Raw genomic sequence first — 144,179 nt, forward strand, 5'->3', positions numbered from 1 at the left:
TAGAAGGAGCGAGGGTCCCTGGCCCAGAAGGCGCCACGCCAGCCCTGGATTGCCCACCCAGACATGCGTTGCTTCCCTGGTCTCCTGGCTTTTCTATCCCTGGCCAGCGAATCTAACCCTAACAATACGCGGTCAATTCCTCCTACACACAACCAACAGGGTGCCGGGAGGACAGTTTCCCCGGGGAGGAGGGAGAGAGAAATGTCTCTCAGATGCCATCAGTAAAGGTCTGCAGGCTCTGGCCGGGTGGCTCTGCTTGTTAGAGCATCATCCTGATACGTCAAGGAGGTGGGTTCGATCCCTGGCCAGGGCACATACAAGAATTAAACAATGAAGGCATAAATAAGTGGAACAACAAGCCGATGTTTCTCTCTCTTGCCCTTCCTCGCTCTCTCTCAAATCAATTTTAAAAATTTAAATAAATTAATAAACACCCAGGGACCCAGCCAGTCTCCCAGTGCTGGACTGCCTGTTAGATTCTGGACTTGACTCAAGGCACCTAACAACCTCTGTCCCCAAAAGCAGTGGAGACCAGGGGCCTTGTTTGAGGAAGGAGGTGTTTTCGGAGTCGGCAGCCCCGGCTCCTCGGGGCCCCTCTCTCGGGGTGCAGGCTCCACGGCCCCGACCTGCGTGGGGTTCTATGGAAGCCCCTGTCCCACACCGACTGGGGGGTGCTTGTGTCCACTGCGAGGCGTGGAGAACTGAGGACTGTGGGAAGTTTGCTGCTTTTAAGCAACGAATACGTTTGCTCTGACAGGTGTTGAGAACTGCTCTGCTCTCTCTCGCACACTCAGGCGGCTCTGAAACCACAGGTGAAGGGGTTATTTTGAGTGGACTTGACAGCCATTCCTCACTTCCTGTCCTCACCCCCCCAACCCTCTCCCCCTGCCCCCCGCCACCCTGCCCTCCTTCACTGTGTCCATTTCTCATGAATAGTTTCCCACGCCTTCTCAGTTGCCTCTAATATTTGCTAGAATGTCAGCAGGGGAGAGAAAGAATGAATACATCACTGGAATTTACACGTCCAAATCGGAAAACTCACCTCCCCAAAGTGGTCCCATTGAGAGACTGATGCTGCCCATCCCTTCAGCCCAAGATAGCTTTCTCCTCCTCCTCCTCCTCCTCCTCCTCCTCCTCTCCCCCCTCCTTCTCTCCCCCTCCCCCTCCTCCTCCTCCTCCTTCTCCTTCTCTCCCCCTCCCCCTCCTCCCCTTCCTCCTCCTCCTTCTCCTCCCCCTCCTCCCCCCCTCCTCCCTCCCTCCTCCTCCTCCTCCTCCTCCTCCTCTTCCTCCTCCTCCTTTCTGAGGAGGGTGGAGTATATTGCTTTGGTAAATGTGTCCAGAGCCCCAGTGATGCCCAGCTCCAGGAAGCAACACTCCCCGAGCCTTCCAGGTAAACTGGGATTCCTGGAATTGTGCTCTCGGAGTTCGCATCTGCTGGCTCCCAGCCTGGATGGTGGCCCTGGAAGGGGGCCATGCAGCAGCGTGACAGCCACTGGAGGACCTACTGGGATCAGCCCAGATGCTGGAGATACACAAATAGAACATAAGATCCTCAAGTCCGAGGAGGTCGCACTCTTTGGAGAGAGACATATAAACAATCATAACACAAAGAAGTGCCTGTCACACCAGCCTGTATTCCCGGCAGCTGGAAGGGGCAATGGATTCGGAATACAAAGAAAACCTTCCAGAAGATTCCAGGGAGAGGGAGAAGCCATCAGAGCGTGTGCTCTGATGAGGGAAGATGACTTGGGGCGTGGATTAGTTTCCCGTGGCTGCTGAAACACATTACTGACTACGAATTTGGTAGCTTAAAATGTCGATGAAAGGGGGCCACATACGAAACCTGACGAGCTCACAGGAGGCCTGCGTGGCGGCCTTACAAACTCAGAGACCAGAGTCACCACACAGCACGGTCTGCACATTAAAATTCCTCGCTAAAGGCAGGTCAGGACTGGTAGTCACATCCTGGGCTTGTAGCTTCCTTGACAAAGGTCAGTCTTTCCTTTAAGTATGTCTGTCTACTGTCTTTTGGCATCTAAGATAACATGCCTTTGAAATGTTAGCGCACCCCTCAGGGCACACCCACACATCAGAGCAGGAGGCCACACAATCCCTCCTTGGTATCCTATTCCCAAATACCATCTCCACGTGCCGTAAATGGTAATTATTAAGCATCCGCACTCACCAATATACTAGCAAAAGTACGTCTCTCCGTTTCACTTTTTAGCCAGGCCTAGAGATTTCCCCGCGTTGCCTTCTCCCACCCCCTTAACCTACCACCGATGAAGGTTATGTAACCCCTCTTACGTCTCCTCGTTTGACGCTAACATATAAAATAAGCTGCAAAACTGCCATTTCCAGGAGCATTTTCTCAATTCCTTGGGATTTTGTTTCCTGGCAGTTGTCAGCTTGGCTCAAATAAACTCATGAAAATTCTCTACAGGTTTGGACAGTTCTTACAGCAACAAAAATAACACAGTTTTATTCCCTTACCGCCTGGAAGCCAGAAATCCCAAATCAGTTTTACTGGGTCGAAACCAAGGGATCAGCAGGCCTGCACTCCCTCCAGAGGCTCTAAGAGAGAATCCGTTCCTCTCCCAACTTCCAGGGGCTGCCAGCTGTCCTCGGCTTTTGGTGGCATCACACGTACCTTAAGCGCCAACATCCTCATTCTCTTTCTGCGTTATCTTCACATCGCCGTCTCTTCTGTGATAAAAACTCCCTCTTATAAGGATACAGGTGATTGCATTTAGAACCCACGTGGATAATCCCATCTAAAGATGCTTACCTGAATCACATCTGCAAATCTGCAAAGACCCCTCTCCCCCCATTCTTATTTTCATTTTCATTTTTTGTTTTTTTGTTTTGCCATGGAAGGTAACATACACAAGTCCCAGAGATTGGGACATGGCTATTTTGGGGACCATTATTTAGCCAACCACCGGCAGATAGAGTAGAGCGAGGCCAGGCCAGGTGGGAAACCCAGCAAAGAACAGGCAAGGAAGCAAGAAAGAGGTTCAGAATGTGCAGGAACTGGAGGGGATCTGAATGGCCTGGACAGGCCAGAGCACAGGCCCTTTAGCCAGAGCTGGGTCACATGGAGACAGCCTGTGTCACTTTGCGTGCCCCCAGTGGGCGGGCCTTGGCCAGAGGAGTCACTGACCTTCCAGAGCAGAGGAGGGACTCGATGACAAGGTCCACATGTTAGAAAGTCCTCTGCCACGGCAGGGCGGAAGACTGCAGGTGGGCGTACAGGGAAGGCAGCAGAGGGAAAGGACCAAGCCTGCCTTGAGGGGTGGCAGTGAAGACGGGGAGATGGGGAAGGGGCAGGAATGAAAACTATGGAAGAGGCAGAATGCAATTAGGCTTGGGGATGGATGAGGGAGAGGATGGGTGAGATTTTGAAATTCAGTGGTAGTATCTTTCCATCTGGTTTATGTTAACAGAGAGGCCAAATCGAGGGTGCAGTGGCTGCGGGGACTGGGGCAGCGCTGGGCACTGAAGTCTTTCGTTAGCTCCCCCCCGTGGCTCTTGACTCAGTTCTGGGTCATCTCCAGAGCAACCTTTGTTGGAGGCTTGGACCGGAAGCTCTTCTGAAGGTAGGTGCGCCGATGCCAGCCACACCCTCCCAGGTGTAATCTGGCTGATTCACCCTGAGCCACTTCCTAGGGTGGGGTGGCTTGCCACAAACCCCCCTTTCCCTCTTTCCTGGTCCTCCTGCCCAGGACCTGGTGTTTGAGAAGCTTCGGGCTGGCTGTGACTCAGCCCCCTGCTGGGAGGAAGTGCTGATTCCTTGCGCTTAGGGCAGGTAAGCTGCAGGCCAGTTCTTTCTCACCCACTTACCCTCTCAGCTAGCAATTGTATGCACTTTTCTCTTGCAAGTTCTTAGCGGCTATTTTAGCTGTGTGTCCTTGAGCAAGTAACTTAACCTCTCTGTGCTTTAATTTGTTCCTCTATGAACTGGAGAAATGCTAGTGCTTACCTCAGAGAGTTGTTGTGAGGATTAAATAAGCACCGTGAAGGGCTAGTTCAGTACCTGCCTGAACCTTAGTGATGTTGAAGATGTGACCGTGGGACTGGGAGAGGCAGACACACTTGGGTTTGAACCTTAGTTTTACAGTCCTCTCCCCATACAACCTGGGGGAAATCCCTGAAACAGTCTGAACTCAGATTGTGGCGATTAAGTGAAATAATGCACTTTACCTGGCATCAGACCAGGGAAATAGAAATAATTCTTAGAGAAGTTAGGCAATCTCAAGGCCCAGGAGAGACTCTGGAGTGGGTTCCGAAGGGACTCCTGAGCTCACAGTAGCCAGGCTGTAAAAGGCGTGATGTTATGTAGGAGCAGGTACCTGTGTGGGGTGAGCTTCACCTCCAGCCTCAGGATACCTATGCAAATTCACTCCTCGGCTAGGTTCCCTCACTGAGACTGTATTAGGCAGAGGTTGCACACTGGTAGCCCACAGCTCTGCATTGGGCCTGTAGACATTTGCTCTCACTGTGCTTAAAAGGAGATTTTTGCTGGGCCGTGTGGCTCAGTGGTTGAATGTCAACCCATGTACCAAAAGGTCGCCGGTTCGATTCCCGGTCAGGGCACATTGCTCAGGTTTCTGGGCTTGATCCCCAGCAGAGAGCCTGCAGGAGGCAGCCAGCTGTGTTGATGCATCGATGCTTCTCTCTCTCCCTCTCCCTTCCTCTCTCTCTCAAACCAGTAACATTTCTTTCTTTTTTTAAAAGGAGATTTCCATAAGGGAATTGCACATAATCCAGCTTTCTAAATTTCCCCACTTGGCTATCACTATGGCTCAACTCTCAAGGCAGACACCTACCAATGATCCACGGTGGCTCTTTAACCAGCAAAACATTGATTTGTTGGCAGAACTCTCTTTCACTGAAGCATAACCGCACAATAGAGGGGGCGCTCACACTGCTCAGCAGAATGGACTCAAGGGCTGGCTGTGAGGAATGGCAGAAACCAAGCGATGTCCTGACCAGTCTGACTTCCACGACATTTCAGCAGCTTTTGGGTCTCACATGCTTTTCCAGTGGCGCAGGTGTGTGTGTGTGTGTGTGTGTGTGTGTGTGTGTGTATCTCCACCACGCTGCTTTTGATTTCCTTTCATCTCCATTCTGGCAGCCGGATACCTCTGAGCAGAGCTTCTATTACTTATATTAGAACCAAGAAAAAATATTAAAATGCTGTAAAGTTACTTAATCGTATCTTCAATAGTTTTCCTACTGAGTCAGTGATTTTTCTGCAACTTTAATCAAGAGCTTGTTTGCAGAAACATAAAGGAGCTCCAAACCAAATGTTTTGAGGTGGTTCTGTAGGCAAATTTAAAAAAAAAACCACCACAAAACTTTTTCGTTAACTCACTACAGCAGGAGTCAGAGTCCTCACTGGCCCTGTGTGTCACATATTCTCATTTAACCCTCACAATTTTAGGAGGTGGGTATCATTTCACTTTCCTACACCACCAGGAAACTAAGGCTTTAAAGATAAAACTGTTTGCCTAGAAATGTAAAAGCGAAAGGGTTTGGAACCTGGGCATTCTAATTCCAGAGTCCAAACTGATGCATTACACCCTGATGTCCAACAAAATTTGAACTAATGTTAGTTTAGCAAATTCCTCAATTACCAAGTAGAATACAGGGCAACTTCATTTGGCTTAAGATCCTGGTAAATAACTAGGAAAAAAATTTCTATCACTGGAATGTAAAAGTAAGAAATTGCCTACAGAATTTGGAGGTAGTAAAGTTCAACAAAAATTTTAAGCTTATACGATCTACTAGAGGCCCGGTGCACAAAATTTGTGCACTGGGGGGTGGGGGGTGGGGGGGCAGGGGAGAGTCCCCTCAGCCCAGCCTGTGCCCTCTTGCAGTCCGGGAGCCCTCCAGGGATGTCCGGGGAGTGGGCCTAAGCCATTAGTTGGACATCATTAGCGCTGCTGCGGTGGGAGAGGCTGCTGCCACGGCCACTGTGCTTGCCAGCCGTGAGCTTAGCTTCTGGCTGAGTGGCGCTCCCCCTGCGGGAGCGCAGTGACCACCAGGGGGCATCTCCTGCATTGTCTGTCAAAATGGTCAGTGCACATCATAGCGATGTCGGTCAATTTGCACGTTAGCCTTTTATTACATAGGACTCGAGACCTGATGCATAAATTCATGCAAGAGTAGGCCTTACATCCCCCAGGGGCTGGCACCAGCTGCCCTAGCAGCCCTGACTTTGTCCGGAAGGTCATCCAGTCTAATTAGCACATTACACTTTTATTATTACACTGTAGCTGTTAGGTTCTTGGCATCAAGTATCCCTCAGATCCAATGTTCTGAGGGCAGTCAGGATATTATACCTCCTTCACAGGTAACTTCAAGGCCTAGAACAGTGATGGCGAACCTATGACACGTGTGTCAGAGGTGACACGCCTACTCATTTTTTTGGTTGATTTTTGTTAAATGGCATTTAAATATATAAAATAAATATCAAAAATATAGTCTTTGTATATGTGACACAGCACGAGTTAAGTTAGGGTTTTTCAAAATGCTGACACGCCGAGCTCAAAAGGTTCACCATCACTGTTCTAGAAGATTGTTTGCCCACATTCCTCAGGGCCCAACCTAGGTCTGCCTGCCTCCCTCCTTGGGAGCACCGATGCCACAGAACTCCATTCCTTCTCACCTGTTTTCATAGATGAATTTACTGAAAGTCGGGGTGCCAGCTCCCCCTCAGATATGTTAGTCGGGTCCTCCTAAGTAGGTAGACAGTGAATAGTGCTCCTTAGGGGTTTCTCTGCCCTCTCCCTAAACCTGAGAAACCAATCATGAGGGCAAGTAGAATACCACACTTAGGTTACTAAGCAAAGAGCGGGAGGGTGTATTATTGACTTCCTTTTGAGAATCTTAATTTCATCACTACGAACTGGGGTAGGTCAACAATTTCATAAGGGTTGATTGCAGCTCAGAATAGAGCCAAATCAAGGTAACATGAAAACTGAGGATAAACAATGTGTACAATGAAAATTCCTTTTCCCCTTTATGTAATCTCCATTTTGGATGCTATCAAATTATGTATGGTTTTTACTTTAAATAGCTATAAAAGGGATAGGAAAAGGGAAATAGCATTAGCATTAGTTGTGAATTAGGTTCTAGGTATCTTTATTCTCAAGTCTTAAGATCAATGAGGATTTAGAACTAGTACTACCCTGGGGTAAAGCACTGAACTTCTGAGTTCACAAACCCCAAATGTATAATCACTCTATGTAATTGGACAGAAATCCTGAAATTGATCAAAAGAGAGGACTGATACCATGAGAGGGATCAGTTGCTCCAGAATGGTGGCCATGCAATAAACATATTTTTTGTTTTCCTTAAGTTAGAGTAAACTTGAACGGGCAATCTGAATTAAACTGAGGTACAAAGGGGTATTTATCTAGAGAAAAACACAAGACCAGATTTATTTCATACAATGTTATTCACACATTTTTCATTTTCTAATTTATACATAATATACAAAGAAGTGAAGATAACATTATTTCATATGAACCAATAAGAGCCAGGACTTAAGACAAACTGGTCCAGAAACAATCCATGTTGAAAGGAGACACTCAAGAGTGAAGCCTCAGTAGCTCTGCCCAGTTAAGTTCCTTTATTCTGAAAAGCCATTTTCAGATTTTGTCAAAGCTCCATGCCAACTTTTATTAAAAGTGAAATCCCAGGTGGGTACCAACAATGGCAGACCACACCAGGTCTACCATGACACATCCTTTTCTAGAACAGGCCCCAAGTACTGGGACGATTAGGTTGTCAGGACACAGGGGACCCTCAGGACCCCAGAAGAGGGTTGCTTCCCAGTGTGCTCTTCTCTAGGACTTTCCTCATTTGCAGAGGTAACTGCCTGTGCCAACAGAGGCTACGGATAAAGGGAAATCAGGAATTCAACTGTGCAAATCCAAGAAAGTCACTACCAATCTCCAACAAGGACAACTTGGATCCTAAAACCATGAGCTGATTGATACTGGGAACAAAAATTAGACGCGGCGCCAAGACACTAAGGCTGGCAAAACAAAGGCGAGAAGGTGGGAGAGCAGCTTCGCAGGGGAAGCACTGCCACTGTGACTGGGACATGATGAACCAGTGCGACTATGAGAAGTGACAGTGACAAGTGGTGGGATTTAATGGCCTCAACATGGAATGTTGGGTTAAAAAAACAAGAGCAACTCAAATAAAATATGAAAAAGTATGCCTGGCATCCCAAACTTCATGCCATTATTTTTAGGTTCATGATATGAGCAGCTCAGGGATAAAACCTTTATATTCAATATTGTGCTCAGAAGATTGTTTTTCTTCTGCAGACTTCCTAGTAAAAATCCCTTACATGTTCCATCTAAAGAGATAGCATGGTTCATTAGTTTTCAGCACTAAACATAAGTGGGTCAACATAAATGTTTTATACAAAATACTGACTTCAACAAAATACAAAGCACTTTCTTTATCTTTCAGAAACTGAATATACAAAGCAAGTTTTTTTTTCCAAAATATTTTCATAGGCAAAGGATTAAAAACGATTTTAATTATACACATATGGTCACAATTTTGCCTTAAAAAGATTGTTGGGAAATGTACATAAGGCCGCTTGTAAATGTACATCATGTTACTGTTATGTCTTATGTCCAGAGAAAAAAATGTTATCATACAGATTTGCTCTTACTTGGGAGTAGGCTATCCAAAAATACAGTACTCTTCTGTACAAAGAAAAAAGTCACATCACATTTAATAAGATGGAAAAAGCATTGGCCTCCATGTTAACCAAATATCTCAGTCCAATACTTTCTATTATGCACAATACCCTGACTTCTTGAAAGGGATCCAAATCCTAGCATGTCCATATTAACTATGTTATAAAACAAAATGTTTCTCATAATAATAAAAAGAAAGTTGGTTCATACTTCTGAAATCATATAAAGATAAAAAAATTTTAAAAAATCACTCTTGATTTGGAGAAATAAATTTACATTATACAACACTATATGCCAGGTCAAAGAGGGCGGGGACATAAATGTACACTAAAATGCAAATGTTTCCCAAAGAGATAAAACAAATTCCATTTACAGCATGATGGTTTACAAATGTACACCTGTACAACCAAGGAAAGCATTACTACTAAATTAGCAAGGCTTTTATAATAAACACTGAAACAAGATTTGCTTTTCCAAATTGTAAACTTACCATCTATTACTACACACACAATGCATATATTTATAGGAAGCAAAAAAGGCTATCTGAATATGTAATCATGCTTAAATGTTGAGCTATCAAATTCACTTTTCAGTGGCCCCCTTTTCACCTCTATCTGGTTCCTACTTTCTGAAATCTACTATGAAAAAGCAAAATAAAGCTCAACACTTCCTCAACATGTCCTTGTAATTCTATAAGCAAAACAATACACAAATTTCCATTCTTTCTCATCGCAAACCAAACCGAAAAGTTAAAATGGGACTTAACTTTCCGTTTAGTGCACTTAACTGGATGGAAGTGTCACCATGATTTTGTTTTTTGTTTTTTTCTATCTCTTACAACAATTACATATGTTAAGTATATACAATACTTCTGTACATTGCCAGAGACATTTTAGGGCAGTATTTGATTAAAACCACATCCACTGTAAATAATGTTAAGTTCTTTTCATCTCAAATCATTTAATTCTTATCTTACTTGCTGAATTTTATTTGCATGATAGATTGTGAATTACCAAAATACAACTTAACTTTTTAAAAATATTAATAATATTTATGTAGTTGATTGTTAATCTGTTATAAAAGGCTTCACACAAAGGACAAAAAAAAATGACTATATTTCTATATACATCTCTATAAACCTGTTGTGCTATGGGGTCCATAGACCTACCAGACTGCAAGCCAGTTTATTAAAAGAATACTGTACTTTTTCCTTTAAAAACTATTTTTGTGGCTTTACAAGGTAAAAATTTACAAAATATGTGACAGCTTTTTTTTGATACAGTTACATCATATACAGGCATTCTGTGCTTTGCCAGCAATCCAATCTGATAGGTCTCCACTCAGGGCGAAATATCATTTATAATTCACCACTCCCACCCCCCAAATATACACAAGAACCTTAAAAAATTTACAAATGGATGAATAAAGTCAATAAATAGTTTTGCTTTAAAAAAAATTTTGAAGATTCATAGTTGAGTTGTGTTTTGATAATTCACAAAAGAAACGTTCTTTTCACGTGGTTATGGTTACATTATCTTCTTTCTCTTTTTTCTTTATAGCATTCCATTTGGTGGTCCTCCAATAGGCCCTAGATCTGGGCTATTTTTCAAATAGTATTTTTCCAACTTGGCCAGTATATGCTTCCCGTATGTGTATTTGCGCAAAGTAGTAATGTGAGGTCGAATCTGAAAAACAAATAATCTGCTTAGGATATGTTCTTTTAGTTTCTGATTTCTCAAAAAAAGTGCCCCATAGCCAAGTAATTTAGAATAATAATTGGGATTTTCAAAGAATCGCAGAGGAGCTCTAAGTGCAGCAGGGGAGTATCTCTAGTGAGCTACCACAGTCTAGGAAGGCAGAATCTTACAACTTGAGACAGCTGGACAAAAATGCAATTCAAAATAAAGCAGAAAACATACGCAAATGGTCAGATGTGTGATGGCTACTACATTTAAGATGTTCAATATCTTACTAAATGTGTTAACACTCAAAATCTAATAGGTTTGAAAATATAAATGAAAGAAATCATAATATTACCTTCCCATTTAGATCGGCAAGAACTTTATAAGTAATTGGTAGTTATGAGATAAATGTAAAACAGGTACCCTTTTCATATACTGACTAAATAGATGTGCAAACTGAGAGCAACTTGGCAGTACCTATTAAAATATAAAATGTTTACATACCTTTACCAGCAATTCCACTCTAAATATTTTCCTTACAAAAACATTTATGCAAAGACATTCATATAAAGCACTGCTGATTACAGTTAAAATATTAGAAATTGCCCAGACAGCTTTGACCTCAATCAGGTCACCTCAATTCCCAGTAAAGGCACGTGCCCACGTTGTGGGCTTGTACCAGTAGGGGACATGCAATGATCAATGATTCTCTTTCATCATTGATATTTCTATCTCTCTTTCTGAAAGGTAGAAAATCAATACATCAGCTGAAAAATGTTAAAAATCAGAAGGCCAAAAATATTTATGATCATACAAGATCATTTTCTCTTTAATATAAAGAGGAAGCCAAAGAGGTTACATATGTTGTTCCATTTTTTAAATGACTAAATTTAGAAAAAGATCAAGATATGTAAATATTATTTCCTCCAGTGTTCTTTTTAACAGATTTTCCTATGGAACTTGATGTCTTTACAAAATTATTAGATTCTAGGAAGAAGATAGAGAGAAAAAACAACTTAACTGATTTAAAACAATCAAACAAACATAAACTCTGTCCCTGGAAAACTTATTACGTTATTGAGAAAATCAATGTTCGACCCATGTAAAATGGCACATTAAGTATATTGAAATAAGACGGGGAAGGGAAGAACAATGCTAAAGGTAGATAAACAGATAAGAAATGAATCTGATTTTACTGAGCACCGTACCTTAAGAATTTAATAAAGGGTACACTACACTAACCTAAAATCAGGGTATCATTACATTCCACCACCACCCCAGTTATAACATATATAAGGAAAATTAAAGCCTAGGGAAATTAGATGCATAGCCTAAAGCCACACAAATTGAATCAACTGTTTTCAGAGCTATTAAGTATATTACCTTGTGCATGATTATCTTTCTCTGAGCAGGTTCAGCCATGTCAATCATCTTCTGAATCACATAATTGGCATACTGGTCCTTCATCATGGTGTATAAGGCACTGTGAGGACCGTCATTCTGGCAGCACACTTCATCAATCAGTAAAGCTCTCTCAGCACGGGAGGCATGAGTAACACACTTTTCTACTACATTGCTGAAAATTAAAGCACACACACAAAAAAACTATATTGTTACTCTTTTCTTTTAAGCAAAATGTCCTTGACTTTTGAAAGAATTTACTCAATACACTGGAAGAGAGAAGGATCAAGATGGGAATCTCTTGTAATTCTCTTACAATTACTTTTAAAACAAACTGATATCACAAAAGGACACATATTGGACTTCCACAAGTTTAATTATGGGTCACTTAAAATCGTAATTAAATTGTAATTAATATTATAATTTTAAAACGGGGAAACTAGGTTATTAATAAGGTTTGAGACGTTCACAAACATGCACTAAATAAATTAAATTTGCATTTACTCAGAGGTCTTGGGGACATAATTTTCTAACTACAGATTTCAGAAATAGAAACTAATTTGTCATGTAGATTCTTTAAGAATAAAAGCAATGTTCTGCATGTACTTTTTGACTCTACTAAAGATTATATTTCAATGTTACGTTCTATATGCATTTCTGTGCTTACTAATAAAAACCAAAGAGTTGAAAGATCCTTAGAATTAGAAAATAATGCAATACCTGGCAAATTTGTGTTGACTCAGGGCTAAGACCTTTCCTCTGATTTCGGAAACAATTTTGCTCTTGTCTTCAGGTCGACCATGTTCCAGTACATGCTGAATAACATAATTGCCATACTGATCCTAAGTACAGATATTTAAAATTTATTTTAAGTCATTCCTTAAGAATGATTATTCTTTAAAAAGATATTAACCATTTTTTCTAAAAAATACAGTAGTATGTAGTCAGGAGAGTACACTAGCTTTTGTCTCACTGTGTTTCTACAGTGTATCAACTTAAGAAAATTATTATATCTTAAAAAAAATAAATCAGAACCATTTAAATATATATATATAAACATTTCATATTATGAGGGAGCGTATACCTGGACCAACTGCTCAGTGTGTTGGTGGAGTTCTTCTAAGATAGGCAAAGTCTGCTCTGCAGTGCAGTGCTCTAGGATGCGCTGGATCACTCTGCACCCATAAGGATGAGTTGAAAGTACAAACACCTTTAAAAAAATGGGAAGAATTAAAATTTCCTTTCTCTGACACGCTGAATTAATTTAAATAAAATGGTGGGGAATTCACTTTAAAAAAAAATATATATATTTTTATTGATTTTTTACAGAGAGAAAGGGAGAGAGAGAGAGAGAGTCAGAAACATCGATGAGAGAGAAACATCGATCAGCCGCCTCCCGCACATCCCCTACTGGGGATGTGCCCACGACCCAGGTACATGCCCCTGACCGGAATCGAACCCGGGACCCCTCAGTCCGCAGGCCGACGCTCTATCCACTGAGCCAAACCAGTTTCGGCGGGAATTCACATTTAATACATCATCAAATTTGTTTGGATTTTCCCATTGTAACACATATTCAATTTAAAAATGTGATTTTCAAATTGCATTAATCCATGGGGTGCTCAATTTAAGAGTTAACAAATATTTTGATTAAAAGGAACCTAAACAGAAGACGAAAGACATGTAATAATGAGGAGAAATGTACTGTGGGGTGAGGACAGTGCACACTGTATTAGAAACTATTAATTACAATGTATTAGTTACTAATTAGTATTTGTCTTTTATTATAAAGTTTTAAGTTTTCCTCACTCGTCTCCCAAGAAATTTGAAAAAAATTAGTGTACAATTCTAACAGAGGTTATCTTTACTTCTTAAAGTAATGTAATTAAACTCATATTTCTATTTCTCAGCTTCAAAAAAATGAAGGTATTGATTCACTCTGTAACAGAGGCAGAAATTAGTGTACATTCACTATTTTGTCCCCTATTTTTTTATGTGAAAGTACTGGGAATTATCTTGTGACTGATGAAAAATGTGTTAACACTCAAAATCTAAAATAATGCCCTGCTGCCGAAACCGGTTTGGCTCAGTGGATAGAGCGTCGGCCTGCGGACTGAAAGGTCCCGGGTTCGATTCCGGTCAAGGGCATGTACCTGGGTTGCGAGCACATCCCCAGTAGGAGATGTGAAGGAGGCAGCTGATCAATGTTTCTCTCTCATCAATGTTTCTAACTCTCTATCTCTCTCCCTTCCTCTCTGTAAAAAATCAATAAAATATATTTAAAAAAAAATAAAAAATAAAAAATAAAATAATGCCCTGCTAACTAGGTAGAAGCCAAAAAAAAAAAAACAAAAAAAAAAACTTACTTGTCCTTTGAAAGCATCAATGATGAATTGTAGTGACTGTGGCTGAACACATTCAATACATTTTTGTACAACATGGTTCCCATTCTGATCTTTCACACATTTGAGTACATGACCATCCAGCTCCTTTACCATTTCACTCTGCAGAAGAGAAGATGACATTTAAATAACTGCCTCATCAAACAACATAACAGGATTACAAATATTGAAATGAGAACAAAAGTATAATAAAAATTTTGTTTGCAGTTTTTCTTATATTAAAGTTTAACCCTCCCCCACAAAGTATAATTTGCAGAAGCCAATAAGGTGAAAATTACTAAAACATTTTGCAAGATTATAATTTGAATTATACTAGCTGAAATATAACCTAGTGATGAATTGGCCATATTTAAACTATCTTCACTGTGTACATCTTCTACTCATCTTTCTCAGCTGACAACTAATATAACTCATTCAGAACTTTTTCTCTACTTAGCACTACTCTTCCCTAAAATAATTATTTTAAATGATTGCATGAGTCCAGCAGCATGGCTCAGTGATTGAGCGTCTACTTATGAACCAGGAGGTCATGGCTCAATTCCTGGTTAGGGTACATGCCTAGGTTACGGGCTCGATTCCCAGTAGGAGGTGTGCAGATGATTCTCTCTCATCATTGATGTTTTGATCTCTCTCTCCCCCTCTCCCTTCCTCTCTGAAATCAATAAAAAATACATATATATTTTCCAAAAACAATACCATTATTCATTAACTGGTTTATGTAAAGCTTACTCCCAAGAGTTTTATATTTTCAAGTATTAAAGAAACTTAAAATAACTTTAAAGTATCTATACTAGTCTGAGACTGCAGAGAAGGTCTAAGGTACTACATCATCAAATTTGTTGATATTTCCCCATTGTAACATATATTCAATTTAAAAATTATTTTCATCAGTTATGAGAAAAATTCCAAGTATGTGATTTTCAAAATGCATTAATCCTTTAACTTAAAATGTTTAGATTTTCCATCCAAGAACACGGTATATTTCCCATTTAATTTATATATATCTTCTTTTAAAGAATTATAAACCTTGTTAATTCTTAGGTTACTTTTCCTGTTGAGTGAGATTTATAAAAACTTCATTCTTATGATAGAAGTATAAATATAATCCAAATAAACATTGGAAATAGTAAAATGTATTCCCGATATGACAGAAAATCAAATAAGCAAGTGATAGCAAAAACACCCACTGTCTATCACTCTGCTTATCACACAGTAGGTAATAAAATATCTTCATGAAAGAGATGAAATGATGAAGAAAATAGAGGGCAGAGCAAAGGTCTGTTGTATAACATTTTTTAAAAAATATAATTTTATTGATTTCAGAGAGAAAAGGAGAGGGAAAGAGAGATAGAAACATCAATGATGAGAGACAATCATTGATTGGCTGCCTCCTGCATATCCCCCACTGGGGATTGAGCCCCCAGCCCGGGCATGTGCCCTTGACTGGAATCGAACCTGGGACCTTCAGTCAGCAGGCCAACGCTTTATCCACTGAGCCAAACCAGCTGGGGCTGCTGTATAACTTTTAATTAACAACTTACTGTTAAGACAGTTTAAAAATCTTTTAGTCTAACTGGAAACATGTAATATTTCACTCCAAGATTACTGTATGATAAAAAAAGTAATTTAAAAACTGAAAAAATACAAAAATTTTGTCTTAACTTACAATTACCTGTTGGTCAGATGAAATAGACTCTAATGCTTTCTGAATAACACGGCAGCCATACATCTGCAAGGCCAAGGGTAGAACATGACCACGAATACGAGTAGCCAGGGCTAATTTTTGATCCAAACTCCCAAACTGACAGAGAGGAAAATATTATTATTAAAAAGTGACCATAATGCTACTTTGCTAAACTCAAATAACCCACTGTTTGTAGCCTATTGAATCGACTTTTAAAATATCACATTTAGGTACTGTGAAGGGAGGAGGCATTTAGTTAAAAGTTAAGACAGACCCAGAGATACTTAAAATGATAAGTGTATTACTTGCTCTGGGGTCAAAAATTTGTTATTAACATACACCTTCACTTTTCATTTCAAACCAATAGCCCTCATCTTTAATATAATAAATCTGAGCCATACATTCAGACTAGTTATTTCTCAACTATATTCTGACATAAACTACAACACAGATGCTTAATTATAAACTAATAATCATGTAAATTATAAATAAACTAGAGGCCTGGTGTACGAATTTGTGCACGGGTGGGGTCTGGCCGGCCTGCCCCAATAGATCAGATTGAGCAGGGCCAGCTGGGGGGAGGGGCCTTGGATGGTTGGCCAACTGGCACCGCACCTGATCGAACTCCTGGTTGAGGGGACAATTTGCATATTAGCCTTTTATTATATAGGAAAGATAATGTCTAACAAATCCAAGTAAAGACTATCCTATTATTTACTGCTTCATCTAAGAGTTACTCCCAATGCTTTATATTTTCAGGTATTAATCAGGATTAATATTAACATTCCATTTTAAGGTAGGCCCATACATTTATCTGTTGGACATCTGGGTTGTTTCCACCTTCTGGCTGTTCTGTATAAACTGAAATGAAAACTCAGTGTTTGAGACCTTGTTTTCAATTCTTTGGGTATATACAGTATAGGGCAAAAGTAGGTTTACAGTTGTTCATATGGAAAATAATACAGTAATTAATAATACAAGAAAAACTGATCAAAAAATGGGCAAAGGATCTAAATAGACACCTTTCAAAAGAGGACATTCAGAAAGCCAAGAGACATATGAAAACATGCTCAAAGTCACTAATCATCCGAGAGATGCAAATCAAAACAACAATGAGGTACCATCTCACACCTGTCAGAATGGCCATCATCAACAAATCAACAAACGACAAGTGCTGGAGAGGATGTGGAGAAAAAGGAACGCTTGTGCAATGCTGGTGGGAATGCAGACTGGTGCAGCCACTATGGAAGGCAGTATGGAGGTTCCTCAAAAAATTGGAAATGGAACTCCCATTTGACCCTGTGATCCCACTTCTAGGAATATATCCCAAGAAACCAGAAACACCAATCAGAAAGGATATATGCACCCAGATGTTCATAGCAGCACAATTCACCATAGCTAAGATCTGGAAACAGCCTAAGTGCCCATCAGTAGATGAATAGATTAGAAAACTGTGGTACATCTACACGATGGAATACTATGCTGCTGTTAAAAAGAAGGAACTCCTACCATTTGCAACATCATGGATGGAATTGGAGAGCATTATGCTAAGTGAAACAAGCCAGTCAATGAAGGAAAAATACCACATGATCTCACTCATTCATGGATAATAAAGACCATTACAAACTTTTGAACAATAATAGATACAGAGGCAGAGCTGCCGCAAACTGATTGTCAAACTGCAGTGGGAAGGCCAGAGAGAGTTGGGGGGCAGGAGGGAGGGGAGTAAGAGATCAACCGAAGGACTTGTATGCATGCATATAAGCATAACTAATGGACATAAGACACTGGGAGGTAAGGGAGGGTAGGGGTTTGTCAAGGGCGGGGGGGAAAAAAGGACACTTATGTAATACCCTTTGTAATACTTTAAGCGAAAAAAAAAAAAAAAAAAAGAAAAAAAAAAAGAAAAAAAGAAAAACTGTTTTGCCTACTCACAATTATAAACGTACTTTGCCCCATCCTGTATATATCTAGGAGCAAAATTGCTGGGCTGTATAGCAATTTTATATTTAGTTTTTGAGGAAATGCCAAACTGTTTTCCACAGCAGGGGAACCATTTTACATTTCCACCAACAATGTACAAGGATTATAACTTCTTCACAGCTCCACCAACATTTGTGATTTTCCATTTTTAAAATTACAATCATCCTAATAAATGTAAAGTGAAATCTCACTGTGGTTTTGAAATGTTTCCCTAATAACTAAGGATGTTGAGCTTCTTTTTCTATACCTATTGGCATTTGTATATTGTCTATGAAAACATGTCTATTCAAGTCCTTTGTTCACTTTTTAATTGAGTTGTCTTTTTGAACTTTAGTTGTTCTTTAAATAGTGTGGATATAAAATATTTTATATGATTTGCAAATATTTCCACCCAAGCTCATATATTTTTATGTAAAAACTATAGGCCCGGTGCATGAATTCTTGCATGGGTGGGGTTCCTTGGCCTTGCCGGTGATCATGGCCTATTGGAGGGCCCGCTGGCCCGGGATAGGGACCCTGGGAAGTTGGCCAGCTAGGGGGAGGGGCCGGGGGACATTGGCCACCTGGGCAGAGGGGCTGCGGGAAGTTGGTTGGCGGGGGCGGGGGGGCCTCACAGGAGGTTGGCTGGCTGGGCCCCACCCCACCCCCGATTGGGACTGATGGGGGGACTGGCCACCCAGGGGGAGGGGCTGAGGGAGGTTGGCTGGTCACAGGAGGTTGGCTGTGTGAGTGCACTGATGACCAGGGAGCAGCTCCTGTGTTGAGAGTCTGCCCCCTGGTGGTCAGTGCACATCATAGTGACTGGTCGACTGGTTGTTCTAGTTGTTCTGGTTGTTTTGTCGTAAGGGTCGCTTAGGCTTTTATATATACAGATGACTTTTACCCAATTTCCTGAGCTTTTCCAAGTATTGAGCATATACTTAAATAGATATACAAACATGTATGGGTGCTTACCTCAAAAAACTTTTGAATAACATAGTTGCCAAAAACATCTGTCATTAATTGATATGCTGCTTGTAAAATTTCATTAAAAACCATCTGTCGCTCAGCTGGAGTAGCTCTCTCTAGTTTTTGCTGTATGAACCTACATGGAAAAAAATTTTAAATGCATGACAGTACACTGAAAACAAGCTCCTACAAAATCCGTATGAATTGAGTACTTACAAGCCCAATCCACACAAACACAATTATTTTCAGAAATAGTACTAACACATTTTCTACGGTGGACAGCCAAGGTAAAACAAAAAGAAAAAAGTTATGAAGCATTTCTTTTACAACACCTTTCATTTAAAATTACTAGTCAAACAGGCAAAAATAAAAATGTAAAGATGTTTTAGTTCCGGTTGCTTTATAATCAAAAAGAAAATCACAAACATTTTACTGGTTATTCATGTATTTTCAGAATATACATACAATAGTACTAAGTATCTTTTTAGGCCAGAATAAAAGAAACCCTTAGAAATAAAGCTCATCAAACGCAACTGAATTCCTTATAAGCTAGTCCTTGTGAATGATACAAGGTTCATTTGCTACTCTTAAGGTACTTGCAACTAGAGAGGGAGATAAAATTTATATGCAGCTATCTAATCAATAACTGTATTTCTTTTTTTTTTAAAATATGTTTTATTGATTTTTTACAGAGAGGAAGGGAGAGAGATAGAGAGTTAGAAACATCGATGAGAGAGAAACATCCATCAGCTGCCTCCTGCACATCTCCCACTGGGAATGTGCCCGCAACCAAGGTACATGCCCTTGACCGGAATTGAACCTGGGACCTTTCAGTCCGCAGGCCGACGCTCTATCCACTGAGCCAAACGGTTTCGGCAATAACTGTATTTCTTTCTTTCTTTCTTTTTTTTTTTTTAATATATTTTACTAGGGGCCCGGTGCACAAAAATTTGTGCACTCGGGGGGGGGGGGGGGATCCCCAGTCAGGCTCAGAGCAGGGCCGATTGGGGAGTTGGGGCGCCACCCCATCATGCACAGAGCAGGGCGGATCGGGAGGTTGCAATGCCACCCTCAGTCACGCTCAGGATAGACTGATTGGGGGGTTGGGGCACCGCCCCGTTACACTCAAGGCAGGGTCAAGGGGAGGTTGCGGCGCCACCCCCTGTCACGCACAGAGCAGGGCCAATCAGGGGGTTGGGGCGCTGCTCCCTGTCACTCAGAGCAGGGCCGATAGGGGAGCTGGGGCACCGCCCCCTGTCACACACAGAGCAGGGCGGATCAAGGGGTTGGGGCGCTGCACCCTGTCACACTCAGGGCAGGGCCAATGGGGAGGTTATGGCTCTACCCCATTACACACAGAGCAAGGCCTGTGGAGGGGGGTTGGGGCACCACCCTCTATCACTCACAGAGCAGGGCCAATCCGGGGGTTGGGGCACCACCACTGTTACACTCGGGGCAGGGCCGATGGAGAGGTTATGGTTCTACCCTGTCACACAAAGAGCAGGGCCCGTGGGGGCGGGTGGTTGGGGCGCCGCACCCTGTCACACACAGAGCAGGGCTGATCAGGGGGTTGGTGCGCTGCACCCTGTCACACACAGAGCCGCAGGGCAATCGGGGGATTGGGGAGCTCCCCCCCATCATGCACAGAGCAGGGCTGATCAGGGGGTTTGGGCGCTGCCCCGTCACGCTGATCCCGGTGCCGGGAGCCTCGCTGCTCCGCTGATCCCGGTGCTGGGAGGCATATTACCCTTTTACTATATAGAATAGAGGCCTGATGCATGGGTAGGGGCCGGCTGGTTTGCCCTGAAGGGTGTCCTGGATCAGGGTGGGGGTCCCCACTGGGGTGCCTGGCCAGGCTGGCTGAGGGGCTGAGGGCTGTTTTCCCACTGGCAGTTGACTTAAAAGCTCCCAACCGCTCCTTGTTTTTTTTTTTTTTTATTCTGGGCCAGCTTTAGCTCTGAGGTCTCGCTGCTGAAAACATGGATACAATGTTGCGGTCCAGGGCTGACTGAAAGCTTCTTATTTGCAACATAGTACTAGTTGCTTAGAGTTGCAGTTGAGAGGCCAGCAAGTGAGGCGGGGAACGTTGGAGTCTGCAGTCCCTGGAGGAAGCAAGCCTCCCTGCTCGCTTCAGTGCATGGCTGCTGGCCGCCATCTTGGCTGACAGTTAATTTGCATAAGGATACGCTGATTAGCCAATGGGAAGGGTAGTGGTCGTACGCCAATTACCATGTTTCTCTTTTATTAGTGTAGATTGATTTTTTACATAGAGGAAGGGAGAGAGATAGAGAGTTAGAAGCATCGATGAGAGAGAAACATCGATCAGCTGCCTCCTGCACACCTCCTACTGGGGATGTGCCTGCAACCCAGGTACATGCCCTTGACCGGAATCGAACCTGGGACCTTTCAGTCCGCAAGCCGACGCTCTATCCACTGAGCCAAACCGGTATCGGCAATAACTGTATTTCTTAAATTTCAGTTTTAGTGCTCGCTTCAGCAGCACATATACTAAAAATTTCAGTTTTACCTTAAAACTATAAAAAAAGAAAACATCTCAAATTTGATAAATGTATTAGAATTCTATTACCATTCTCCTTTCTGTGCTGTATCTTGAGAACACGACCTCAAGCCTAGCTGGTTTGGCTCAGTGGATAGAGCGTCAGCCTGTGGACTGAAGGGTCCAGGTTCGGTTCCAGTCAAGGGCACATACCTCAGTTGCAGGCTCCTCCCTGGCCGGGCCCTAGTCACATCTACCTCAAGCATTATGGTATATGCATTTAATGTACAAAGGCACTGCCCTGGCAACTGTGGCTTAGTTGGTTGGAGCATCATCCTGTACACTAAAAGGTTAGTGTTTGATTCCGAGTCAGGACACATACCCATGTTGCAGGTTCGATCCTCAGATGGGGAGTGTGAGGGAGACAACTGATTGATGTTCCACTCTCACATTGATGTCCCCACCCCTCCGCCTTCCTCTATCTCTAAAATCAATTTTAAAAAAGCATGTCTTTGGGAGAGGATTAAAAAATAATATGTACAAAGGCACTAATATTTCTATATTTGAATGTTTCAATTTAAGCTAAGTAACACTGAGTATCTATAATAATAAAAGCATAATATGCTAATTAGACCAGACTGCCTTCCAGATGAAGCCGGGGCTACACGGGAAGCCCAGGTGCTGGGTGCTAGAGGGAAGCTGGTGCTGGCAGCTGGGGGAAGGAAGGCCTACTTTTACACGAATTTCATGCATTGGGCCTCCAGTAAATCTATAAAGGAACACAAAAGCATTTAACTGGTTTTTAACTTTTTTTTTTAAAAGATAATATATACATCAGGGATGCTTAAAGTCCACAAATGAAATTTAAAATTTTAAAATATATATATATATATATATTTTTTTTTTTTTAAATATATTTTATTAATTTTTTACAGAGTAAGGAAGAGGGATAGTTAGAAACATCGATGAGAGAGAAACATCGATCAGCTGCCTCGCCTCCTGCACGCCCCCTACTGGTGATGTGCCTGCAACCAAGGTACATGCCCTTGACTGGAATCGAACCTGGGACCCTTCAGTCCGCAGGCCAACGCTCTATCCACTGAGCCAAACCGGTTAGGGCTAAAATATATTTTTAATGATTTCAGAGAGAAAGGGAAAGGGAGAGAGAGATAGAAACATCAATGATGAGAGAGAATCAATGATCAGCTGCCTCCTGCACACCCCACACTGGGGATCAATCCTGCAATTTAGGCACATGCCCCGACCTGGAATCAAACTGTGACCTCCTGTTCATAAGTCAAAGCTTAAATATTGAGCCATGCCGGGCGGAATTCAAAATATTTTAAGAAAAATTTAAAGATGTTAAATGATTTAGAGTCAATGTAATAAAAACAATCCAATAAAAAGGACAAACTATATTTTAAGTATTAAAAATTCTCATAAAAGAAAATTGGAAAACTAAAAAAATCTAAGCCTGTATTTTTATTATTTATCCTAATATAAAAGACAAAATATAATCCATAGTAGGTATTTATTTTTTTAAAAGCTTCCAACTTTTATGCAGATCAAATGATTCTAGTCAAGAAAAATTTAGGCTTTTACAAGGTAGCAATTTCCAAGACAAAAATGCTGTGACTCTGGCCAGCATGGCTCAGTTGGTTGGAGTGTCGATCCATACACCAGAAGGTGGTGGGTTCAATTCCCAGTCACGCCACATACTAGGGTTGGAGGTTTGATTGCCAGTCAGGGAGTGTGCAGGGGCAACCAATCTCTCTCTCTCTCTCTCTCTCTCTCTCTCTCTCTAAAATAATAAAAATATATCCAATAGGATTAAAAAAATATTTTAAATGTAGTGGAAAGTATCAAAAATCATAATCACTTACCTAGAACCATGCTGGTCTTGAGAAAACTCAACTATGTGTCCAATCAAGTCTCTAAGTTGAAGGTTTGGGAAGCGGTTATTTCTGAAATCTTCCAATAATCTACTTCGGCCTGAAGGCATAATATCAGACCTATTATACCGAAGCCTCGGAGGAGGAAAGAGCTGGCTGCTGGAGCTGAACAGACTGGAAGTGCTGGAAGCACTTCGATACTTGGCTTCTGCTCCGGGGGCTGCAGAGATATAGCGACCACTACCATTTGTCAGTCCTCCTACAACAAAGCAGTTGTGGTTAGCAAATAGTTTTGACAAAGTCATTCCTCAAATAAAAGTCACTTAAACTAAAAATTCAGTCAGTAGAGAAATTTTTCATCCCACTAATTCCTGTATGTTTAAACAAAGAAATAAAAATGGGAGGAAACTCTCACACATTTACTTAATGTGTGTGGCTATGAGATAAGGGGAAAAAAGAGACTAGAAAACACGAGGAAAAACTGTATTTGTTCTTGGCAGTTTAGTTTACAGCATAATTATAACATCTAATATCATACACAAAACCTGTATTTGTTCTTGGAAGCATGGTTTAAAACATCATTATAACAACTAATGTCATACATACTAATATCAATAACAGAATACTGAAACCACCAATAAAACTTTCAGTTACATTAACAAGCAAGTTGCAAATAACTAGCCAACTCAGGTTTTGAAGCCACTGGAAAACGTTTGACTAAAATTTATTTGGAGTATTAAAGGAACACTGAAGGCTAATCTGTATTTTTGGAATATATTTAAAAGCACATTAAGAAGTATATACTTCTGTGTAAAAAAAATCATTTCTTAGTTAACACATTGATAAGTTTTTATAAGTTAAAAAACTACAATAATATTAGACAATAAATTCAAATGACACACTATTTTAAAATATTGTTTAAAAATACTCTCCATAAATACTATTTTATAGATAAGAAATCATAGTAATACATAACATTTATTATTCCTAGAGCTCTAATACTGATCTTTAAGATAATCAATAAAAATCCTCTTTAACTTACATACCATTCTAAACAAGAACAATAAATGGCAGTCAATAGAAACAAAAATAAATATAAGCAGGAAATTGTCCTTAATACATATAACCATTTAAAAGTACTTGACAGTGTCCTTTTAAAAAAGAAAATGTATAAAAAATTGCTAAATGCAGATTTAGTAGTTCAGATTAACAAAAATCCACATCAGCTTTATGCTATTATATACCAACTATATGTAGAACAGTGCTGTATATACAACCAGGCCACAGGGTAAAGATGGTGCCAAGGACACACTGTCGGTGCAAAGTTATAAAGAGGCGCTAGGCCAAAAAAGTTAAAAGGACAAGGAGCAGTAAAAATGTTATAATCCTGGAGTGAACTGCTTTACTTTCAGTCCTCATCTTTACTCTTCTTCATTGAATTTCCCTTCATCCATATTTACTCGAACCCTCAGCCCCCTCTCCAACGTAAGTGCCATAAAATTACATTCACTCCCATGCTGGAAACCTAGTGTCTAACACATGTCTGTTCAGTATACAATAAATATTCATGAGTATTTTATGTAACATCAACTGCCTAAGGGCCAGTTCTATTTCTTTTTTTAAAAGTGTGTAACTTAAGTCATTTTATACACCAAAACTACTAACATCAAATTTTCATGTTACATCTAAAAAGTGAAAGAATTTAGTGTCTTAATACTTGTCTCAATTTCCTATGAACTCTTCTGGTCCACTATTATGATTTCTATTTATATAGTTCCATTAACTGTTCACAACAATAACTGATCACTAGCCCATTCAATTCTTAACAACTCCTTAACCTTTCTGCAGGATAGGGGTGCTATGATTAGCATTCCAATTTGTTTATACAATTTTATTTTCCCACTCAAAGGACCTCTTTGATGATGTCACATTACACTAAAACCTACAGCATCCTGCTAGAGTACATACTCTATATTCTTTAGTCTAGTTTTCACATCATTATTCCAAACCTATTTCTTACACAAATTTCCTAGTACTGCCCTAATTGTTCACTGCCCCCCCCATGACTCTCTGTATTGTTGCTTATTATTACCTCAAACATAAAGACTAATTTTTTTCTCTTGTCCTTAATACACTAAAAAAAATTTCAACACCAGTTCAATATACATACTTACTCCAGAAATGACCATGTCAGTTTTATTTGATATCTTTCAAGTAGTCCTACGAACATGCAACAGAAATGTCTAGATATTCTTTAATTACATTCTATCAGCAATTAACATCAAACTCCTCATGCTGACAACTTAAAATGTCTAATACTGTTAAACTGCCTTGAGTTTAAAAAATCTCGGTATTTCGCCTGGCCAGTGTGACTCAGGGGTTGAGTACCGACCTATGAACTAGGGAGATCACAGTTTGATTCCTGATGAGGGCATACGCCCGGGTTGTGGGCTTGATTCCCAGTAGGAGGCGTGCAGGAGGCAGCTGATGGATGATTCTCATCATTGAGATTTCTCTCTCCCTTCCTCTCTGAAATCAATAAAAATATATTAAAAAAAAAATTTTTTTAATCTTGAAATTTCACTTCTAGAAGACTAATTAGTATTTTCACGTATAAAACTAAAAAAATATTTCACTCAGGGCAGGATACCCTCTTTTCTCTTACAAATTAAGAAGCATTTAAAACCTAATTTATAGCCCTGGCCACTCTGGCTCAGTTGGTTGAGCATTCTCATGCACTGAAAGGTCACGGGATCGATTCCCAGTCAAGGCACATAACCAGGCTGTGGGTTTGATCCCTGGTCAGGGTGTGTGCGGGAGGCAACCGATCAATGTTTCTCTCTCTCTTTTAAATCAATAAAAACTATTTAAAACCCAATCTATAACATATATTAAACATTTTAAATTTGGCTTTCAAAACATTGAAAACATGTCATCCAAAATCTATTTGGGGATTGAGGGATATTCTACAAAACTACTGGTCTATAATCTTCAAAAATGTTGAGGTCATTTGATAGTATTACTACATTATTGTTAATTTCTTCAACCCCCTTTGATAACTGTGGCTATATTTTTAAAAATGTCCTTATTTTCAAGAAACATACACTGATGTATCTGTGAGTAAGGGACATTATGTCTGCAACTTCCTTTCACAAATGTAAGGAAAAAAATTGGGTGTGAGGGGAAAGGGAGATGAAGAGAGGGGGAGAAAGAACAAAAATGATAAAGTAGCCCTAGCTGGTTTGGCTCAGTGGATAGAGTGTCGGCCTGCAGACTCAAGGGTCCCAGGTTCGATTCCAGTCAAGGGCACATGTCCGGGCTGCGGGCTCAATCCCCAGTAGGGGGGGGATGCAGGAGGCAGCCAATCAATGATTCTCTCTTATCACTGATGTCTCTCTCTCTCCCTCCCTCCCTCTCTGAAATCAATAAAAAATATTTTTTAAAAAAAGATAAAATGTGGGAAAATAACATTTAGAGTATCTAGGTGAAGAATATCCTGGAATTATTTTGTATTAAGTGTTACAACTTTCCCATAAGCCTGAAATTATTCCAAAATTTGTTAAAAACAATCAAGCAGGTCATCTATATTCAAATCACTGCTACTGATAGTGTAAAGGCGTAATAGTCCATTCAATTCATCACTGACATCCCCCTATCATTTACCACTTCTTAATCACTATCTAAATAAGAGTGTAGAGGACATGAAGATCTGTATTATAATTTCACAGATGAAGTCACTATGGTTCAAATGATGTGATTTACACTAGGTCAGCCAGGACTCTTAGACCAGAGCTTATCACACAAGTGTGCTGCTCCTTATGCTATTGACATAGTTATCTTCAAGTTCATTCATGAAACTGAAAGAAGGTGAACACCCTTGCAATTATTCTAGTACAAATTATATGATTTTATATGTTTTCATTTAATTCCCTTGAAAAGTCTATTGTTTTAGAATCTTTCCCTAGTAAACATCAGAATTCAAAAAGATTTTAATACTGGGAAAATCACAGGGGAGAAAAACAATGCAACAACTAAAACCACTTAAAGTCTTTTTACTTTTCCTTCCTTTTCCACCTCCTTAGGATATGGAATGATAGCTCCTCAACCTATCAGACCTGTGTGTTCTTTTAAAAATACAGTTTCATCAATCTTATTTAAGACCTACTGAATTATCCTCAGTGGATAATATTTATTAAAGAAACAACAACAATGTATCTGAAGGTTATTCTGATAGAAGGTTATTCTGATAGAAGAGTTTGGCAGATAAAGAACTAAAATCAAGGTAATTTATCTGTATTATGCAGATAAATAATTTCATTTTATAGCAGGTTGTCAACTACTTAAAGTAAAAAAAATCATAATCCAAGTAAATTCTGGGTTCTGAAGACTACAACTACATACAGGCTACTAGGCAGAGTCCATTTCAGAAGGCAAACTTCTGCCCTAGCTGGTTTGGCTCAGCGGATAGAGCGTCAGCCTGCGGACTCAAGGGTCCCAGGTTCGATTCCAGTCAAGGGCCATGAACCTGGGTTGCGGGCACATCCCCAGTGGGGGGCGTTCAAGAGGCAGCTGAATCGATGTTTCTCTCTCATCGATATTTCTAACTCGCTATCCCTCTCCCTCTCCCTTCCTCTCTGTAAAAAGTCAGTAAAATATATTAAAAAAAAGAAGGCAAACTTCTAGAAAGGTCAAGAAATGTTAACATGATAATGGAAGATGACTAGTTACTTAGAGTAGGCAAAGAATCAATGGTATAGTAGCTGGAAAAAGTAGGGGAAAAAAGACAATTTTATGGCATTAATTTTGGTTACCTCTAGCTCATTAACAGATCCACTTAGTACTTTTAGTTTAATATTTTTTCTATGATCAGTTTTCAAAATAAGTATATGAAACATTCAGCCATGGATAATCTGATCTGTGTGCTGCTAGACTTTAATGGGGAAAAAAGACTTCACAGCAGTGCTTTTCAATACGCACATAAATCATTTTGGGATACTGATTACACATTTCTAAAAGGACAAAACTGGTCAGACCTTTGTCTTGAGTCCTGGCATCTCATTTTAAAAGGTTTTATGTGTTCAACATAATCAGTTTCTTTACAAAGCCCATTTTAATTAATATTCAAAATTGATACTATTTGTTAGACCCTGAGAATCCATGGCATGTAGGTTTTTTGCTGAGAAACAAAAAAGCAACGATCTCATCTATGAGCCTAATTCAACCTAAATATCTGCCTATTAATATGACATTGTTTTCCTCTTATACACAATAACTGTTATTTAAAAGGCAGCTACCATTTATTGAACACTCTTTGTTGGACACTTAGAGAGTAAACTGCATAAAATGCTATACTGTGCTGAACTGTGTTCCCCTGAAAGTTTGTCTTTTGTTTTAAGCCACTTGACTCCAGTAATTTGCCACAGCAGTCCTAGGGAACTAATACAGATTTTGGTACTAAGAGTAGGTTGCTACCAATAATTAGACCGAGGGTTTTTCCTTTTTACTATTATGTCTGCAATGACAAGCAGAGTTCAGGTCAACAGAAGGCAAGTAGTTAGGAAGAAAAAAAATGCATTAGGGAAATGATGGGGGACACAATCAATGGCTCATATGAACATGCAAAGATTATGAGTTAATTATGAATTAAAAGGGAAGTGTAAAGTCGTCTGTAAATTATGAATTATTCCTTTCCAAAGTGTGTCTCTGCATGTGGGCGCTACTGGAAATTTCAGTGGGATAATCCTTTTTTTATAATGAAAAGTTTAGCACCTGGCTGCTAAATGTTAATAGAATCTTTAATGTCAATAGAATCCCCACAACCTTTGTGACAGGCAAAAACTGTTGTCACACCTTGGTAACCATACTAGGTATTTTAAACAAGCACTCCAAGTGATTCTGATGCTGAACCACTGAATCTGATCAAGTGTTTTCTAGTCCTAACCCTGTGATTATCCTAACTGAATTAACTGGTGAAAAATTCTGTCACTGAAGCACAAAAATCACATTTAATGTATTAAAGGATAATGAGTAAAATTAATCATTGTGAACCCAAAGTAGAACTAAGATCAGTAACTTTGTGTACAGAAGTGAAACAAAATAATTTCTCCATATAAGTAATACTTTTAGAATTTCTACTCAACAGGTTTCATACTCATCAACAAATAAATGACTTTTAGACACACAAAAAGGTTGAAGCAGTGCTTACATTTATACCACCACGAGAACCTGTAAGTAATATTCTACTGAGGCTGAATATGCTGTTCTGTGGCCTATCCCTGAGTCACCTGCCTGATTAAACATTCTTATTTCATGAAGTAGGTAATATGTTTGGACTTTAAATGTCTAGACAAGAACTTTACTATAAATCTCAAGAGTAACTAAAGTGAGAAAGGTATCTAGAAGTCTAGTAATCTTATACACAACTTAAAAACATAACCATGCCACTTTGAGATAAACAGTCTGAGCGGCTGATTAGGATATTGTTATTTATACACTTTGCAAAGTTGTTCAGTTAATTATAGGCTAACAGAAAAAGCAAGGATAGTAACAGGAATCAGAATTGTGTTCTAGCCTCAGTTCTGTCATTTATTGTCTCTTGGGCTCATGTGACCTATAATTTTATCATCTTTACTGGGCATATCACTCAGCCAGTCTATGTTAATAATTAGGATGAAATGAAATAATGAGCATGAAGGAACTTTAGAAAACTACCAAATGCTATTCAGTTATAGAGAACTTACTACTTGGTAATAGTACTTCCAATGAAAGCTTTAAAAAAATTAGTTTTCTGCATATATGAAACTCAGAAAAACTGCACACAGCTTTGCAACCAATTTGAACAGATTTGTTTTAATTCTTAGACATTTCATTCTAGAGAAGTTGACTATATGTGCCAAAGGTCAGCAGTTTTAACACATGTAACTACTACTAATAGGAAAATGATCTTAAAAGTTAATATCATCCTGCTCACACACTTAATAAAAATTTTGCTGTGATTAAGAGAGAAGATAGGTTATAAAATTTTCTAATCCCTAGCAAGCTAAAGTACTATGTGATTACTAAATACATGATGTTAATGAATCTTCAGAACCAATAGCCACCTTTCAATAACGAATTTCACTAAATACAAAGCTTGGGTTACATGTTTTAGTGTACTTTTCTTACAAAAACCCCCCCACAAGCCAGTTCAAAAATGAAAAGGCACAAGGGAAAATATCCATTAGTTTGTCATGCCCTAAATTAAATACATATACAGAATACAGCTTTTACCCAAGAAGTTTTGTATCAACCTAGTTACTATGAGCATAAAGATCGGAGTAAACAAGAAACCACTAACATTTCTAACATTTTAAAAGTTTACTGAAAGAAGGAAAGAGAGGAAACAAGGAAGGAACAAACTAGCCAGCTAGCTCCAGGTAGAAGAATAAAATAATAGTGGAAATCTTTAATGTTCTATCACAAATAGTGAAGTATCTTGAAATAAGATGCTGATTTCTATCAGAGAGAATGATTAAAAGTAACAACTGCAGGTAGAAGACTTTTCCTTATCACTACAGATAAATACATGAGAAATTAATTCAAGTATTATTCAACACTGAACCTGATGCCCAAAATTTGACACTGACTACTCTTTGCATTTTAAAATAAAAATCATTAAAGTTCTCTTTCCTTGTTCTTTTCACATGTTCCTCTGATCCACCAGTAATTTAAATGCTGTTTGTAGAGTTGAAGTCAACAAGAGAACCAATCTGAAGGAGCTTCAAAATGGCTCCAAATGGTAAAATTTTGGGATTAGCCGAAACCGGTTTGGCTCAGTGGATAGAGCGTCGGCCTGCGGACTGAAAGGTCCCAGGTTCGATTCCGGTCAAGGGCATGTACCTGGGTTGCTGGCACATCCCCAGTGGGAGATGTGCAGGAGCAGCTGATCGATGTTTCTAACTCTCTATCTCTCGCCTTTCCTCTCTGTAAAAAATCAATAAAAAAAAAAAAAAAAAAAAAATTGGGATTAAAAAAAGGGCATAAAATTGATGTCTCAGACTGCAATGGACAGAAACATATCAACTAGTTATTAAACTCCATCAATTTACAGGTACGATGACTGAAAAAAAACAGTCACCTTTAGATGTTGCTAGGACATCAACTCATTCTCAAAGTTAGAAAATCAAGGGGAAAAAAATCAAGCATTATCCTAACTCATATATGAACTATATATTTCACGGTAACCTCACAATTGATGAGGAAAAGTTCTTCTTCTGGAAAAGTTCCAGCCAATAAATGCAGAACCACAGAATTAAGAGTATCACCATTTCATAACTGCTGCAGAAATAGTTAGGTAATGATCAAATGGACAACCTCACAATAAAGACACCAGACATGTGTCTCCTGATAGGAGTACAGAACCATATCCTGGCCAAGATGATAAGCCAACAAACCAATCATTAGATCAAACCCCTAGGCTTAATTCCATTTTATAGGAAATACAGAGAAATAATGTTAATATGGAGGAACATGTTAAACACTATTATTGCTTATTGCTATAAGCAAAGTCAAGAATATGGGAAAGGCAACAGGAACAAAGTTTCTTCAACAAATACATGGAAAGAAAAAAGAAAAAAGATGAAGGGGAAATGGTTCCTATAAAAAGACATATCAAATAAATTTAATGTATGGACCTTATTTGGATCCTGATTCAAACAATACAATTGGAAAAAGACATTTAAGTAATGACATTTAAGGAATTAAGAGTAATGAGAAATTACTAATTTTAAAAGGTATGATAATGACATTGTGGTTATAATTGTTTTTTTTAAAAAAGAGTTGCTCTTTGAAATTTCATACAAGAAAATGGAGGAGCCTGGCTGGCATGGTTCAGTGGTTGAGCATTGACCTATGAACCAGGAGGTTGGAGTTGGATTCCCAGTTGGGGCACATGCCCTGGTTGTGGGCTCGATCCCCATTGGGGGCTTTCAGGAGGCAGCCAATCAATGATTATCTCTCATCATTGATGTTTCTGTCTCTCCCCCTCCCTTCTTCTCTGAAATAAATAAAAATATATATTAAAATGAAACATCTTTCTTGGGAAACCAGAAGCACTAAATGCTGCCATTAGGCTTTTTCTGTGAAAGTGACTAGCACGAGCAAAGAGAGAACTGGTAAGAAAAAAAAAAAGTTCACATGTTTTATCCAAAACTTTAAAAATGTAGCTATCAAGGTCTATCATTAAGTATAATGATTGTGTGTCTTAAAATCTCAGTAACTTGGAACTAATTCCAACCAATTCTAATGAAATTGAGAACTTTATCTCATGATATTATACTCCTAATGTGTGATTGTGAGCTCAGTAAAATTATTTTTAAAATGAATATGCAAATTCATTTCCACAGGAATTTTATAAATAATCACAGCCCTGATAACTTGATTTATAAAGAAATCCAATTAAAGGACATACAATTTAAAATAGTTTTTAGACCAGAGAGCATGTAAGTCTTGCATCGTGACTGAATCACAGGAAAGCAAAGGATCAACTATTTCCATGAACACTAAACCAAGAGCAAATTTATGAAATTATTTTCAATCCAGCAGAGTCTATTCCTTGTTAACAATATTGTCTGTCATACTACAATTAAAGCCAGAGGAAACTGGAGAGTATACAAGAAAGTAATCTACAGATAATTCTAATCAGAGGTATATTAAAGTATCAGATTTCAAGGTGAAGGAGTTTAATTAAGGGTACAAAGTATCAGGATAATGTAGAATTGCTGGCCCAAGTTATGATTTCTCGTAATTGACTAGAATTCCTTCCTTAAGCATCTATATAGCTAGATTTTTACATTCTAAAATAAACACACCTAGATTGCTACTTAATCATAGAGACATTGGAAAAGTAATTTTTAACCCAATTTCTAAGCAACCTGTGTAGAATAATTAATGCTATTTATACAGGCTTTAAAGCACAACATAAGCAGTAACAGTTGACAGGAATCTGACCTGAAACTTACCTATGAAAAAAATGACAGGACATGACATATAATTTTAACAAATAAAACATAAAACTACTATGAAAGATCTAGTCTTAGTTATGTTCCAAATTTGTGTGTCCATTTCAAAGTTTCAAAGGCATGTTTTATAGAAAGGTGGAGGAAGTAGGTCTGAACAGAAATAATAGAAATCAGGAACTGAGCAGCTCCTGTGACCAAGAAATAATAAATGAAGGTGTTAAAATAAAAACTGATACATTTACACAAATAGTGCTGCAAAACAGATCATAGGACCCCACCTGAATAAATTCATTATTTGTGTACATATATTCAATATCCCCCATAGAGCAAAGGTCCAGAATTTGGGATAGACGACCCGTCTTTAAAACGGAATCTGGCCCGACCAGGGTGGCTCAGTAGTTGAGCGTTGACCTATGAATTAAGAGGTCACTGGTCTGACTGCTTGTCAGGGCAAACGCCCAGGTTGTGGGCTCAATCCCTGGTAGGGTGCGTGCAGAAGGCAGCGGATCGATGTTTCTCTCTAATGAATATTTCTATCTCTATCCCTCTCCCTTTCCTTCTTTCTAAAATCAATAAAAACATTTTTTTTATTTTAAAAGGATTTTTTAATGACATAATTCTAAATGATTATTACTATAAAAGATATTTTTATTAATGAGCTTTAAGAAAAAAAAATCTATACTCCTATGATGAGGAGAGAGAGGTCAAACATGTCTGCTTATAAGGACAACATTACTTTTTAAATTGGAAGCAGATTTAAATCTTTCCAAGTACATAAAAATCAGCAATAGAACCTCTCACTTTCAATTGAGGTAATTAGGATTACAAAAATCCAAACTCTAATTTTAAAGAAATACTTTTTAGAGGAGACAGGGATTCATATAAAGCCTCAGATATCCAAAAACCCTTCCAAATATACTATTAACTACTTGGACAAATACTTCCCAGAAAGAGAAAAAGGTAACCACTAATTCAATAATCTTAGGGTGGGGGCAATTTTAATACACAGATACAAACAAAGTTCTAAATGCTCCAACTTCAAGGGTACAATAAGCCTAAACCATTTTTTTTTCCTTAAACATATTTAAAAGAGAAGTATATGGACCAAACCCTTAAGTTTCTTTACCTCACAAATTCATATACCCTTTGGGTAAATGGCCAATCATTCAAAGGCCAAAGCAAAAACCATTGTACTAAACTACATAATTTAAAGTTAAATAACTATGTGACTAATTGCTTTTTTTCTGGTGTACAAAAACAATAGTGAAAATTCTCTTTCACTATCATGTACAAATAGTTGACTTTTCAGATGATCTAAAACACATACAAATCAAAAGCACAGACAAGAAAAAAACACACCACTGTATTTCATAAAAGAAACAAGATACAATAGGGGTCTTTACCTTACTGTACATTAGACCCTCACTTTAAATTTTCATAATAGAATTTTTTCAAAAGGCTAATATCTAAAAGCAAAAGCAATTTGGCATGTTTTATCCAACATTAAATATTTCACATATATTATAAACACATACACACAAACACACATGTATACATACAAATAAAAAGGGTTTTGGTTGTTTTTTTTTACCTAAATGCAAACTGGATGAGGATCCATGTGATGAAAGTGATGGCGGTGGCGTAAGTGAATGTCCTGGAGTTTGGCTTGGCAGAGGCATGCCTATTGGACTTGGAGAGGAGGAAAATCCCAGACTATTGTAAAATGGTTGCCCTATGGGTGCTAGGCTGCTACTAGATCTTTTGTACAAGTCAGAGCTAGTAGATAGAGACTCTCTCCTTGTGGCACTACTACTTGCAGAACTGCCAACTGAAGAAGAAATAAAAAAAACCCTAATTACATACAGTGTTAACTGAATAAAACCTATCCACAACTCTTGCTGGGAAATAACAGGAGTGATCACAATAATTATTTTTAGAAACATTATGGAGAAGATAATTACTGTGATAACTATATATACACTAACTTATTAATCATAAAAGGGTATAAATGCACCCCAATAAAGTAACCAAATATTTAACATAGCAGTCATATGTTCATTATTTCACACATATTTATCACTGACACATATGATTACTGTGCTTTAATACCCTGGTATGATTTATAAACCCTGGAATTGTAAGTAGTCTGCTTTATGATATGCTAGAGAGTCAATTCCAATAAAGTTAAATTTTGCTAGTGTCCTAATCTCTGGAGCCAGTTCTCAGACTTCAACTCAATGCCAAGAAAATACTATACTAATAAACAGAATATTAACATATTTCCCTCACCATTCACATTTAATTTGGCTTCTACCTTGTGTTCAAACCATAGTACTTTAAGTCCATATTGGCCCGAATATTAGTCAGCTGTGAAATATAGATGGCAGCTTATTCCCCACTATACATTCTCCTTATCCTTCAACAACTAAATTACAAAATATTTATGAAAAAACTAAACTTTTAGAAAATAGTTCTCATCACTGTTATCACACCAAAAACATGCTTTCACTTACCCCTCAGGATCTTCCATTCCTAAGTTTTTATTACTGGCCCTCTTAGCCCCTTACTCAAGTGAAGACTGATCAGCCTATTTTTTTCTTAGATAATATATAATTATTTTATATTACATCTTTTATTGTCCTACATACTGAATTCTGTTTACTTAATTCCAAATTCAACTATTAACCTCTACTTCATTTTTCCTTTTGTGCTCCACAAAAATCATAAAATAGAATCACATCATCATATAGCTGTGCATGCAATGAACAGAAAGCAAGATTTGACCTTTAACATTTATCTGGATAATCAAATTCTTTACCAAGTATTTGAAGGGGTTGTTCAATTCTTGTCTCACTTGGTGTAAATATTTTCAAGTATACTTCCACTTATTTCTAAGCACTGTCCTTTTAAACCAAATGCCTTTTTCATCTAAGGAAATTTCACATTACTTTTCTTAATCTGTCAAGTTTTTTAAGAATATGCTCTATATTCGGACCAATATGGTAATTTGCGTCAAGAGAATGTTAAAGTTTATATTTGGACTTGGTTTTTTAACCTCAAGTCAATAATATATAGGTCATAAGGGTATAGTTTAAAGAGAAAAATTAAGCAGAGTACATGATGGGTACACCAAGTTAAGCTTATAATTCAGACATAAAGAAACTTTAATTACGTTGGTTCTTGCCAAATTCAAAATTCTATAAAGAAAAAAACCAGGCTCCCACGGCTATATTAGGCAAAATATTATAACAATATTCATTCAACCTTTTATACCTGCCAGTGCAGTTTCTGAAAGACTGATGTTGATGTGTTTTATTGAAAATTTTACATCTTAAGATATCATTATAACAGGGAAATATCAGGTAACTATATGCATTTTAATAGCAAAAAAACCCACAAACAAATGTAAACGCTAATGTAGTAAATAGCTCTTTTGAGTTGGTTTTGTCAAAATTATCAGTGTTTGCTACATTAACTATGCTAATTTAAAAGGACACTGTCAAAGTGATTTTTGTAAGACATGGCTACATTTTAAAGTCCTATTTATTTCAGTAACAATTTAACTGACAAAGACAATAGCTCTCTAATGAGAACAGTAGCACTATCTTTCTCCTGGCAAATAATTAAATGAACCGTAATTTTGACACATGCAATATTTTCCTCCAAAAAGGAAAAGCCAAACCAAACATTTAAAAGTAATTTAGAAATAACTTTAAACATATACAAACTAGCTCCTTTTTACTATATGCTTAAATTACCTGCAAGTGTAATATGAAATATAAAACAAAGTCTATCTAAAATATCTAAGAAGCTAGAAAATGGAGTCTCTAATCATTAATTAACTGTGTATATAAAATGTTCAATTACAAACTTTCAATTATAACAGCACTTTCTAAATAATGGGTATCAAAAGGATGATTTAATCACTATATTACAATGGTTAAGCTTCTTGGCCAACTGTTTTATAAATTAGAGTATTTAACACTGTTAAGCATTAATAATTTCATCATAAGAGAATGACTATGTATGTTATTGTGTGCAAAAATGTGCACATACCACAATATATTTTAGATTTCGTATAGGCATGGAACTGCCATAATGTGAAACGGCAATGATAGATTTTGTAAGCAAACATATTGTAGCACTTGAATGAATTCTCACAAAATGTCCAAGAGGAGGGAGATGGTATAAGACTATTTACTAGTATTTGGGGTGGCAATTGTTAATACCCTCTGAAGCAAGATGAAACAGAGGTGCCCCAGACTGAAAATCAGAATTGAGTAAGCAATGCTTATAGAGGCATGAAGGTTAAGTTTTGGGGAAAGAGGCATCTGTAGGGGTCATTTGTGGGAAACAAAATGTTCAGGCCAACCATTTCTGAATGCAGGGGAAAGCTCTTCAAAACCAAGAGACAAATGGGAATTTGGAAGAATTACGTAAGGGGCCCTACAAATCTATACCAGACCACCAGTGACATATTTTATTAGAAAAGGGTACACGAGGTTTATCAAAGCTCTTCTCTATTTTCCTTGGGTTACTTAGGATTTATAATTTATAGTTTATGAACTAGTTACTGCAACAAATTTTGTGTTTTTTAAAAGATATTCTCTTTGATTTTCTTTGGCATTTAGGATTACTTAGGGAAAATGCTTGTCAATTGTGTTAGAAGCAAAAAATTAGTCCTAAGGGAGTCCTTGGGCTGGAGATAAGAATACTAAACTCCAAAAGGGATTAAAAAAAAAAAAGTAGAAAAATTAAATTAAAAGATTGAACGGTCTCCATGTTCACTAGGTTTTCCCTCAGAAGTTATCGTGCCCATTCTTTAGGCAATTTTGTTAGGCAAGGGTTAAGTCCCTATTGTATTTCATTATAACCCCAAAAAAAGCATTTTGCATCTAAAAGTTTATAGCTGCTATTCAAGACCATTCCTCCTATAAATATTAAAAATATTTAGAAGACCATTCCCTAGAAACCTGGAAAGCATATTAATAATGGCTGACACATGTTAGTTTTGCCATTTTTCACACCAGAAAACATATAACTTAATGGATGGGAAAATAGACGAGAAGCAGTTTTAATGATTCTAAGATGTGAGAGAAATGAGGGTAAGCAGCTTTCCCCCTAATGCTTCCTGAATACACTGGAAATGTTAGAGAATGATTAATACAAGGTGTCAACAGTGGGCCTCTTCTCATTTCACTCAGTTACAAAATCAGTTTGTATGGATAATTTATTTATTTTGTGAAGTTATTTAACATTTGAATCTCTCAAGTATTATATATAAAATTAGGCCCTGGGAAAAACACCCTTTCAAACGAACTTTTAGTGATAAAAAGGCTAATTATTTAATCTAAAATAAAGTAAGCGCACTGGTAGTTTCTTAGGGACTGTTTAGAACATTTCATTATATTTTATTTTTATATATTATACGAAATAAAGAAAATCATAAGAATCAGTAGCATTTAATAAGAATAAATAATCTGATAAGTACACAAAGACACCAGAAATTAAAGATGGCAAAAGTATTTACTTCCACAAGCATTATGTACAGAATAAGGAAGAGCTGGTAACTAGCATAAAATACTGCTCCAAACAAACCTACTAAAACAAAAATTACAATTCTTAAGGCCAGGGGAAAATGCGTTATATTTGAGAAAAGGATGGACTGCTTGAAATGAGTTAAAACATTCATAGATGTTTACAGATTTGCAGGAAGTAGTTTGTCTTCTACAAAACCCAATAAACCAGAATTTTAATCCTGTCCTTTCTACACTACAAGCTATTTATTATTGCTTATTTTAACATTAAAAACATACATATACCAGATATCATCTTAAAAGGAACTTACCTGATGAACCAAATCCACTGAGGGCAGAGCCTATAGCAGCACCCAAAGAACTACTGCTTCCAAAGCCAAGAGATGTACTTCCAGGTTGGCCAGGTCCGTGAGAAAATAAAGAACTGCTCTGGGAGCTATTAGTCAAAGATGTGCTCCCGTAAAATGAATTAGACTGTAGATTAGTGCTTGGCTGCTGTTGCTGCTGCTGCTGCTGTGGTGGCTGAGTGCCAATTGGCCGAAATAGACCATTTGTGCTGCCTGTAAGACTATTTGCAGTTCCTCCAGCTGCCGCTGCTGCTGCCGCTGCTGCAAAGTAAATTGCAGATACTTCTTAAAACTACTCAGAAAAAATGTTTGTTTTTTAAAACATCTCAAACAATATCAGAAAAAATATTATCCCTGAAAACGCCAGTTACACTTACCAGCTTGTGCTGCTGCTGAACTAATTAAAACAGGTGCTGGAGCCATTAATCTAACTGGAGCTCCAAGGCCAGTTCTTGCTCCAGGGCCAACCACTAAGGCACCAGTCTGATCATAATAGGCAGTTGGAGCTAGTACTTGATAGCCTAAACAATATTAAAATAAATGTTTGATGAAAACATGTATTGTAGAAAACATGCATATTTATTTCCCCCCGAATGTTTTTATCAAGCAAAAAACATAGCTATTGTATACTTATTTATATAAAACCCTTAGTTACTATATGAAAAACATATTTGAGAAGGTATTGCTAAATGTGTGAAAATGTAGTAAAGCATAGGTTAAGTTTTAACCATTTGTACGCCATAACCGTCTATAGACGCAAGCAGCAGGTCTTTTTAAATTAAATTCAAAATATCGTGGCAGTTAACTGGTTATCAAAGATGTCTTTCACTTGTGGATCACAAAATAAGGTATTTTCCTTTATATAAAAATTATCAAGTGCTGATAATAAAAAAATATTCCTATTTAGTCATTTCTGAGAAGAGGATGGATAAAAAGACTAAGAAAATGAGGTATAACATGATATAGAAATATTTATTACACATTAGTTAAGTTCTAAACCAAGTGCCTCAGTAACAGCAGTCCCTTAGATTTTCATTTGTAAGCATCTCTTTAAAAACTTAAATCATGATATAAACAGATACCTTAAAATCATAAGGTAACAATCTATTTGTAAAGGTTCTCAAGCTAAAATTTGAATAAAAATCATGCAGGCATTAGTTTTTTTCATAGCCCTGAACACAAGGCAGGTGACAATTTGCATTATTCCAACTATAGGAGAGTGAAGTTTACCTCTTAGCAGTCTTTCTCAGTAGGGATTCCTCATCTGAACCACAGAACAGAAAATAACTATTTTGCCAATTCTCCCAAGGATGATACATAACAAGTATCACTGTAGATGCACAGGAGAGAAGTTAACTACAAATAGTGGATACTTTAAGTCAATAGGGCTTAGTTTACTCCCAGAATTCAAGAGAAAGGCTGCCTTATACAGTAACAGGGACTCAAACTCAATAGTGACAACCACTTGAAACAAGGTACTGCCAACCTCCAATACTTTTAGGTTTAAACACTAAGACAACCACTTTCATGTGTAAAGGTTGTTTTTAATTAAATACAGTAATTTTGACTGTTTTAGTTAGTTTTACTGTAATAAATATAAATTAGGAGGACTAGTCAAAAGAAGAGATGCAAAAGGCAAAATTTAGGAGGAACGCAGAGCTTCCAAGAACTTTCCTCACGGATGAACTCCTCATGAAATGATAAATTTGAGAAGATTATTAGATATCCAATAGGAGAGGTCCAATAGGATATACAACTCTAAAGTTTAGGAAAGTTAAAAATCTGGGTGTTGTCAACATAAAGATAATATTTAAAGCTATAAGACAAGATGAAATCACCAAGAAAATAAAAAAGGGGTCTATATTGAGGGTACTTCACATTAAGAGGTTGGAGAGAGGAGGAACCAGGAAAGAGACTCAGAAGGAATAACCAGTAAGGAAGAAAAAAAAAGTTAAACAATGCGATTTCTTGAAGGCCAAATTAAAAAAAAAGATCAATGAAGATTGAGTGATCAATAATGTCAAATGGTGCTAAAAGCCACAAGTTGAGAACTGCGCAATGGAGTTAACAACCTGGAAGTCACCTGGTAAGGGACAAAAGCCAAACTGGCAAGTTCAGTAAAGAATGAAACTGAAGACCCACAAACAAGTACAGACAATGCTTTTGAGGAATTTTGCTGTAAAAAAGGGGGTATTGAGAGTAACTTTTTTCTTAACCAGAAATATACTTAACTAGCAGAACATAATTTATTATTGTGAAATAAAACACAAAAAGTCAAAAAAGTATAGTGTTAATGATTGTAACACAAAAAAGTATAACCACTATCCTAGTCAAGAAATAGAAACTGCCCAGGAACCCATCTCTCCTATGTCCTTAGCTCAACCACAGTTTTCTCTTTCCCTTAAGAGTTACACATTGTCTTATTATTTATAACAATCTCTTGGCTTAGATTATTTAAAAGTTTTTATGTATAATTCATCCAAGTGGTTGTATACACATCATCCCGGTTTCCATTTCCATTATTATATAGTCCCTCACTGGATGGACACCAAAATGCATTTATTCAGTAATCATTTACTGGGAACAGTCTGGGGCTACTATCAACAGTGCTGCCATAAACATTTCTGTACGTGTATCCTGAAGTGTATGTGTACATATTTCTCTAACATATAGTAGTTGACACCCTGAGTCATAAAGTAAGCACATTATTTTCAACTTTGGTAAATAATGCCAAGCCACGTCCAAAGTGATTGTGCAATTTTACACTGTTACCACCCTGGTATTAGAGTTCCCACTACTCCATGATTTTAATAATACTCCACGCAGTCAGGCTTTTTAAATGTGGCCAATCTGGGTGACTCTGCTGTGGTATGCTTCACGGATACCACCCTCTGTGGGTCCTACCTAGAGTCCCTGCCCTCTTCTTATCCATGGGCTTCACCACCCTCAACTCTCCAAGGGCCTGTCCTTTCCCAGTCACGTGCCAGACTTGGCACAGACTCTGACCATGGCAGCCCTCTTCAAGTAGAAACCGTAGATGATATAATAAAGAACAGAATTGAGAGTTACAAGAAGGCTATAAACAGAGATGAAGCAGCATTAGAGAAACAAAAAAAAAATAGGTAAAATCAGAAATTAAGAAAATGGCCAAAATTGCTAATAAAGAAGCTTTCAGTTTTAGCCAAAGAGCCTGCACAACTATGGAAACAGCAAACAGGAACTTTTGCCCTAAGAACAAAAGTCATTTCTACATCCACACAAAAGTGATAAATTCCCAGATGAAGATGGCTGCACAATGTCTGCTATAGCAAAGACAACGTAGGCAGTTGACAAGAAGATGAATCCACAAAAGAAATTACAAACAATGCAGAATTTCCAGTCGGAAAATATGGAAATGACGGAAGAAATGATTGATGACACACCTGAGGACATCTTTGATGGCTCTGATGATGAAGAAGAAAGCCAAGATACTATGAAGCAAGTTCGTGATGAAATTGGAATTGAAATTTCTGGAAATATGGCCAAAGCTGTCAGCTCTCTGAAGCTGACCATCTGACTCTACTTCAAAGGCTACAATCTCCAATGAAGAAATTAAACAACTCAAAGCTTTAGGAATGGATTAGTTAAAAAAGCCATAACATTTTATTTATAATTATTTAGTTATAATTATAAACCAGGCATATTGCCAATTTCTTTTACAAAACACATTTACTTTGCAAAAATGAAGACCATGAGTGAACAGGTGTTTCCTAACCAACTGGTTTTATTTCTTGAAGAACTACCATGAGAATTCTGGGCTACTTTCAGCTGGAAAGATGCTACAGTTTACGCCATAGAGAAAAAATGGCCCTGGCTGCAAAGCTCAGGTGGTTAGAGTCTCGTCTCAATACACCAAGGTTCTGGGTTCAATCCCTGGTCAGGGCACATACAAGAATCAATCAATGTATGTATAAATAAGTGAACAACAAATCATTGTCCGCCCCCCCCCCTCCCCGCATCCCCTCTTTCTCTATAATCAAGTGTGTGTGTGTGTGTGTGTGGGGGGGGGGGGGGGTGGTGGTGGTGGGGGCTATGTTGAGAATTCTAATACATATTTTCTATCCCTGTCATTAAGTCTCATAAATAGCATTAATTTCAACTCTTGGCATCTGAATTGTAAATAATTTATTGCAAGGTAGGCAAGATTTTTCACTCTTCGGTGTGACAGTCTACATTTAATATTCTAAATCTATTCAAATAGCCGGTTGCAGGCTCGATCTCTGCTGGGGGGTATAGAGGAGGCAGCCAACAGATATTTTTCTCTCTCTCTAAAAATCAATTACAAAATAATATCTATTCAAATTTCTACAATTAACCAACTATATACCTGGCATGCCAGCAGCAAGACCCTGACCAAAAGCCAAAGTTGGATTTGTTGCTGCAAGTGACTCTGCTTGTTGCCCTTGCTGGCCCTGATTGGGAGTAAGAGGGCGCTGACCTGTTCCAGCACGAAGAACCTACAAAGGACAAATGATTTCCTTAAAAATGAAATTATAAAGTAACATATATAAATTTATCTTGAACAATTTTGTATATATCACAAATAACCTTTGAATATTCTTTGAACATATTTATATGCAATGAAATGTCGATTTAGCATGAAATAATCCAAAATACTTAACATCAGAAACACAATCACTGACTCTTGACAACTAGAACAATCTATTTATTAAGCAACATAGAGGTTCTAGGTCTTTCAGAAAAATTATTTCTAGTATTTATGCTCTGACAAAATCTTAGATGAAGGTAAGTTTAATTTATGTTTTATTAGTCTTTAAGGCTGAACACTGAAACACAGGAAGCTTAAGGAAATAAAGTATCATTATTCATTTAGTCTGTTACGAGATTGTAGTTGAGTGAAAACTTATAATTGAACCAAGTTTTTAGAATTCAGAAGCTGCTTTTTAGGGTAAAACCTTGGGGTGAACAAAAGAACACAAGGTTACATCAAAACAAAGCAAACTCTTAGGGCTGGTCAAATTTTACTACTTTGAAATATGTAGTTGTTTTAGTGACTAAACACAAGCACAATACACATTAAATTCATAAAGATAAGTATTTAAGGAATTCAGGATAAGGGGGATTCATTCATTGTAAGACCATCCTATAAGTAAGTATCACACATGGGTGCATTATTCAGGTAGTTTGCCTAAAAAAGAAAAAATTTAGATTAAAAATAATTTTTATATGATGTTTTTGTATCTATAAGGATTGAGCCAAAAAACAGCTTCGATAGAACATCAATATATAGTATATTAAACTATATTAAAGAAAATTTAGAATAAAATTTAACTGGCAAGTAAATAACACTATACTTGTCATTAAACTGTTTCTTTGCTAAAAATATGTTGAATTTGACAACCAGATATCTGGAATTTATCAATAGTTTTACATTTACCAAAATAGTTCTAGGAAAGTGCTTGAAATTAAAAAAAAAAATCTTTGTGATAAACATTTTGTTGAAGAAGGTAAATCTAACCTTTAGTGAAAATATTTCATCTTTTCGTGCTTAAAAATATGAAGTACCCAGTAATCTTCTTTTTCTGGTCAGAACTATATTAAGTTAATACTTAAAATAGTAATTTAAATATCCAGAAGAAAACTGAAAAAAATTGAAGTGACAATTATTTTGATAGGAACATTATTAGCACACTTTAGGAACTGAAAAGAAAAATTTAATATTGCTAGAGGTTTCAACAGAAATATAAAACTGAAATACAAGCAAATCTTTAAATTCATAGACTACGGATTAGAAAAAAAATCATGTAATCGAGACTTGTGCACTAACTACACAGGTATGGACAAAAGTAGATTTACAGTTGTTTGTATGGAAAAAGACATGCAGGTTATGATTATTAAAATAGCTTTATTAATTAAAAAGAATGTCACAATGGCGCAGTAAACTTACTTCTGGCATCAGATATATGCATTTCACATATTGAAGAAAATAAAGAGAAAAGACACATCTTGAACACAAAGAGCTCATACAATTTCAGAGACGCTTCAGATATTAACAGAATGAAGGCAGGCCTATACCTGTTGCTGTCCAGGCTGAGCTTGAGATGCGGCTTGCTGATTTGCTGTGTTGTTTGCCGCAGCTGCAGCTTGTTGCTGAAATAAATTGGCTGGATACACCCCCCATGGAACACCATAATACTGAGGTGGAACCACTGCCGGACCTAAACCTCACATCCCCCACACACACACAGAAAGAAAAAAAAAAGGGGGGGAAAGTCACTACATTTTATAGATAAATGAGGTCAGTCACCGCTAGATCATAAAAGAGGATAGTACATAAGACTTAGAGAAGATGTCCTTATAATCCTGTATCCACTTACACCTACTATACCCTTTTACTTTTGCTTATTCTATTAGGGAGAAAGTCTCATTGAAACATTAATTCTTAAGAGAGAGAGAGTGAATATTCAAGAGCAACAGCAGTGGCCTTAATGGAGAAACGTGAAGCTAAACTTAAGAGGACCAATGAATTAACAGGACAGTTAACTATCCAACATTCACTAAATGCCAGTTTATGGGTTTGATACTGACAAACAAGTTAATTAGAAAACATTATTCACCAAAGAATTGTAAGATCCTCTACCCTCAATTCATTACTTCTCTTAAAAATATTTTCTGACTATTGAAAAGAATTATGAAAATAAACTAGACACTCATCTTCTGATTTGCAATCTATAATATAAAACTAAGGAACATTCTGGTACCAAGCTTGCCACAACTATATTTGAATCGCAAACCTTGAATTTTAAAATATTTTTCTTATTTAAAGTAGACTTAGTCACAATTCTCACAAGGCAACTGAAAATCACACAAAAACATCAGTGTTTATGTGGTTAGGAAAATGGGACTAGTGAGTCAAGGCAAGAAAAAACTAGTTAATATGAGTACAGAGGAACACAAACATAAGAAAGCAAACTAGGAAAAATAGAATTACTCTCTTTTACTTAAGTCAAGACAATGTTTGATCCCTAGAAAGTAAATAGCATCATGTACAATAAGCCCATCATTAAACTAATAAGCAAGGTGTCATGATTCCTGACTAAGAAACATGTTCTAATATTCCACTGATATGAAATTTAGTTTATCTAATTTGTAGATTTTTTAAGAGTCAGACAACTACCAAGAACCTCTCTATTCAAAACAGTACCCAGAAGCCATTAACAGCTATTAATAGCTGGTGGCTATTTAATAATTAAAAGCTGGATAGCCTAAATTGAGATGTGTTGTAAGTATAAATATACATGGATTCTGAAGAGCTAGCATGAAAAAAGGGAAAAATATCTATTAATAATTTAAAAAATATTGATTACATATTGAAATTATTTGATATGTTGGACTAAATCAAACATATCATTGAAATTAATTTCATCTTTTTTTATTTCTATAAAGTGACTACAAGAAAAATTTTAATTACATTATCTAGCTCACACTATATTTCTGCTGGATAGCACTGGTCTTAGAAAGCCGAAGTCCAGAATGCCTACCATGTGCATCTCAAAACTAATGACCTCTTAAAGTTGCTTCTTTCAGTTCCATAGATTAATGATTTCTGTATGAATGATATACCAGCATTTTACACACTAACATCCAATTAAATGGCACCAAAAAAACTCACATGCTTATGGAATCACATGCAGATATAGACCAAAAACTACTGAATGTGATAGATCAGTTTCAGTCAGCAAACTAAGATATTAAACAATATGAAATTAACATTTTTTTCCACTTCTTAAACTCCTGAATAAAAAAAAAAAAGTCCCCAAACTCCTCGGCAAAGACTGTTCTCATTCCAATGAACACACTTCTGTGGCTGACATCACCCTGTGCCTTCCTTGATAACCAACATAAACCATGCTTAACACATTGCGTACCGCATAGAAATCTCTAAGACATACGCTAGGGACCGCATGTTTTTGGGCAAACTGCACGTTATTTAAATCATCATAATGCACTTTAGGTGTTGTTTTTCAATAATTATAACATTTTTATTTACAAAAACAATTAAACAATTAATGTTCCTAGTATTTTTTTAAAATGTATTTTATTGATTTTTTAGAGAGAAAGGGAGAGGGATAGAGAGTTAGAAACATCGATGAGAGAGAAACATCGACCAGCTGCCTCCAGCACACCTCCTACTGGGGATGTGCCCGCAACCAAGGTACATGCCCTTGACCGCAATTGAACCCGGGACCTTTCAGTCCACAGGCCGACGCTCTATTCACTGAGCCAAACCGGTTTGGCCCTAGTACTTTTTTAACGTATGGTACTGCGTAAAACATTTTCCTCTATGAAGAGGGACCAAACAAAATTTACATTAAGTATCTAGATTTGCTCCTTTTTCCATGGGCGTGAAAAACGAGAACACTCGTGAGCGGTCCTTAACAGATGGCACGCGAAACACGAGAAAACTCCTGAGCGGTACGAAATGTGTTAAGACAAATTCATTTCTGTCTTTGTAATCAGGTCAACCTAAAACACGCCTCACCCCACCCCCCAACCCGGCCAAAAACTCCTATAGATCAGCAAATCACTTTGCTGAGTGAGAGACTGCCTGACAAGCACGCCACTCTTCCTTACTTAAATGAGCAATAAATACAGCTTCAGTTTCTAAAAAAAATCCCCCCAGCTTTATTGTGATATAATTGACATGTAACACTATATAGTTTTGGTGTTTATTTCAGTTGAGTGGTGGTTTCAAGGTTTGACAGTTTTTAAGAAGTTCTTTGTAACTCCACCCCATCTTTTGTCCCTCAGCTTACTTGCAAATTTCAATATTGCTAAATAAACTTTACTTTTACATACTCATATTCAAGAATGCAGAAGCACTTTAACATATACTTTCCCTGACGTGGGTATTTACAACACTAACCCAGTTTATTTTTTGAGAAGTAACTTTAATTTACATTGTCTCTGTGGGTAATGAATGGGATTGGCCACAAGAATGAAGATTTGTTTGGCAATGTAAGATTTCTGAAACTAAAAACTAAAAGGTAACCAATTATGTATAGGAGGAAAGTTATCAGGTTTATGCTTCTTCTGTAGCATTACAGTTAAAAAATAAATTCTGGCCCTAGCTGGTTTGGCTCACTCGATAGAGCATCGGCCTTCGGAGTGAAAGGTCCTGGGTTTGATTCTGGTCAAGGGCACATGCCTGGGTTGTGGGCTCGATCCCCAGTGGGGGGCGTGCAGGAGGCAGCCGATCGATGATTCTCTCTCACCATTGATGTTTCTATCTCTTTCTCTCTATCCCTTCCTCTCTGAAATCAATAAAAATATATAAATATATAAACAAATAAATAAATTCTGGAAACTTCAGCTCATTCTGTATAAATGTTTCAGTTGTTCCTAGGAACTTCAAATTGCCCAAATAGACCAAAATAAAGCTTATACCAAGATTAAAACTAAATCCATAATAAGCAACAAGGATGAACAATAAGTTACCTGCTAATGTTGCTGCTGCAGCCAATCCTGCTGCAGTATATGGATCAGTCCCCGCAGGAGGAGCACTAATAATATATGGATTTGGCACAAATGCAGCTGGAGCAAGGCCTGCTGAGAATACACCAGCTGTATTTAAAAGGGGGAGAAATAATGAATGAAAATGTAAAGTATGATTTTCGTCATTAAATAAAAACATTTCTACTCTGAATTTGGGATGGAGAAGGAGAATGTACTTAAATTCTTGGGCATTTAACAATATATTAAAAGGTTCTTCATTTCTGAAACAGAGATTCTGATGGTCAGAGTTTTCACTTTTCCAACCAGGAAATAAATCAAAGTTAGCCAAAATCAGATAGGCATAAAAATGGTTACATGTGATAAAATGACATAAAACTATACATGCACATTTATTATGTCGTATTCCTGGTTTTGGTACTATACTATAATTATGTAAAGTGTAGCTGGGGAACCTTTAAAAAACCCAACACAAACAACATATACTTGAACTCTAGTAGTAACAAATGTGTCATTTTAATAATTCACATTAAAGACTAAAGGCTGCTCAGCTGGCGTGGCTCAGTGGTTGAGTATTCACCTATGAACCAGGAGGTCACAGTCCCTAACATGAAGGTCAGGGCATATGCCCGGGTTGTGAACTCAGTCCCCAGGTGTGGGGCGTGCAGGAGGCAGCCAATCAATAATTCTCTCTCATCACTGATGTTTCTGTTTCTCCGCGCCACCCCCCTTCTCTCTGGGGGAAAAAAAAGACTAAAAGTCCCAAAACCTTAATGAAGGAATAAAATATTTTTAATTTTTTTCTTAGGATTTCTATTTTTAAACCGCTTTAAAAAGAAACGTTCTGTTCTAGCCGGTTTGGCTCAGTGGCTAGAGCGTCGGCCTGCGAACTGAAGGGTCCCGGGTTCGACTTTAGTCAAGGGCATATACCCAGGTTATAGACTCGAGCCCCAGTGTGGGGTGTGCAGGAAGCAGCCAATCAATGATTCTCTCTCATCATTGATGTTTTTCTCTCTCCCTCTTCTTTCCTCTCTGAAATCAATAAAAAATATTTTTACAAAAAAATAATTCTGATTTGATAATGGATACAAATAATTTCACTGGAATTTCCAAGTGTTTGACTCTCTCAACTGCACATTGTGAAATAAAATTATTTGCTGACATCTTTCACTGAATTAGATTTTTATATAACCAAGGATACACATAATAATCAGAAACAGTTCTTCCCTAGTAAATCTTTACTCCTGCCATGTAATCTATTAATCTTTGATGATCTCAATGAGATGTTTAAAAGAGTAATGAAATAACACTCAGTAAAAGGAAAAACATCTAAATGCTTTAACACAGGATTGAGCCTAATCAAAATGGTAACTTATAAAAACTCACCTATATGTGGCTGCTGAGCTGCGGCTAATGCATATTGCTGCTGTTGAGCTGCAGTTAACTGCTGAACTGTTAATGCATTAGTCCTTTGAAAGAGCTATTAGGGGAAATATTTAATACAAAAATTAGTCTCAAAGCATTACATTTCTATTTAGAAAACTGTGAATAGAATATTTTACACACTTAGTTAAAAAACTTTCTCAACTACAAAAACATTTATTCAATAAAACATCAAGTGTTCCATAGCACCCCTATTATTCATGTTAATGCCTCTTAGCACTTCAGGCTACACACCAGTACATAGTTAAGAGGAGCCTCTTTAAAGGAGGGGCATCCTTACCTGCTGCTGGGAATTGTAGTCAAAAAGGCCTACAGTAGCTCCTGAAGAGTCCATTGGTACCTGATTACCAGGATAGTCAAACTGTAAAGAATCCAGACCAACTTGTTCCATGGCATCCAGATTCTGAGTTTCAGGATTTGAAAATTCTTCAACAAGTGGTTTATTAGTTGTAGGATTAGGAAGAGGGCCCAATCCTTCTGGGGAATTAGTATTGGGGCCCAGGCGCTCAACTACTTCAGTTGGAGAGGCTTGACGACTTCCAGGAGTACGACTATAAAAGAAAACAGAAAGGCATTATGAGTAAAAGTAACAACTCAAAAATTGAAATGGGAAAGCAGGAAAATCATAAAAAACATAGTTGTAAAGTAGAGAGGACAAATTAGGCATCCCAGGTCACCAACCATTTTACTTTAAAATATTATTTGTCTGTAAACTAAATTCTTCTGAAGAACAGACATGGTTTTAGCTATAAAAATTATTAATGAATGTTCTTTCCAATTTAAATAGCATAAAGATATAACTCAATTTTATAGATAAGAAAACTGGCCAATACCACAATTTAGGCTTAGACTACCTAAATTTTTTTTCTCAAATCATAGACAAAATGAATGGTAGGTATATGAAGAGCCAACTATAAGTGACAAATATGGGAAAGCTCAAAACCAAAACACGTACCATACTCCTGGCCTGTCTACCAGCAGCACAGAATTTTGTTGTAATATTCTGCTAAATATTTCAGAAAAAAACTGGCTAAAGGGATCACTATTGCCTTCAAGACTTAAGGGTGTAAATGTAGACTACAACAGAAAAAGGCAGTTGAACTAAGACAAATGGCAGACTCCTGACTCTGAATATGATTTTAAGCAAATCATTTCATCCTTCCAGGCCTCAGTTTCTTTACTGAAGAAACTAGAGATGACCTGTGGTTCCAAGTAAGAGAAACAAACCAAAACCTATTTGTAAACCTCCCCCCATCCCCACCCCATGACAGCTCCCCAATTTGGCATAATCTTTATAACACCAAATTACTCCAGTTTAATTAAGTCATCAGAAAGAAATGAAAATGTGTAACACTGGTCAAAACTGTTTTTCTACTGACTAGCCTCCTTAACTTTCCCCAAGAAATTAATTAACACTGAACTAAATTTTAAGCAATGACTTTTTATAAAATCAGCATCTCTCATCGTCTAAACTTTATTTTTACTTCTAGACATAATGAATCCTCATTTATAGTCTGTTTTTTTCTACGGTAATATATTTTAAAAATTTATCTTTATTGTTGAAAGTATTACAGATTTCCCCTTTCTTTCCCTATTGACCCCCACCACCCCCGGCAGTTCCCTCCTGGCTCCTCATCACACTACTGTATGTGTCCATGGGTTATGCATATAAGCATATAAGTTCTTTGGTTAATCCCTACCCACCCACCCACCCCCACATTCCCTCCGAAATATTTTAAATAAGATCCTTTCCCTGTACAAGAAATAAGTTTGTTTTGAGGAACAATGAGTTCATAGTATGTTCATATATAAGTGCTTAAATAAATGGCAATAATTATTTTACCTAGCTTTCAATGCCAGTTGTTACACCTATGTAACTGTCCCCAACTATCAGGTACTTTACATTGGGATAAGTTTGCTAACACATACAGAACATTTTATAAAGTAACTACTGAATTATAAGAATGATTTCCCAGATATTTAGGTGAACTTACATTTTATTTAAAGATCAACCATTGTCCATATAATATTAGAAGAAATTTCAAACTCCTTTCCCCTTTATGCATACCTAATTTTTCATGTGACTATTCCAAAGGTTTATTTATCATTCAGAATATATGGAGGAGGGGAGTGAGACTGAAATGATGTTCTTTAAAATCAGCCAATTAAAAAAATAAAAAGACAGTTTGCTATAGTTTTTTCATTCGTTTCAGTTCTATACTGATAATGTATATATTGATGACTTATCAGTTAATGTACATATTAATGATATGCAGCAGTGACTATATGGCCACAGCTAGTAGTTTAAAATGCTTTTACACTGCAATGTAAATTCATATTAATATGGAAAAGTATAACCTCTTATACAAAACAACTCTAATTTAGCAAAAAGTGCAAGGTACAATAGGGAAAAAGTCATGTGCTATCAGTGGTGCTCTTTTCTTGCTATAGTTAATGGTGTATTAACACTTCAATTATAAATGTATACTCTGAGGGGTTTATAATCAATTCAGTTTTAAATGCATGCCCTTGACTAAAATTTAGATTAGGAAACAGCAGAAGAGCAAAATCAGGATAAGGTTCTAAAACAAATTGACTAGCATTAAATTTATTTCTTATCAAAAGAGGTTTCCTGGTTTTGGATGCTTTTTTGCACTTAGGACAAATAAAATGACATTTTTAAAGAGCCCTTGTTTCTCTGATTTTGATGACTAAGGCAATGAATGTAAAACCCACATGTACCTACACTCAGTTAACTGAGATTCCATGGTTCAGAAAGTCTCAAAGAAATGGCTCATTTTCAGGGACAGGCCCCAAAGCATCTGATTATTGAAGTATAAAGTATAGGAAATCATTACAAAGAAATAACTTCCTAATATTTAGACAAAGGTGCAGCACCTAATCAAAGGTTAGAAGAAATATTTGTTTAATTGCCATAAAGAGACAACTAAAAAGCTACAACTTATAGAATTGAGCTGAAAGCTAACTTTTTGAAGCCTCTAATATGCTCCCCACTTCCCAATTTCAGGAATGTTAAGTATTAGCACAAACTCATATAAAGGTCACAGATCCTCATAGCTAATTATGTTTCCTCATTTTCAAGATTAAGAATTAAATTGGAGGCAGGAAACACAAAATAGGGATAAAAATAGGAAACTCCACAGAAAGGTGCTTCAGAGCAACCCCAAGCCCTAACTGGTTTGGCTCAGTGGATAGAGCGTCGGCCTGCGGACTGAAGGGTCCCAGGTTCGATTCCGGTCAAGGGCATGTACCTTGGTTGCAGGCACATCCCCAGTAGGGGGTGTGCAGGAGGCAGCTGATCTCCATGTTTCTCTCTCATCAATGTTTCTAACTCTCTATCCCTCTCCCTTCCTCTCTGTAAAAAATTAATAAAATATATTTAAAAAAAAAAAAGAGCAACCCCAAGAAGTCTGCCAGGAAAAATCACATATTAAATTTGAAATCCACTAAACGTTAGCAGGAAGGAAAAAGTTAAAATTTAGAAAAGTAACAGAGCTTCTAACATTAACGCCTTCAATGGAATGCACTAGTTGAGAGAATATTTTTAAGAATTGTTTTTTAAAAATGGCTCATAATCATTAACTAATATTTCTTATTTAAAAAATTAAATGTTCCTCCAGAGTAACACAAAGTACAAAGGGAAATAAAATAAACCCAAACTGGAAAAATGTCTACATCAGTTACATCAACTAGTAGTAATAATCCCTAAAGAGATATGCTTTTCTTCTTGAGAAAGTTAAAATCTTACTTAAAGTCTTTGCAATCGGCATCCATTCCATTTGGCAAACCTCTGCCATTTATTTTAGAATCATCATCATCTCCTTGTTTAAGATCTCTGTTTTGGTCCTCCTCAAATGGAGAAGCCTTGCCTTTTTGATCGCCTTTCTCAGGTCCATCTGTTTCAGCATCTCTAGTGCCCTGAGGAAAAAGAATCTGTTTGATTCTGAATATTTAATAGAACACACAAAAAGGGCACCATAAGGTGACCTAAAACTACACTATGGTGCATGTAAACAATAAAAACATTGAATCTTACTTTAATTTTGTATTCAACTAATTTATCAAAGGCCAAAAAATTGAGTGCAAACCAGTGATTTATAACAGAAGGGCTAAGGCAACCTTAACTATAGCGGTGCTGAATAAGCGGTAACACCACAAATGAGATTAAAATTCTACTTAATGCAGAGATGATTTTGTTTACTTACTTTCAGATCAAGTTCTACCACAAATAAGCAATTTTAATCTTGCAAATTATGTATTGTAATTAATATGGTTTGATTTTTGTAACATGGTTAAGAATATAAATATTCTCAGGAGTTCTACTGTTTCATGTATTTCAACAAGTGGCCAAGAAGATGAGCACTAATAGCTAGCTATACAATTTCCTTTAGCTCTAGGAAGGGCCAGAAAAATAAACTGATTTAAAGATAACCAAATAACCACTGAACAATTATTAAATATTTCTTTATTCAAAATACTTACAAAAGTTCCCTTCCTAAATCGAGAATCCAATTTATCAGCAGGAGAAGAACTTAGCACATATTCTACCATGCTCACACCAAGGCCTCCACTTTCTGATCGCGGAGACAGTATTGCATTTACTTCACTGTTTCCATGAAAACCCTGTCCAGATCTTCTCTGTACCATAATAGGCTGGGATAGTGAATGGTCTGTTTGGAAGAAAGAACACGATTTCATATTTGTACTTTTAAATTAACTTAATAAACTTACACAAATTAATACACTAAAATAAGAAAAATCAGTATGCTGCTCTATTTTTAATGTTATTACAATCTTTATGAAAAGCTCTTCATTCTGCTGAGACTTACTGGGCACATGTCTTAATCCAGATAAAAAGAGCCATTTGATAAAAAACAGGTAAAAGCCTATGTGAAGTTTTATATGTTTTGTTTTAAATATGTCAACCAAAAAGGGTCAATGGAGAAACAATCTGAAGGCTCAGTTGCCTATAAACATTAAAAAATGAAAGTTCTTCAAATTGATGGTTGCCAGATGGGAGGGGGGCTGGGGAAATGGGTGGAAAAGGTACAGAGATTAAGATGTATAAATTACCAGTTATAGAAACAGGCATAGGGAATACAAAGTACAACATAGGGAATATAATGAATAATCCTATATAATAAAAGCATAATATGCTAAGTGTCTGACCAATCGGTCGACCATTCAGTTGACCGCTTGACCAGTAGCTATGATGCGCACTGACCACCAGGGGGCAGATGCTCCAACCAGTAGGTTAGCTTGCTGCTGGGGTCAGGCTGATAAAGACTAGGAGAGAGGGCCACACACACCCTGGAGCCCTCCCACAGTCCCTCCTCGGCCGGCTGGCCCCCATCGGCCCTGATCACCGACCAGGCCAAGGGACCCCACCTGTGCACGAATTCGTGCACTGGGCCTTTAGTAATATAATAAGTACATATGGTATCAGATGGGTACTACTAGGCTTTTTGGAAAGATTATTTTATAAGTTATATAAATGTCTAATCACTATGTTGTACCCCTAAAACTAATACTGTATGCCAACTGAAATTGAAAAAGAAGTTATTTTGGTGATTCGTAACAATTCAAGACAAAAACCTTTAGGGATAAATTCTAGAATAAAGATAACTGTTCCTAAATTGGCAGAGGCACTTCTCAAGCTTACTGTTATGTACTGGACAGATGCAGAACACATGGCAATACTGCTATAAACACAAACTTAATTGTTTGTGTTTATAGCACAAACTAGTAGTAACACAGAATTTTCTATTCTTGGTATAAAAACTAAGTAGTAACACAGAATTTCCTATTCTTGGTGTAAAAACTATGTATCGAAGATGTTTCAAAAAACAAAACAAAAAACCCACAAAAAACCTAAGTATCGCTTAAAGGGTATTTTAAAAAGTCCCTTCTAGTTTAAAAGTTTTCCATTTATTTTTGATTAACAAAAAATTATCCATCTGGTACGAATACCCTTTCTAAATATTTCTGTGACAAAAGAAAAGGCAGTATTTAAGCTCTGAGAGCAAATGAATACAAATATAATAAAACATTTGAGGCAACATTCATATACATTTGCAAAAAAAAAAAGGTTTTTAAAGGAACCAATAGGCTCTTAGCTACCTATGGCTTTTTTGTGAACATGTTCAATACTCAATATGAGGTCTAGTCCTTAAATGGCTGAACTATCACAGAGGTACCTAGTCTTTATTTCATCAACTGTAATAATTTTTAAATGATTTTCTATTTTAATATCTTTATCCAGGAGAAATTTAGCCATATTTTTTATTTGATCATTCACCCATTCATTTACCCAGTTCAAATACTGATTTACTGTCTGTTGTATGAAAGAACAAACAAGACAGTCCCTACCCTCAAAGATATTATAGGCTTAATAGAAGGCAATCATAACAGAGTAAAAGTGCTTCAATAAAAACAATCCAGGTTATTATTAGAAGGGAAGAAAAGGGTACCAATCTTTTCTAGTCTTAGAGTAAACTCCAATCAGAAGGGCAAGAATTAAAGTGGGGAAAAAATAAAAGTGAAGCTGGGGGTGGAAAGAGCATTTCAGTTAAGAGAAACCAGCATGTTCAGAGATCTGGAAGTTCCAGAACAAAATGAAATTAACAATCACAAGTAGTTCAGTTCAGCTGAGAAGGAAATAAGACAGTCTCTTGCAGTCATGGAAATAATCTTTCTTAGAACAACAATTCCTTTAGAACAGGAATGTTATTCTTATTTGTACATGCTTGGAATTCAATAAAGTTTGTTCAGTAAATACAATAACTCCATTTATTTCTCATGTCTACTTCTAAAAACTAATATTCCTCTTCAAAATTTTATCCATATAACTAAAAAAATTGGGAGAGTGGTATAAGGAATTAACTAAAATAAATTAGAAATATCAGGAACAAATGTGCTCAAGATGCTTTGCTTTGGAATGCTTTAAAAAATATCTGGTTCTGGTAAATAATGTTATTAATCATTCAACTCCCAAAACAAAAATCAAAGCACGTCTATCTACCAGTTTTCAAGCACATGTGATTTCTAGCAAAGTATAAGTGCCTTTTAGGGGGAAAATGTATCCCGGTACAAATAAATGAATAATTTAAATTAAGAGACCAATCTAATATATGTTAAAATCCAGGGGGAGGGGGGGAGGAATTCCTTGAGGCAAAAGATCAAATCTCATTTATTGGTTTGAGAATACACTACCACTGGCTGGTGAAACTGGTGGAAAAGGTACAGATCAAGCACTACCATAAACTGGTAGTGCTCACTGGTTAAACTCAAAGAAAATTCTCATTATTTTTAGGAAAATTTAGTCTAAATTAGTAGGTACCAAAGCTTTCAATCTTTTTCTTAAATATGTTTTTTAATTGATTTCAGAGAGATAAAGGGAGAGAAATATTCATTAGCTGCCTCCTGCACGCCCCCTACTGGGGATCAAGCCTACTGAACCAGGACATGTGTGCTACCAGAAATAGAACTGGCAATCTTTTAGTGAATGGAAAGACGCTCACCCAATTGAGCCACACTGGCCAAGGCTTTCATTCCTTTTTCCATTTTAAATGTAGAGTACTAGTTGCCAGAGAATAGACTGAGGAATTGGGGAGCTGGGTGAAAAAGGTTAAGGGATGGGGAACCACAAACTGGTAGTCACAAAATAGTCCTGAGAATATATAGTACAGCAGAGAGAATATAGTCATTAATGTAATAATTATGTACGGTGCCGGTTGGGTACTTGTAAAGTACATGATTGTCTAGCCACTATGGTGTACACATAAAACTAAAATTAAAAAAAAAAAAAGGGCACAGCCAGTGTGGCTGTGGTTGAGCGTCGACCTATGAACCAGGAGGTCACAATTTGATTTCTGATCGGGCACATGCCCAGGTTGCAGGTTCAATCCCAAATAGGAGGCATGCAGGAGGCAGATGATCAATGATTCTCTCTCATCAATGATGTTTCTATTGCTCTCTCCCTCTCCCTTCCTCTCTAAAATCAATAAAAATATATTTAAAAAAAATTCAGTCTGCTCCCTTTCTGGGAATTCTATCGCACTAAGGAAGTTTACTTTCTTTTTGGGTGTGGCTACTGTCTTATAAAGCTAGATTAGGCTGCAATTAGATAAATCTGTCACTGTCCTGTAATACAATTTAAAATTTCTATGGTTAATGCATCTTCTATTTTAATGAGAATTCAGAATTCTATAATCAGTTTTCACTTCAAAGAAAAACTTAGTAAAGTCTTATTGTGACAAGCACTTCTAGTCAATAAGTGGATCATTAGATAAGGATCAATTTACACCTGAAAATGTGCATTATAATGATTAATGAAATCTTCAACCAAGACATCATAAATTTTCTCCAACTATTGCCTGGGAGTAGGCAGGGTTTTTAAAAAGTCAAATAAATTAATAATTCTCACACATATATCACAAACTTACGAGAAGTTCCCCATGCAGTCTCTCTCCATTCATCATCCCCAAGAAAAATGCCTTTTTGTCCATCTTTTGTTGAATCATCAGGTTCCCAAAACTTTTTGGTAGGCAAAAGCTATTTGGGGGAGAAAAATATTACATTTAAATTTTATTCTAATTACAAATAACTAATATGTAGAGGAAAGCAAACTTACCACAATATGTACAAGTTAATGTCAATGAAAATTCAGAGTGACCTATTACCTAATTTGTCTCAATAAAAAAATAACTTCCTACTTATATTTGAGTACTGGCTTTAATAATTCTAGCTCTAAACATTATATCAAAGTCAACATATGACTTCTCCTGATTTTTAACATTTTTCAAAACACATACTGGTTGAATGTCATGTGATTTTCTTTATAAATTTATCAAAAAAATTACTAAATTTATAAGATATAGGTAATACAATAAAAATATCTACAGTGATAAAAAATTTGCCTTTACTTCCAAATACTGCCCTTGGTTCACCTCCTATCCTACAGCTTCCTTGATGGAAAACATTATTTTCATTCTTACTTCATTTAATCAATGGAAGTGAACTTCACAACTCTTCCTAGGTCCTGATCCTAGTAACCTATCAATTCCAAATCAGGAAGCTATAGATAATGGGAGAGATACAGAAAAAAATCCTCAAATACTTTGGAGATAACAATTTCAAAGTCCTGTGCTCTATCTATCCTATATTGCAACATACACAGCACATAAAAGTTATATTGATACAATTATTCACTGATTACTCAAAATGTACATCTGGCCAATTCCTAACCATACTTTAATATTCATCTCAGGTCTCTCCTCTTCACCTTCCCTGACAGTCAGGAGGTGGGCTGGAAATATGTTTATTTAAAAAGAACAGACTTGTTTTCTGAGACATGCATTTGGCATTTTAAAGCATTTGAAAGACTATCATCTGTCTCAGCCCAATCTTTCAATGCTCAGAATTAAACATGTATATACTTATTCGTGTTTGCCTCCTTAAAGGCATGGAGACCTTATCTACAGAGAGTTCAGAAACATAAAATTAACTATAATAAAATAAATAGTAAAACTTGAATTGGGTCTGAGAGATAAAATTGTGTGTGTTGGGGGTTCAAAGTGTATGTGGAAGGTGAGGAAGACAAAGTAAATCATAAACAAAGGAACAACTTGAAAAGATGCATAGAGTGTGAGATAGAGGAACAGATGCAGGAAGGTCAAAGTTGATGCTGATAAAGATATCTAGGTCAGACTATTAGAAACCTTAAAGACATACTAAAGAAACTGCATATTACATTAAAACCAAAGAGAATTAAGAGAGGTTGGCAAGAGTGACACTGTGTTTAGAAAACAATTCAAGTTGCACATTGTAAGAATAGAGATATTCTAGATTATAGGCAAGGAAATCAGTTTAGGAGAATTACAACAGGGTGAACATGACAAGAACTGAAATAGTATGTCAGAAAGAAGCGAGAAAATAGAATGGATTTGAGAAAAATTTAGGAGAATCAATAAAATATAAATGCAAATGAGGATGGGTTGATAAAAAAGTTAAAACTTTAAAATTTGGTTAACAAGGTAAATGGTTGTACTATTGATCAAAACAGAAAAAGAAAAAACAAAAAACACAAAACACAGGAGAAGCTGCTTTGAAGAGAATGGGAAAAATTCAACTTGGGCATGTTCCTAATCTACAGATATATATTTTTTAATTTTTAATTTTAAAGGAAACTAACTTCTGCTATTAAAAAGATAAGTTTTTGCATGTTCGCATTTTCCTGGGTTGCAAATAATATGTATTTAAAATTTAGACAATAATCTGCTCTAAAGAGGATCCCAATAAAATACAATAATCTCTGTTCCTTTAATTTTTAAAAATCTCATTACAGAAGTTTCATGTAAATATGGAAACAAAAAACAAAGCTAGTAATACAATACTAAAGCATTGTACTTAATATATTTAAAATGAACACTTACTCATAGTAAAAATCCAAGTTAATCCCTTAAAAATACTGTATAAATAGGCCACTTCACGAAGAAAAATGACAAATTGTCAGAGAATAAAGACATGTTCTTATCCCACACTTCATGAAGAAAAATGTTTCAAATGAAAAATTGAAAATAAAGTTATAACACCTTAATAGAAACATTTATCCCAGACATAGAAGTGGTTAAAACAAACTTATCTTCTGAGATATTAGAAATAACAGAATCTCTTTAGAAGAGTATTTCAAAGTCTTCTGGGTAAGGTTCAGTTTAGTGATTAGTCATAGATCACTGCTTTAAAATGCAAACTGCACAACTAGGGGGGAAAATCTATGTCAAGCACTAATCTAGTGTGTCTACTTTTTGCCAAGCACTGTGCTGTGTATATCTTTTCATTTTGCAACCATTTCTAAGTTATCATGCACAGGAAAAGAACTCAGTAGTTAATAATATTAATACTTCTAGCAAAGGCTGTTACCAACATTCCAGAAACAGCTTTCTGTGACAGTTTAGACACTGTCAAACTTTTGGAGAAACTACTAGCTTGTGACCAAAAGTAAGTTCAAAGGACTAAATATACAGAAAGGCAACAATTCTGGATAGAACAGTTAAAAAAAGAAAAGATTACATTGCTACATTGGTTGAAACTGCAATAAAAATAGAGATTTGCCCCTGGAGACTCTTTTACTGTAGTAACATTACAGAAAACAAGGGCTAAGAGATCTTAAAGATCTGTAAGATACATTATCCCATACCACTTCCATATTTCCATAATTCACAAAAGCTTTAAACCAAGGTCAGACAACTCAGTATTTCTTGTCAACCTGCTCGTCTGTCCTTCCAACTCAGAAATGATTGAGTGGACATACAAATTCATCCCTCCATGGTCCTCCATTTTATCAGTTATTTTCTTAAAGAAGCATTTATAGCTTGCCCTCTCCACCCCCAAAGAAATCAGTCAACACCCTAGGGTACTGTCTCAAAATAAATACACTCCAGCTAGTATATACTATGAGGGGCACTTAGACGTCAGATTTGTTATGTAAAATGACCAAACTAACAAAATTAATATAATTCTAAGGATTTAAAGGCCATGTGTTTACATTATTGTGTTTTAAATTAAGGTGTTCATATAACATCCAATTTGGGACAGTTTTGAGAAAGGAGGTGTTCGTGTTATTAATAATTATGCCATGAAGACAGATATATATCTGGACTGTCTTGGCAAATTAGAATGTAAGGTGACTATAATAGAAGTTCATACAAGATAGGCATAACTAAGATGTTAATAACTAAGTGTGCAGAGAACAAGAAAGACATAAAGTAATTCCCTTCTAGGACTTTTCTGTTAGTAAAAGATATCAATACTTCTTAATTTTTTAAAATCATACTATTTCCCCAAATGTTCTCCATTTCTAATATCCCTTAATGTCACCAGTAAACATTATCACATGTTGTTACTTCCAATATGAAGCAGTATTGTAAATAGTCAAGGCACTCATAAGTTCAAATTGCCATTTAAGCACTATTAATAGTCTTGGGCCATAAAATTAACCACTTCGAGCTTCAGTTTCCTCATCGATAAAGTAAGAATAATAATAAAGCTACTGTCAAAGAGTTTTTATGAGGCTAGAATGAAATAACATAGCTGCTTAGAACAGCATCTAGCACATAGTAGACATAAATATTAGGTATCTTCATTACTGAAAATATGAATCTTTTAATACAGGGTGAGGCAAAAGGAGGCTTACAGTTGCTAGTAAGAGAAACAGTTTATTCATGTATTATTATTAGTTATATTATTTTCCATATGAGTAACTGTAAACCTATTTTTGCCCCACCCTGTATATACATAGTAGATAGCAGCATTAAAATTTAAACCCATCTGTTTAATTCTAAGGTACTGTTGTACATTCAACTACACAGAAGATGGTTCTTTTTAAGCATAGTGTAATCCATCAATGTTTCTGAAATTTCCAATAATAGGCCACCACTAAATATAATGAATAAAACAGTTTAAGATATTATTATGATATTCGGCCCATATGTGGGTATTTATTATAGTGGATAAAGTTTAAGATAGAATTAAGATAGGAATTTATGCAGATGAAATTATGCTTAGGTATTTAAAAACTATTTGAAATAGCTGGTTTCCATTATATATATACATATATAAAATAGGTATATGCCTCTGCAGTATAGCTTGAAAACACTACATGGATTAGCTTTGCTCTTTTTAAGTCATATGACATAACACAAATAGGTAGGTCTTTTGATGAAAATGTGCTATGAAAAAAATGGAATGAGTTTATGAATGAATACAAACCTGTTTCTATTTGTGAATGAATAACTAGAAGAAACTACCCTTCTGATGATGGGCATGATCTATAAAAACCAATACATATGCAAATAGGTCTCTATGTAATGCAGTGCTTTGTACATTAGAGGTTTAAAACTTAAGACATAATAAGGACAACTTTATTTTTTAAAGAAAAAGTCAAGAATAGGCCAATCCATTAAAAAAGGATGTCACATTAAAAAAATAACAAGCAATTTTAGAAAACTCAAGAACCAGAAATTTAAGGCTGCTTTTATTTATTAAAATGAGTGAATTCTGGGATAAAACAAAAACAAAAAACCTCACCTGTCAGGAAAGGAGGAGAAGACTGGTGAGAGAGAGACAGGCAAAGAAGGAAATCCCAGAAGGTTCCCTGCTGCCTGTGAGATGAGGAAAGATAGAAAGACTTGTGGGAGAGAGAACCCAGAGACAGAAACCTGGGTAGGTTTCTTAGCTATCTCTTGGAGGTAACAGAATTAGTTGGTAAACTGTTAAGAAAAACACTTAATTAGTGAGTAACAGCTTATTTAAAAATACATTTTTACTAGATGAAGGTCACAGAAGCACTAACCTGTTGCTAGCCACCAAAAAAGCAGGAAGTCTAAACCTAGCCACTTTTACTCTGCATTTCTGACATTTCCATTAAGAAAGCCTAGATTTAAGCTTAGATCATTTAACATACTATTCATCCCCGCTTCTCTCTTTCCAAAAACCTCAAATATCCCTCCTCCATCCCCAAATAACTAACTAAACTCTTTCAACTACTGGTTCTCATTATTGATTATGACTTTTTTAAAAAACGGCAATGATATCTTTGGATTTACAAATACTACTTAGAAATGAAGAAAAAAAAAGAGCCAATCTGTAAATATATACATAATGTAGACTTGGGAAGTAAAGTGCTGGGAGGGGGTTATGTCTAAATAGAATTAAGGTAAGGTGTGACTTTACTTGCTCTTAAAAATCATTTTTAAGTTCAAGTTTGTCACAGACTAGACTGAAATATTATTCAACCCTGCTTTTAAGGTATGTTATTCTGCTTTCTAAAGACCAAAGAAAACAAGCAGCAGGGAAAAAAACAAAAGCCCCTTTCAACTGCTTCTTTTTATTCACCAACAGGGTAAATAATGCCTAAACAGACTCCACTGCATTGTAGTGAAACTGTAGTTCTAACTAAAGAATTATTCCCTTTTTCAAATTTTTTTAGGGCCCAGAATTTTACGTTATGCACTGAACTAACAAGTTTACTTTGGCAATACTCATGCTTAAGCACCTTAACTCACCCTTAAATCAGTCCTCTGAAAATGACAAACTCTTTGGAAAACGCTGTTCTGGAGAAGGGGAGGGTTAGCTAGCTGCAGGGTGCCCTCTTGTGGTCCAGAGGAGTGACTGGACTCTTTTTCTGCATCTGAAGAGCACAGATTTGGTTGGAGTGAGTCTCAGGAAGGTCTCTAATCTACCAAAGTAAAATAATCTCCAGGAGCAAGCAATTAATTACACATCTTAGGTCTGTTCACGATTATTTTGTCTTATCAAAGTTCACACTATGTTAGTACTATAGAACATGACAAAATAAAGATGTGATCACAGGGCTTTCATCAACAATTAAGATTTTCTAAATACTCATTAGGTACATGGAAAACTAAGTATTTTTGATGCCTTAAATAATATAATGATGAGATTAAGTGGGATCCCCCAAGTCATAGATTAACAGGACTGATAAAAAGCATTAATAAATTTAGAATACCCACTGTGTGCTAATCATTTGAAGCTATCAATCTACTAAGGAGACTAATATAAAACAATAAACTAACCAGTAATATAATAAAGTATATATAAAGATCTGTAAGAAGTCAGATGAGGAAGTATAATTCCACTGCAGACAGCAAAAGGACAATAGATGAGCATCTTTTCCAACAGAGTCTTGTAGAGGATTAGAAGTTTTTTTTAAGCAAACAGCAAACAAGGAGAGATTTTTGGAAGAGAAAATAGTGAACAATTTAGTATGGCTAAAGCAAACAGCATACATATATAAAACAGAAGGACAAGAATCAAGAAGGCTCTTTTCTGAGCAAAGTATTTATGATTCATTACAAAATATAACACATTATTTAACCAATCAACTGGACACATATCTCACACACAAAAAAAGCTGAAAATCACAACTACATAAGTGTATAATCAGAGGTTTTAAAAACCTGCACCATTAACCACTAATTTCAAGATTTACAGTTAAAAAAGGCTAAATGGCTCAAATAATCAAAGTGAAATATACATTCTTAGCATTCATAAATATTTACCTCTCCCATTCCCCGAGATTCTAACGCAAGAGCTTGAAAATCATGATTCATTTCATCCACAAATCAAACCTGTTGAATAACAAAAACAGAATTAGTAGAAAGAAAAATTTAAATAATGGACTGCATCAACTATTTTTATATTAATTTTTATATTATATTACAGTTACTACTGATGTTAGCATGAGTGGAGATGGGCAAGAACAGATTTCTCTATGAAGACAGGTTTTCCTAAACAGAGCACATGACAGCAATCTACATTAAAAACTGTGTGCCAGCCTGGCCAGTGTGGTTCAGTGGTTGAGTGTCAACCCATGCACCAAGAGGTGGCTAGTTCAATTCCCGGTCAGTGCACATGCCTGGGTTGCAGGTTTGATCCCCAGTGTGTGGGGTGCAGGAGGCAGCCGATCAATGTTGATGTTTCTCTCTCCCTAAACTCAATAAAAAAGTATTTTTAAAAATTGTGTGGGAAAAGAAAACCTACTAGTTTCTTGAGCAAAAGAATAGAAGGAAAATAAAGAGCAGAGAGGAAGCAAGCTCAAGTACTAAAGTGTAGTTATCTTTTTTTATATTGCAGTTCCTATTATATAATTATTTTGCATTACATCTTTCAGTTAAGGTTTTTCATAATTCCTCAGCATTTCATTATTTGTAGATCTCATTGCAATAAAAAAACTTCACTAAAATTACTTTAGTGATGATATAGTTCAAAGCAACGCATAAATTAATCAGCTGTAATTATAATGCTCATGTTTTCTTTTCTTTTTTTTAATATATTTTATTGATTTTTTACAGAGAGGAAGGGAGAGAGATAGAGAGTTAGAAACATCGATAAGCTGCCTCCTGCACATCTCCTACTGGGGATGTGGCCGCAACCCAGATACATGCCCTTGACCGGAATCGAACCTGGGACCTTTCAGTCCGCAGGCCGACGCTCTATCCACTGAGCCAAACCGGTTTCGGCTCATGTTTTCTTAAGAATAATTCCTTTCCATTCCTCTCAAACACAAACTAAAACATGTATTTATTTTTTCCACTTCTAACATAGTTGAAATTGCTTTTTATTTTTCATATGACAATGTATATGTTTTGAGTCAAAGGCCCTTGCCTCATAGTGTTACATATTGCTGGAGAAAAGCACTTAAGCCTAAAATAAATGCATAGCCCTCAAAGTTTTGGGCCTTACAATATAATCCTGTTATTTTTTCCAGTCAGTTATCTCTCTCAAAAATTTCATAGCATTTTTATGTTTCAAAGCACTCCCTCCTTCCTGTAATACTGCTCTCTGTTGCTACTTTGTCCCTTATAATTCTTCTTTTTTACTTTCTTATGTGTCTAGTTGCTTCTTCACAGACTAATTGTCACCTCAACTCATAAATTAATGCTAGTGTTTACTTAGTATTCTATCCAAAATACTCTCTTTTCTATCCTTTGTTCTGAGCAATCTCTTCAACTCTAATTGCTTTGAGAAATATATGTATATTCTTAGGACCCTCACCTCCATATTCATATTTCTAAACCAACTCTCTCTCCTCTTCAAAATTTCCAACTATCTTTGCCTTCAATAGAAACATACACACACACACACACACACACACACACACACACACACAAAAGAGAGCAAAAAAAAAAAATCATAGACTAGAAGAACAATATCCACAAATCACATATCCAATATAGGATCTGTATCCAGAATATATGAAAAACTTTTTAAAAATAAGGAGAATAAATAACCCAATTTTAAAATGGGCAAAAGATCTGAACAGATACTATATCAAAGATATGTGGTATTGCATGATCTCACTCATATGTGGAATCTAATGAACAAAATAAACTGATAAACAAAACAGACCCAGAGACATAGAAGCATGGAACAGACTGTTGAACCTCAGAGAGAAGGAGGGGAGGGTGGGTGGGTGGTTAAGAGATCAACCAAAGAACTTGTATGTTTAACCCATGAACACAGACAATAGGGCAGTGGTGAAGGTCTGGGCGGGGCGGGGGGGACTAGAAGAGGTCAATGGGGGAAAAAGGGGACATATGTAATACTTTCAACAATAAATAATTATTAAATGAAAAATAAACTAAAGTTAAAAGAAAAAGTTCAGGGTTAAAATGACACAGAGGACCCATGAAATGCACTGACTGTAATGTCTGTTAATCTCTATACTGTACTACTGATAACACTGAAATAAAGATCCTCAGGATCTTCGTGGTACCAGAAGGGCATTAAAAAATGTTTTTGGTGTCTTATTGAAAAAAAGAAAAAGATATGTGGCAGCAAATAACTATTCTTTTCTCTTAACTTGTTAGGAAAGCTGGTTCACCAACAGTTCTCACACAACCAACATTTCATTCATCCATTAGTTCAATAAGCTTTTACTGGGCATGTTCAATGTGTAAGATTTTTCTTTTTTAGAGAGAGAGAGGGAGGGAGGGAGAAACAGAGATGTGAGAGGGAAATATCCATTGGCTGCCTCCTGTTATACCCCATACTGGGAAAATTGAACCAGAAACCTTCAGTGCACAGGACTACACCCCAGCAGCCAGGGCAATGTGTAAGATTTTGTAAAGAAAACAATGAGTTAAAATATGACCACTGTTCTCAAAGAGTTTAAATTAGCCTGATATGTTTTATGGTAATTGGAGGAGTAGCTCCTACCAAACCAAACAAACCCTCCTAGAGATAACAATATACTCTGGACAAAATAAACAAAAATAAAGCTATCACTTAAAATAAGTAGATAAAATAACTGAAATCCCTATAAACAACCCAGTCTTAAAGGCTTGAAGATCCAAGTAACAGAGTTTGGAACAAAAAGAGCAGCTGGAAACTAAGAAGGGAAGTCTCAAAAAGGAGGCAACCAAATTCTGCTCAGATTTTTAGACAATCTCTATATTCCACATGTGGAATAGATTCCAAGCAGCCCGATTAAAGTGAAAAGAACTAAACAAAATATCTGCTGCTGACCACCACAAAAGTCACAGAGTTTGAGTCCCATGAAAACAAAAACAATCAGAAACCAATATTCTCCATAGAATTTAGAGCATTTTCAATGTAAAATATGTCTAGAACACAAACCAAAATTATTAGACATGAAAAAAGAAAAAACACCAAAATTATTAGACATATATAGATACCAAAAAACTCCATTAATAAAGACCAACCCCAAGATGACCCAGAGTTAGAATTAGCAAAGATCTTAAAGCAACTACTATAACTTTGTTCAGAGATAAAAGAAAAAAACATGGTACTAATGAAAGAAAAAATACAAAATTTCAGCAAAGCAAAACTATAGAAAGAACCAAAAGGAAACCCTAAAACTGAAAATAAATAAATAAATAAATAAATAAATAAATAAATACATTTTAAATGTCACTGGATGCACCTAACAGCAGACTGGAAATAAAGCAGACTGATGAATTTGAAGTCAGATCAATAGACATTTCCAATTTGAAGAAAGAGAAAAAGAGGAGAGAATGAGGTGGGAAAATTATTTGAAGAAACAATAGCCACAAATTCCCCTCAATTTCATGAAAGCAAAATTTACAGACTCAAGATACCAATGAACCCTAGGCAAGATAAATGGGAAAAACCCATACCCATGTACATCCTAATGAAAATGCTGGAAACCAAAGATAAAAATAAAATCCTGAAAAGAGCTAGAGGAAAAAACATTACAGAAAGGGGAAAATTATATAAATGACCACTGACTATGCACTAGAACAGGGGTGGGCAAACTTTTTGACTCAAGGGCCACAATGGGTTCTTAAACTGGACAGGAGGGCAGGAACAAAAGCATGGATGGAGTGTTTGTGTGAACTAATATAAATTCAAAGTAAACATCATTACATAAAAGGGTACGGTCTTTTTTTTTTTTTTTAGTTTTATTCATTTCATTTTTTTTAGTTTTATTCATTTAAAACGGGCCGGATCCTGCGGGCCGTAGTTTGCCCACGGCTGCACTAGAAACAATCGGGACCAGAATATAAAGGACCAGACTTTAAAGTGCTGAAAGAAGAAAAAAATGCCAAACTAGAATTTTATCTGATGGAAATAACTTTAAAGAACAAAGGCTAAAACAAAGACATTTTTAAATAAAAAGAAAATCCATTACAACAGACTTCTAGCTCAAGAAATGCTTTAAAAGAAATTCTTCAGGCTAAAGAGGAACATACCAGATGGAAATTCAGATGATCAGGAAGGACTAAAGAGCACCAAAAATGGAAGAATGTGCGTTAAGTACAGAAGACTATTTTTTCCTCTTAATTTCTTTAAAATACATAAGTCCATTTAAAGCAGAAATTTCAACACTGTATTATGAATTTTATAACATCTGTAGAACTACTTTACATGTACATTCAATATCCACTATAATAAATATTTCTAGCCATACCGTCATGACACTGAGTTTTAAAGCAAAACCCAGTTTAAGATCAAAATATTCTTTTATCACACAACACATACATATATACATAAAATTTTATATACATATATACCCCCAATTATCAAGATAAGAAATCTTAGTCGGAATATATCCTATCATTTTGTAACATATAATCTAAATTCTTTATCGTAATACTAGTGGCCCAGGGCACGAAACTCATGCACATTAAAAAGGAATTAGAGGAGATATTTTAATATTGCTATTTGCCCTTTCTCTATAATAGAAGTGTCAGAGATTAAAGAAAATTAGTAAAATGTATATGAAAATCTCCCTCCTGTCAGAGTCTGGGGCGCACCACAGGACCCAGAGTCAAGTCCTCGCCCACCCGTGCGCGCCTCGAAATCGCGCGATACCCAGACCCGGCTGGCCCCACCCCTGTCAAGCCCCACAGGGCGGGGGGCGCAGCCTCAGGTCCCCTGGCCCCGGCGCGCGACGGCATGAGGGCTTGATGACCATTTGCATATTAGCTCTTTATTATATAGGGTTATATAGGATGACACACTAATGACTTAGTATAGTCTACTTTAAACATCTTTGATTCTAAGTTTCTTTTAAAAAATTTTTTAAAAAAATATATTTTATTGATTTTTTACAGAGAGGAGGGGAGAGGGATAGAGAGTTAGAAACATCGATGAGAGAGAAACATCGATCAGCTGCCTCCTGCACACCCCCCACTGGGGATGTGCCCGCAACCAAGGTACATGCCCTTGACTGGAATCGAACCTGGGACCCTTGAGTCCGCAGGCCGACGCTCTATCCACTGAGCCAAACCGGTTAGGGCGATTTCTAAGTTTCTTTAAATTTCCCTACATTTGGACAAAGTACACTCATTATTCTATAAGTTCTTCATAGGATTTCATATTGCTCTTGATCCTATGCCCTTTATATTCTTTTTCTAAGATTTACAATTATGATCTCATTTTCTCTCAAGTCTTCTATCTATAGCCCTTATATTTTCTAGATCGCCTAATGGTGAATCATATGAAAGCTTCATGATAATACTAACATGTTATCAGGAATCACCTATTTTTTACACAACTTTCTAATTTCTTAAGAATGCTACAAATTTAGTCCTGGCCAAACCAGTGTGGCTCAGTTGGTTGAATGTCATCCCATGTACCAAAAAGTCAGGGTTTCAGCCGATCAATGCTTCTCTGTCTCTCCCTCTCCCTTCCTCTCTAAAATCAATAAAAACATTTTTAAGAATGCTGCAAATATAAATCCTATCAGATTGACAATGCATCCACATAATTCTGACTTCATAATTCAATTTATAAAATATATTAAACTAGATGCCTGGTGCACAGATCCGTGCACATTCAAAAGAAATTAATTAGAAGAAATATTTTAATATTGCTATCTGCCCTTTCTCTATAATAGAAGTGTCAACCAAATTCATGATCGACAATGACAGATCAAAACACAAGCGTGCGGTTGGCACCAGGGAGAGCTTTACTATGTATCATACATGCACGAGTCAACTTAGCCATATATATATATAATAAACTTGCTTAATTAGACCTGTTTTCTGATTTAGCTAAACTTTTTCGAGCCCAGAGAAGCACCTCAACTTCTTTTTCAGGTAACTGTCAGCAACACAGCAGTAAATATCAACACGAAAAACATTATTGTAGATGACGCAGGGAGAATAAAGGGTAAAATATTTAACTGCAAGAGTGTTTGACTATACTCTGCGCAGTGAGAAAACCTGAAGTCATTTTCAAGGTTCACCATTTCTTACTTCTTTTCAGTAGGGTTAAGTTTTGAAACTTTCTAAATCTCCGTTTTCTGGCTAATGTAAAGAAAATAGGATTCTACCAAGTTTCCTATCTACCTACTCCAGGACTTCTGTGAGGATCAAATGAGATGAAGAAAACATTTCATAGACATTTGGTTAAAGTGTAAAATGTTTCTACCTGGCTATAAAACAAGTCGTGTTCCAAGAAGGCTAGTTGCTAGGGAGAGGAAGCCAGGCGTTGCTATGTGATGTCATTACCCAGTACCCACAGCGACTGTTTCGGGCTGGGCTGGGCTGTGGGCCCAATTTTGCACTATGGGGTGTTGGCAACATTGGCTGCAATTTTGGTGGGCTGTTGCTCCAGGGTGGTAACAGGGCCTATGTCCCACTTAGGGGAAGCTGAGTGTTGCTTTTACGGCACCAGGTCCATGGTGCCGTTTCTTTGTAAACCAGAGGCCCAGTGCACAAAATCTGTGCACAGGGGGAGGGGGGGGAGAGAGAGAAAGAGGGGTCTCTCAGCCCGGCCTGCACCCTCTTGCAATCCAGCGCCCCTTGGGGGATGTCCAACCATTGGTTTAGGCCCGATTCCTGTGGGATCAGGCCTAAACCGGCAGTCGGACATCCCTCTCCCAATCTGGTACCACTGGCTCCTAACTGCTTGCCTGCCTGCCTGATCGTCCCTAATCGCCTCTACCTGCCTGCCTGATCACCCCTAACCCCTCTGCCTCAGCCCCCATCACAGAGGCTTCATCTGGAAGGTGGTTTGGCTGTCCGGTCTAATTAGCATATAACACTATTATTATAGATGGCCAGTGCGCATCACGGCAGACCCTGTATTGAGCATCTGCCCCCTGGTGGTCAGTGCACATCATAGCGACTGGTCAGACAGACACTTAGCATTTTAGCCTTTTATATGTATAGATGATACCCCCAATGTGGTAGAGTAGAAATAGTATTTGATTTAGATTCAGAATATAAGAGTTCACAGTTTGATTTTTGCCAAGTGTCTACTCCCTAAATCTTAATTTACTTATCTGTTGTGAAGGTCAAAGAGGTAATGTATTCAAAAGTTCTTTGGTGTGGCTCAGTGGTTGAGCATCAACTCATGAACCAAGAGGATACTGGCTCGATTCCCCAGTTAGGGCACATGCCTGGGTTGGGGGCCCAATCCCCACTAAGGGCCGTGCAGGAGCCAATCTCTCTCACTGATATTTCTCTCTATCCCTCTCTCCCTTCTCTCTCTTTCCCTAATATTGTATTTGGAAAAATATGAATCATCATCAAGAGCATCATTATAGACTACTCTAGAAAGAACGGACACTGCCTTGGCCAGTGTGGCTTGGCTGATTAGGAGTCAACCCATGCACTGGAAGGTTGCTGGATTGATTCCGGGTCAGGGCACAAGCCTGGGTTATGGGATGGATCCCCACTAGGGCCATGCAGGAGGGAACCAATTGATATTTTGCTTTCACATGGATGTTACTCTCATTCTCAAAATCAATTTTTAAAATTTTAAAAGCAAAAGAAAGAATTGATAACTTTTTGAGGCTCTTTGGGTGCTCAGTGTTTGTCTTGTTAGTATTCCAGCCTCCTGCCTTGCTGTCAGGTTAAGCATCACTTGACTTGAAAGTTATAGCACCACTTCTAATATTTCTAATTAGGTTACTTTGAATTTGCAGTAACCTGTAACCTGAGATATCCAAGTATGGTAGATTTTTAAGAGTAAACAGGCTCTAAGAAGGAAATTACCTCTAACAAACACAAGAACACATTTTAAAATTACAATCCTTTAGGAAAGCAATTTGGCATCATATCTATATCAGTGCATCTATCCCTTGAGCCAATCTCCCCAACTTTGAGGATCAATCCTAAGAATAAAACCTAAATATAAAATACCTTTATGTACAAAGATATTTACAGTTGTGTTGCTTGCAATCCTGAAATTATTAACTGCATAACTGTCCCACAATAGGTAATACAGCACTACTATAAAATGGAGTATCATGTAGCTTATAAAAATATTTGAGTTTATAATTTAGAAAATGCTCGTATAGTAATGTTAAAAAATATTGAAAGGAAATAAAACAAAATCCATAGTTCTTATGTGATCAGAGTACACCAATTCTTTTATCTATTTATCTGAATTTTATTGCCTTTCTACAATAAGTCTGTATAACTGATGAGAGAAGGAAGATTTTTATTATTAAAAAAGAAACTTAGTAGTAGACTTAAGAAATTTTCTCGCCCTGGCTAGGTAGCTAAGTTGGTTAGACTGTCATCCCAATACGCCAAGATAGCAGGTTCGATCCCTGGTCAGGGCACATACAAAAATCAACCAACAAATAGATGAATAAATGGAGCAACAAAAATCATTGTCTCTGTCTCTGTCTCCCTCCCTCCCTCTCTCTCAAATTAATCAATAAATAAAGAAGCATAACAAAAAAATTTTCCCCCAAGAGTAAAGCACTGAAACTTTACTGAAGCTCTTTTTTGCTTACTTTTAGGTTTTCTTTTTTTCTTTTTTTTAAAAATATATTTTATTGATTTTTTACAGAGAGGAAGGGAGAGAGATAGAGAGTTAGAAACATCGATGAGAGAGAAACATCGATCAGCTGCCTCCTGCACATCTCCTACTGGGGATGTGCCCGCAACCCAGGTACATGCTCTTGACCGGAATCGAACCTGGGACCTTTCAGTCCGCAGGCCGATGCTCTATCCACTGAGCCAAACCGGTTTTGGCTACTTTTAGGTTTTCATCTGTGGTTCAAATAGATGAGGTCATAAGGTAAAGAACCTCTGGATAAATGTGATAGGTCTCTTACCACTATCGATCAATTCTTTCATTTGCCCAGCACAGGGATCAACAAACATTTTCTCTAAAGAGCTAGACAGCAAACATTTTAGGCTTTGTGGGTCTCTGCTGGAGCTTCTGAACTTTGCATTTTTAGCACAAAAACAGACATAAACGATATAGAAGTAAAAGAGCATGGATGTGTCCTAATGAAACATTATTAACAGTGAAATCTGAATTTCATAAGTATTTAATGTGTCACAAAATTATTCTTCTTTTGATTCCCCCCCCCCCCCCCCAACATTTAAAAACCAATCATAGATAGGGGGCCTGGCCTGCAGGTCATCGTTTGCTGACCTCTCCTTCAATGCATTTACTCTCTTGACTGCTTCACACAAAAAAAGTAGACAATCCACTCTCAAATATGAGGAAACCAAGAGTTAAGCATCAGGGCTTCGTTTTCAACTTTTTCAATTATTCTATCTACATGCATTTTAAAAAATAATGAAGATTTCAGATCACATTTAACCAAAGGTGATTTTATTATTTTCTTTAAGCGATCAAGTAGGTTACAGGGAAAAAACTTTAAAACACTTTAGGGCAATGACTTTCTTTCAGTGGGCTGCAAGGATTTTTAAAACATGCCCCCTGACTATTAGTCACTGGCACTGACCCCTTTTCTTTTTCTTAAACTGTCAAAAAAAAAAAAAAAAGAAAGAAAGAAAAAAGACAACAGCCAACACAATAATCAATAGCCATCTAGTGTGAATGAATCAAAATTACAGATTTTTTTTTTGCCAGATTGGCAACAAATATTTTTTCTGATGTGCCACAGAAGTTTAGTAATTAGTTTATGTGTGCCATGAGATGAAAAGGGTTGAAAATAATAGGTTTAGAGTGCTACCATTTATTTCAAGCAAAAGAAAGAGAATGGAGAACAAAATGGGCAAAACAACGGGACAAAAAGAAAATAAACACTTTCAACTCTCCTGCAATAGCCTCCATATTCCCATAATAAAGTTGAAGGGGCATGGTTAACACATATGCCATAAATGGGACTCAAAATGCCAAACTGCTATGTCCTATATGGCTACAAATGTTGGTATCATCTTGACGGGGGTGGGGGTGGAGATTAAGAATTTGGACATAAATTTGACAAGTTTAGATCTTAGGAAGGAAAAAGAACAATCCTTTCTTCTAATGAGCAACAGAATATCTAACAATCAGTTACATAATATTGAACTATGTTTACTTACAGAAAATGTATTCAGGAGTATTTATATATAGTACACAGTACTGCTTAGGGTGTAAAAGAAACTTCCCAATATTACTTCCTTTAATAATTAAACAATTAGCATTTGCTAATATAGAAGATACATAATAGAAACTTTTCTAGGGCTAAGAACCTGTGAAATCTTGAGATAAGTTTGAATTAAAGTTAGTTTTTGAGGTTATAATTATGCTTCCTAGCAAAAGAACAGTGTTTTACTGAATTCTAAAATCCAACATTACAGGCATACATCATTTTATTACAATTCCCTTTATTGCACTTCTCAAATGTGTTTTTACAATTTAAAGGCAAGACCCTTTATCAACAAAAAGATTACCACTTGCTTAATTGTGATCCATGCTTTATTGTGGTGGTCTGGAACCAAACCAAAAATATCTCCAAGGTATGCCTGAAGCTAATTTTTCTGTAAGCAGCATTATTACTAATTATGTGAGAAAAAAAGATAAAGTACATCAAATAACTTGGTTAAGTTCTGTCAGTTTTTAGATGTACTAATGTATGTTCCAAAACGTTTACAAATAGTGTAAAGAACCAAGAATATGCATTAATAAGTATTATACATTTATATCATTAAGAGTACTAATTTTTTTCAGTGAGCATCTGATCCAGTTCCTCACCATCCTATATAATAAGATGTAATATGCAAATGGTCATAATGCCATGACGCGTCACGACCAAATCACGGATCAGCAGAAGAGTGGGGGGGGGAGGAGAAGCTACTGGAGGGCAGCAGCGAGCTACTGGCCCAGGGCTACTAGTATGCCTATAGTAAAAAATAAGTTAGGAGAAAAACCCATTTAGAGCTACAATAAATGGTGTTAAAGCACTTTCTACCATGATATTACATTAATCACATTTTCAAATTAGTTTTATTTTAAGGCCACAGCAGAAATTAAACTCTGGTAAGAGGGAGTAGGGTAGGAACTGTGTGACAGCCACCTAAATGCTCAATACTGAATGAAAAATTTTAAGATATTTTATTAAATATAAATTCAGATCATGAAATCAACTATTATCTGTGGAGTGACCATACATGTCTTCATATATATTAAATAAACAATGCTCATTTTAATAAAGAGATAATGAATAAGGTTATTCCTCAGACTTCTTGTAATGCTAAAGACACCAACATAAAATGACTGAAAGCAACTTCCCCTTGGCACTACTTCTCCAAATTATCCTCTAATACCTAGAGGCTATTGCTACCTTGTCCATGAATTACAAAATTACACAAAAATATTAATTCAAATAAATGTAAGTCAGTACACACCAAGTACTACTTATAAAATATTACTATTATTGGATAGTCATTAAAAACACTACAAGGAAGCCCTAGCTGGTTTGGCTCAGTGGATAGAGCGTCGGCCTACGGACTGAAGGGTTCCGGGTTTGATTCCAGTCAAGGGCACATGCCTGGGTTGTGGGTTCAATTCCCAGTGTGGGGCGTGCAGGAGGCAGCCAATCAATGATTCTCTCTCATCATTGATGTTTTCATCTCTCTCCTTCTCCCTTCCTCTCTGAAATCAATAAAAAATATATTAAAAAAACACACACAAGGAGTATTTTTAATGAACATCATCATTGAGCAAACAAACAGGTGCTGAAATCCTTAAGAAGTACCTTGTCTCTTCAGTATATTAAATGACTTCTACAAATTCACCAAGAAAATAAATGTTTAGCAGTGCTTTTTCTTATCCACGAGAAATATAAACCTAAATCGACTTAAGTATTTATAGACCATTAGCCTTCAACGATTTAACATTAGAAATTTCTACTAATCACCAATACCAAGTAATTGAGTTGAATCAAACACTTTTCTAGTAATATTGGACAAGTCACTTAGCTAGTGGTTGAGTCAAGATCCATACCAACACATTTTGATATCTGCTACTTGTTTGTCCATGTACTTCATGGAGGAATTATGTGTGCTTGTTTTACTTGCATAAAGAACAATATTACTGACAACAATATTGAAGACAAGCTAAGTTTTATGACAAATTTGGCAAGAATGTGTTATCAAGCATCTCGTGGCCTCTATGGCACCCAGGCCTGAAATATTGGGCCTCAATGGGGACCTGGGCATGCTGGTGAAGGCGGGCAAGGAAGGCAAGGATGACGGCTTCGGGGAAGCAGAATATGCTGCCATCAACTCAGGTTGGACCAGATCAATTCCTGTCTGGACCACTTGGTAGAAAACGACCACCTCCATGCCCACCTCCAGGAGCTGCTTGAGTCCAACCAGCAGACTCCCCTTGAGCTCCAGCCCCTATGCTCCAGGAACCCCCAACCCTGATTCCCTGGGCCAGACTCTAGCCTGAGCACTCACCACCTGACTTAAGATACCTTTTCAAGGGTTGGCCTACAGGTCCCCTGGTGGCTCTGCCTGCTTGATCCACTCTTCAGGCACTCCCCGGTGTGTCTGGGCCAACCGCACCCCCATCCAACTTCCCTCTGGGGTCAGGTGTGGACCTGCAACCCAGCCACCTCGCCTCCTCCCCAATTCCTGGGCACTCTCTCCCCAATTCCTGGGCACTCTCTACTTTGCCCAGGCCTTGAATGTCCTCAACAACGAAAAGTATTATCAATATACAGACTCCCAGAAACCAGAAATCTTCAGACTCTAGTTCAAGTCTTCTAAGATTAGAAATTGTATTATTCCAGCACCAGCACTGAGACATTAAATAAAAATTTACCAAACACTTCTGTGCAAGATGCTTTAGCTATTTGAGAGTAATCTTACAGATAGTCTCAAGAAAGCAAAATAGGATAAATAAGTATACATATACTTACATATATGCAAAATATAAGGCCAAGAGATTTTTTCCTTAAAATTCTTTCAAAGGAGAATCACCATATATTTGAGTCCTTACCACGTATCTTGGATTATAAATCATTGTCTCAATTTAAGAAAATATTGTTTAGGGAAGTTCCTTTATTTAAAAAAACAAAATACTGCTTTGAGAAGATCTACACACTAAACCACCTCAATCAATGCCAGTTTTTGATGCTTTTTAGATATCTGAAAGAAACAGGTCAAATAGATGGTAATATAGATGACATGCTTTATAAAATTGTTAGATAATACGAAGTGGCTCTAATGAGTCAAAGATACACGTGGAATGACAAAGATATATTTTAAAATGAGCCTCCCCAAAACCAGTATTGCTAAATTACCATTATTTTGTTATTTACTAATCCATTATCCTAAAAGTGGAAGCAGACATTATATGTCTAATGATGTAATTTAATGAGAAACAGCACCACCACCTATGAAGAATTATTGTCTCAAAAACAAACAAACACCCCACTAACTCAGTCAGTGTGGCCCAGCAGTTGAGCATCAACCCAATAACCAAGAGGTCACTGGTTTGATTCCTAGTCAGGGCACATGACCGTTTGAGGAATTGATCCCCAGTAGAGGGTATGCAGGAGGCAGCTGATTGATGTTTCTCTCTAGCTCTCTCCCTTCTACTCTCTAAAAATCAATAAAAACATATTTTTTAAAAACCCACTAAACTTCAATCTAACTAATGAAGCTGCCAGATCTAAATATTGGTTTATCAGAAATAGGACAGAGATAGAACAAAATCATTATATGATACAAGAAAGTAATTTCCCAGTCCAGAATTTAAAAAAAGGGGGTAGGGGTGGGGGGAACTACCTGGTTTCACTAACATATCTATGACACGAAAGAAATTTTAAAGGGAGAGAGGACTATTATATATACAAAGAGGCTTAAAGATCAAATATACTGTGTAAACCTAGTTTGAATCCTGAGTCTAACAAATCAACTATAAAATACTTTTTGGAGAAAATCAGGGAAATCTGAACACAGAATGGGTATTAGATATTAAGGAAGGTGACACATGTTTTAGGCAAGTCTTCCAATTTTTCATTTTGAGTTAAAAGAAAAAATCACCAAGGAAAAATAATATTAACCTTATGTTTCTAAACATACTGCTACCTGAAACTCTGAGAAGAAAAAACATTTATCTTGCATCAACCTATGTAATAATGCTATACAGTGTTTCACTGGAAAAGCTTAAAAATATTTCCATAAATTCACCTTTTACATTACAAAAGCAATATATTTTTAAATGAAAAAAATGTCTATATTGCTAAACATAAAAATCTAATGTCACAAACTTACCCAGTTATAAATACAATTTTTATTTCAATCACATCTGTCAATAAAATGGCCTCAAACTGTGAAAGCCAAAGCCATGAGATACAAACATTCAGACACTTAAAATATCTGTAAGTCTTAAGAAAATGAAAAAAACACAGACAACTTTCCTATCTTAGAAACGCAGCAAGTTTAAAGGTCACTGAATAAGGAAGCATGTAGAACGTGAGTTCAGGAGACAGGAAGCAACCTCCACTTGAAATTATGAAGATCCTGTCAGTGTCTATAAAAAGGAGACAGTCTGGTCACTGAGAAGATTGGCTCTGGACTCATACTTGGCCCAAGTCTCGGTTCATGGTTATAATTACGTCTGCCAGCTACGATAAGTGCCTACACAGGAAGGCAAATTATCTCTCACCATCAGAAAGATTTATAAACAAGTACGAAAGGTTTAAGCATTAATATGTGTTAAGACTGCATTATTTGGTTTATGTACTTTTAATGCCTAAGAATAACTGACCTATTAAAGTGAAAACCTTGTAAGTCCAATTTAAATATGGCAGTAATTTAGACTGTTTTTTAAAAGTAGAATCTTACTAAATATTGGGACATCTAAGAGAACTTTGGACTCAGACAAATTAAGTTTAAAAAACTATGTATTAAAATTTACTTTGTTTGAAGATGAAGTATGCTAACAGAAAATCTAACTTGAAATAGCTAGACTTGTGAAAGAAACTGGACCTTTAAAAGCAAAAACTAAACAGCTTAAGAACCAGGTTTCTGATATATAACTTTAACTTAATTTTACCAAAAATTGGAATTTTAAAGACATTCTTGCAATAAGGAAAATGCCAACAACCACTTATGATGACTGTGCAGATGAAACAAGTAATCAAGTAATTAAAAAAAAAAAAAAAAAGCCGAGACCGGTTTGGCTCAGTGGATGGAGCGTCGGCCTGCGGACTGAAGGGTCCCAGGTTCGATTCCGGTCGAGGGCATGTACCTGGGTTGCGGGCACATCCCCAGTGGGGGGTGTGCGGGAGGCGGCTGATCGATGTTTCTCTCTCATCGATGTTTCTGACTCTCTGTCTCTCTCCCTTCCTCTCTGTAGAAAATCAATAAAATATATTAAAAAAAAAAAAAAGCAGGATATTAAACGACCAAGAACAAAAGCTTAGCCAATTAAAAATATGTATCTGTATCTTCACAGGATCCCTACGCAGAATTCCTTAAATCACCCTCAAATACGCCGGGGTCACATGGTGTGGTCATCTATTAAACATGAACCTCAGCAGTACACAGGCTTTTTAAACAGTAAACAAGCTTTTAAAATCCTTCGGTAACTTCCTTTATTAAAACTCTTGGCATATAATACCTTTGCAGGTATTCCATTTCTCTTAAGCGTTTAAAAGCATTTTTTTTCCTAATAAAGCTTTCCCTAAAAACCTTTACTAGAAACATCTGTCGCCAGTTCTCTTAAGTTAAAAAAAAATCTCACGAAATACTAAGTCCGGATTTTAATTGACACGATTGTCTTATTACACCCATTGTGTCCGCGATACTGCCCCCCCCCCCCCCCCGCGCCCAATACCAAGAAAAGTTTAAATATGTGTTAGGAGCGTTAAGAAAAGTGCGTTTTCCCTAGCCACGTTCTCAGAAGCAGCACTAACTTTTACAAACGTGCTTGGGCGTAAAACCTTCAACAATTTGTTTTCCCCTCAATGTAGCCCATGCAGACGGGAAGCTGCGGCTACAATGTCTGAAGCCTCCAATCTTTTCTTTGGCCTTAATTTGCATATCCTTGAGTCTCAGAATCTGTTCCAATAACAAAAACACAACATTCTTACTAAACGGCACCCAACCCATCGAACCCAAGTCGCCGTTTCTCTCGCACCCACACCGGTCTGCCGCCAGCTCTGCTCGGGGCCGCGCTCGGGGCCTCGCGACTGCCCACACTGCCTCGCAGACCCACTCCTTCCCCTTCGCCCACTCCCCACACACGCGCTTCTCTGGACCCACCCGGCCTCGCCCCGCTTCCCGAACCCGCGACCCGGCGGCCGGGCGGACCGACAGACAGCTCCGTCTCCCACCTGAGAGCAGGGGGGGGCCCCCAGCGCCGCGAGGTTTCGGCGCGGGGGAGGGCAGGGAGCGGGAAAGCCGAGAGCCCCCAGCGCCCGGCGCACACCCCCTTCCGGCACCCCTCCCCCTGCATTGTGCGAGCGGGCCCAGGCCGCGGCCGTCCCGGGCCCCCGCAGGCCCCGTCCACCCTCCCCTCACCCCTCCATGGGGGGCTGCTCCCGCCGAGGCCGCCACACAAAGCAGCCCCAGCGGCGCCAGAGCACGGAGAGAGGGAGCAAGCGCGACTGACTTACGGGGCTGCTGCGGCCGCGCTGCCTCAGCCGGGGACACCGACCGTTGGGCACACGGCGGCGTCGCTCTTAGACGTCCTCCCCTCCTCCGCCTTCGGTGGCGGCAAGATCTTCTTTCTCCACCTACCTCCCTCCCCCCCACCCCACCTCCTCCTTCTCCTCCCCCTCCTCCTCCTCCGAACCGCCGAGGTACCGAGGGTGAGACACAGAGACTCACAACAACATGGCTGCCGCCGCCGCCTCCCCTCCCCTCCCCCCGCCCACCGGGCGCGCGCAAGGCACTCCGGGAGAAGGAGGAGGCGGGCGCTCGCCTCTCCGCGGCGTCCGACGCTGCTCCCGCGCTCCCGCCGGGGGCTCTGCGCGTGCGCACGCTCCCTGCGCTCGCACGTCTCGGCCGCCCCTCCGGCGCGCTCTCCCCGCCCTCACCTTGCGGGCTCGCGGCCGGTTCTGGGCTCCGCGGCGGCGCCTGGCTGTATTGTGCGCCGGGAGTGGGCGGCGCGGGCGCGGCGTTTCCGAACGCTGCGTTCGGCTGTCTTCCCGCGTGGGGCCTCGACTTCCGAGTTCGCTTCCCCTCCGCTTCCTCCCCGGGAGCTCGTTCTCCTCCAACCGCGATGTCCTTACTGCTCGCACGCCTCTTCCGGGGTGCTGGCACCCACAGGAGCCGGACCGTCATCCAGGCCTTTAAGTTTCACCCTTATCCTTTCCCCGCGTCAAGATTATGGAGGCGCATTTTTTTTCTTTAATTTCAGAGAGAAAGGGAGAGGGAGAGAGATAGAGAAATATAAATGATGAGAGAGAATCATTGGTCGGCTGCCTCCTGCACAACCTCTGTTGGGGATTGAGCTTGCAACCCAGGCATGTGCCCTGACCTCCTGGTTCATGTCGATGCTCAACCACCAAGCTCACTGGCCAGGCCTCTAGTCTAGGAAGTCTTAATGCTTTTTTGAAGTATCGTCTCTATTTGAGAAAAGACTTTTTTACTACCATAATTCTTAGCACCTTTAAAACCAAAACATGCATTACAAATATCCCAATGGGGGACATGGTATGCAACATTTCCCAAACAAATTTGACTCTGGAAACATTCCTTCGCGGAAAATCCCTTAGAGGTTTTGTGCTCTGCAGAACATGGATGCAAGCCCAGCCCTTTAGTGATCTGACTCCACCTATCTCGCTCCTGATGCCCTCAGCACAGTGAGCACTTGCTTGCCTCTGAGCCTTCGCATATGCTGTGCAATCTGGCCCTGCTCATTAAGCACCTTCTCATTATAATTGGCTTCTCTTGTGGATTTGCCTACAAGGTAAGGATACACTCCTCTGCTACCACAAATATTAGATAGTTAAGGTGAACATTGTAATTGATGCCTCACAGCCATCCTGGTCACTTGGGAGCCTGTGAGACATGGAGAATCTTGGCCCAACTACAGACCTACTGATTCAGAATTTGCATTTTAACAAGATTCCTGGGTCATTCCTCTACATGATAAAAAGTTTAAGGAGCATGGGTAAACCAACCACAGTCGTTTTATTTGGCTTGATAGGAAGTGGCTTTGTAATGGGTGTATCATCTGTTTTGAGACACAAAGAGGTGCCAACTCAGAGCATCTATCTATACTAATAAAAGGGTAATATGCTAATTAGACTGGGAGACCTTCCAGGAGACTGGCCAGGGAGGGCAGTTAGGGGCCATCAGGCTGGCGGGGGAGGGGGGTGGGGGGGCAGTTGGGGGCCATGAGGCCGGCAGGGGAGGGCAGTTGGGGGCAATTAGGCTGGTGGGGGGGCAGTTGGGGGCAATCAGGCAATCGTGATCCATCCGCAATGTGTTAGGAATGTCTACATGGCCGGTTGAGACAAGTGGTTTCCAACCAGAGTTGCATATCAGACTCACCTGGGGAACATTTAAAATAGATCACCTCCCAGGGCCCACCCGAGAGATGGGTGTAAGCTGAGGCCTGGATATTGATATTTTCAGAAAGCTCCCCAGTTGTTTGTAATATGTAGCCATTGAGAACACCAGTTTAGACAGATTGCATCTTAGAGCAGAATGCCATTTTAATATTCCCTGTGCAAATGCCCCCTTCCCACTGGGACTGCTTATGAGACTTCTTGTAAACTTATTTTCTTTTTTAAAAAATATGTTTTTATTGATTTCAGAAAGGGAGAGAGAGAGAAACATCAGTGATGAGAAAGAATCATTGATGGGCTGCCTCCTGCACACCCTGTACTGGAGATTGAGCCCGAAACCCAGGCATGTGCCTAGACTGGGAATCGAACCATAACCTCCTGGTTCATGGGTTGATGCTCAACCACTGAGTCACACTGGCTGGGCAATAAACTTTTATAACTAAGTTCAAATCATTCCAATTTTGACGGAAATACTAATGTCCAGATTTGGTGAACACCATTATTTCCTGCATAGATACAGGTAGAAGATAGAGAGCTACATAGACAAGAGTGACGGGAACAGGAATAGACTCAATCTGTCTGTGCTGTTTTAAAAATACAGTGTTGAATTTGGCCTTACTTGAATTTAGTAAAAGAAATAACTGAAGCAAGTGCTCAGATGCATGTTTCTTCATTGCAAGAGAGATTGATTAATAAAAGGTTCCTCAAGGTTAAACAAGATTAGGTGGGGTTCTCCAGGCTTGTTATGGTTTCTCAGGGGGAACATCCTGGGTATTCCTCCAAGGGGGGCCTGCTGGAGAGTAGGACTTTTCTTGGCTTACAACAAGAAAGTTTAGGTCCTTAACACAGGGAGATCTATGACTGTCCAGTGTCTCTAAGGCCAGGGCAACTCTGGACCAGGAGGCTGATCTATCTCAGACATGCCACACTTCAATAATTCCCAGAGGACGACTTGCATACCATTGGGGTGACTCTGAGGCTGGGAGAAGGTGAGTCACGGAGTCAAATTATGCTCATAAATTCAAAAATAAATCACCATTAGTCCATGGTGTCAAGGAAAATCGACTGGAATCCTGTACGTTATAGACTGCCAGGAAAGTATAGTATGCTTTCTAATTTTGTCATTAAACTAGAGATACATTCCGACAGGAATACAAAATATTATAGAAAGTTTCCCAGTAGTGCAGCAGGCTCACTGTGTTATTGTGATTTATAAAGTGGACAAAAAAGGGGTGCTTTAATAAATCTAACCAAAAGTAACCTCGCAGGGTGATCTGATCATAAATGCCTACCTGGGCAGGTCATGGTAGGTAGTCATGCCCCAGGCATATAACTTCTTTATTAAAAGGTTTAAGCAAGCTGTGTCCATTGTTCTTGTGCATCTAGGTTAACACACCTTTGAAATGCCCACTTCCATGTAATCTTTCATACAGTTGCTCACTCCTTAATTCCAAAGGTATAGCATAAACAGCAAAATTGTCATTTTCCACAGCATTTAAAAGCTGGCTTCCAGGTATTGTCATCAATTTGGCTCACATAAAGTCTTATAAAAATTCTCTCCAGATCTGGATGTTTCTTACGTTGACAATAATAAGAAATATATGTTTGGTCTTTATTGCCATTTCTGGAAGAGAGATCCCCAAACCCTTGGAATTTCCTTAGTGGAAGAGAAATGAAGATATCTTTTGTTCATAACAAATCCTTTTTTAATCACACTGAGTTTATGTTAATGTGGCGACTTTTGGAAAGCCCCTAAGTAGGGGCTGGTTGCCTGAGGAGCCAACCAGGTATTGAGAGAGTTGGAACTTTCAGCCCCATCCCCCGCCTCTGGAGAGGAGTTGGAGGTTGAATTAATCACTAACTGCCAATGATACAATCAACCATGCCTACATAATGAGGCCTCTATAAAACCTCTAAACAATAGGGTTCTGAGCTACTAGATTGGTGAAGGTGGGGCTGCTGGGAGAGTGACACATCTGGAGAGATCAGGGAAACTCCTCCTACCCCTCCCCCAGTTCCTTGCCGTATGCATCACCTCCATCTGGCTATTCTGAGTTGTATCCTTTCATTTTATTTTATTTTTTTCAAATTATAGGTGAGCCCTGGCCGAGTAGCTCAGTTGGTTAGAGCATTGTCCTGATACATCAAGGTTGTGGGCTCCATCTCCCATCAAGGCACATAAAAGAATCAACCAATGAATACATAAATAAGTAGAACAACAAATCAATGTTTCTCTCTCTGCCCGCCTCTCTCTCTCTCTCTCTCTCTCTCTCTCTCTCGTTAACCAAATTTGAGATATGTCAATAGACCTTCCCAATGAATGAGGAAGTTGGCTCTCATTCTGTGGGTTTTTCACTTTTTAAATTCTATGATTCTCATATATAGAGATTTTTTTATTGATTTCAGAGAGGAAGGGAGAGGGAGAGAGAGGTAGAAGCGTCAATGATGAGAGAGAATCATTGATCCGCTGCCTCTTGCCCCTTCCCTACTGGGGATTGAGCTTGCAACCTGGGCATGTGCCCTGACTAGGAATCGAACCTTGATCTCCTGGTCCATAGGTCGACGCCTAACCACTGCACCACACTGGCTGGATTCCTCTCTCTCTTACGAATCAATAAATAATAAAAAATTAAGGGGTAGTAGAAGTGAGCCAGTGGGGCTGCATGGGCTCAGAGGCAAAAGAGTCCTTAGAGCTTAGGAGAGAGAAAGGCACAGGTAATAGCCTGGCGGCAGGGGTGGGGGGAGAGAAAGGGAAAGCCATGCTCAGGGGCACGCTCCCAGGGAGTTCTTTACTGGCTTATTGTCTCATTTTCCCGCCCTGGAATGTAAGCTCCCTGGAGGCAGGGCTTTTGTTCTGTTTGCTGCTATAGCCCAGCTCCTACAGTGCGGGGCCTGGGGGAGACACCTAAGAGAGATGTGTGGAAGGAGTGGATGAACTCCTCATGGGAAGGTGGCTGCTCACACTTGCCCAAGTATTTCTGGGAAAAGCTTTATGAGGGGTTTCCTCCAGCCCCTCTGAGGAGACACGGAGGGAGGGCGCTACCTGGCTCTGCTCTGTCCTCACCAGAGTGGGCAGCGGCCCCCAGGGAAGTCAGATGAGCTGTGGGGGAGATGTTTATGTTTCTAGAAGTGCAGGCCTCACGAAACGGAGTCATCCAAACCTGTCCAGCGAGAGTGAGGGCAGGATTCTGCCCAGACTCGTAAAAATGAGAGAATCATGGGGGCCTCCCAAGTCTTGCTGTCCGTTCCAAGTGCGACTAGCAAAATGGACACAGTGGCAGCCCATAGAGCAGTAGTGTGCTTTTTTTTTTTTAATACAATGCTGATTTATTTATTTTAAAATCCTCACCCAAGGATTTGTTTTTATTGATTTTAGAGAGAACGAGAGAGAGAGAGAGAGAGAGAGAGAGAGAGAGAAGCATTGATCAGTTGCCTCCTGTATGCACCCTGACTAAGGATCAAACCCATAACCTGGGTATGTGCCCTAACTGGGAATCGAACCCTCAACCTTTCGGTGCACGGGATGAAGCTCTAACCAACTGAGCCACACCCGCCAGGGCCATAGAGTTCTTCCTGAAGGACAGGGACAGAGACAGTGAGGGCAATGGGCCATTGTCCCAGCACACAAAGGACGTAGAAGCTGCACCATACCCTGCTTTGCCACGAAACCACTAGCTACAGGGAAGCAGGCCTTACTTTCAGAGTCACTCATTGACTCAGAAAGTAGTTTTTTACTTCGTATATGTGCCAAGAATGGTTTTAGGCCTTAGAGGACTGTTCCAGGAGCTGGAGGTTCCTGGGATCTGGACCATGGGGTCACAGGGCGAGGCCCAGGTTGGCTCAGGAGAGCACCCAGACTCCCTCCAGTTCAGCTCCTCCTTATTTCTCCACGGGGGAGGCAGCTGAGGACGGCCAGTCTGCCCCTCCACCTGCAGCAGAGATCAGCACGACCTGTGTCACTGAGGCTGCCAGGAGGCACTGGGCAGCCTCTGGAGGTTCCCATCACTGCTCCTCACCAGGGGACCCCTCAGCCCCTCCTAACTGCTGCCAACTCCCCAGGGGAGGAAGAGCTGTCCCCACCACCGCTGCCCAGTGCTCTGCAACCAGAGCTCCACCTGCTGATAGATTCTGTCCCTTCGCCACCCTGGAGCCGCCTCAGGTACTGGCTCCGTGGCTTGCTGGGAGCAAGGAAGACCTACCACTGTGTCTAGGGGGGAAGCAGAAAATGGAAGAAGATGTTTCTTCAGGGCAGGGCATTTGGGCGAGGCGACCTCCCGTAGCGTTGGGAGGGGGCCAGATGATGAGCCAGTTGTGTCGGGAGTTGAGAATGGAGCTCAGCCCCTGACACTGGAGACCGGGCACTGAGCCCAGGGCCAGGCTGACACTGGCAAGGGGAGATCCAGAGCATCGTCAGCGGGGCATGACAACCCTGAGGTCTTACAGGTGGGTCTCACTCATTCACCCAGAGACACGGGCTGAGGCTCAGCTCAGACTTCCCATGGGACTGCAGGAGTAGCAGGACTTCTGTGATGACTGCCTTGTCTCTGGCAGCTGGAGGGGGTGACATCACCTGTAAACTCCTGGGTGCATATCCGAAACAGCTGGGTGAGGCTAAGAACACCCGAAGGCTGATGTGATCTGCTTTTCATAATTTGGCGCTCGCTGCCTGGCTCATGCCACGCATCCTGAGTTTTGGTTATGACCAGCCAGAGGGGCTGGGGCTGGCCTCACAGGTAGAACTGTGGCGTTACTTTGGGTCCTCTCCGGGGGAGCTTCCAGCCCTGCTGTTCTCTGATGCTGGGGTCCAATCCCAGCGGGTCCAGGGGTCCCCAAAGGTGTGGACGGAGTCGGCGAAGAATGAATGACATGGAAACTGGTTTCAGTTCATCAGCATAGCGAGGTTCTCCCTCCAGGATCTCCAGTGAAGTTCTGGTCTCCAGCGAAGTTCTGGTTAGGATCCAGCCAAGTTCTGGTCAGGATCTCCAGCCAGGTTCTGTAGCCATGTTCTCTTGCTAGGTTCTCCATCCAGCTTCTCCAGCCAGGTTCTCCAGCCAGGTTCGGTCGCCATGTTCTGTCTAGGTTCTCCAGCCAAGATCTGTAGCCAGGTTCTGTCAGGATCTTTTGCCATGTTCTCTGGCTAGGTTCTGGTGAGGATCTGATGATGATCTGATGAGGATGTGATGAGGATCTGATGATTATTGTCTTGTTACATCCGTATTTATACCAGCCGATTTTAATCCTGTCAATTTCTATTACAAAGGTTAGGGCGTTTCTTATCTCCATTCCAGGGAGTAAAGATTATGTAGCTTAACTACCCGCCTGGCACTTAATTAAGGGGTTGTATCCCCTCCCTAACCTCAGGGAAAAATCCCCACCTTGGGAAACAACCTTTCTTGGAGAGGTGACCTTGGTTAAAACACATAGCGCCAAGAAGGTGAGCAAACATATTAAGAACAGTATGCCATATATGCCAGGTCCCTTGAAACAGCAAGGATGGGCCGGCTCCCGGCACTCTGACTCAAAGGAGGAGAGCTAGATCTTCTGGGTTTGTAGACTTTGCAGTTTCTTTTCCTCTTTTCTAAAAAATATGTTTTTTTTTAATTGATTTCAGAGAGGAAGGGAGAGACATCAGTGATGACAGAGAATCATTGATCTGCTGCCTCCTGCACGCCCCCTACTGGGGGTGGAGCCTGCAACCTAGGTACGTGCCCTGACCAGGAATGGAACCGTGACCTCCTGGTTCATGTGTCGACGCTCACCCACTTAGCTACACCAGCCGGGCTCCGTTTCTCTCTAAGAATACTCTGAGCTCTGGTGCAACACGTGACCATCAGAGAATATTTGTACATGGAACTTGTGAGAGAGCCCAGAGCTGTTACAGGGCTGGCCAGAGGTCAGCGTTTGCAGAGTCTGGGCCCCAGGGATGTCCCTGAACAGCAGTTCTCCAGGCGGGGGAAGCTGGTGCGTGACAGGAAGAGTAAGTCAGACGGTCTGGGGCCTCAAAATACCTGTAGGGAGGTGCTGTCCATGGGGCTCCCACCTCAGAAAGAGGGAGGTGGGACATAGAGGAGGATCTTATTATTATTAAAAATTAGATTAAAAATTTTTAAATGAGGCCTGGGAATTGTGGCGAGACAAGCAGGGTTGCTCCAGGTGGTCAAGTGTTTCACAAAACGAGGGACATTTCTGCCTGGAGGCCAGTCAGCAGCCTTGGGAGGGTGCTGTTGGCACAGACACGCATTTTCACGAGGGGCGCACAGATGAGGCAGTCAGGCACCTTCCTGCAGGACCTCGAGCAGGGGATGCGCAGGGTGAAGATGGCTGGCGCTAGCCATCCGGTTTGTGAGCACACACAGGGCGCTGCCTGAGAAGGCCCCCTACTACCTGAGGGATGTTTGCAGGGCCCTGGAGCCTAGAGAAGGCAGGTGGGAGCAAGAGCAGGAAGTCTGACTTGGTGAATTTGCCTGTTGGAGCTGCCCCACCAGGCAGAAGCCCTCCTCACCCATCAGGCTGTAACCCATGCCAGGCTGCCCCCCAGCATGGACTCTTCCCGCACCCACTTGGGCTGAGACACCGGCGTCAGCCAGCTGTTTCCCACGTGGCCCCTGCTGACCCAGTGAGGTGCCAACATCCCAGGACAGGTTACTCTTCCTCGTAAGTTCTGGCGGCTACAAAGTAGCATAGACTGGTGAGGTATACACAACAGAAGCCCGGAAGGCCGAGATCGGGGTGCCAGCACGTTGGGTTCTGGTGGAAACCCTCTCCCAGGGCTCAGACTGTGGACTCCTCGTCATGTCCTCACGTGGTGGCAAGAGAACCAGGGAGTTCTGTGAGGTCCCTTTTGTAAGGACACGAAGCCCATGCACGAAGCCTTCACTTTCATAACCTAACCGCCTTCCAAGAGCCCCATATCCTATATCCATCACATGGGGGGTTAGGATTTCAACATAAGAATTTGGGGGGTTGGGGGCACAAACATTCAATCCACTCCACTCTTCTACCCCGATGTCCTCCTGACTCTGTTCAGGCTCCAACACAACTATTTCGCGGGCTATGGCAGGCCCTGTCCCTCATTGCCTACAAGCATGCCTATTTTGCTTGGTGCCACCAATTGACTTTGGGACTGAATTGATTAGAAGGGAAAGAGGGGGGAAAAAGAGGAAGAGCGGTTATCTTTAACATCTCATCAGTCTTGGCAGGGACCCATTTTGTGTCGTTTTCTCCGTGTGCACAGTTTTTCAAGTTGCCTTTTATTTGGGGAACATTTTCTTGCACTGTTTGTTCACTTCCCTTGTCCTGTTTTTCTTCTTTGGAGATTCCACTTACGTGCTTGTTGCATCTCCGCTGTCTGTCTTCTCCACACCTTGCTGTCTTTATGAGATATCCAAAAGCTGTAGCCTGTTTCATTTCTGTTACAACTGGTTTCACTTCTACTCTCATTTCTACTTTCCAACGCCTGTTCATTCTACTGCTACTCACACCAAATGGGAGGGGTTTCCACACTGAGCAAACCTCCAGTGTTTGGTGGGCACCAACTGGCTGTCCTGCCATTGAGCTAACTGTGTGGAGTTAGTGAAGATCCCACAGGCTAAGAGTTTAGTCCCACAAAACTGCCCACTTTTCAGATGCTAATCACAATCCCAGGTGCACATCTGAAACAGCTGGGTGAGGCAAAGAACACCCAGCTGTTGTTATCTGACTTCTGACCGTGGGGATTCCCATGACCCCACCCTCATGTTTGATAATTTGCCAGAAGAGCTCACAAAATGCAGGGAAACACTTACCTTCACTGGTTTATGATAAAGGATACAGGAGAGGATACGGACGAACAGCCAGATGAAGATGTACATAGTGCAAGGTCTGGAAGGGTCCCCATGCAGGAGTTTCTGTCCCTGTAGAGTTGGGCTGCGTCAACCTGCCCCAACCCAAAGCTCCCTGAAGCCCATACCTGAGGAACTTTTATGGAGGCTTGATCACTGAGGCAGAATGGATTATTAATTCAATCTTTATTCCCTCCCTGGAGGAGAAGGGTTGGGGCTAAAAGTTCTAAGCTTCCAATCATGTTAGTCTTTCTGGGGATGGCCCCCGTCCAGGAGCCCGCCAAGCATTAAAACAAGTGATACTCTTTTTAAAAATATATATATATTTTATTGATTTTTTACAGAGAGGAAGGGAGAGGGATAGAGAGTCAGAAACATTGATGAGAGAGAAACATCAATCAGCTGCCTCCCGCACACCCCCCCACTGGGGATGTGCCTGCAACCAAGGTACATGCCCTTGACCGGAATCGAATCCGGGACCCTTAGGTCCACAGGCCGACGCTCCATCCACTGAGCCAAACCGGTTAGGGCCAAGTGATACTCTTATCCCCCAGGAAGTTCCAAGGGACTTAGTGCTGCATACAAGGCTCTTATCACCCCCACCCCTCAAGAAATTCCAAGCATTTTAGGAGCGCTGTGTCAGGAATGGCTCCAAGACCAAATATCAGGATGAAAGGTGCTCCTAGCACCTCTATCCCTCAGGGGACTATAAGGGTTTTAGGAGCTCTGTGTCGGGAACTGGGGTCAAAGATCAAATAGTAGCAGAAACTGCGGGCAGAGACGGGCAGAGACGAATATACATGTTTCTTATTATTTTACATCTACCATTCCTCTTTTACCCTTTCAGTCGTCTTCTGTAGTTGACCATTCTTTAACGTTTTCCTGTTAATAAAATTGCTGTGTGGTTCATGTCACCTGATTGGACTCACAGATACATGTGGCTTCTGGGTTTTGTGATATAACACATTTCCCCCCATATTTTCTTGTAGGATGTTGTTTTTACATTTTAAATCCTTGATTCATTTGTTAATCATCTTGGTAAAAGGCAAGAAATATGGCTATATCTTAATATTTTTTCCAAGAGAGCTATCTAGATGTCTCAGTACCATTTATTGAAGACTCCATCTTCCCTCCATTGATTTGAAAGGGCACCTTTATTTTTAACTACATTTCCATCTACATGTGTGTCTGTTTCTGGATTTTTAATTTTGTTCCATTGCCTATTCATGTGTCAGTATTATACTGTTAATTATTAAAAAAAAATTAATTAATTTATTTTAAAGAGAGGAAGGGAGAGAGAGAGAAACATCACTTTGTTGTTGCTCTTACTTATCTATTCATTGGTTGCTTCTTGTAGGTACTGAGGATGGAGCCCACAACCTCGGTACAATCTTGGTGCATCAGGATATTCTTACCAACTGAGCTACCCACCTGGCCAGGGCACTTTTAATTATTTTAGCTTTATAACATATTTTCATATTCCATAAGGCTAATCTTCCCTCACATTCTTTTATTTTAGAATTTTCTTGGCCATTCATTAGTAGGGCCTTTAGAGCTTAGGAGAGAGAAAGGCGAAGGTAATGCACCCGTCGGGGGGGGCGGGGGCGGGGGGGGGGGGGGGGTGTGGAGAAAAGTGGGGAGAGGGGGGAGGGAAAGGTGCAGGCGTGAGAAGGAGGGCATGCTTGCTGGCCATTCTTATTCGTTTGATTGTTTCCATAAGAACTTTAGAATCAGTGTGTCTAACTAATTAATGAAAAATTAAAGTTTAATTAATCTCTTAACCTAGATGATGGTTTGTGTTTCCATTTGTTCTAGGGTTCTTTTCCTATCTCCATCAAGAAGTTTAAAAACGTTTAAAACGAATCTTGTTCATTACAGTTTAATTTGCATTCCTATATTATTAAAGTAGAGCATCTTTTTGTTTTAATTGGCCATTCATTCCCTCCCCCCCCCCCCCCCCACACACACACTTATTTTGTTAATAGCCTGTTTATAACTTATTGCCAATATTTTACTTGGGCTGTTTTTTTTCTTATTCGTTTATAAATGTTGATTTATTCATAGTATATAATCTGGATACTGTTGTCAGTTACGTAAATTGGAAATATCTTCTCCCAGTCTGTGGCTTGTTCTTCATGGGTATCATTTGATTTTTTAAAGTTTAATTTTAAAATATAATAATATCTATCCATCTTTTCTTTTATGGTTAATGCTCTTTGGGTCCTGTTTTAAAAAGAAATACTTTCCTACCTTAAGGTCAGGAAAATATTTCCCTATGCTTTTTGTCTTAACAAAGAACCGATAATTCATTTGAAATTAAGGTACCTTAGAATTCCTGTTTAGCAGGACACTAATTGCATCTGGAAGCATTCTTAGTAAGCACAATAATGAACTGATTTATGCAGAAAAGAAATTTACTAATATGTATTAAGTAATAACAACATCAATTTCTGGTGCCAGGTAGCGGGTCACCATGAGGTTCAACCCCATTCATGACCTTGGGTTGCAAGGAGCTGCAGCAGAAGTACAAGGTCCACTCCGTGCCCTTCTGCAAGGACAATAAGGTCCAGATGGATCGAGGACACCACAAATGGCAGCAAAGCGGCAAGGTAAAGCAGGTGCACAGAAAGACATGTGTCATCTGCATGGACCGGTGCAGTGTGAGAAGGCTAAGGGCACAGCTGTGCATGTGGGCATGCACCCCAGCAAGGTGGCTATCACCAGGCTAAAGCTGGACAAACATCGGAAAAAAATTCTTGAATGCAAAGCCCAGTCTCCACAAGTTGGAAAAGAGGCAGGCAAATAGAAGGAAGAACTTACTGAGAAAATGCAGAAATAAATATAACCTGTTGTGCAACTGCGGTTTAGCTGTCGATTTTTAGCCTGCTGTGTATGCCTTTGAAACTTTTCAAGAAGCCTCTGGAATATTTTGTTTCGTTCCTGTTCTGTTATTGATAAAACCTGTAAACCTACTGTTGCTATGTTGATTAAGTTTATGAATAAAAGTTGGAAATGTTCCTTAAAAAAGCAAAGCACAGCAAGCAAACAAAGTGTAATAACAACAACAGTTAAGCATCACTGTCAAGCATCATTTGAAATTCTTTGCATATATGAAACTCATGTAATCTTAAATCCTGGGGCCCTGGTGGTGTAGCTCAGTTCGTTAGAGAACCTTCCCAATGTGCCAAGGTTGCAGGCTCTATTCCTGGTCAGAGCACATACAAGGATCAATGAATGAATGCATAAATAAGTGGAACAATGATTGGATGTTTCTCTTTTCTCTCTCTCTCTTTCTAAAAAAGAAAAAGAGAAATCCTGGACTTAGCAGAATGTAGTGACTGAATATAATCCTTGGTTGCTTCCCTTTGGTGACTATGCTAATGTATCAAGTAGTTTTTACTGTGTAACAAATTACCTTAACATGCATGGCTTAACATGGTAACCATTTATTAGTTAACGATTCTGTGGGTCAACATTTTGGGCTGGGTCAGTTCCTCTGGTCTTGGCTGGGCTCAGTCAAGCTTCTGTGGCCTTTTCTAGTTTTGGAGGCTTTCTCCTCCCCTCCCCCCCCCCCCCCCCACACACACACACATTTCTGGCTGTTGGCAGGGGCAAACAGGGCCATTGGTTATATGTCTGTCACCATCCGGCTCATTCTCACAGTTGATGTCAGGGTTCCAAATAGAGCAAGCAAGGGCAAGCTTCAACGTGCAATTACTTTTTAAGTCTCTCTGCTTGCGTCAAGTTTGCTTTTATCACATAAAGTGACATGAAGCCTAACTCTGGGTTAGTACGAAAGAGGTCAATGGCATGAGAGCTTGAGAGATGATACATTTCCAGGAATTTTGCTTGATATCGGTCATGGTGAAGTATTTACACATAGAAATTGGCAAACAATACAAACAAAGGCTGTTCCCCCCTCTTTTCCCCCCCCCAGAGAACCAGTTTACTACTCTGTCCCTAGGACTATCTGAGGACGTGGGTTCACAGAGAGGAATGATTGCTGCTGTTTTTGAAACGATCCCAGTGAATGTGGTCTTTTTGTATATCGGGGAGTCACAGTTTTCAAGCATAGCCGTTATTGGAGTGGTGTGTGTATACAAAGATAGTTGTGTATGTGTGGAGCAGTCAAGGGTTCACACTGTAGTGGTCATTGATGTCTTGTAAAGCACCCGTTAGTCCTTTTCGATAAGACCCTGCTTGAACCCAGCTAAGCCACTCTTGGTGACACAGTGATTTATCCAAAGGACAAATGCTGGGGTCCAGCCCCAGCAGGTCCAGGGGTCCCCAAAGGTGTGGACGGAGTCGGCGAAGAAGGAATGACACGGAGACAGCGTTCAGTTGATCAGCAGCCTAGCCAGGATCTCCAGCGAAGTTCTGGTGTTAGGTTCTCTTGCCATGTTCTGTAGCCAGGTTCTGTGTCCACGTTCTCTCGCTAGGTTCTCCAGTCAGGTTCTCTTGCCATGTTTTCTTGCTAGGTTCTGTCTCTAGGTTCTGTTTTTAGGATCTCCAGCCAAGTCCTGTCTCTAGGTTCTGTGTCTTGTTGTCTTGTTATATCTGTATTTATACCAGTTGATTTTAATCCTATCAATTTCTACAGCAAAGGTTAGGGCGTTTCTTATCTCCATTCCAGGGAGTAAAGATTATGTAGCTTAAGCGTGATTGTTTATAGTTAAAGTGATTAACTACCTGCCTGGCACTTAGTTAAGGGATTTTATTCCCTCCCTAACTTCAGGGGAAAATCCCTACCTGGGGAAACAACCTTTCTCGGAGAGGTGACCTTGGTTAAAACACATAGCACCAAGAAGGGGAGCAAACATATTAAGAACAGTATGCCATATACGCCAGGTCCCTTGAAACATATGCTGTGCAGATGTTTCTTCCCTGCAGCGACTGTGTCAAACAGCAAGGATGGACCAGCTCCCGGCAGACAAACCCACAAACCAAGCTAATTCAGTCAGAATTATTCCCCAGGGTTTTTTTCCAACTGGAGTTGAGGGGAAGAAAGTCCCTCTTACACATTGTGATAATATGAGCCAAGAGCTGCCAGTGGTAATAATTACACTTTTGTGGGGGACAGTCAGCCCAAGAGAGAAGAGCTAACAGATTTGCATGAAAGAGAGGCAGAGCAGAGAGAGTTGAAGGAGACAGAGAGGAGAAGACAAATCCACTCCATCCCTTCTTGCTATTTGGTCGTGTCTAACACCACATATGCAGTCTGAAGTAGGATGGATTAGTGCCTGTCACTTACACCCAAAGCGTTTGGGCACATACACAAACACACATATCTTGTTGCAGGGGTGGAGAAACTAGGACAAGGATGGATCAGCATTGCTGTGCAAAGACAGGATCTGGGTCAGGGCATCGAGTTCATCCCTGGGGGGTACATTAAACAAAGGCCTTGGTAATATCATATGTAGAGCTCCTCTGAGATTTGTAATTCTCCCCCTTCCTCCCGCCCCATGTCAGTTCAAGGTCTGGTTGAAGATAATAGAAATGACTCCAGACAACTGAAGCAGAAAGAGACTCACTACAGGGAATTCGGTGATTACACCGCTGTTGGGAGGGCAGGAGGCTGAGCTTCCAGGAACGACTCCCCTGCCCGGAAATCATTATCCCCGTGGTGCTCCGTCTCCTTGTAACCATAAACCTAGTGCCCACCATTGAGATTTCTGCTTCTGCAACCACAGAAAAAAACAAACAAAAAAACCCCAAATACCCCCTTGGCCGTGCTTGCTAGCAGAAACACCAGCCGCCACAGAAGCATGTCTCACTTCCCAGTCTCACTCCTTACAGGCAACAACCGTTAACATCTTCATCTGTATCCTCCCAGAACATTTCCGAGCATACACAAACACACCTGCTTGTGTGTGTAGGCCTACGTGTTTGTATAAAACAAATAGAAGCACACTGAATGTTGGTCTGATTGCTAATGGATTTAAAGGACCTCTATTTAGATGACTTTTCTTTCTGTTGTTTGGAGGGGGATGGGTGATGCCTTTTCTAAATGAGAATGAAAGAATATGACTAGGTTTCTTTCTTTCTTTCTTTCTCTCTTTCTTTCTTTCCTTATTAATGACTGGGTTTCGTAAACATAACACTTTGATTCCTAATTTTAACATGGAATCAGAGTCCTTGGAAATGAATCTAAAATACTTAGGAACAACATTAAGAATTAACTACATAAAGAGGCACAAAGCTCTTTGAAAATCACTTTAAAATAAAGTGTTCTTTTGAGAGGAAACTTTAGATTTGTATATTCACATCTTTCTCTCTTAAAAGCCAAAGTCTTTATACTTTGTGAAGGTGAAAATGTATACTTATTAATTTTTCTTTCTCTCTGCTCATTAATTTTTAAAAGGGCAGAATTTTACAGTTTTGTCTAAATTCAATCTCAAAATTTACAGAGCAAAGAACAAATACATTGTCCTTTTAAAACAAATTTAAAATAAAAACAAATTTAAAAAACACCTCTAAATGCTAAAGACAGAAAAACAAGCAAACACAAAACAATAATAACAACAAATAACCCAAAAACTAAAAAAACCCAAAAAGTATAAAAAGAAAGAAAAAAAATTCTGAATCTAAGGTAAATAGCATTTATGGGCTGGATAACACATAAGGGATAATCAGATCAATGTATCACCTAGTCAGTGCCACTGAATCAGGCTCTAGAGTTCAGCGATGGGAGACAAAGATGAGGAAAAAGAACAATGGAAGTCACTTGGCAAAGAAGGGCACCCGGCCTCCGTCTAGCTCTTGGCTTCTCAGAGGCACAGGCCTGTCCCACAGGCCCTGGGGGTTGAGTGAAGGACAGAGGAGGCGGGACCAGCCTGAGTTACTGCCTTTGTGTGGGGGCCCTGCTGCAGGAGCCCCATCTCTGTGTGAGATTCATTGATCCCGGTGCACTCACCACTGTTAATCATCACAGCCCAGGGCGTGGCCTTTTGAGTGTGAGCCTCAAACTGGGGGAGATTCCAGCCCGTCTCTATGGGCAACCAGTTCGTTCTAAAGGCCGCATCACCCAGCTTCATGCTCCAACACTGGGCCGTCCCCCTGGCTGGCCTGTTCTGGGGGCCTCATGGGGCTGACTGGGAGGCTCAGGGAGGAGGGGTGGGGTCAAGTGAGGGCCCTTTGGCTCGGAGAATGGGGGGCCCTGAGTGAGCCCTGGGGCTTGAGTGCACTGCAGCCTTGGAGAGGAGATGGTGCTCCCGAAGGTGCATCCGGCTCCTTGTGCTGAGGGAACCCAAGGTGAGAGCGGCTCTCCAGGGGGTCCGGGGGGTGGGCAGCAGCAGATCTGAGGGGCGTGGATGGATCTGAGGCCACAGCAAGGGAGGGCTGGCCTGCTTCCTGGTTGTGGGTGAGGAGGCGAAGACAGCCATGACTCAGAGTCCGAGGCCAGGTGACCAGGGCTTGCAGGTGCCTGTCCTGGAAAGGGATCTCTGAGACAGAGAGTCGCATTCCAAAGGTTAATTAGGCAGTTTTCTTGGGATCCCTGGGGGCTGGAAGGGAAGGAGGCAGGATTGGGAATATGGAGAAGTTGAGCCACAATGCAGCCCCGTGGGAAAGCTCAGCGACCCCACAGGGATGGCCCGGCAGAGCTGCGCCAGCTGGGGTAACGGGGCTGGCCTTGGTGTTCCCACACCCATTGGTCTCTGCATGGGGACCTCCCTGGGAAAGGAGGTGGCTCTGTAACTGAGGAATCCCAGAGGCATCCTGACAGCCGGGCCTTCCTGCCAGCAGCACTCCCAGCAGCTGAGGGGATAAACCCGTAATTTCTGAGGGGGTCTGTCACAGTGTCCACCACAGTAAGGAAACACGGCAGGGCTCATAGGAGGAGTGGGCTCGGGGGAGGCGATGAGTTCTGTTGGGACACTCTGAGTTTGAGGTGTCTGAGGGATGGGCAGGTGGGTATCCACTGGACAGTGGGTGTATAGGTCTGACGCTCTGGAGGAAGGTCAAGGTCAGAAATACGGAATCAGCAAAAACATAAAAGTGGAGTGGAAGTCAGAGGGCTCGATGGGGCAGGTGGAGTCAGAGAGATGGAACCTGAGCTGATTCCCTGGCAGCTGGTCCTCAGAGGGTCCTTGAAAGAGGAGGCATCTGGGTAAGATCAGCAAAAAGCAGGGAATTCCCAACCCGATTGCAGCTCTCGGAGATGAGCGAGAGCCCTGATCGCACACAACCTGATGGAGCTCTGAGTGGCTGATGTGCAAATCCAATGGAAACATGGACTGCATGCTGCGGATTAGCACGGCCCCGGGGCTGGGGATGCTCACAGGGGAGGGTCTCCCTCCATCTCCCACACCCTCCCTCCTCCCTCTATCAGTCCTTTACTCTGAGGCCTCTCAGCCTCTCTCTCCCCTTCTCTCTCTGTCTTTCCCTTCTCTGTCCAGCTCTCTCTCCTTCCCTCCCTCTGCCCATTAGAGGGCAGCAGCTCACTCTGAGCCTTTGCCTGTGCTCCGCCCTCGTGTGTGTGTATGTGTGTGTGTGTGTGTGTGTGTGTGTGTGTGTGTGTGTGTTGTGTGATGGTGGTGATGGTGGTGGTGGTGGTGGTGAGGGGTGTTTGAGGGGGACAAACACCAAGAATGCCTCGGGCCCTCGGGTCTCCTCACCCAAGAGTCAGGCCAGTACTTGCAGGGCTTACGTGGTGGGAAACGCATGTTCAGTAGAGAAGGCAGGGACTGCTTCTTCTTTGCCTGCTTTGAAGCACAGAGACAGAGTGGCCAGCTGGATCTGCCTTGAATACGGGGACAGATGGGCCAGGACCTACTCAAGGTCTCTGAATGGGTAATTCCTTTCCTCTGCTTGTTCGTGGGGTGGTAGGTCCACAGAGCCACAGCAGTTGGGGCTGGGTCTTATTCCCACCATTTGTGTCCCAGGGTTTTCTTTTCTTAATACATTTTATTGATTATTCGCAGAGAGGAAGGGAGAGGGATAGAGAGTTAGAAACATCGATGAGAAAGAAACATCGATCAGCTGCCTCCTGCACACCCCCAACTGGGGATGTGCCCGCAACCAAGGTACATGCCCTTGACCGGAATCGAACCTGGGACCTTTCAGTCTGCAGGCCGACGCTCTATCCACTGAGCCAAACCGGTTAGGGCCCAGGGTTTTCTTAAAAGGATTTTTCCTGGAAATAACAGGTTTCAACGTTGCCAGAGTGTCAGAGGCCAAGTGCTGGTCCCAGGTTGTTCCAGTGTACCTCCCCTGGAAGCCCCCCTAGGCCTGGCCACCTGGGTGTGAGTCCCCAGGGGCTCCTGAAAGGCTCCTGGTGACCGACCATAAGTCAGCCACATGGTCAGGCCAAGAAAGACTACGTTTTTCCAAGTGAAGGGGAAAAAAATGAAATAACCTGGTTGGGGAGGGGGCATGCTGGGTTAAACCCCTACAACAGCAGCTTGGGGACCGAAGTGCTTGCCTGGAGTCAGGTCCCAGCTGAAACCTCTGCCTTCTCTCCCCACTTCTCCCCAAACATAGGCACATAGACCAGCTTCAGAGCTTCGGTCACGTAAGGGGCGGCCTTGGCTCCTCTGGGCTCAGAGAGCAGCCCTGATCAAGGGGAGGTCTGAGGAGCCAGGCCTTGGCGTGCTGGGATTTCAGTACCCCAAGACAGGGCACGTCAGCTACCCCGTGCCTGTGGTGGCAGCACAGGGATGTCATATGAGGTGGCTCTGCTTTGGAGGACCCCTTCCCCACAGGCAGGTGGAATCCTAGCTGAAGGCTGCACTGTGTCGGCTTCTGGAAGGGCTCCTGGAGTTGCTAACTGAAGCCCATAGAACCTCAGCTTCTCCAGGTCTCTCCACCCAGGAAAACCCTGCGGTGAGCCCTTCCCCACTCTACTTCCACTTGTCCCCTTCTTCCTTCCAATTCCTGCTGCTCCCAGCTCCTCAACCTGGCATTTAGGGTCCTCCTCTTTAGACACACTGCTTGGCAAGATGAATCATTTTTTTAAAAAAATCTTTATGCCCTGGCCAGAGCATCATCCTGATATGCCAAGGTTGCCGATTCGATCCCCAGTCAGGGCACCTAAGAATCAGCCAATGCATGTGGAAATAAGTGGGACAACAAGTCAGTGTTTCCTTCTCTCTCGCTTGTGGGAAACTGCCTATTGTCTTCTCTAGCAGAGAGGTGTGGACAAGGTGCCCGGAATGCCGGTGACCCTTGAAGCCCTGGCAAAGGAATGCCGGTGACCCTTGAAGCCCTGGCAAAGGTCAGGGCTACGCACCCACTGTTTAGTTGAGACAATGGTAGCTGAAGCAACTTCCCCACCAGATAGTCGTGTAAATCCTTATTGATAAGATAGTCTGCCTGTTATTGGAACTTGCCTGCCTAAGGGCTATAGGTGGATCCCAAACTGAATAAAAGGATGGCAAGGCCTGAGCCAAAGCGGAGTCCATCCTCTTGGGATGAGCTCTCGCCTGGCCCCCCAATTTCCAAATTATCTCTTGTCTCTTTCACTTGTGTGCGGGCCCTCTTCCAGATCCTGAACCCTGAACTACGCGGGACGTGGGGGAACATACACACTCTCTCTTTCTCTCTCCCCCTTCTTTCCTCTCTAAAATCAACAAATAGATTTTTAAAGAAGTATTTATAAAACCTCACCGTCCTTATGTTCTCATAATGTTCCTCAGGTCACAGGTATCCCCACCTCTGTGTGGTGAAGAATTAAACCTGGCCCACAGAGAGGTCTGGCCCTTGCCCTCAGCTTCTGAGAAGTAATCTACGTCCGTGGAATGCCATGCTTGGTCACAGCACCTGTGTTTGCCTGGGAGCCTTGGACCCGCCCGAGAATAGTAATGTCATTTTGGATGGCAACTGTGGGTCACGGAATACCAGCTCGACCTCCTGATGGAAACTGCGGTTAGCCACATGAGCAGTCAACCCTGTCTGTGTGATGGGGCTTCCAGGCTCCTGACTCCACAGGGAGAGAACTGGAAGCCTTGGGTTTGGAGCGCTCTTGGATTCTGCCCCATGTCCTTCCTTTCTTGGCTGATTTTAATCCGTACCCTTGATATGAAATAGCAGCTTTTGGTGAGTTCTGTGCATCCTTTTAGCAAATTATTGAACATAATGGTCTTGGGGCCCTAACCGGTTTGGCTCAGTGGATAGAGTGTCGGCCTGCAGACTGAAAGGTCCCAGGTTCGATTCTGGTCAAGGGCATGTACCTTGGTTGCAGGCACATCCCCAGTAGGGAGTGTGCAGGAGGCAGCTGATCGATGTTTCTCTCTCATAGATGTTTCTAACTCTCTATTCCTCTCCGTTCCTCTCTGTAAAAAAATATATTATATATTTTTATATAATATATTATATATTTAATTTAATATATTTAAATATATTAAAAAACAAAAACATAATGGTCTTGGGAACCCCAAAACTTGCCATTGGTGTTAGAGATGAGGGCGGTCGTGTGAACTGTTTTATTTATTTATTTAATTGCTTTTAGATAGAGCGAGAGACAGAGAGAGAGAGAGAGAGACAGAGAGAGAGAGGCGTTGATGTGTTGTCCCACCTATTCATGCATTCATTAGTTGTTTCTTGTATGTGCCCTGACCGGGGAATCAAACCTGCAACCTTGGCTTATCAGGACGACATTCTAACCAACTGAGCTACCCGGCAGGGGCTTGTGCCCTCCTCTCGGACAGTGTATCTGGCTAGCGTTCATAGCGCCCACCAGCAACAGTCCCTGGAGACAAAGAGGTTTGACAGCTGAGGGTCTTAGCTGCTGCCAGGAAGGCAGCTGATTTCTCCCTGAACCTCTGGATACTCCCCTTCCTTATCTTCTTCCCCTTTAATGTTTCTTTTTTTTTTTTTTTTTTTTAAATCTTTATTGTTCAGATTATTACATTTGTTCCTCTTTTTTCGCCCCATAACTCCCCTCCTTCCAGCTCCCACCCCACCCTCCACCCTCACTCCCCACCCACTGAGTTCATCCATAGGTGCATGATTTTTGTCCAGTCACTTCCCGCATCTCCCACACCCCTTTTCCCCCAAGAATAGTCAGTCCATTCCCTTTCTATGTCCCTGATTCATTATAGTCACCAGTTCATTCTGTACATCAGGTTATTTATTCACTTGATTCTTAGATTCATTTGTTGATAGATGCATATTTGTTGTTCATAATTTGTATCTTTACCTTTTTCTTCTTCTTCCTCTTCTTAAAGGATACCTTTCAGCATTTCATATAATACTGGTTTGGCGGTGATGAACTCCTTTAGTTTTTCCTTATCTGTGAAGCTCTTTATCTGACCTTCAATTCTGAATGATAGCTTTGCTGGATAAAGTAATCTTGGTTGTAGGTTCTTGGTATTCAGCACTTTGAATATTTCTTGTCATTCCCTTCTGGCCTGCAAAGTTTCTGTTGAGAAATCAGCTGAGAGTCGTATGGGTATTCCCTTGTAGGTAATTGAGCCTCTTTCTCTTGCTGCTTTTAAGATTTTCTCTTTGTCTTTTGCTCTTGGCATTTTAATGATGATGTGTCTTGGTGTGGTCCTCTTTGGATTCCTTTTGTTTGGGGTTCTCTGCGCTTCTTGGACCTGTAAGTCCATTTCTTTCTCCAGGTGAGGGAAGTTTTCTGCCATTATTTCTTGAAATAGGTTTTCAATATCTTGCTGTCTCTCATCTTCTGGCACTCCAATGACTCTGATATTAGTCCGCTTAAAGCTGTCCCAGAGGCTCCTTACACTATCTTCACACTTTCGGATTCTTTTTTCATTTTGCTTTTCCAATTGGGTGTTTTTTGTCGAATCTTTGGTTTGATTCTTGTGCTCCTCTGGTCTGCTATTGGGTATAATATTCTTTATTTCAGTCCGTGTATGCTTACTTTCTAATTTCTTTATCGTAGCATCGAGGGTCTCATTAGTTTTCGTGAGGCTCTGCACAAATTTATGGCAAGCCCTCAAAATTGCGATTCTTAGCTCCATATCCTCCATTTCTGTCATGTTTTTTTGTCTCCGCATCTTTTATGCTTTCTTGGTGCACCCCCTTGTGGTCTCTGTGCGCAGTCTTGTTCTAGCCAAGCCTTAATTGTTGTAGTTAACACTAGAGGGATTTGACCACCAGGCCGACTCCCCTTTAATGTTTCTGTCTACTTATTTTTCTTACCTACTTCTCTGCCCTTTTTTCTCTCTTCCTATTGGGTATGAATCTGGAAGCACCTCCTTCTGAATCTTGGAGGACTCCCTCTCAGGAATGTTCTGAAGAAGATGGCTCTCCATTTTCTGAGCCTGTGCCCAGTAGGCTTTTGGGCAGCAACGGGAGGGGGCAGGATGGACACCCCAGGAGCCAGTGACGGCGAAGCCCCTGGCCTCTGTCAAGAGCTTACTTGACCCAAGTAGCCCATAGGGCTGGCTTGAGCTAGGTCCATCTGTTTGGGAGACTGCAAGTAGCTTTTTGCTCACTTTTTACCTTAAATGCCAGTGAGTTCCACTGCCTTTTCTATAAAACAAAACTAGTACAGGCTTTATCATGCAAAAAATTTAAAGTCTAAGGGAGGATCAATAAAAAAAGTTATACACTATATTCTGAAGTGAACATTATTCACAGGTTAATGCAATTGTTAAGTGAAACATACAATATATAAATGCAATCATCAGACACATAGGTATTTACATATACGTGAATCTGGGGAACTAATGGAACTCTCAGCTAGATAATAATGGCTAACATTTAAGGAAAGCTTATTATGTCATACGCTGTTTTAGCTTTCTTGAATGGGCTTTGCTACTTAATCCTTAGAGCAAACCCTACCTGGTGGGAATTGTAATGGACAGATGTGTAGCGTGACGTTCAGAGACCTTGTCCCAGGTCACACAACGATGAAGGACTAGAGCTGGGCTTCGAATGCAGGCATCCACTCCAGACCCTGTGCTCTTGCGCACCTGCCCCTTTCTGCCAGCGGAACAAGCTTTGCCCTGGCTATTTGGACCCTCTTTTTCCACCATCTCAGTTCTTCGGAGAAGGGCTGGTGCAGTTTTAATTGGAAACTTGGGGGAATGGGGACTTCAGTGCTTGTCTGATGAAAGAGTTGTCGAGATTCTTAGGCTTGTCTGTGTCATTGCTCAGCAATCGGATTTTTGGCACCGAGCGCTCATCTAACTGTTATTGCTGTGGAATTGGCCAACAGGGATTTCTGCTAGAACCCCCCTCTCCTTAACCTTTCCTGGGCTTCATTGACAAACAGCCTCTGCAGATGCCTGTCCTGGGCTCTGGGTTGGACGGGGGCGGGTAGATCATTGAAGGCTCGGAACCTTCTACGCGCCATGCTCTGGCTCTCTGGCCTCGGGCCAAGACTCCTCAGGCGCTATAATCATTAACTGCTACAGGACAGGTACACAGGCATCAGAGTATCTGCTTCTGCTCGAGTGCACACGGCGACTTCTGAGGTTCTGAGATGGAGAGAAGTCGGGAGAGAGATAGCGGCGAGGGGGTGGCCGGGCAGGAGCCGGGTGCTGGGAGGCTGAGGCTGAGGAGGGAGATCGGCCTGTGGAGCGGCGTGTCCCTGATCGTTGGCAGTATGGTCGGCTCTGGCATCTTCATGTCACCACAGGGGATCTTGGTCTACATGGGCAGCCCCGGGGCCAGCCTCGTGGTCTGGGCCGCCTGTGGCCTCCTGGCCACTCTGAGTGCCCTGTGCTTCGCTGAGCTGGGGGCCCTGGTCCCCGAATCCGGGGGGGAGTATGCTTACATCCTGCACACCTTTGGCTCCTTGCCAGCCTTCCTGGTCATCTACACCTTCGTGCTGGTGAGCCGCCCAGCCTCCATCGCTGCCATCTCTCTGAGCTTCGCCGAGTATGCAGTGGCCCCCTTTTACCCCGGCTGCTCCTCCCTGCCCCAGGCGGTGATCAAGAGCATGGCGGTCGCTTGCATCCTGCTGCTGCTGGTTGTGAATGGCTGGAGCTCGAAGCTGGCCACCCAGCTGAACGACGTGTGCACGGCTGCCAAAGTGTTCTCCTTGCTGGTCATCGTGGTGGGCGGCGTGGCGGTGCTGGGCCAGGGCCGAGGCCGCACCGAAGCCCTCCTGGCCGCCTTCCACAACACGACGCAGCAGACCGGGCGCATCAGCATGGCCTTCTACCAGGGCCTGTGGTCCTTCGACGGCTGGAATACCCTCAACTATGTGTTGGAGGAGCTCAAGAACCCACAAGTGAGTCCATGACGCTGCTTTGGGGGGCGAAGTCTCTGAGCATCAGCAGTTTCAGTGATTGTCCTTTGAGCTAAAACCATGAAAAATTGGCTGAAAACAGGGGCGCCCTTCCTAGGCTCATGGGAATGGAATGCCAGCCACTGTCCACTCTGATTAGCTTATGGAATTATAGAAATAATGACGTCTCAAGGAAGCAGAGGACTTCACAGCATCATCCCCAGGGTCTCATATGGCTGCCCTGCGAGGTAGGCATTATCACCCCATTTTTCATGTGGAAAAACCGAGGCTCAGAATGGAGGCATGATGTTGAGGTCATAGGGCTAGCAGGAGGCCATGGGTGATGGCTCAGTTTGATATCTCTTGGGCTGTTCTCTCTGTAACATAGTTGTACACACTTAATTCACACTTGCCGTGGGAGCCACCATAGGACACAGTGGCGTGGTTTGGGACAGGAGAGTGGGCCAGTCCTGCCTGGCTCACCCATCTGAGAACCGTGGGTTGGTTAGTCATTGCCTGGTGGGGGGGTGGGTCTGCAGCCCCCCCCCTCCCCCCCCGTCCCCCACCTGCCTCCCAGGAAGCATTTGGAACACTTGGAGTCTTCAGGTGGTGGGGGAGCTGAGGCTACACATACATTTGCCTAGGATGCCATTTGTTTTCTTGTTCCCCTGCAGGAGTTTTAAGTTCTTACAGGATGAAACGGCCAGTCATTCCCTTTCTGTCCTAGATTGGCTTTAGGGCCCTGAGGGCTGTCAGCTCTCAGCAAAGACCCCCTGGATAGGGGTTTGGGAGACGCTGTGAGGAGTCATAAGTAAATCAATGGCTTCAGCCCAATACAAGTTTATTTATAAAAGCAAGCAGCAGGCTGGCTTTGGTCCATGGGATTTGAGTGCAAGATTAAGGTACTTGAGAACGAAACCAGAAAAATCTCTCTGTTCTTGTGTCTTCGCCAGAAACCTGTCGGTGGCCCAACTGTAGGGCTCTGTAGCTGTCACAGCTCCTTAGCTGGCGGGTGGGCTGTCTGAGATGAGTCAAGTTCAGAAGCACAATGTCTGCATGGGGCTGGGTCAGGCATGGTGGGTGCTCACCCGCTGAGGGCACCCTGCTAGGAGGCCCACAGGAGGGGGAACCCAGGACTCTGCCTCACGGGGCCCAGGCAGAGCCATATTTCCAGGACTGGGATCGTGAGGAACTAGTTGCTATGTGCACACTGTGGCTGGGGCAAGTTCTTTGCCCTCAGATTCTCAGGTTTTAGAACTAGAAAGGAGATGGGAGGACCCATCTCATATGAGAATTTATTGTTATCTTATCTGTGTCACTTTCACAAGTTTTCCATGTGATCTGCTAGGTTGGGTGACCTACCATCCTGGTTGCTCAGGACGGAGGGATCCCCAGGGATGCTGGACTTTCAGTGCTAAAAGCTGGAAAGTCCCAGGCAAACTGGGATGAGCTGGCCACCGTATCTGGCCCCTGCCCTTAGGACAGGGCAGGGAAGGACAGAGGTTTGGATACAATAAAGCAGATGTGCTTGTTGGAGCTCTGCCGCCACTTGCTGCTGGAATTCAGGAAAGGAGACCACTATGAGGCAGAGCAACCTAGTGGGCTTCCTGGAAGAGGAGGACTGATGCGTTTTGTGGTTAAACAGCCATATGGAAGCAGTAGGAATCTGAACCCAGAGGCCAGAAAGAACAGGGCGTTTGTGTCTGAAGGAAAAATGGGGGGAGTGGGGTGTGAGGACAGGCTCTGAGAGGCTACTTCGCCCTCAGTGCCCCGTGTCCTTCCTCCCGCGCCCAGATCCAAAGTTTTCTGTGAGCAGATCTCCTCCTGGCAGAAAGCTCTGGAAATTGCTTTTCACGTTATATTGAAGAATGGAAGATACACTACGCAGGGGGAGATGCTGAATTGGGGGAGGGTTCCATTTGGGGACGGGGAGGAGGTCTGCCTGCCCCCACAGTGACAGACAGCTCTGTGCCAGTCTGACTGAGAGCTCCCTGCGTCTTGGCAAAGAATGGCCTCCTCTGGTTCTGCTTCATGTTACATTGTAAGTGTCAGTGACATGTCCTGGGTGCCGTTTGGTACCGAGGGGAAGGCTCTGGCTCATCAGTGCTTGCCTGCCAAGGTGACCCAAGGTGAGCTCGGTACCTTTATTGGGTGACGGGGGTCCGCTGGGCACTGAGGCCTCAGTTGTGCAAACTGGTCCCAGCGCCACAGCCCCTGTTTCCAGGGCCCTTCTCTCCCTTCCTCTTTGCTGCCCCTCACGCCTGGCAGAGAGGCAGACAGCAGGAAGTCCCATTGACAGATCCCCAATTTCCAGGAGAGCGAGGGTCAGAGAACCCCGAGTGTAATGGCCCTCAGCCTGGGTCTGAGTCCTGGGGTCCCCGGCCCCTGGCAGGGCTGGCCTGGGGGTCCTGGAATATTCCAGCTGAAGTGCTCAGTGAACAGCTGACGAAGCGACCTTTACCTGTCTGGTCTCTTCTCTGTGCCTCTGCTCTGTGGTTGCCCCTGGTAGGAGTCCCTCCCCTTCCACCTGCCTGAACCTCTCCCATTCTTCAAGGAGAGCCCAGTGGAAGGCCCTGCTCGCTCCAGATGTTTTGGTGATGGCTCCTCTCCCCTCCCCACCCCTGCTGGCCGCTCTGTGCCTCCACTGCTCAGACTGGTTAGGGCCCCTCACCGCCGCCCAGTGCATCTGCCTGTGTGTGTGTCCATGCGGTGGGCCTCTGAGCTCAGGGAGGAGGGGCGCGTGGCCTGCGTGGCCCCAGGCCCTGGCACCTGCCCTGCAGCCGGGATGAGCTCAGTGCTGTGCTCGGGGGCCTGGGAAGGACCTCACGGGCTAACATATGGCCTCCTCTCTCCGACTGCACAGCAGAACCTGGTGTGGGCGCTGATGATCGCCATTCCCCTGGTCACAGGCCTGTACATCCTGGTCAACATCAGTTACCTGCTAGTGTTGTCACCCAACGAAATCCTCTCCACTGACGCTGTGGCTGTGAGCTGGGGGTGAGTTTCATGTTCCTAGGCCGCCAGGCAGACCCCAGGATGGGGAAGGATAGTGCCCCATGTGTGTTAAACTTTCTGTGCCCAACTGGCGTGGCTCAGTGGTTGAGTGTCAACCTATGAACCAGGAGGTCAAGGTTCGATTCCCAGTCAGGGCTCAATCCCCAGTTGGGGGGTGGAGGGGCACGCAGGAGGCAGCCAATCAATGATTCTCATCATTTGATGTTTCTATCTCTCTCTCTCTCTCTCTCTCTCCCTTTCTCTCTGAAAATCAATAAAATATATATCTCTCTATATAAAAGCCTAAGTGACCATTACGACGGAATGGCCGGAATGACCGGATGACCAGCCAGTAGCTATGACGTGCACTGACCCAGACCTTGCTGCTGGGGCCCTGACAGCCCTGAATCTGGGTTCACCCACCCCCCTGCCCCGTGCACGAATTTGTGCAATGGGCCTCTAGTATTATAGAAAAGAATTAAAAGAAACTTATTCCAACATCTTGCTTGCTCAGTTTTCAGATGGGGCCTGTGACAGTCTTCCAGGCTGTTGCTCGAGTTCTTCCCCCTGACCCCTCTGTCATCCTAGGAACCAGGTTCTGGGGGCCTGGGCCTGGCTGGTGCCTTTGGCTGTGGCACTCTCAACATTTGGCTCTGCCCATGGAACGTTCTTCAGCGGAAGCCGTGTGTGCTACGTGGCTGCAAGAGAAGGCCACATGGTGAGAGAGGGGGTCTGGGAAGGACTGCAAGCTAAGCTTCCTCCTGCTGGGAGCCTACCATATAGCCCGAAGCAGGACTTGCCCCCTAGACACAGCCCTCTTCCTCTGAGAATGGGGCTCAATGCATCTGCATCGGAACTCGAGTCCCTTTACTTCAGGCTTTGGAGGCTCACCGTGCTGGGTCACAGGGTGGAGCTGCTGTGTACCCTCCGGGCCACTCCTCCGGGGTCCTCTCTGACACTCTGTTAGCTTTGCTGCAATCATGCTGAATAACAGACAGCCCCCGCATCTCAAAGGCTTACAACCACAAACGGTTCATGTTGCCGTGGGTTGATGGATCAGGCTGGGCTTGTGTTTGGACCTTCTCATTCCAAATGTGAGTCCTGGGGCATGTCTTGCCATAGCAGGTGGCAGGGGCTCAAGAGACCAAGCCAATCACAGGAGCATAAGTAGAGTCTCTACTCCTGCTCACACTTCATTGGCCAAGCCCAACATCAACAGGTGGGAAACTGTATTTCTCCCCCAGAAGTGGGAGCTGGAGACCGAGTGTTTGCTGAACAATAAAACAGTCTACCAACAATAACCCACCATCCCGCTCCATGCTCCAGGCACACTTGTCCTGCCCTCTCCTCCATCCTTCTCCATCTCTCCCCAAACCCACCTCTGTCCCTCTCCCTGTCCTGGGGTGAGCAGTAGAAAGTCAAAAGACCTGCCTCAGCTTCCACACCCCAGCCCCACATACTAAGCTATTTGGGTCTTCTGGTCTGTGGGGACAGGCTCCTCCAACCTGCACCCTGAACCTGGTCACCCCTGGTGAGCCACAGACCCACATCTGGAAGCCGTGGGAACTGGGAACGGTTAGGTTGGGCACACCGGTGTCCAGAGTGAGTGTGGCAGGGAAGAGGACTGGCAGCTTCCCCAGGCAGACGTCCACTGTGGCTCCCCTGGGGAGTGCCTGACACCTGGCTTTGCTCCCCAGCCCAGGCTTCTGTCCATGGTTCACACCCGTCGCCTCACACCGACTCCGGCTCTGGTGTTCACCACGGCAGTGACTTTGGTCCTGGTCATCTCAGGGAACTTCAGCAACATCGTGAACTTCTTCAGGCAAGTGAGATGGTCCTGCCAGGCTGAGTATCTCGTGGGCCCTATGTGTACACACTCATACTTGTACTTATGCACATAAATATATAGATGCACACGCTGGAAGTCCCGTGTGTGTGTGTGTGTGTGTGTGTGTGTGTGTGTAACCTCCACTATATGTATCCACACATACACTTACACACTTCTGGGAGCCCAGGCACACACATCTCGGCCATTCTCCTCCAGTTATGTTTCCAAAATTAAATGTGGCTCTCTCTTCTCGTGCTCTGTTTGCGAAAATTCATTGAGACAGATGAACCAGGAGGTCGAGAGAGAGGCAAGTTAAAGGCTTGTGTTGTCTTTCTCACTTTGACTTGTATTGCTGTTCCTCTATTCTGTCACTAAGATAATGTGAAAGGATAGTCAGGCATTATTCACACGATTGCAGCCCTTGGTTCTGTGCTTTCTCCTTTGGAGTCCGGTCTGCGTCCTGGACTCTGACCCAACATGTCTCTATTAAACTCAGGGCAGACCCACAGGCAAGCACAATGATTGTAGCAAAGTGGGGAGATGATCCGACCCCCCTTTCTCACCTTCCCTGGGGCAGAGAGGATGGGCTGTGGTGCTATCCAGTTGTAATTTTGTAGCCTCATTGGAAGCTGGTTTCTGGGCAGGTCTGCATGCCCAAGGAGCTCTCAGGGTAATTTTTCAAGCACCACATGTCCCTCCTTTTGTTGTCGTAAGTACAATGCATCTTCGGGAACAGGATATGCAGTGCCTGATGTGACTTTCTTCAGAACATTAAGTAACAGACATGGTTTTTCTTTTTTTTTTTTTTTCCCTGCGAGAAAAAATAAAAATCATTCTATGGTGAGAATAAAATCAAATCTATGGTGACCATAGGGGGTCTTTGGACTGAGATTGGGGAGTGTGACTGAGAATGTCCCAGCCCAGAGTGAGAACGCTAGGAATTCATTGCATCTCAGCGAGGACCCAACATCTTGGTCTTGACCGCCTCAAGAGATGGCCTGATCTGGACCCTGCCTCCAAGGCTGGATGGGGTTTTCATCAGACCGACACCAGCCACTCAATGACCTACACGGGAAAGCAGGAGCCAGGATTTGCTGGGTGGGGGATCGGCTACGAGGGTGCTGATCCCTGAGAAGCACACAGGTTTCCTTGAGATGCCATCAGACTCGCTTTTTTTTTGGAAAACACAGATACTCCTCCCTCCCCGTGAAAGTTGTCCTCCTCTGTTCAGCCAGGGACAGTCAGAGGCTTGATCAGGAACCACGTGGTGAGGTGGTGCCCCTTTGTGCCAGAAGGTGAAGGAGGCGGAATGGGCTAATGTTGACCCTCCAGGGCATCCTGGTCTTTGGTGCCCCCGCCTTGCCTTCTGTCCTCGTCTTCATGGATCAGGGGAGCCGGAGGTGGCTGCAAGGCCCTGGATGAGCTTGTACTTCTGCCCCAGGTTTGTACCTAGGAGGCCAGCCTATGGCAGGGCCTGGTAGTGAGTGACTCAAGTCTGCCTTTCAGCTTCCTGGCCTGGGTCACCTACGGAACTACCATCAGCTGTCTCCTGTATTTGCGGATGAAGAAGAAGAACCTACCCCGCCCTTACAAGGTAGACGTTGGGGTACACATTGGGCTTTTTCAACCCTAAGCTGTTGTGTGAGGCTGGTTGTTGAACCATAGCCTCTGTCAGGACCCAGAGGAAGAGGATAAGAGGTGGCCACTGTCATCTCTGGTAGAGAATTTCTCTATTTCCTGGGGTGGGGGGTGAGGGACATCTGACTCACACGGCATTGATTCTGCTCGCTGGGGATTCACTTCTCCCGTGGAGGACCCCACAGGAGAACAGTGGGAGACCAGTGAAGGAGGAGGCACGCACACAGCTGGATTCACAGGGCACAGAGAGGACTGGGCGGGTCCCAAAGCTTCTGCTCCCTGGAGGACCCTCTGTAGCCCAGGAGGTGGCTCCCCTGGCCAGACGAGGTATCATATCCGGGCAGGGACTGGAGGGGAGGAGCTGGTGGCAGGTGGAAGCAACAGGAAGGCAGGCAGGAGGCACAGAGCCCAGGGACCACATACCGCCTCCTGCGCACCTCTCACCATCCAGGGCTCTGCCCACTGCAGGTCCCCACCATCGTCCCTGTCGTCGTGCTCCTTGCTTCTGTCTACCTGGTGCTGGCACCCATCATCGACCATCCACAGATCGAGTTCCTCTACATCTTCCTATTCCTGCTCAGCGGATTCCTGGTCTACTTCCCTTTTGTCTACTTCCAGCACCAGCCCAAGTGTCTGCAGACGGCCACCCTGCATCTCCAGCTGCTCCTGGAAGTTGCTCCAGCCACTAAAAATGTTGACTAATCAACCAAAAGACTTGTATGCAAGCATATAAGCATAACCAAAGGACACAGACAGTAGGGGGGTGGGACATGTGCGGGGGTAGGGGGAGTAGCTGGGGAGAGGTCAATGGTGGAAAAAGAAGACATGTAATACTTTCAACAATAAAGAATTTAAATTAAAAAAAACTGACTGATGGGCTGGGCAGGTCTGCTCTGCCCTCTTTACCGCAGATGACTCTGTCCTCACACGAGTGGCCTGGCCAGCCTCTGTAGGTGGACCGCGCATGATTCTAACAAGCTCCTAAAGTGCCTGGACACGGTGTTGTGGAGTTTTGGGTTAAGCACCCAGCACAGCGTCCCCCTCTCCCTCTCCCTCTCCTCCCCTCTCCTGCGCCATCTCTGAGAACCGCTCCTTCAGCCCAGGACCTCACAGCTGCACTGAATGTAAGAGTAAACAGCATCTTTAGAGCTAGTTTCCCATTAGCGGCGGTCAGATCAGCATTTCACCTATGCCAGCCGATCTGGTCAGAGATGGAAAGGCAGAGAAACACTTAGATCAGTGGTTCTCAACCTTGGCTGCACATTAGAATCACCTGGGAATCTTTAAAATCCTGATTTCTGGGCCCCATCCTCTGGAAATTCTGTTTCTTTGTTATGGGGTGGGGCCACAACACTAGTAACAAAGAAACAGAATTTCCGGAGGATGAGGCCCAGAAATCAGGATTTTAAAAAGATTCCCAGGTGATTCTAATGTGCAGCCAAGGTTGAGAACCACTGACTTAGATGGTGAGACACCAATGGGGGGGAAAGAGCCGCTAGGCAGGGAAGGGCACCCGGCCTCAGCCTCGCTCTCGGCTTCTCACTGACACAGGCCTGTCCCACAGGCCCTGGGGGTTGCGTGAGGGACAGAGGAGGCGGGACCAGCCCGAGCTACTGCCTTTGTGTGGGGGCCCTCCTGCAGGAGCCCCATCTCCGTGTGAGATTCATTGATCCCGGTGCACTCACCACTATTAATCATCACAGCCCAGGGCGTGGCCTTTTGACTGTGAGCCTCAAACTGGGGGAGATTCCAGCCCGTCTCTATGGGCAACCAGTTCGTTCTAAAGGCCGCATCACCCAGCTTCATGCTCCAACACTGGGCCGTCCCCCTGGCTGGCCTGTTCTGGGGGCCTCATGGGGCTGACTGGGAGGCTCAGGGAGGAGGGGTGGGGTCAAGTGAGGGCCCTTTGGCTTGGAGAATGGGGGGCCCTGAGTGAGCCCTGAGGCTTGAGTGCACTGCAGCCTTGGAGAGGAGATGGTGCTCCCGAAGGTGCATCTGGCTCCTTGTGCTGAGGGAACCCAGGGTGAGAGCGGTTCTCCAGGGGGACTGGGGGGGGTGGGCAGCAGCAGGTCTGAGGGGCGTGGATAGATCTGAGGCCACAGCAAGGGAGGGCTGGCCTGCTTCCTGGTTGTGGGTGAGGAGGCGAAGACAGCCATGACTCAGAGTCCGAGGCCAGCTGACCTAGCGTTCATGTTGGGGTTCATGGAAATAGAGAAGTGGGGAGGAGGGGCGCTAGAGGAAAGGGAGCATTTTACTGTGTCCAGTTGGAAACGCTGCAGGACTTTCCTGTGGCAATAATCAGGGGGGTTGGCCTATCTGGAGCTCAAACACCATCAAGGCTGAGATGCATACATGGGAGTGACGGGGAAACAGGAGCCTTGGAAGTGAATCTGAGCGTTGAAGACAGTTTTCCATGCCGGGACTAAGCTGTTCAAGGGAGTGACCCACCTCATGGAAATCCGCCAGGCCTGCTTTCCACTGTCCCCACCCACCGCATGTACACGTGTGCTCATTTCCTGCTGCATCCGGTCACAGCACTCACACCCCAGGCGGCAGCACCAAGAGTGCGCCGCACAGGGGAGCCCTTGAAGAACTGTCCTCTAATGTGGGGGTGGGGCCTGGTCAGAGGATAGCCAGCTCCTTGGCCGTGTGGGGCACATTCACCACCTCCTGTCCCCAGGCCACCTCCGCTCCTGACCCACCACACTCAGAGTCTTGGCCCTGGGTCTGGCCTGGGTGGTGTCTCAACAAACCGCCAGTGCTTGGGAAGCTGCGGGCTGTTTGGGGGCTTTGTTTCCCTGCCTTGCACCGTAGTTCCCCTGGGCCCAGGCCCTGCCTGCTGGGACCTGCTGCCCAGGGCCTGGGGTCTTATTTTTTAACGGCTCTGGGGCTGGCTCCTGTCCCCAGCTGCCTGTTTCTGGTACTAAGTGATGGACATGAAGGCCATCTAAACACTTGACTTTGCCTGTTGACCCCTGGAAACCTTTCTGAGTCTATCTGCCCACTGGTAGCTGAGGGAACCCTTGCATAGGAAATTGACTCTTATACGTGCTAGCCGGAGGAGGCAGGCAGGCAGGCAGGCAGGGGCAGTATCCTCTTGTTATTTCTCAGAAGGCAAACTGAGATTTGGAGCAGCCAAGTGACTTGCCAAGTGGCAAGTGAGTGGCAGAGCTGGCGAAGCAGCCAGTGGCTTCCCGTGGGCCAGCGTTGTTTATTTTTCTGTCCTGTGCTCCCACAGGGCCCGGTGGGCGGTGGGGGGGGGGGCGGTCTCAGCCCCACACCTCCCTCAGTTCTAGTCCCTCACTATCTCAGGACGCCGGGCTCAGGAATCTACACCTGCATCTCGTCCACTTCTGGGGACCTTGATGGCTTGTAGGGAAGCTCCTCCTCTTGCCAAACCAGATTGGGGGTTGTGTCTGGTCTGGGCCCTGACTCCGGGAGGGGGTGGGGTACAGGCATCTCCTCTGGCCTGGGGGCTGGAAAACTGGAGGCACCTGTGGGTTGGGAGCTTGGAGATTCAGCTTAGGGTTGCCAAACGCCAGCATCAGCTACTGATCTGAATCCTCGTTTAGGATCTTCTTAACCATGGTAAGGGCGGGGGTGGGGGAGGGAACTTCCTGTTTACTGCTGGCTGGTCTGGGGGAGACATCCTTCTGTGGTTACCGTGAACCCTGACATCTCCCACTCTCCCCTGAGGCTGACTCATACCCTCGCCCTTTCAGGGTTAGAAGACTGTGCCCCCTGCAGCCCAAGGTGGCTCCTCTCTGCGGCCGGGCCTGGAAGTAGCCTACGGTAACAGCAGCCCACCTGGTGCCGTCTCACCTGCCCATGACTTGGGTGGCACCCCATTTCACAAAAAAAGAAGCTAGGATTGCAAACGTTAGCAAAAACTAAAATAAAAGAGAGGATGCTAGTGAGGTTTAAACTTCAGGTAAACAACTGTAAAAAATATTTTCATTGATTTCAGAGAGGAAGGGAGAGGAAGAGAGAGATAGAAACATCAATGATGAGAGAGAATCATTGATTGGCTGCCTCCTGCATGCCCTCTACTGGGGATCGAGCCCACAACCCAGGCGTGTACTTTGATCGGGACTCAAAACGTGACCTCCTGGTTCATAGGTCGATGCTCAACCACTGAGCTACCTGGGCCGGGCAACAACTTTTTTTTTTAGTGAAAGTATGTGCTATGATTTATCTTGAACTCTAAAGAAGCTCAAGTCCAGGGAAGTGGAGGGGCCGGAGAGGCTGCTGTGATTGGCAGGGAAGACCTGAGGACCAGGAGCACCCATGTCTCGGGGCAGGAGAAGGCGAGGGTCTCAGCTCAAGGAAAGAGCAAATTCGCCCTCCTCCACCTTTCTGTCCCATGTAGACCCTCCCTCCACAGACCAGATGATGTCACATTCGTGAGGGTGATCTTCTCTCAGCCCACTGAGTCAAATGCTAATCTCCTCTGGAAACACCCTCAAAGACACACCTACAAATAATATTATATTTACCAGCTGTGTGGGCATCCACTAGCCCAGTCCAGTTCACATGTAACTAAAACCAGCCATCACTGCCCTAACCAGTTTGGCTCAGTGGACAGAGCGTCAGCCTGCGGACTCAGGGGTCCCAGGTTTGATTCCGGTCAAGGGCATGTACCTTAGTTGCGGGCACATCACCAGTAGGGGGCGTGCAGGAGGCAGCTGATCGATGTTTCTCTCTCATCAATGTTTCTAACTTCTCTCTATCCCTCTCCCTTCCTCTCTGTAAAAAATCAATAAAATATATTAAAAAAATAAAATAAAACCAGCCATCACAGCCCCCATTATCATGGTCTACTCCTCTGTACTCTAGTAAAATCTTCTAAAAGGTTTTGTTGCCTAGTTGGAGGCACCTAGTATTCTTTTGTTGGTTTTATCTCACACTATGGAGCATTTTTGAACAGGTCTCCGCACTTCTCTGTGCCTCAGTTTCCTCATCTGTAAGACAAGGAGGTTAGTCTTGCTTCATAGGAAGTTGTAAGTATGAAATACGAAAGTGTTTGGCATGCTTCACTAATAAGCTCCATTAACTTTAAACTTTATAAAAGAAAGACAGAAAAAAAGAGAAGTGTTTAGCAAACGCCTAAGGATTTCAGGACCTGGTGGGGGCATGTATACTCCCTTCTGGTGGCCATCGGAGGGTGGGAAAGGCTGGCTGGGCTGTGCCCGGCCCATACAATGGACCACATGAGAGGGTGGGGGTGGGGGGAGCCCTGGCTGCAGCCATATGATCTGCTTGACTCTATGGTGTTGGAGGTAAAGATGCCACGCAGAGTCTGTGGCCAGTCCCTGTGGGAGAAACACAATGCAGACCTTGGGTTCTGGAGCGAGGCCATGCCCTCTGGTAGAGAACTAAATGTCTTTTGAAAAACTACTTCTGCATACTTCTGGGTCCTGGGACAGGCAGTACCTCTGAGTACAGGACACCAAGTGACCGTGCAGCTGGAATTACCCTCCAGGACCCGAGTCCTGTCAGAACGACCACATGGGAAGGTTGAGTGGGCCCAGCCACAATCCACAGTGAGATGGGAGGGGTGCATCTCTGAGCGTGAGTGGGACCAGAAGGCACAGTAAGCAGGAAGCCCAGAAACTCTATGGCACCCACCACAGTCACATCCATGCCCCTCCCCCATGCTCATGGCTGTAGGGAGGATCTGAAACGACCAGCTGATGAAAGAGGAAAAACCCAAGCTGGCTTTTGTGGGTAGGTTCCCTTGGTTACATGGGAATCTCGAAACAGCAACACAAGGTGTCTTTGTGTGTGCCCAGCTGTCTGTCTAGGCTCCTAATAGATCTCCAACTAACAATTTTTTTTTTGATTCTATTACATTTATTTTTATTTTTTTTATTTTTATTTTTTATTGCTTAAAACATTACAAAGGGTATTACATATGTGTCCTTTTTTCCCCCCCGCCCTTGACAATACCCCGGCTTCCCCTACCCCCCAGTGTCTTACGTCCATTGGTTATGCTCATATGCATGCATACAAGTCCTTCAGTTGATCTCTTACCCCCCTCCCTCCTGCCCCCCAACCCTCCCCGGCCTTCCCACTGCAGTTTGACAATCTGTGTGAGGCAGCTCTGCCTCTGTATCTATTATTGTTCAAAAGTTTATAATGGTCTCTATTATCCATGAATGAGTGAGATCATGTGGTATTTTTCCTTCATTGACTGGCTTATTTCAGTTAGCATAATGCTCTCCAGCTCCATCCATGCCGTTGCAAATTGTAAGAGTTCCTTCTTTCTTACAGCAGCATAGTATTCCATCGTGTAGATGTACCACAGTTTTCTAATCCATTCATCTACTGATGGGCATTTAGGCTGTTTCCAGATCTTAGCTATGGTGAATTGTGCTGCTATGAACATATGGGTGCATATATCCTTTCTGATTGGTGTTTCTGGTTTCTTGGGATATATTCCTAGAAGTGGGATCACAAGGTCAAATGGGAGTTCCATTTCCAGTTTTTTGAGGAAACTCCATACTGTCTTCCATAGTGGCTGCACCAGTCTGCATTCCCACCAGCAGTGCACAAGTGTTCCTTTTTCTCCACATCCTCTCCAGCACTTGTTGTTTGTTGATTTGTTGATGATAGCCAGTCTGATAGGTGTGAGATGGTACCTCATTGTTGTTTTGATTTGCATTTCTCGGATGATTAGTGACTTTGAGCATGTTTTCATATGTCTCTTGGCTTTCTGAATGTCCTCTTTTGAAAGGTGTCTATTTAGATCCTTTGCCCATTTTTTGATTGGATTGTTTATCTTCTTTTTGTTAAGTTGTATGAGTTCCCTATAAATTTTGGAGATTAGGCCCTTATCAGATATGACGTTGGCAAATATGTTTTCCCACGCAGTGGGTTTTCTTGTTGTTTTGTTGATGGTTTCTTTTGTTGTGCAGAAGCTTTTTATTTTGATGTAGTCCCATTTGTTCATTTTCTCTTTATCCAACTAACAATTTTTGTTCCTTGGGTCCATCTACCACGTAGCAACCAGGATGACCTTTTAAGAGCATAAATCTGAGTATTTCACATGCTGTATTAGTCTGCTAGGACTTCCAGAGCAAAATGCCACCGATTGGGTGGTCTAAGCAACAGAAACTTATTTTCTCAAAGTCCTGGAGGCTGGAGGTCCAAGATCAAGGTGTTGGCAGGTCTGGTTTCTGGTGAGAACTTTCTCCTTGGCTGGCAGCCGGTGGCTCTCACTGTTCTCACGTGGCTTTTCCTCAGCGCACGTGCTCTCCTGCGGTCTCTTGTCTTATGAGAACACCAATTCAGGACAGACCCAAATCTTTTACGTGGTCTACCAGGTCTGCATGACCTGCCTCCTGCCTGCTCTCCAGTCTCATCTGGTCAACTCTCACCTTTTCTGTTTTCTCAGCTCCTCAAACACATGGGTTTCTTCCCTTCCTAGGAACTCAGTACCTGCTGTTTCTTCTGCTTGAGTTATTCATTACCGCCTTCCTCCACTGTGTTAGCCTGTGTAATGCCTATTGATTCCTCAAAAATTAGCTCCTGCTGGCCAGTGTGGCTCAGTGGTTGAGTGTCAACTCATGAACCAGGAAGTTACGGTTTGATTCCTGCCGGGGTCCAGCCCCGGGGGTCCAGGGGTTCCCAAAGGTGTGGACGGAGTTGGTGAAGAATGTTTTACACGGAGACAGCGTTCAGAACTCTCTAGCTCTCTTTAGTCTCCACTGATCTTCCTGCGCCTGGCTGAGGCCACAGAGAAAGATCCTGAGGCAAGCTGAGCCTTTATTTTATAGTCAGAGGTAAACAAGGTAGTGGTTACCATAGTTACACTGTTCTTGTGAGTTTCACTTTTTTACACTGTTCTTGTGAGTTTCACTTGTTTTTGTTCTTGTTCTTGCTGCACTTCCCTCAGTCCATTAGCTTCCCAGATAAGATCTAGGGAGCATCATAAGGTCAAGCCTAAATATGCTAAGAGGACTGTGCCCTCTAAGCTGGGACTTGTTTGTGACTTTGCCAACAGGTCAGTCCGAGGTTCAATCCTATATCGGCTCCCCACAGATTCCCCGTCAGGGTACATGTCCAGGTTGTGAGCTCCATCCCCAGTAGGGGGTGTGCAGGAGGCAGCCAATCGATGATTCTCTCTCATCATTGATGTTTCTCTCTCTCCCTTTCCCTTCCCCTCTCTGAAATCAATAAAAACATATTTTAAAAATTAGCTCCATGTTTTCCTCAAGGGAGTTTTCCTTGATCCTGACACCAGGCCAGGGCCCCCACTTCCTTTTATCTTCACTCCACATGCCTTACTTCTCCTGTGGCATTACACCATTGTCGTTCAGTCTTTAACTGTGTCATTAATTGTTTCATGCCTCTTTCCTTTCCATAGACCAAAGCTCCGAGGTAGGAGGGACCATAGTTCTTTCGTTCACTGCTGTATCTTCAGCAGCTAGCACAATGCACTATCCACACAAAAAAGAGCCTTTTAAAGAGCTAATTCACAAAGGTCGAAGGTAGATTCCTTATTGAACTCTCAGGTGAAGAGAAGAACCCGCAAGCATCAATCATTTAAAAGCTCTCTCCCTCCACGAGCCTCTTCCTTGCCAGGAAAGCCAGGCTGATGAGCCTGATGTCATCGTGGCCTATTTTGGGAACTGCACAGAAGACTCCGGTGACAACCTCAGTGGTGAATGTTACATTTTCATCTCTGCCCAAGTCGCTCCAGCAGGGCAGATGGTTTTCAAAGAAGCTGAAGCAATTTGTCCCACGCTTCTTTGCATTGTCCCATGACTTTGCTGCTCCTTCTGACAAGAGGGAGGGTCCACTTGTCCTGTCCTTAAACCTGGGTTGGCCTTAGATCTGCTTTGGCCAATGGCGTTGAGCAGAAAGTGATGCTATGTGCATTCTAGGCCTTGCCTGCAAGAGTTTGTATAGTCTTCTCCCTCTCCCGTAGAAAGCTTCCCAAGACCACCGTGTAAGGAAGCTGGGTTAGCCTAGTGGAGGGTGAGACCAAGTGGAGGGGAGGCAAGGTGACCCAGTTGACCGCCAGCACCAAGTTTCAGACATGTGAGCAGGACCCTTAGGGCCTTTCCACTCAGCCAGTCCTCCAGCTGAAACTATCCAGGTGAGGAAACCCAGGAGAGATCAACAAAGGAATCCACAGAATTAGGAGAATAGTAAATCTTTGCCGGGTGGCTTGTGACCCAGGAATAGCTGAGCGGAACGTCAATCCTCCTGATTTTCCAGAATAACCCCATTTTTCCCTTCTCTAAACAGTCATGCTCTCCCTCCTGACTCTCCTACTGTCACACTCAGTATGAATCATCAGAACACTCCAGAATGTCCTTATCTCCCACTGTAAATCCAAAGGGAAAAAACAGACAAGAGAAACGATTCCAGCTGAGTCTGGATGGAAGGGCGTTGTTTGGAACCACATTCTTGGAGAGGTGGCCACACTCACTCACCTAGGATATGGGGCCCTCAAGGTGGAAGATAGAGGCACATCTCATATGCCCTTGGCTGCAGTTTCTGAACTCAAAATGCAGCCCAGGATTTATGTCGTATTCAACGCTCCCTCCTATGACACAGGTGTTTCTCCTAGGACGTCTCCTACATGTGCACGTTGGCCTACCAATCGCACCATAAATCATTGCGGCATAGTTTAGCTGAAAAAAACATGGAAATAATCCAAGTGCCCAACAACAGGAAAATGGATAAATATCTTAAAAATGGAACCTAATACAGGTAAAATGAATGAACAAGAGCGACATGTATTAACATAGCTAAGTCTCAAAACACATCATCCAGCATAAACAGCAGGCTGTAGAGGTTACATAAAGTCTGATATGATTAGTGTGAAAATTTGGAACATTCAAAACACTCTTTAGGACACACTCATATATAGTGAATATATAAATACATGCACGGGGATGGGAAACAACATATAGGAGGGAGGGAGGGTGAGGAGAAGGATTGGGGAGGGGTACACAGGAGTCTCATCTGTACTGAAATGATTAGAAATAAATGCAGGAAATTCAAAGATTGGCAAAGCTGGGTGGCAGATATTATTCTCTATATTTTTCTTGTGCTTCAATCATTCTGTGATTTAAAAAATATAGAAGTCCCCCTTCCCTCCTCTCACTGGCCAGGCATATCTTTTCTTCAGCCCATTTTTTTTTTCTACATTGTAAAGTCATACAACATAAAGAGGTCCATGGGATGCTTCCTTTTATTTTCTGACACTGGAGCTTTAAGTCAGAGAGTTTTAAAGGGAAAGGAAAGTTGCCCCCAGCGAGTGCTGTTTTCCCAATGTGGGCTCCAGAAATGATTACGGAGGCAGTGAATGATTTTGGCGGGACTTCCTGACTCAACTGGGCGTTGCCAGACCTGCCGGCAGGTCTCAGGGGCAACCTCACCATTGTCCCATTCACATGGCTGATTGAGTTTCCTTAAGGCATGATGGCAGCCAGGTTCCAGGAAGAAGCATCCCAAGAGGGCAAGCCCTGTTGTGCAAGTGCTTCTCAAGCTGCAGCTTGCATGGGTCTCACTGTTGTCTCTTGGCTGCAGCTAGTCACCTGGTTAAACTCAGACTCATGATGGGAGGGGACCACGCAGGAGGTGGATACCTGAAAGGGGGGAGGGGATGTAGTTTGACGAGGGCACCAAAGTTGCAGTATACCACTCAGTTCAAACTTTCTCTGACCTCCTCAGGCCCCGGACTGAAACAGTCATTTTACTTGTTATGACTGCTATACTGCATTGCCATTTATATTTATGAACTGGAGCTCCTCTGAAGACAGGGACTCCTTGTAATTTCTCTCTGTAACCCATTGCTGGCACAGAGCTTGTTGGCATCGTCTGTGATCGAATGAGAACAGCAGTTGTCATCACCTCCTTCATATCTGCCAAGTTCAAGGCCTGTCCCTACCTCAATTAGATGTAGGCAGGTCAACAGCTGTCTGATGCCAAGTATACCAAGTCCCCGAGTCCCTTAGAGCACGGCAGCTAGGTCCTCTCCTGAGGTCCAGGCATACGGGAGGCACCTAACATGTTAGTGGAATGAATGAATGAGTGAGCAAACTTCCTAGGCATAGCAACGGGATTGCCAAGGTTTTAGAGGGAAAGGAACTCTTAAAAAATTAACTCTTATTTTCTGCAGGTAAGGCCCCCTTGATTTGTTAAAAATGAAAGTCCTCTAGTTTCCAAGGCATCCACTTCTTAAACATACACTGTGACCGAGCTGAACAGAAGTCACATGACTCCACATTCCACAGAGGAAGCAGTCCCATCAGAGAGTTGTCCAGAGAGGTTTTCCGAGTTCTCCTTCCTGATTGAGGACCCTGGGGAAGAAGTTCCTGTAGCTGAGCCCTCTTCCACTGACCTGTCTGGTAGCTGGAGCAGAGGCCGAGGCCTGGGCTGGTGGGGTGAAGTGTATCCATCAGAGCCGCCCCACAAATGTTTCCTGCTCCCCAGATTCCCCGGTTCTGAGCAGTGGGTCCGAATATAGACGCCGCCCTCTTGTGCTATAAATAGCCAAGACACATCTTCTGTGGTCACACACTGGAGTGTGGAAACCTATTGTGAATTTAACTCCTCCCCTATTGCAAAATTCTGACCTCATAGAGAACAGAAGAAGTGAATCACCTCTGAATAAATACTCTGATTAGATCACTTGCTTTGCATTGAAGACTAAAAAAGGGAAGAGGAAAAACCTGGGTGTTATTGCCCTCTGCACTGCCCTCCACCCTGCTGAACGCTAACCCGCGCTCAGCTGTGAGAATAATGTGTTCTTACCTGAGCCCACATTTCCCAAGTTACCATCCTTTGGAATATTTCATCTTTCGGGCCTCAGTATCAGCAACTCACATAAAAGAAGACCTTGAATAATGAAATGAAATAAAAAGGATTTTTGTTCTGTAAAAGTTTTTCCCCACTTTTATTTTTTTATATTTTATTGATTTTTTTTACAGAGAGGAAGAGAGATGAATAGTTAGAAACATCGATGAGAGAGAAACATCAATCAGCTGCCTCCTGCACACCCCCTACTGGGGATGTGCCCGCAACCCAGGTACATGCCCTTCACCGGAATCGAACCTGGGACCTGGGACCCTTCAGTCCGCAGGCCAACGCTCTATTCACTGAGCCAAACCAGTTAGGGCGTTTTCCCCCACTTTATGAAAAAAAAAATAACTCCTATTTTCTGCAGTCAAGTCCCCCTTGACTTGTTAAAAATGAAATTCATCTAGTCAGGGACCACACACACTGGTTCTGCTGGCCGAATGGCGCCTACAGGTCCCTTTTCTGGACAGCACATTGGTTGGTTTCTAAATTCTGAAATTCTTTGGCTTACCTATGGCATGTTCTCTGGTTCCCCAGTTTCCACTGCTGCCTAATGTCTTACACACGGTTACATTACCTGCGGGATCCCTTGTACATTTCAGTTTCCAACCTCTGAGTTCTCCCTCTCATCTTACAAATGGAGTCAGTGAGACCCAGGAAGGATGATTCGCCCAAGGCTGGACGGCTGGGAATTGCAAAGCCTAACACGCAGGTCTCCAGCCTCCCAGCACGAGGCTCTCTCTCTCTCTCTCTCCTGCTTTACTGCATCGACACACCACTTCCCTGTGGTTTTGGCTAAATGAACAGATGCGTGTGCCATTTCAGCATTTGCCACAGAACCAGCAAGCATTCGCTGGGCTGGATTTTGTAACGACAGCACTTATGCAATGGCAAGTTCTTGCGACCTTCCTCTTTCCTTTTTGCCCGCCCCATCACCAGGCCAGACAAGCCTCACCCCACTGTTGTCATTAGACAAAGCTCACGGTCTACATCTGCTGATGGCTACTTCTTCTTTCCCTCCGATGGCTCCACATAAAATCAGCACAGTACATGTTTCAGATGGTGCAAATGGGCAGCTCTTTCTTCTGGAAAAATCCTGCTTGTTATTCAAGGCCCTGCTCAAGTGTGACCTCCTGTGTGAAGCCAGCTCCACCCTTCATTTATATATTAGTGATAGCATGTCCCACAGTGGGGTGTGTGTGTGTGTGTGTGTGTGTTCCCCCTTACATAAGCTGGTCCTAAGCCTTACTTATCTTTTTTTTTAATTAAAAAAAATCAATTACAGTTGACATTCAATATTATATTAGTTTCAGGTATGCAGCACAGTGGTTAGACATTTATATAGAGTCTGAAGTGACCCCCTAATAATAAGCCTGCCTTACCTTTCATGTCTTCACCTCCCCTTCTCCGCTCCCTCCCCTAAATCCATGTTTACTGAACTGAAGTGAGAAGATTCAGGTTGATAGGAAAGTTCCAGAAAACAATTGACAAGCCCCACTTTTCTATCAAACTTGGACAAGGGTTAGATTTTGATTCTCTTTTTTTGGAAAGGAAAACAAATCATTATGCAACAAGGCCCGCTCAGCCTCTGTGATCCCAGAAAGCCTATTTGTGCAGTGGTTCTCACCCTTGGCTGCACATTAGAATCACCTGGGAATCTTTTTTTAAAATCCTGATTTCTGGGCCCCATCCTCCGGAAATTCTGTATCTTTGTTACTAATGATGAGGCCCAGAAATCAGGATTTAAAAAAGATTCCCAGGTGATTCTAATGTCCAGCCAAGGTTGAGCACCACTGCTATTTTTGTATTACATAATTATCTAACCACTACGCTGTACACCTGAAAGTGATATAAAATAATATTGAATGTCAATTGCAATTGAAAAATAAAATTAAAAAAGAAAGCACTGCTTAGCATTGGGATGAGAGGTGGGCAGGTGGGGAGGGGCTGCTGTTTTGGGGGACAGAGGGAAAACACTGGAGGTGCCAGGTCTGGAGAGCAGTGGTGGAAAGTGGACAAGGAGGCTCAGATTGTTCTACTCCACAGTGTGCATCTGAGTGTCTGTGCCCCTCTGAAACCCAGCACTGAGTTTAGGAAAAGGGAGGAAATCATACCCGTAGGAAGATGAGAGGTCCCAGGGGGGTCCTATAAAGATGACTCCTGGGAGAATACTGAGTGAGGGAGTACCCAGTGAGCATCATGAACTTGTAGACATCTTCGAGACTATCCAATAGAAGTGTAATGTGAACTACATGTATAATTTTAAATGTTCTAGGTGACACATTAACACATAAAAACATAAAATTACTTTGAATTGTATATACAATCTAGTAAGTCTCAGATATTTAAATGCACGTCTACTATACCCAAAATATTATCAGGGCAACATGTAATTAATATGAAAATTATTAATGAACTATTTTACATGTTTTTCCTAAGTCTTCAGATTCTAGCATTTGTTCTACAGTTATAGCCCATCTCAATTTGGACGCTAAATTTGCATCAAAAATACTAAATCTGTATTTCATAAACTTTCCAGTAGGGAAAAGCAGATTCACATACCCAAGTTGTTTTAAACATATATAAAAGTTGCTTAATAATTGAGTCAAGCATTATTTTTTTGGTGATCCAACATTTATTTAATTCTCCCCCCCAGCTGTACTGAGATATAATTGATATGTAACATTCTATAAGTTTATGGTGTACGATGTGTTGATTTGATACACTTATATATTGCAAAATGATTACCACCTTAACTAACATCTCCATCACATCACATTATTACCATTTCTTTTTTGTGGTGAGAACATTTAAGATATTTGGTGATTGTAGTTAATAATATTGTATTACATACATGATACATGAAAGCAGATGATATATTTGGTTAAAGTTGTTTTACAATCTTGTACATTATAATTATGGAACAATGAAGTCCATTGTTATCTAAACTATCAAGTTTCCCTAGCCTTTATCTCTTCTAATCTCTTTTATAAGTTACTATTTAACTAGGAATTAATTTTTTTAAAGTGTCTATGAAAAAAGTTATGTGTGTACAAGTATATATGTGAAGAATTTCTAAAGAATTTTGTAAAAAACCCTTTTACAAAAAGATTTGAAAGTAATGTTAAGAATACAGCTATAAATACATTCCATAAAAGATCGCAAAATAAAAAGTCATGAAATTCATGCTTTTAGGTTAGAGGTTTTCTAGAATCATATATAAGATTGCCACAAGGTGGCGCTAACATCTAATGAACATTCCAGTCTGGTCTTCTCTGGAAGGAGTTGAGGGGTGGTTTTACTGACCTGTAGGAGACACTGGACAAAATAAAGACCAAATAAATGAAGCTGAAGATTGGAGATAGATTAACATCTTTCTTTTGTCTCAAGGATAATTTCCCTCTCTCACCAGTGTGGGAATCTGTCATACAATGAATCTATGTTAATAAAGTTAAAATGGTTTGTTCTCATAGACAATCAGTTTTATCCTTGCTTTTCAGTGGGAGTGTACTGGGAAGGGAGGAGACTGGCTGTCACCTAGTGAGTTTATCCTGTGAATGGAGCAGTCTTCGAAGCAGCCAGTCTCCACAGAACTTGCATTGGACAAAAGTATCCTGGACCCAAAAAATGAAAACCATGAAAAGAAGTTGCTGCAGAACATGGATTCTTCTATTTGTTTACTTTGGCATATTTACCAACTGAATATTTTTAGAATTATTTTGATATTGAGATTCAAGCTTGAAACGCCTCATATATGTGAGAATCAGAAAATGAGTGAATTAAATCCTTCTTCCTGATTATTTAAAAAAAATTTAATTGATTTCAGAGAGGAAGGGAGCAGGAGAAAGAGATAGAAACATCAATCAATGATGAGAGAGAATCATTGATCGGCCACCTTCTGCACACCCCCCACTGGGGATCAAGCCCAAAACTCTGGCATGTGCCCTAATCAGAACTCGAACAGTGACCTCCTGGTTCATAGGTTGATGCTCAATCACTGAGCCACACCGGCCAGGCTGATTCTTTGTATTTCAGTTAAAAAAAACAAACAAACATGTACTAGAAACTTTTAATTGTTTGGTTTTTTAAAATATTTGAAGTTTAAGAACATGGCCAATATTCCCAGCATATGTTAAGACCAAAGAAAGTAGTATTAATAGTACAGCTATAAAAGGTTTTGACTAAAAAAAGAAACATGCAGATAAGAGTTTTCTACTAGGCCAACTGAAAAAGAAAAGACGGAAAAGAAACACATGTCTCGACTGGAGCCCTAATGAAACTGAGGGTCTTTATGATTTTTTATTAAATTTAGCTTTAAACCCTAGCTCTAGAAAGTATATCTCTTTCTATACTCTTCAGAGACCTAGCCTTGCCCCTGGATAGCCAGCAATCCCTGAGGCAGGAGAAGACAGTAGCTGGACTTCATGGTTTTAGGTCTGGACCTCTAGCCACTAAAGACAACATCTTGACTTATGTCTCAGCTCCAGAGCCCTTAGGTGGAAAGATTCCCTGGCTGCTTTCCCATGAAACCAGACAGAGAGATGCTGAATACATGATTTATTACTCTTACCTCACCTCTAACCAATCAGCTCCCAGCACGACCTTGAACCCCCTAACCCACAGGGTCTTATGATTTTGCCCTATATAATCTATAACCTACGTGCATCAGGGACCGGATTTCTTTCCCGCATTAGCTTCCCGTTCTCCTGGGTGGTGCCATTCACAATAAAATAGCCAGTCTTTCTTCACTGCAATTCTCAGTGTTTGACTCTGCTAACGCCAGGTGAACGAACGATTTCTGTTCCATGACACTAAACCAATGATCAAAATAACTTATTATCTCCCAGTGGATCCCACTTTGGAAAAATTCTTTATTTGTTGACGGTTCAGGTCCTTGGATCTGAAGAACAAAACAAGAAAGTTGGGCACTGTGCGGAGCTAATTCACTGTGAAGGAAGCACTTGGTTCTTTGAATGAGCTGTCCTCTAGGGTTCGCAGCGTCATGTCTTCATAGACCTGGTTTTCTATCTGTAGTATCCGGATAGAGACCGCGACCCCAGTTTATGAATCAGAGGTGGAAACGGCAGGGCTCAGTTAGGTGATTGGGTTGGACAGTTGTTAATGCAGAGTCTGGAGTCTGAGGTAGGAGACCCCCAGAAAGTTCCAATGGGTTCCAGCACACTTAGGTGAATTCTCCAGTCACTTACCGACGTGTGTATACTGTCAGGCATTGTGCTAGGTCTCCAAGATGCTGAGATATGACAGAATCCTGGCTCTCCAACAGCTGCCAGTCTTAGAGAGGGAGGCAGAAAGATGAAGCAATAATGTGATGTCCCTCCTGTGCTGAAAAACCAACAGGCATCCCTCTACAACGGATATAGCCCCACCTGCTCAGTGGGTGCTCCAGCCCCCACCATAGGCCCAACCTGAGTCCCAACTTCCTCCAAGAGCAGCCACACTAAGCTAGTCCCAGTCGCTGAAGTTTGTCCTCCGCTTTCACACCTCCCTGCTTTGGTTCCTGCGGTTGCTCCTTCCTGGTAGGCTCCCCCTGCTTCCCCTCCGCCTTCCTAAGTCTTCTATCCTTTGAAATCCCTTGACTCAGTCCTCTCCTGCAGGATTCCTGGGGTGGATGAATTAAGTCGTAGTGTGCGACTGGGGACAAGAGACCTCGCACCCCTCAAGACACTAATTTGCTGGGTCCCCACCTTCAAGTTTCTTCCCCCGGGCCTCTTCTTGCCCAGTGGGGTGTGGGTGGCTAAATTTTATTGTACTATCTACTTCTGACACCAGAATCCGAATTAATCCTGCAAACCAGGGCCCAGGCTGTCTTTTTTTTTTTTTTCCCTGTTTCGTAACTTTCTCCAAGTGGACATGAAGTTCTGCATCCAGCTTCACCCTTCCCTTTTCACTGTTCCTCCTTCCCCTAATTTTCATGGAGAGACCCAGGCTGGGGGCCGGGAAGGTGGTAGGTGGTAGGACTTGGAGGAGCCGCGAGGCTTTGAGCTGGTTCATACAGCTCACAGTAGTGTCTCCAATCACTGGGTCCAAACCTAGGGCCGCCCCGGGAAGGAACTGGGGAAAGGGGGGTGGGGTGGCCGACTAGACAGAGAGGGGCCGCTTTTAAAACAAAACAAAACAAAACAAAACAAAACACCTTGCTTGGAAACAAACGTGTGTGTGTGTGTGTGTGTTTATATAAAAACAAGCCCTCGTTAAAGGTGCCGCCCTCTTTCCCCACAGGTCCGACCACCCGCTGGGAGTTTGCAAAGAAAGAGGGGCTTTTTGAGTGGGATGGAGGCGTCAACGCCCCGCAAAATGCCGCCTCTCGGCACCGCTCGCCCAGACCCCGTGGACTCAGGGCAGCCAGCTCCCGGGCCGGGCCCGCCGCGGAAAAGCTGCGGTGAAGAAGGGAACCCGGGTGTCCCCAGCGCCCTGCAGCGCCAGCCGGGGGCGTAGACTCCCGGGTCGCTGCCTCTCCCAGCCCCGCGGCCTGGGCCGTCAATCAAGTTCGCCCGGCCCCGCCTCGGGGCTGCAGCAAACGGCCAATCAGAGCCGAGCTCCGCAGCGATGAGCTCAGTCGGCTCGCTTCCCATTGGGCGGCTATATTAAGAAAGTGGCCGAACTCTTTAAATAGCGGGCGCTAGGGCCGCAGCCAGCGTCTGCCACCGCAGTCTGGCCGGAGTCGAGTTCTCTCCCGTGTTCGCATTCTTGGCGAGGCCTGGAGAGGCCCGGAGGGAGCTAGGCCGGGGCCGCTGCCTCATCTGCGGTTTGCGCACAAAGGCGCCGACTCCCGGTCCGAGGCGAGAAAAGCGGCCACTGCCCGGGAGCCGCGCGGAGACTCACAGGGCGCCCTATGCCCCCGCGCCCCCGCCGCCCCCGCCGCGGCAGCCCGAGCGCACGGAGAGGACGCGCCTCCGCGGGGCCTGGGTGCAGCTAGCGACCCTTGCCCCCCCAGCCCGAGGTGAGCAGTGAGCGGTGAGCGGGACGGCAGCGAGGCGTTCGCGGGGCCCCTCCTGCTGCCCGGCCCCGGCCCGCTCATGGCGGCCATCCGCAAGAAGCTGGTGGTGGTGGGCGATGGCGCGTGCGGCAAGACGTGCCTGCTGATCGTGTTCAGCAAGGACGAGTTCCCCGAGGTGTACGTGCCCACCGTCTTCGAGAACTATGTGGCCGACATCGAGGTGGACGGCAAGCAGGTGGAGCTGGCGCTGTGGGATACGGCGGGCCAGGAGGACTACGACCGCCTGCGGCCGCTCTCCTACCCGGACACCGATGTGATCCTCATGTGCTTCTCGGTGGACAGCCCCGATTCGCTGGAGAACATCCCCGAGAAGTGGGTGCCCGAGGTGAAGCACTTCTGCCCCAACGTGCCCATCATCCTGGTGGCCAACAAGAAAGACCTGCGCAGCGACGAGCACGTCCGCACGGAGCTGGCCCGCATGAAGCAGGAGCCCGTGCGCACGGATGACGGCCGCGCCATGGCCATGCGCATCCAAGCCTACGACTACCTCGAGTGCTCGGCCAAGACCAAGGAGGGCGTGCGCGAGGTCTTCGAGACGGCCACGCGCGCCGCGCTGCAGAAGCGCTACGGCTCCCAGAACGGCTGCATCAACTGCTGCAAGGTGCTATGAGAGCCACCCCCCGGGCCGTTACCCCCCGAGGACCCCACCGGACCGCCTGGCCTCTGCCTTCCCGCCCGGCACCCGTCGTCCGGCGGCTGTGACTCCGGCGCCGAGAACCGGCGTGGGAGGCACCGGGCGTCCCCTTTCCAGTGTCTGTGTGCGTCCGGCTGCAGTTGCACAGGCCCAGGCGCCCCGCCGAGTGCCAAGGGGCCCCTGAGCACCCTTTTCGGAAGAGCCAAGCCTCTTCAGAGTGTGTGGCTGTATGTTCGACCCCCCGCACCCTGCCTCCCGCCCCCGTGCTACCCCACCTCCCCCGCCTCTGGTCCCGGGAGAGGAGCTTGGCGCCCGGGTGCTGCCGCGCCCCATCAGATGTGCGCCCGTCACCAGCGAGCGCCTGCTATCTCTTGTCTGTAACATAGACCACGGGGACGGCGGGAGGGGAGGGTGGGGAGGGCGGGGTGTTATATAAATATAGATATAATTTTATTTTCGGAGGTAGGATGGTGTTATTTAATGGTGGTGGTGGGTGGAGTGACAGGGCGCTAGAACAGCTCTGGGTCAGGCGCCCATCCAAGCAAGAACAGGACTTGGTCATCTTTCCAACCCCTGGGGAAGACATTTGCAACTGACTTGGGGCTGAGAGGACACAGCTTCCAGATTGACGTCTCCTGCACGCCAGCCTCCAGCGAACCCCTCGCCAGCCGCGGGCAGGAGGAGGGAGAGTGTGCTGCGGGTCGTTTTTGCCATACGCGAACTTTGTGCCTGTCCTACAAGTGAAAATTGTTCAGTCCAAGAAACCGAGGTTTTTGATTTATTTAAAGGCTTAAAACTTGTTTTCTTTTGAAAGAATTCTTTGCACAATTGTTTCATTGACACTTAATGCACTTGTCATTTGTATAAGACAGTAGCATTCTGACCACACTTGTACGCTGTAACCTCATCGACTTCTGATGTTTTAAAGAAAAATGATGATGACTTTTAAAATGAGAGTTGAAAAAGAAACCACTAATTTTTATTTTGTTTTCTTGAAAGTGGCAACACCGTTTTGCGATTTTATTTGAGCAGGTATGTGCACTGTTTTGAGAAAGGGCAGTAACAAGTATTGGGGCCTATTTAAACCCCCCTTTTTTCTTCACAAGGCAGTGTCTAAAGCTATGTGAAATTTTCTCTGCATCTCTGTACAGAGAATGAACCTGCCCCTAGCCTTCTTCCTCCCCCTCCCTTCCCCACCCAGTGGTACTTCTACTAAATTGTTGTCTTGTTTTTTATTTTTAAAATAAACTGACAAATGACAAAGTGGTGAGCTTATGATGTTTACATAAAAGTTCTATAAGCTGTGTATACAGTTTTTTTATGTAAAATATTAAAAAATTATGATGATGACATTTATAAAATGGCTCCTGTGGTTAATTTTTTTCCTTTTTATTGAATTTATTGGGTGACACTGGTAAACAAAAGTATACAGGTTTCAGAGGCACAATTCTACATTATCAGTACATTGTATTATATTTTTACCACCCCAGGCCAAGTCTTTCCATCACCATTTATCCCTCCTCTACCCCTCCCCAATCACCGTACTGTTGTCTGTGTCCATGGGTTTTTTCTTTTTTGCTCAATCCCTCCACCCAGCCCCCCAATACCCCCTTCTGTGCTTTAATAGTGTGTAAAAACAACCCAGTGATTTTGGGGCAAGGAAAGAATTCTAGCAAGGTCTTTTCTTCCCACCAACTCCATTCCCCTGATAGTATTTGTAATAAGTACTGATGAAATCCCTTTGGGATGTGTGGGGGTTGGGTGGCCATGGGAGACCAGGGTGCTACTGTCCCAGAGGAAGAGAAATGACCCAGGCACCGAATGTCAAAACTTTCATTTTTTTTACTGTACATTTCCTTTATGTTAAATTTTCATCTCATGTCCTTTTTGTTTTTAAAGTGTTTATAGATTAAACAATACAATAGACCTGTACTATGTATAAGAAAGGCTAAAACAGGGAATCATTTGGGGGTCTGGGTCAGATTAATTAAATTTACATTATTTCCAGTGGGGAAAAGTGATTCGGTTTTTGAACAGCCTTCCAGGACGAATTAAGTTCGAGAAACGAGGTTCGACTGTACACTGTACCCCATGAAATTGCAGGTTGTTACTTTGGGACTGGAGCTCCTGGGTAGAGCCCAAATCAAGAGCTGGCTTCTATCATTGAACTTTCATCTGCATGGGCGTCTATACGGGACCTAGAATGCTTTATTCTAAGTACTGAGATGGCCACTGTATGAACAGAGCACTGAGTTTGGGGCTGGGGGGGCAGTTCCTTAAAGTTGGAGCAGTCACAGTCTAAGATTTAATCCTGATGAGCTCTAATTTCAGACACTTAGCTGGCTGCAAGGGGTCTCAGAACCAGACAGCAGACATACTTGGAGACCACATGAGGATCCTGTCCGGGCACGATGGCTCAGACCTGCCGACTCTCAGCAGCTTCCAGGGGAGGCAGTTTGATAGTGCCAGCCTCTCCCAAGGCCCTAAGAAGTGTAGGTTTTGCTTTAGGAATCAGCACTTTCTGGGACCTAGCACTTAGTGGCCCCCCCGCCCCCCCGCCCCCCCCGCCCCCCGCCTCTCCCCACACCCTGGGCAGAGCCCCACAAGATCCATTTGGAAGTTTGCTTTAAAGCTTAAGGCTTCTGTTCCCCTCTCTTTCCCCAGACATCCAGAGCTTTTGTTGAGTGAGGCAAACCTGGTCGCTGGTGACCTTTCACCCACTTCAACACCCAGGGAACAGGGCCTCCTGTGCAGCCAGGCCCATTGGCCAACAGAGGGGAATTGTCTGGGCTTCCCCAGGCTCAGAGCGGGGACAGGGCCCCGCTCACCTTCCACCTCCCAGCTCACATTTTCTTTTCTTCATTTTAAAGACAAAACTTCCCATTGAAAAACAAAATGTGACTTGCAGATTTTACAGCTAGCAAACGCTTTCGTACCAGGGAGCGCAGGACTCAGAGAACAGCTCAGGCTTGGGCTCACTGCCCAGGACTCAGCTCTGCAACCAGCAAAGAGCCTGGAGACCCAGCCCCCCGAAAGGGCCCTTTCTGGGTTTCCTGCCTGGTACCTATAGCTGCCTGGCTTTCTAAAATAGATCGGGAAGACAACCACGCCGATGACGCATGGCGGCCTGAGTTGTGCTTGTTTTAAAATGCATGGCATTTAATAATCCTGCCGGAACACGCTCTTCTTGCTGCATTAGGATCCAACTGGAAAATACAAAGATGAATTGCTGTAGGCTGGAAAATCAATTAGGAAAAAGAGCTAAAACATCTGGTGTTACTTCTTAGGATATGAAAAATCATTTTGCACATTTTAAAATAAATGTGCTGATTTCATTAAATTGCCTGTGGAACTGTTTCATGGAGGATAGTGGGGAGTTTTATTGATCCTGGGCATCTTAGAGCAAGGGGCATCGGCTTGGGTTCTCATTTAATCTTCATTTTAAATCAATCCGGATTGTATTTCTAAGGTCTTTTTTACATGCGAGGCAGTGTACTTACAATGGTGGTTTTCAACCTTAGCCATGCATCCGAATTATGCGGAGAGCTTACACACTCCCGGCAAAGTGTGTCTGGGATGAGGCCTGAACGTTTGAATTTCTGACAAGGTCCTATGTCAGTGATGGCGAACCTATGACATGCGAACTCATTTTTTTTGGTTGATTTTTCTTTGTTAAATGGCATTGAAATATAGAAAATAAATATCAGAAATATAAATCTGTTTTACTATGGTTGCAAATATCAAAAAATTTCTATATGTGACACAGCACCAGAGTTAAGTTAGGGTTTTTCAAAATGCTGACAGGCCGAGCTCAAAAGGTTCGCCATCACTGTCCTATGTGATGCTGATGCTGCCAGCCTGGGGACCGACCACGCTTGGAGAAACACTGGCTTAGACTAAGGTAGAGCCTTGTCAATGCTCAGAGGGGGGAGGTCGTTTAGTTGATAGTAGCTCAGATTTTGGGTGATGTGCCCTGGGGTCCGGACTTCCTTACTCCAGGGAGCACAGCGCTTTCACAGAGCTTCCCTGCCAGGACCAGCCACGCAGAACCCCCGTCTTCTCTCCATTGTGCAAAGTGGGTCCCATGCCTTCTAGAGGTTTCTTTCTGCCACTCCTGAATGCAGACAGCAACAGCTCTCCGTACTTCAATCAGCCCTGGCACCTACTTCCTCAGCTTTGCTGCGAGGAGCGGTACAAAAGCAAATAGCAGGGACAGGGCCCCACTCACCGTCCACCTCCCAGCTCACATTCCCCCCCTTCATTTTAAAGACAAAACTTCCCATTGGAAAACACAGTCCTTGCCCTGGCGGGCTTGGCTTTCCGGGAGTACGTTCACTAAGACCTGGAATACAGCGCGCTCAAATGAAGGCATGAGTCCCAGGGCACACCAGGAGAAAGGGGAGCTGGGGAAGGCGTCATGGAGGAGGAGACATTTGAACGGAGTCTTAAAGCTCCTAGGAGTGGGTGATGTGCAGATGGAAGGTACAGCTTCTTTGTATATTATTTTTTGGGGGTGGGGGTGGGAAGAGTCAGGGGGCTGGCCTCTGAGGACTAGAACTCACCTGGGTGAGAACTACCTTCTTCTTTTAACCCTCAGCATACATTTCTCCAATCAAGAAAAACTATGTTACCCAGCCAAGTTAAACACAGCCTCTCCCCTGCCCTCCCTGGCCACACACTGGCCAGGAGAGAAGGTTGGTGATGATGGTTTCATTGTTTTCTCTGTGCCTTCCAGGTGGACACAAGGCCTAGCTTTGTGATAACTGTGTTCCTGGGAAATATGCAGCTTGGGCTCAGGAAAGCTGTGCCACCACAAAGGGGCCTTGGTCCATCTCTGGCTGGAAGAGGAATCTGGGCACTCAGAATATCCTCCAATTCTCAGAGGCCCCCTTTCTAGCCTGAGAGCTAAGAGTGTAGAGGCCCCAGTTCATTCCTTCCTGTTCATTCTCTTAGTCAACAAATATTTATTGTTGTGCAAGGACTCTAAGAAAGGACTCTGTGCCTACCATTATACCAGAACTTGGGACCCAGTGGACCAATAGGGAGGCCTGGTCCCTCCCCTCACAGAGCTTTCAGTCTAGTAGTGGATCTAAACAAGTAATAAAAATGACGGTGATAATAGCTAATATGTATTGACTGTGCAACAGGCACTATTGTAAGCTCTTTATCATTTTATTTAATCTCTGTTAATGATCTATTATTGCATAACAAATTATCCCCAAAATGAGTGGCTTAGAACAACATCTATTACCTCACGGTTTCTGCGTGCCAGGAATCCAGGCACAGCTTAACTGGGTCTTTTGGCTCAGGGTCTCTCTGAAAACTGTAACCAACGTGTTGGCTGGGACTGGATTTATCTCAAGGCTTGGACCTCAATAAGTAGCAGTGGAATGAATTCCTTAATTAAGGAAAAGGCAGAAATGTAGAGAGCGTCAACTTCTAAAAAACCCAAGGAACTGACACAGGTTGGGAACAGCTTCTGTGGGGAATGAGAAGAAGGTGTGTTACGATTGGGCCCCACAAAGATAGTCCAGCAATCTCGGGTACTGGGAAAGAATAAGCAGGTACATCACCCTGTTTGGACATGATTTATGTGGAATGAGCAATGACAAGTAACCAACTGTTTTTATCGCAGAAGCTGAGTCCAGGGAAGTTGGGAAAGTGCTCCCGTAAGGCCAGACAGGGCGCTGATAACACCAACAGAGAGAAGGCCTTCTCGGACCCCGCCCCTGGGAGGGATCGCCACGTGATTGGCCCAAGGAGCTGCCTTCAGAAACGCTGCGGGTGATCCCGGGATGAGCAGGCAGCGGGAGCACGTTTCCAGGGCAGCAGGCCACCTCGGATGCACCACGTGGGTGGCTGGATGTGCTCAGCTGCTGTCACTGGCCGCTGAGCTGGAGTTTTGGAGGAAGCTGGGCAGTTTTGGATTCTGGGTTGGGAGCTTGGCACAGGGGCCCATTTTTTTTTTTTCATTTTAGAAATGATGACCTGGAAGTGCAATTCTAAGGGCTGTGGCAGCAGGCCTCGGGCTTTTATGACTCCCTGTGACCTCTGTCCTCTGGCTGTCATTGGAGCCACTTTTCTTCTCCCTTCAATCCTGAAAAGGGAAGAAACCAATGTTACCAGAAGCACACGTCTCGTCGCTTTGTTAATGATTGATTTCGTATGATTCCAGAACTTGTTTGGCCTTTGGGTAAACAATTGAAACCTTCTGGAGGCACCTACCCGGAATGCAGGAATGCATTTGCTATTACATGGTAGAAAGGTTATAAATGGGACTCTGACAGAGTAAAATATATTATTTATATGGGTGCTTAAAAATAAGTCGCTTGTAAAGTATACACTCTTCAGTGATGGCCTAATATGGGAAAGTGTGGTATCTGGTCACAAAACCAGGCTGACTCTGTACATGGGAATATCCATCCATCCATCTGCCTTTCTCTAGGTTGAGCAATCTTGTGGCTAAAAATTATTTCCAAGGAAGTCTTGAGTTGTAGGCCAAATGGAGACCTAGACTTCATGCACAAGATAATAGCAAAGTAAGTTAGCCAGCCTGGGCTCTCTGAAGGGGTGGGTAGCTGTGCCAGCGGAGAATTACACACTGTAGAGTTGGTCACCTGCCAAATCTGAGAGAACAAATAGAGACGAAATGCAGTGAAGGCATAAACAACTCAAAGGGAACAAGAGTGATAGCTGTGCTGAGAAAGCCGTGAGTTTTCCCTCAGGCTGATATGATCTGACTTCCTCCTATGTCATAGTGACCAACGGCTGAGCTGTCTCGCCTGTTAACCAAGGGAATTCAGACGTCCCAGCACCATGATGAGCTGGGTGCAGAGGAGGCCCCGGACCAGCATCAGCTTGGACCATGGGCCCATCCTGGGTGGACATAACCCTCTCATCCTCAGTTGGGTGATGGAAGAGATTGCAGCTCATGGAGTTTACTAGGGACCTCAAGAAACAGGCAGAGGAAGGTAACATCGAGGGTGTGTCTCCCCTCCCCCCAATTATAGCATTTATCCCACTCTATTGTTCATCTCCTGCAACAGCACACCAGGTAGTGTCTTTGGTGAGAAAATCAAGGGTTACAAGCAGGAGCCCCAGCTGTGTCTACAACTATCTGTGCATGCTTGTGCCCATTACTTTTACCCTTCCCTGTCTTAGGTTCTTTATGTATAGAATGGAACTAGTTTTTAAGATTAAATAAGGTCAAACCAAGTACTTGGCACAAAAATCCAGCTCAAAGTCCTCAATAAATTGTGATTACCTTCCCTCTGGTGGATTCATCTCAGTACCTTTATCACAAAGTAGAAGTGGAGTAAATTTTGTTGAGTAAGTGAGTGTATAATAATAACAACTCTTGTTTATCAAGGAACTTTTCAACTGTAAGCTCCTCAGTGTATCACATCATACTCATTTCTGCAACCTCAGCATCTAATGCAGGGTTTGGCACATAGTAGGGGCTTGGTTACTAGTAAGCTACTGAATAATAGCTCAGGTTCAGAGGGTCCTTGATAAACAGGAGAGTCTCAGGATAGCATGGGCTGACTTGGCACTCAGGGAAGAAGTGCCCACCACTTGAGTCCCAGATGTGGAGACAGCAATCAAGCCCCCTGAGGACTGAGGGGAAGGCGGCAGGGGTCTGGGGACCAGCAGGATTTCTTCCTAGGAGCATGGTGCTCATGAGTCCTCAGCAGGGGCTGGATGGGCTCTCTACTAGTCTGCTGACCCAAGGACACATAATGAGGAGCAAGGTGGCCAGGGTGTAGAGCCAGGGTGTAGAGCCCAGCCTCACCTCACCGACATGGCCACAGATGGAAGGAGAGCCAGTTGCTTTTCCAGATGAAGTGAATGCCAGGAAAAAATGCTGCCCACTCCTAAGTGATCAAGAAACATGTGCTAGAAAGATCCATCGTTTAGTCCTGTGTGTGCAAGACCTGGGACTCAGGCTGCTTTTGTAACCCGAGAAAGCAAGCCCCTGCCTATTGTGCAGCTCAGCAAAACAAAGGGAAAACAAAGCAATGAGGAGACTTGATCATCTGACACAGCGCCTCGGAGAGCAAGAGCCCAGTGCGCTATTTCTGCAGGAGTTTACCAAACTCACCGCAAGTGAGCTGGTAATCGCTTTAAGTCTGGCCAAACTGGTTCTCCTGGCACCGAGGTAGGAGCGGGGCTTAATTAGACTGCAGGATCAGACTGGAGGGGGGCCCTTTGTTCAGGTTGGCTCCAATTAAAAAACATTTTTTTTTTACTTTCTTGTTAAATAAGAACAAAAAATTGTAGCATCAGGGGCGGCAGCATAGGGCAGGGGTGCAATATGGAAATTCTCCTTCAAGGGTAAATCCCTCTGTGTTCATCCTCCCCACATTTCAGCTTTTCCAGAAAGCTGAACCTGAACTTCAGTTCCTGGTAATGCTTGACCTTGACGGGATCTGGGGCTGCGTCCCAGGGAGGCCTGGCTGCTGACTGGAGACTTGGCTGTTCCCGGTTCGTTTTGGCAGGTTTTCTCCATGTGACTTGGAAAGAGATGTCTAAATCCACTCAATTGTGCTAGATCCCAGGTTCTGAGGAGTCTGGGCCAAACTTGGGGGTGGTCTGTGACCTGATGACCTCCAGGTCCGGGGAGGTGGCGCGCTGGTGGTCAGTGGAGGAAGGCAAGGCCAGCAATAGTCACTTGTCTTACCTTGTCTGAAAGCAGAAAGTCTGATTTTTAGAGCTCGCGCTGAAAACGAGTCTGGGGTGGATCCCTGCGTGGGCTTTTGACCCATGCTCTTCAAACCACACCAACTTCGCCAGGCTCCTCTTTGGTGACAAAACCAAGAGTTAAAATGCCATTTGAGTTCAAGGAGGCAGGCTTGCACTGGACCTGAACTTGCTTCCTGGAGGGCAGCGGACTGACCACTGATGGTCCAGGCATTGGCGAGGCTCAACTGGTGAGGGCCACCAGGACTGGGTTCAGGCCCGGGGGAAAAACTTTCTGGGCTCCTTCTCAAGGACAGACAGGCCAAGGACTTACATGTGGGATTTGATCCGCCGCCCATCTGGATCCCTGAGCCCTGGTAATTGGTACGGTTTCCCCTATCATCAGCAGCCCTGTGACCTGCCTGTGTGTGTGTGTGTGTGTGTGTGGCCGGGGGCTAGCGCTAGTGAGCAGGGCAAGGAGGCAATGCTAATGGGGTGGGAGCTGGAGGGTGGGCTCAGGATTCAGGGCCAGGGGCATTTGAGAGCCCTTCCTCTGGATAAGCAGAGTCTTCCTCTTTTGGGGAGACCCTCTGCATCTTCTTATACACAGTCGTATGCCTTCAGGAGAGAATGCCCATCTGGGTCTAGCTCATCTTCCGGGGCATCCGCTGCCCTGAGCCCAGAGCCAGTGGGAGGAGGAAGTGTGAAGGCATACCCTCTCCCACCAGCTGCCTAAAATGAAGGTCTGGTGCCCACACCGTGTCTCTCGCCTCACCTAGCTTCACCAGCTTCGCACAGAGAAGCTGACTGGAGAGCATCAGGACACAAAGGCTGCCCAGTCCATTCTACACATGTGGGCTGCACACCTACTGTTCGCCAGGTCTGTGTGAGCAGGTGCTGGGGCAGATAGCAGAGCACCCGGCTAAACTCCCATCCCTGGGTGCTCTCTGTGGACAGGCTTCCTTCAACATCTGGGTATTTCAGTAAACAGGGTAAGGGCAGGGGAGTCATAACTAGAATCCTCCAGTATTTTTGTCTTTTAGAAATAAACATGTGCTTAAAGAGCAATAGTTTTTCAATTTGGTGTGGGTAGTGGACTTTGGGGCCTAGGCCGTGCGGGTGAATATCGCCTCCTATGAAAGCCTTTCCTTCACCTCTCAGGACAGGATGGGGTAACCCTCTGAGGTGCTCTCCAGCCCCTTGCCTTCCCTTTACCCCAGCACCTGCCCATCATATCCCAAAAGCCGCCCACCAGCCCGTGAGCCCCTGAGGTTGAGGACTGTGCCCAGCACACTGGCTGGGACATGGAAGGTGTGCATCAAGCATCTGTTGAGTGAGTGAGTTGAGTGACCAAGTCTGTGTGGGCTTCAAGGGCAGAACCAACAGGATACATTCAAGAGGCAGATTTTGGCTTGAAAGAAGGAAGAATACGATAGCAATCAGAACAGTCCCCAAAGATATGAGTCAAGGTCATGAGCTCACTGTCATTGAACATATGCATGGCACAGCTGGTTAACTGCAGTAGAAAATACTGCAGAGGGAATTTAAGTATCAGATGGTGGCGCTCTCAAGAGGCAAGACCAACTGAAGGTGTTCCCCTGCCGGGAAGGGAAGGGATGGGGCCTGCAGTTAGCTAGGAGGCGCTCCTGGGAGAGGTCCCTGCGAAGGGACAAGCCTGGGTTTTGTTTCCACTAGATCTTCAAAGCAGTTAGATCTCAAACGTCATCCGCCTTTCCTGACTTCCTCTAACTCCCTCTTCTGCTCAAAACACATTGTTCCTTCTTTTATTGCCAGTCCCATACCTTTTTATTGTAGTTGTTAATTAATTATATGGCTCCCATCTAAAACGTGATCTCCTGGAGTACGGGACCCTGTCTTATAATTCTTCTCTCTCTCTCTTTTTTGTTATTTGCTTTTTGTTGTTGTAGTTTTTTTGTTTTGTTTGTTTTGTTCTTGGACCTGTCTTATAATTATTTGTCTCCCAGGCACCTAGAGCTGGGTGGGCCTGGCACCGTTGAATGACAAACTCAGTGAGGACCTTCCATGTAAGAGAAAGAGTTCATGGGCTTGCTCTGGAGTCAAAAGTAACACATGTGAAAAAAATCCAAGGAATCGTCTAATATTGAACTGCATGACTTTCTGGGACAAAGGTTGATTCATGAGGGAGCTACCTCGGAGTCTGATGGCCTGCAAGGTTTGGGGGAAGGCCTGAAGCAAGAGGCTTCTTCCCCTGCTAGAATGGAAGCTCCAGGAGGGAGCGGCCTTTATTCACCGCTGGGTGCCTGGCAGGAGGTAGGTGCTCAGTTCACATTTGTGGAGTGGAAGCACTTTGCCTGTTGAAGTTTATTTTTCGGAAGCAGAAAGAAACCGTGTTGATGATTAATTTATCCTCAAACTCTCAAGGTGATCTGTAAAGGGAAGAAGGACTCACACAGAAGCAGACAATCCCTAGAGAGGGTCCGGACTCATGGGCATGAGACCTGCGCAGCTGAACCGAGCCTAACACCCAGGAGGGCCCTGCGCATAGTTTGATGCGATGCTATTGCCAATTCAAAATTCTTAAGTTTTGAACAGGGAGCGCATGCTTTAATTTTGCACGGGGTCCACAAGTTATTATGATTATGATTTATTCCTGAGAAGGTTTCGTTACACACAGAGAGGAAGGGAGTTCAGTCCTTCTTGGCCATCGCCTTCCTCCTGGTCGCCAGGACGTTGCTCAGCTCTTCTTCTCTCTTCTTCTTGGGGAGGATGTGTGTCCCAGACTTTCATTGATGAACTTGAAGGCCT

The 144,179-nt window shown here is 42.3% G+C and overlaps 3 protein-coding genes and 1 pseudogene across 11 annotated transcripts; 3 read left to right on the top strand and 1 right to left on the bottom strand.

The window, feature by feature from the left end:
- Positions 1-7,416: 7,416 nt before the first annotated feature.
- Positions 7,417-82,039, bottom strand: PUM2 (pumilio RNA binding family member 2). 9 transcript variants are annotated; one of them, XM_070428745.1, is made up of 22 exons: positions 65,158-65,226; positions 64,141-64,265; positions 63,164-63,237; positions 58,522-58,630; positions 54,560-54,747; positions 53,826-53,995; positions 50,337-50,607; positions 50,000-50,093; positions 48,599-48,724; positions 45,176-45,318; positions 43,467-43,596; positions 39,478-39,621; positions 39,065-39,361; positions 34,808-35,044; positions 23,210-23,477; positions 18,836-18,965; positions 15,881-16,015; positions 14,179-14,316; positions 12,897-13,022; positions 12,533-12,654; positions 11,795-11,987; positions 7,417-10,414 (listed from the first exon to the last, which is right to left on the bottom strand). In XM_070428745.1, exons 5-22 carry the CDS (start codon positions 54,722-54,724, stop codon positions 10,283-10,285), a joined length of 3,021 nt encoding a protein of 1,006 aa, XP_070284846.1. In that variant the 5' UTR covers positions 54,725-54,747; positions 58,522-58,630; positions 63,164-63,237; positions 64,141-64,265; positions 65,158-65,226; the 3' UTR covers positions 7,417-10,282. The 9 variants fall into 9 exon arrangements, with proteins under 9 accessions (XP_070284846.1, XP_070284847.1, XP_070284843.1 ...); XM_070428746.1 differs by lacking the exons at positions 63,164-63,237; positions 64,141-64,265 and adding an exon at positions 81,921-82,039 and having other exon boundaries at positions 15,887-16,015; XM_070428742.1 differs by lacking the exons at positions 63,164-63,237; positions 64,141-64,265 and adding an exon at positions 81,921-82,039.
- On the top strand, positions 41,159-42,723 carry LOC139019340 (charged multivesicular body protein 2b pseudogene; annotated as a pseudogene).
- Positions 82,040-106,034: 23,995 nt separating the features above from the next.
- Positions 106,035-113,946, top strand: LOC139019600 (b(0,+)-type amino acid transporter 1-like). The gene is made up of 6 exons (XM_070428573.1): positions 106,035-106,787; positions 109,648-109,781; positions 110,367-110,496; positions 111,476-111,600; positions 113,113-113,200; positions 113,713-113,946. Exons 1-6 carry the CDS (start codon positions 106,035-106,037, stop codon positions 113,944-113,946), a joined length of 1,464 nt encoding a protein of 487 aa, XP_070284674.1.
- A 17,785-nt stretch (positions 113,947-131,731) lies between these two features.
- On the top strand, positions 131,732-134,074 carry RHOB (ras homolog family member B). The gene has a single exon (XM_070428750.1). The coding sequence runs from the start codon at positions 132,099-132,101 to the stop codon at positions 132,687-132,689; it is 591 nt and encodes a 196-aa protein (XP_070284851.1). The 5' UTR covers positions 131,732-132,098; the 3' UTR covers positions 132,690-134,074.
- Positions 134,075-144,179: the final 10,105 nt, after the last annotated feature.

Source organism: Myotis yumanensis, unplaced genomic scaffold, assembly GCF_028538775.1.
Source record: "Myotis yumanensis isolate MYYU_CA2020_CCGP unplaced genomic scaffold, mMyoYum1.0.hap1 SCAF_11, whole genome shotgun sequence".
Classification (NCBI taxonomy): domain Eukaryota; kingdom Metazoa; phylum Chordata; class Mammalia; order Chiroptera; family Vespertilionidae; genus Myotis; species Myotis yumanensis.

Coding starts and splice junctions, on each gene's coding strand:
- RHOB (XM_070428750.1), top strand. CDS start 132,099: ATGGCGGCCATCCGCAAGAAGCTGGTGGTGGTGGGCGATGGCGCGTGC.
- LOC139019600 (XM_070428573.1), top strand. CDS start 106,035: ATGGAGAGAAGTCGGGAGAGAGATAGCGGCGAGGGGGTGGCCGGGCAG. Junction 110,497..111,475: donor CTGCAAGAGAAGGCCACATG/GTGAGAGAGGGG, acceptor TTTGCTCCCCAG/CCCAGGCTTCTGTCCATGGT. Junction 111,601..113,112: donor AACATCGTGAACTTCTTCAG/GCAAGTGAGATG, acceptor TCTGCCTTTCAG/CTTCCTGGCCTGGGTCACCT.
- PUM2 (XM_070428742.1), bottom strand. CDS start 65,208: ATGAATCATGATTTTCAAGCTCTTGCGTTAGAATCTCGGGGAATGGGA. Junction 35,045..39,064: donor CAGTGGATTTGGTTCATCAG/GTAAGTTCCTTT, acceptor TTTCTTCTTCAG/TTGGCAGTTCTGCAAGTAGT. Junction 12,655..12,896: donor ACACTGAGCAGTTGGTCCAG/GTATACGCTCCC, acceptor ATCTGTACTTAG/GATCAGTATGGCAATTATGT.